The sequence below is a fragment of the Vidua macroura genome, chromosome 4, assembly GCF_024509145.1.
Source record: "Vidua macroura isolate BioBank_ID:100142 chromosome 4, ASM2450914v1, whole genome shotgun sequence".
NCBI lineage: Eukaryota > Metazoa > Chordata > Aves > Passeriformes > Viduidae > Vidua > Vidua macroura.
In genome coordinates, this window is record NC_071574.1 from 46,858,846 (window position 1) to 47,003,024 (window position 144,179).

Here is a 144,179-nt window from a genome sequence, read left to right on the forward strand (position 1 = left end):
TGAGGTAAGAGGCAAAGGCACTGACTGGAAACTGGAAACACAAATATCTGGCTGCCCCATTTCCCTTTTTAAAGAGATTTAAACACCTCTTGGTTTCTGCAGAGGTTTAAGGACCACATCACCTCTCTTTGCAAAGCCTGAATGTGGCAGCATGCCTGCTATGGGATGGTGTACGGGCCTTGGAGAAAGCCACCTTCTGGGCAGGCTCAGCTCAAGCCCTACAGCAGGGCAGCAAAGGGGCTCCTCTTCAGTGTCCTTTACATTCTAATGCTGGCTTTTGTGTGCACTGGGTGCCATGGCCTCTTCCCTGCAGCAGGGGTGCAGCAGGGCCTGAGGGCCAGCACATCCCTGACACCATGCTCAGGGCAGTGACCAAAGACAAGCTGGACATCTTTGAGTGCAGGTGTGCCCAAAACACGGGAAAGACAAAGTCAGAAGAAATGCCTGAGACACAGATAGATTGAAATTCAGATACAGAGGGACTCTAGAAGAGGAGGAAAGCAAGTTAGATGAATCATTAAATGAATAGCAGCACACAGCAGTCTCTCTTACCATACCCCACTTACAAAACAGTGTGATTTTCTAATGAGAGATCATGGGATGGACCAGAGGCGAGCCAACAAGTGACTTACATAATAAGTTTATATTAAAGGATGAGATGCCAAAACACCCTGTAAGAAGGATACAAGAGAACAGTTTTAATAACATATTCCAAACTTCCTGAGGTTGTTTATACCTTACTTCAGACTGATGAAATACTTTTCCTTACGTGTGGACTGATGTGAAATACCTTTCAACTACTGCTAAAAGATCTGGGTGTAGAACACATACTTTCTCAGCTAAGAAGATGGCTTAAGCACCTCAAGAAAAAAAGCCAGTCACTTAATTACAAGATTCAGGGTATATTCCAAAGCATTTCCTTCTATAAATTAACATCTCAAACAGGAGATTAACTGTTACTTTTAGAGTAATTTTATGGCATATTTGTTCTTCTGCAACTTTTTCTTTCTCAGACATTAGAAGTGCTCTGGAGATTAATGAAGACCTGTAAAACATCCCATGAAAATAATTCGTCTGACCAGAAAGAGGGACAGGTTCAATTCTGCACCCAGATGTATGCTCATGCAAACCCCACTGACAGTGGCACAAAGTTCAGGAGTTACAACCAATAATCAGACCCAAAGTCATTAAAATTAAAACTAGTTACTAATGAATGACTTGTTTGGTAAGCCATATGAAAAAGGATGGTGTTTTCAGTACAGATCCTAGAAGACAGATGTCCACATTTCAGAAATTACTTCCAAACTGGTGCTACTTGGCACTCTCAGAAGAGAGAAAAAAAGATTTGAAAGAACTCACTTCATCTAAAAACGTATTTGTGTCTGAACTATATTTACCTACTACGGCCTGTGAAACTTTGAAGGAAAGAATCAGTTCTGCGGTTGTGTTGTTGATTGGGGCAGTTTTTAGACTTCAGAAATAATTGACTGCATCTCACCTGAACTGATAAAAGCCAAAAGGGAATGCAGCTAGTCTTAGTTTTAATTCTTCTACAGAGTGTTGCAGCCCTTTACCCCAGCATCTCTCCACTTGTTTCCAGCTCTTCTGATTAACTGAATTTCCCCAAAGTTGCCAGGTGAGGATGCTAGTAGAAAGGATTTAAAATGTCCCCTGCAGGCTCATGCTTCTTGAGCACTTTTCATGGTCCTTTGCACAGCTCAGAGACTGGAGAAGTTTCCACACCCAAAGGGGAACTCCACAGAGTCTCAGGCTTGGCACATACTCAGAGTGAAGAAAAACCCAATTCTGCCCTGCTTTCCTCTGTACAAGGAGATTCATAACTGCAACCCTTCCCCAGGAGACTGTCTTATCCTTGCAAACTGTTATACAGCACTGAAAGTCTTTAGCCACCTCTCCCCTTGGTGTGGTCTCATTTTGCACATTACATTGAACACAAATTGCTCCAGAGGGAGCATTACAGTGCAGTGATTGGGGCACCCAGGTGGGAGCTGGGACACAGAGGACCATCAGCACTAATAAATATTTAATCTTTGTATGCAAAGTGTAACAGCTTCATTGAGAGAGACTCTGCACCTGCCAGCTCTGCTCAGCCCAGAGCCTGCTCAGCAAGGGCTGCAGGAAGATGAGGCTTGAAGCAGATGGTGGAGTTGAACTTGGATCACCCAAACCATAAGCCTGTGCTTTAGTCAATCTGTACATTCAGCCCAATTAGTGAATAGTGCCAGATCTGCCAAAGCCACATTTTTCTCACGCTAAACGATTGATCAAAACAAAAGAAAACATCTCACCCAGGCTCACCAGTCAGTCTTGCTGCTGATCATGGCCCCACAGGCAGTGCCAGTGTTTCACAACAGTCGCTTTCTTCAGCTGTCAGTGTGCATCCTTTAGACATCAGCAGGAAATAAAGCACAAAACTGGAGACAGGAAATTGTTTAATGATAGAAATTGGCAAAGACAGGTGTAATCCTCAAGCTACATTTAGCTCATTTTAGGAAATACACAGGTATCATTTTGACAGCACACTTTTAACAAAAAAAGGTAGAGATTTGCATGGTAAGATGTGCTCTTCTTAGAGGACCTAGCCCTTATTCTGCTGGTAAATTGACTGCCAGTCATAGCTGGAATGTGAGCTTTTGTGAAATCAGTCTAGAAAAGTACATTTTAAATTCAGCTTCTTAATGCTGCTGTTGAATGAGAGCTATGGTGTAATACAGATTGAAGGAAGTCTATTAGTACCCACCCTTGGTTTCACAGCCTCTGTATAAACACCACCTTTGCCTCTGATATTGGCCTTTCCTCATCTACTGCTGCTCCTTTGCTGCAAACTTTGAGCCAGGTTTAACTTTGGTTCATTTAATCTCTAGCACCTTCCCTAGCTGTGGACTTTTCTCTGCTCTTTTCCTGCCTTTTCTCATTAACCCAAGACACTCAGCTTTTCTTCTCAGTTCCCCATTTCGCATTAATTTATTTTCCAAGAAGCAAAAAGGGAAAATAATTATACATCGAAAACCCCAGAAAGTACCAAATTAAAACCAGGGAGCTGATTTGTGTCCTGAGAAGACTCCAAGGTCACAGTCCTCTACTGCTCCTCATTGTGACCAAGAAGCCTCCTTGACAGCTTCGACACACACAGAGCAGCTGTAGGGGAAAAAAGGACAAACATCACCCCTCTCCAGCTGTGCCTTCACATACACAGACAAATGACAAGGAGCAGCTAAGGGAAATGGACTTCAGAGATACAAAACACTCATCACTGCCTCACTTGGAATGGATGGGATGAAAGAGGAAGTGTCAGATCCAAACCAGAGTGTGCACGTACACCTGTGACTGTGTACACACAGCCACCTCAACCTGCAGAAGATGAAAAGCAGACAAACAACTCAGTTTGATAAGGGAATATAGCTACCTATGTTATTACATGCAAATGACTGCACATAGGACAGAGTATAAACCCGACTTTTTGGAAATAGGAGAGATAAATAGAAGTTAATCATGGCTTTCTTACACTTCTGCTTTATGGCTGTGAATGTCTGAGACTGAAGGCAGTGCTGGAATATCCTATTCAGTATAGCTCCTGAACTTTCTTTCAGTTTTATTCAAATTGCTGCTAGTTAGTAAAGCTCAACAGGCAATCTCTAGAACTATTGAGCAACAGATTCTGGGATTCTCATTTTTTAAAAGTTACTTGCAAATTGAAAAAGACAAGAGAAAGAATTTTTTTTCCCTGACAAACCATGTAACAGAGTATACAACTCTACTTAATCAGCTGAATGCTGGTGGTTCTCCCATCACGTGAAGTTCTGGAGAAGCCCTGTAATCTGTGAGTTCCTGTGGACTTCTGGCAGGAGAGTGGGACTGGTGATGGGCTGTACCAGATTCCTTTGTCGTGTCTTTGTGATGGATGGTGAAGTCCCACCTACTGGAATCACAGATTTTTCACTTTCATTTGTGCATTGCTGACTCTCATCATTAAAGATAAGCAACATCATGTGAAACAAGCACAAACCTGAAAGTCCATCAAATGGAACTGAAAGAACCCAGCATGTTTTGTCTTGATTTTAAATCCTGCCTTGGAGGATCAGCTTATGAGTCTGTTATTTGGTACAGCAATGCTTCAGGTTTTTTCTTGAGCACCATAATCATTTTGCCTCCTAGGCATCAGTCGGGGTTAATAAGGTCAGCCAGAAAGGAGCAGATTGTCCACTATGTAATCAAGACAGACTTTGAATCAAAATCCTTCTATGCCAGTAGGAATATTTCCAGACTTGTACTAGAAGATGAATACGGATAAAACAGCATATCAGGACTTTTTAAATAACCCTTTGATAATATTTTGGAAGCAGAGATGAAAATGTGCCTTCATTTACAAAGGATTGAAGAATCATGAACTGAGGAACTGGAGAGGATATTGGGGCACTGGTACATATTGTCCATTTACCATTTTGATAATACAGTTTCTCTGCTTTGTTTGTCTCTTCTCCAGTTCCCACGTCTTGCATCAAAATACATATTTTTAAAGATACAATCCCCCTGAGTTTCTGCACAGTTACTCACATGTATGGCCCTTCAAAACCTGTAGGTTTTAAACCCAAGGCCAATATGTGATTCAAAGTATTGCAGTTAACGTGAGCAAAATACCTCAGTGAGCACTGAGCAAAGCATTTGCGTCCTCCAGAGCAAAGCTCAGGCAAATGACTCACAGCACCTGCAGGGAGGAAAGAAGGAGTCAAACTGATTTTCCAAAGTACTGACCACGGACAGATCATGGGGGTGATGTGGCCTTAAGGGAGAGGAAGGACAGGAAAGGACAACAGTGTTGTTAGTTTGTGACTTCCATAATTATATGTTTGCAGATTAGAAGGGAGGGAGGGAAACAGGAAAGACAAGTATTTATCAGTTGCCACTTTCTGCTTGTTGCATGCTAAGGAATATTTCTGCCAATTTCTTTGCTAAAAGAGCTGAGTTGCTAAAACTGAAAGTGGGGGGATTATATTGGGACAGGACATGGGCAAGCCCAGCCATTGCCCAGGTAGCCCCTGCTCCTCCAGCTCTCCCAGAACCTATTCATTACCTAACATCCTTTGCTTTCATTACTCATCCAAAACAATAACGGCATTTTCATGCAAAATGTCTCTGCTGAGAAACTGTGGCCTTTTTGAGCAGATATATAGCTGTACATTCACATAGTTAGCAGAATTTATTATACAGAATTACTGACAAATAAGATCACATGCAAAGGTTGATGAGCTAAAACTGCCTTTCAACAAACCGTTTTTGATGCAGTCATGACAATGTAATGAAAAGTTTGAAAGATGTACAATTTTTGTAATAAATGAATATTCACTTTTGTTCTGAAGTATTAGTACTTGTGTCTAGACTTTGAGTGCTTCCAATCACAGAACTACTAAAGCCAGAAGAATTCAGATGGTTAGCAAAAATGGTATGTTTTCAAGATGTGCCTGCTGTACTAAAAAGATTCATCTTAGCCTAGGCTGTGGATAATGTGACATAGATAATAATTGATTTTATTATTTATTTTATTTATTCCTATTTTAAATGGTTTATATATTTTTAATTTTTTTTTACCATCTTCTTTTTTCCAGATTCATTAAAAAATTAGGAACTTGCAAACATTCCCAATATTTGGAATGCTTGTCTATTCAAAGAGAGAGAAGGTACAGTTAAATATATAGAAATAGAGACAATCAAATCTCATGACATCCTGTCAGGTTCAACAATATAATGACATAAAAATAATAATCTGACAGTATTTTAGCTGCTCCATGGCTATTGGATGTAAAACTCTAGGTAAAATGAAGAATGGGTGATTTGGGGAGTTGACAGGAGGATCAGTTGTCAGCTGTTCAAATCTAGCCCAGGCTGCCGACAGCAGTAGGGGAGTAATGGAACTATCACTGCCATAACCTTCTGGCAGCTGTTTGGCTGGAGTAAAATGAGACAGTGGCATACTCCCTTTGTGTTAGGTTACCCATGCCTCTGTTCTCTAGACAGTGCCAAAAAAGCTCTCAGACTGCTCCCTAGAAGAGAGGTGTCAATGCACAAAACTCAGCGAGGATGTCTTGAGTGATGGTAAGCACATCTAGAAGTACGAAACTTCAATCCGGAATCACAACATCCTCTGAGCCCTAAAGGAACCTCCTTCAATGCAGTCGCTTTTTTAAGGTTTTGTGATGGTGTCCTGGTGATAATCTCAAGGCTAAATCCTTAATTGCTCCTCTTAGTGATCCAGGAGTGTCACACTTTTGACTCTGGTCTTGACCAGAGTCTTGCCCAATGCTCCTGTGGGAGTGAGAACAGAGGTGCTTTTTCCTGGGCAAGGTGACAGAGTTTAACCCCTGCTAGCACTCTGGGATGTGCCATATTATGGTGTTTATTCTGTCTAGTGCTTAGATGCTATGGCTCCCTCTCCTACCATCTACAACTGTTCTACCTCCCTCGCCAGCAGCAGATCCTGTTATTGGAGAGGTCTCCTGGAACAGAGCTACTATTCCTCCCACACCATGAGTGTGTCAGCAGTAGGGACAACAGTATGTGTGTGGCTGAGGGACCTCATCAGGAGCCTGGGGGCAGCATGATAGAAAGCTGCTGGAATCAGATATATAGTATTGGAGAGAGGAGAAGACAGGGAGGCAGGTGTGCCGTGAGCTCCATCACCACTGCTCAGAAGACATGTAAGAAAATTCTTCTTTTCTACTGACTCAGTACTCTTACGAGCCTCCTGCTCTTTCCATGGTGAGAGAGAAGATAACCTGAGCAGTATTCAGACAAAATTCAGTGCTGGCACAGCAGAGCTCCCTGGTTGAGATGGTCTCAGGGTTAATAAGTTGGCAGGTTGGCATGTCTTTTATGAGCCCCATCCACACAGCTGGCAAAACCCAGGCAGCATTGGCAGGATCTCTGACTGGTGTGAAGTTGCAAGGCTGTGGTGGGGCTCAGAGCCCTCTTTCACATTCCTCCTGAGCCATAAGGGTGAGGTGCCCGTGGGCAGGGAGCAGCCAGCAGGCAGATATGTGCCCATATACAAGCGCCACTGCGTTCTGCTCACATGTTTGAGCCCTTGTGTCAGCGACCCTCTTGGAAAAGGAGGCTCTCACTGGCTCCCAGAGCCGACTGCCACGGGGCAGAGCAGGGGAAAAAATGCATCTTTCATGCCTGGGTATCCCTTATCCACAGTCTGAGCAGCAACCCAGCAGACACACCTCTCATGTCCCTATCCTCTCCCAGCATTTATTTGGAATCTCAGGAGGGAGGAGGTAAAAGTGGATTTCAGCCGGGTCAAAAAAAAAAAAAACAAACAAACAATAGCTTGCTTTCTAGTCCACAGCAAAAATGGAATTTTCAGGAAAAAAATCTGAATACCAAAATATTCAAGTCAAAAAATAAAGTTTTTAATTTTTGGCAGCTCAGGACAGGTTTGGGCTGCTCAGTTTTTGACAGTAAAGCAACATATATTCGCACCATTTTTTTCGTCTTCTTTTACAGTATGCTGACATTTTCAAATGCATTTTCTCTTGAAATGCAGTTTCTTTTGAACATTCTCAACAACACTTTTTCACGGTATTTAATTCAGGGTTTCTCACTGCCAGGGGAACAGCCGAGGATCCAGGGAGGAGCCGTAGAAATGCATTAGCAATGCCAGCTCTCAAGAGCTGCTTGAAGTGGCACTGGACCCCTTCAATTCTGGCCCTTGGCAGCAGCTGGTGTTGTCCAAGTTTGAAGTGCAGCAGAGATGCAGCAGAGCTCCCAGCTCTCCTCGGGGGGGAAGCTGAAAAGGGTAGGCACAGGAGAAAAGAGCCAAGTCAAATGCACCTTTGATCAAATGGTGCAGTCTTAGCAAGACAGCAGAAAAAACAGACTGTGTCATGCCCCAGCATTGTCTCACTACTTGTGCCAAGCCTTGCAGTCAAAAGAGAGCATCTCCTGACCAGCCCACAGCTGTATGAGAAGCATGGACAGTCTCCTGTACTTGCAACCGAAGGCAATGTCAAAGTCTCCATGATGCTACATTACACTGTAGTTGGAAATGCTGCGGAGTCCTCTATACATTCCTGCTTTTGCATTCGTAAAATCCAAGTGCAAGCAGCTCTGACCCAGCCCAGAAGGGCTTGGCAGTGGCACCCCTCCTGCTCTTCACAGAGCAATCTCTCTGAGTCAACCAACAGGGAGGCACAGCTCAAAGAAGCTTGGGAAGGTCTTGTGACCGAGTGGAAAAACACATTTAACTAAATTCACCTGCATGTTTTTACTGAATAGAAGTGTTATTCTATTTTTTTTTTCCTACAGGCATCTTTTCTCCTTAAGGCCAGTCCACCCAGTCCACCTTCACTAATTTCTAGCCAAAGAGGTTCCCGCTTCATACACAAAGCATCAGTGTTGCACACACATAACCAGAACTGCTGCAGGCAGACACCAGGAACAACACTAAAAACAACTAAAATATGCTGATGAGATCCCACTTCCCTGCTCATCCAGCCCATCAGACTAGAAATGATACGGTTTCTGAGCTCCTCTAAGCAAACGGTGTGAAAATATAAGTCTTGGTTTGGTGCATGCCCAGAGTGTTGAACTAAGAACACTTGTCTCATATGTAAGCAGCTGCAAAACCTGATATTTACACAAGGATTCACAGAGATGAGAAAAGCCTGTGTATTTTTTTTTTTTTTTTATGGCAGGCTCTGATTCAAATGGGAATTAATTTGGGAAAACCCTCTGGTTTGTATCATACAGCATGCCAGGTTAAATGACTAGAGTAGATTATATTTTTTGTATAATTGAAGATGAGCTTTAGAGCATTGACATCATTCCCACATCAATATAGTCACATTTTTACCTACCAGAGCACTCATCATTTTGCATATCAAATAGATTGTGAAAAAAGTAGAATTCTACATTTAAAAGCACTCAATCAAGGAGATCACAAATGCATTTGATATAAATACAATTACACCTATATAAGCTTGCTGGTGGGAGCCACTTTTTTTGCAGAGCTGAGAATCCACACATGCTTGGCTTACCTTAGACAAGGTGGCTGCAATTTCAAAGCTTAGAGCTGCCTTTAAATGGCATTTCTTAGGCTTGGATATCAGCTGGTACATGCTTCTGCTGGCAACACAAGGGCTGCTGTCTCAGCCACCCAGAAGTAATATGCAAAAGATGGCTTTTATGAGGCCAATTAGTAGAGCTGGAAAACACAACCCCGGTTTAGCTACCCAAGCCCTACCTCAAGGGCTCGAGTACCTGATGCGATTTTCTTCTCATTTTTTTCAGATTTATCAGGTGGTCTAATAAATTACATCCCCCTTCTTACAAAGCTTGCATCACTTCTATGGAGAAATGCTGAAGCAGGCAATGCTCCTGCTGGCAGAGGCCAGCAGAGCTAATGTCAGGGTGGATACAGCAAAGTTGGATACATCAGATTGCTGCAGGGAATAGCTTGCAAACTCGAGATAACCTCCAACCCCCATGCTTTCTGGGGGTTGCATTTTGGGGGTCTTGGTACATACATTAGGCTGGTCCCAACTATTTTTTTGAGTCTCATAAGGGCACATGAACCTGGCCCTCAGCTCAGCAATGCCTTTAGCTCCCCATCTAGAACCAGCACAGCACTAAAGCAACAAAAGAATGAATGCAGAGAAAAAGACATCATCTCAGGTGATATTAGGATATCTACAGTATCCCTTCGTGCCTCATTTTAAATCACATTTTATTTGAAATCCCTCCCTCTCTCTCCACAAGAGGTAAGTTTTTTGAGGCAAAAGGCAGAGTGCCCTTCAGCATTATCAGGGATAGCAAGGCAATTGCCAGTCTCATGCTGTAAAAATCTACGGTTATCACAATAGGTTCAAAGCTCTTCCAAGCAAAACAGCTGGAGCTGACGGACACTGTGTTCCTCCTGTTGCTTTAAGAGCTCCAGCTGCTCTGCCTCTGCAGTGGCAGTACATCTGTGTTGCTGTGCAAGCAAAAACAGAGAAAGGATAAGGAAAAGAACAATTTCACATATTTTTGTCTGTTGCTTCCACCTTGTGGCCAACTTGGAAAAGAAAAATGTTGGTCTTTATTTCAGTAAAGTTATTATTAACACATGAAGGAAACAGAGGTGGTTCTAATCCTTACCTCCAGTAGTTTGGATGGGAATGAATTGGGGTTGGAAGCATTGAAAAGCATTGAACATCAATGCCAGCAGAGGAAGGGGCTGGTGCCTCCTCTGCCACATACTCTGTTTTGGTCGCATACAAGCTGCTGTGCCAAGGGGTGCAGGAGAGGGATGGGGTCAGGAGGACAAGCCCATGTGCTGAGTGCTGAGCCCCACCTCTCACCTTGCTGTAGGCAGCAGTGATGGGACTCTGGCAGAGTATGGACTTCTGCTTCATGAGCTAGCCCAGATCAATGAGGTGACTTTCTCTCTTCTTTGTTTTTGAGCCTACAAAGTCTTTTCTTTGTTCCCCTTTCATTTTTCCTGGGGGTTATGCCGGCACACAGCTCCCATACCACACAGCCTCTAACAATGGGGATAAGTTGATGGGACACGGTGATCTTGCTGAGACAGTTGCAAAGGCACCATGCCTCAGGTTTCCAGAGCCATGGGGATCATTTCAAGGTGGCTGGATAACTTCTTACTAGCTCATGAACCTGCTGCTTTTTCCACTCATAGCAACACAGCTTAGCCAAAAATCTTTTTACTGCATAACCTAAAGTAATTCTCTTCCTATCCTCCTGGCTGGAAGTCTGCCCTTCTTGGATCCTGGCACAGTGCTGCTCTCTCACAACTCCTGTGTCCTGGGCAGACTGCCTCTGCCTTGTGCCATTCCATGCCCTCAGCACATTTCCAGCCAAATACTTGCTGAGGTCTTGAGACAGGGAGCAAGATGATGTGTGGAACTCATGTCAGACCCCCAGTCTGGGGGAGCAAGGAGCTAGAATTTTGCACAAAATGGGTCTACTTCAGAAAGAAGGTGAGAAACTCACAATCCATGCTCCCCAGCATGGACAAATATGCTCACAGGCACACACAGCCATGCCCTGTGCTTGGGAGGATGCTCTGTAGCCAGGCTCTTGCATAGAGAGAGATGTCAGTGCCCCCACCCTTTACCCCACACAGCAGAAATTACGAGTCCATTGGTCCTTATGTCTCACACAGCTGCTGAGCTGCCAGAAGAGCAGGTGCACAGCCCAGCAGGATGTAAGGACACAAGCACATCCAGGGCTCTTTCCTGTCCCCCTGTGGTGGCAGGAAGTGATATGTGTCTGTGCAGGGTTACAGGATAAAGACTCCTTTCAGCGAGGACACACAAAGGAGAGACAACCTACAGTAACTCTTATCTAAGGCGAGGGCCCAGGATGCTGCACCCCATTTGAATGAGGAGGGGGATATGGTAGATGGAGAGTTCATCTCCCAGCAAGTTCCCAGCAAGAGCAGTGACCACCCCAAGGACAGAAAGTTGCTAACCTACCCATTCACAGGGCATTCCCACAGCCAGCCTTGCCTGGCTCCCACTGGAAAACCAAGACAGGCTTTCATGCAGGAAGTGCAGCTGCCAAGTTTAACTCTGATTTCAGGCTGAAATCTTGCAAATCTTCTCAAATTCACATTCGGTTACATACGCTGTGTAAAATTGATTACTGTGGGAGCACAGAACCATACTAAAAATTTGGTGAGACTCACAATGGTGGCAAGTTCACCACAAGTTAAAAAAACCCTGTAGCCATGGGCCTTTCCTGAGTGTGTGCAGACCAGCAGGCATCAATCCTCCAGCACACATGGTGCCAAGGCCAATGGTTTTGTCGTGTGCAGGGAGCCCAGTGCCCACCCACTCACCCAGCCACCCAGTGCTGGAGCACCATACCTGCTGTGTTTTGGGAGATAATATGACTCCCCACAGATGTCACTTGGTATCCGGGTCATTTGCTGCCAGCACTCCCTCACTATGCCCACTGGAAAGGCTCGGAGACATGGTGGTCATTACTGATCAATGGCTTCACAGAGAGCTCAAAGATCTCTTGAGGGAAAAATCCCTGAGCAAGACTGATTCTTTATAAACATCTTTCAATAAGAGAGTATAGACCCCTCACATATCCTTAAATTATATATCATTTATTGAAATATAGAGATCTTAATTTACAAGATTTTTTCAAAGACAAAATATCAACAGGGGCATTTTTGAAATACATTTTGTGCCTACCATCACTCAGGCCAGTTTGCCTTTCTTCAAACATTTCACAACAGCCATCATTTTGGAAACACTTCCTTTTTTATTATTCTAAAATATAACTTTTGGACATTCAAAGTGCAACAGTTAACGTGCCTGTGGAATATATCACAGTAAAAAAAATATAAACAAAGGCAGTGATATAGCTGTCATAAATGTTTTGGCAGTATTCTAGAAGTCTATATAAAAATACTTATATACATATTGATGTATAACATCATCATATCTCACGTCCTTCATCATGTAATAGGACCATTTTGTACAAGTTGCAGACCACGCTGTAAGGAATTGGTTGGCCATTCCAAATCAAAAGCTGCATTTCGTAGGATAACACTGATTGTCATTATACAATTACTGTAGCAAAAGGTTTGGGAATATCTCTTCCAGTGGCTTCTCAAAAAGTAAGCCATAAAAAAAAAAAAAAAAAGTCTGTAATACTGATAATATTGTGAAACTAAACAATTCATCCTTTCACACTTCTCCCTCTCTAGTAAATCCTTTCCTCTCCTTCTCATTCCAGTTTCCAGGCCAGTTTGTCTGATTCCAAGCCTGCAGTGAGCTGGGTTTGGCTAGACCCCTGCCACAGATTCAATTCATCTACACAATACTCATGACAAGATGGAGAATTAACATTACCATGTATCAGAAAGTGAGCCAGCTCTAGTTCACTGGTTGAGTCTAGCCTGAGATGCACTGTGAGATACAGAATGAAGCTGGTGAGGGGAAAGCAAAGCTGCATGAAAATGTCCTTAGATTCCAGTAACTGATATAATAAAACATGCTGGGGCTGATTTTCAAACCCTGAAGAATACTAGGCCATGTGCAAAAATGCAGGTGAAATTGCTTGCCTAATTTGAATGTGTAGTTGTAAAGACTACACATGCAAATTAAGGCACATGTCATCTCAAGTGGCCATTCAGATATCTGGGATATCCATAGACAATTTGTGTTTCCTCAATTCATAGTTCGTAACTGGAGGGAGATTTCACACCATCTCATCTGTCCCGGCTATATCAAGAGTCTATGTTTCACAGTTGTCCCCATACAGAACTCAGTGACATGTTTGGCAAAAGCATGGTCCCAGGAAGACACTTGTTCTTGATCTGTCGAATGCAAGAAGTAGAGAATGCACCATCATTCACCATTCCTTCTGATTGTCAGCTTCCATCGGGGTTGAAAATGTGGGGGCTTGCTTTAGGTCCTGTTTTCACATTTGCTGTGATCTTGTGCATGGCCTCAGCCAGGTGACAGCTTGAAACCCAGACCCAGAATTATTAGCCTGTGCAGGGTCCCACACTGTAACACTGCCAATATTGCATTTGCTGTTATTTGATCTGTAGCTGTCCAGAAGTGAAGTCAAGGGGACTTATGAAGCTTTTTGTAGGGCCATTTGAAGGTAAGCTGTGGTTTAACATGGCAGCATGTTCTGTCAGTCACTCTTTCACACTTCCTAGGAAAACACTGCAACACAGGAATGAGTTGGCACCATACTTGCATTGGTTGTATCATAATAGAGGCTGGGCATATCCTACAAGGTGCTCATTGCACTGAATTAAGGCGAAGTTTGAAATCTGAGTACCAGAAAGGATGGAGCCCTTGGCAGTGATGTAACTTTTTTCACATGTAAGTCTTCCAAAGTATCATATCTCAATAATGCATTGTACAGTGATAGCAGTAATCATAATAGTTTGTTCATATAAGTGGTGTCAAAAACCAACAATTGCAGGCTGAGAGCAGGTTCATTTTCATGCACCTTCTTCCAAAAAACACTCCTAGAAGCATTTACCTTTTGTAGTTACAGTCTACAAATATAGTAGAGATTTCTGCTCCTGTTTAAATTTGAAAACCAAGACAAGAATATTTTCTGCATATTTATTTCTGCTTATTTGAACTTGTGTTTCAGGCTAGGAGAAATGTCTTTGTTCCTTGAACAGTTCAAATATCAAATCAATTCTTCACAGCTAACCTCAGGATAAGATTTCTTTTGAGTACCCATGAAACACGAATAATGGAGTATTGCTGGTGGTTTATCATAATCTTCCATTCCCCAGCATCTTGGAAATCTGGTATAATTTTTTTTTCATTTAAATTTTTAGAACCTCACTTAATCAGAGGAAAACTAGTTGCTTCTAGTATATCTGATTAGAAAAGCTACTCAGCTCATGAAAGAAAAAAATCTTAAATTTTTTCTCCATTTTTAAAGTAGTTTTAGCTAACCAGAACAATTACCATTCTGTGTAGATCAGAAAAAAAGAAGAAAAAATTTTATAAAATTTTTTGGGCTGGAAATTTCTCCCCTGCACTTAAAAAAGTGTTTTGATATTGTGCTTTTACTGAAGGACAATGGATTGTAAAATATACATTTAGTGTTACTGAAAACAGTAGTAGTATTATCTTGAAAACAGCTACCTTCTATAGTTAATAAAGACTTACTAGGTTTCTAACACCTATTATAGACTGAATTTTAATTATCATTATTATTATCATTATTATTCCCCTTTACTTGCATTAATGGTAGAAAGTAACATGTTTTATAGTACTGGTCAGTCCCTTGTGGTTTTAGACCTTTTTGGTCCAAAAGTGGTTTTTGCATGTTCTTCAATTCACATGATAGTTCAACAGCAGCTGACATTAAGATTGAGGGAGGAGGTACCCAGAATTCATGAATGAGCTCTTCTAAAATCCATGGCATATGTTCAATGTGCACCTCAAAAGATCCTTGAGTAGACAGTTATTTACATAATTACAAAGGTGAAGTATTGCTGCAGTGGAAAACTGATCCATCAAAGTCATATGAATGCCCTTGAAACACAAAACTGGTCTGTTTGTGGCCTTTCCCTTCATCCTCCTACCAGTTGGAATGGCAAACAACACTGAGATGCTACTGAAGTACTGCAAGAAGCAACACTAAAAAAATCCATCTTCAACATGTCTCTTTCATTTATACTCAGGCTGAGTCCTCTGCCCATTTCTGGGAGTTCCTTTCTACAAATCCACCTCCTCTTCACATCCTTGACGTTGCAATAAAGTGGTTTTCTGTGTGGAGCAGAAGTCTGTAGGCAACACGGGAAGCTTCCCTGTGTGCAGAGCTGGCAGGTGTGCGTGGGGTTACAGGAAGCTGTCCTCCACCAGGTCTGAGGAGTCGATCCCAATGTCGTCCATCATGTCAATGTCCTCAATGGTCTCGTCCTCTCTCTTGATGAAGGTAGAGCTACTGGAACCAGTTTCAATGGCACTTTCTTCAGATGTCTGTGAACTGGAAGAGACAAATATCTCAGAGATAAGGTGGTGGTGACTGTGGCTGGGTAAATACTCCAGTCTCCAGCAGAACTGAACGCTACCTCCCCAGATGCTTTCCGACCCACAGTGCAATCTTAGGTGACTATGACCATTGGTTTCTTAGGACATGACATATCTTGTATATCAAAAGTAGTGAACCACCTTGGAATTCAAAGGAGTATGCTGTTCTTATATTCCTCCAAGCACTCTCAGCCAGATATTTGTTGGAGAAATAGTTTTATGACACTACTGTGACAATAGGTCACTTAGGTAAATCTGGGGAGGTCAATAACAATAAGATAGTAACAATGACAATAGATAATAAGATAATAATAAAAAAATAATTTAAAAAATCGTAAGATAATAACAGTAACAGACAGTAAGGTAAGGATAACAGAGAGAGATAATATGTCTTGATTTTGATAGTACTTTTAGGGACTTCTTTCTTCCCTCACTTGAATAAAGCACAAAAATAAAGAAAAAAAAAAAAGAAAAAAAAAGAAAAAAGGCATTTCTAGGTTTCTGAATCTATACACTATGAATTAAGGACTGAATTAAACCTGCACCATTCACAACTGGGGTCAGGCAGTGTTGTGTTGTAGTGGCATTGGTCATGCAAATTGACAAGATTGACAAGAAAGAAGTAAAAAGTTCTGGACACCCTGCTTTCATAGAAAACTAGAAGATATATGGACATAGAACATAGAAGATATTATCAACTACTCCCAGACTTTAGAATTTGTCTCATACAAACAAATCAGTCCTTTGAGATCTCATATGAAGTGCCAAGGAGCCAAGATGTGTCCAAAATGTGCCCACAGATCCACCAGGCACCCACTGTGACTTGACCAAGCTATTAAAGGAGTCCCAAAAACACACAGAAGCACCCTACCAGCAGTCGCCTTACCCTGGCAACCACAAAACAGGCAAAATTAACTTTTCCCCATTGAAAACACTGTGGCCAGTCATACTACCATATTTATATGTGTCTCCCCCAATAAGTAGTTTCAACAGAGCTAAGGAAACCATTTGCAGAGTACAATGCTGTAAAGTGTTTGGACATTGCCAAACATGATCCCAAATGGTGACTATGGGCTAAGGGATCTGGAACTGCACCTACCTGTGTCTGTTTCTTTTGCCAAGTTCATCTTCAGAAACAGGGTCAATGTCAGGCAGGGGAATGATGTATCCACTGTCAGCACTCAGCCTCTGCTCATCAAATCCACTCTCCCTGTCCTTTAGCTTGTCTTCATTCTTGTAAGTTACACCAATGTAAGCATTGTCACAGTCCCCTCTCATGCGTGTGACAGCTGGGTGATCACTTTTCAGGAAGTCCAGGTGAATCTTCTCATAGCTCTGAAAATATTCATTTCAACCCCTCATTAGATGCTATTCACTAAGGCTGCCTTTCTTCAGATGGGCAGCTGTGATTCATTAGCATAGCAAATATTGTGTCCTATGAGCCAGCAACACTGGATAGAGAAGTCCAGAAGCTTCAATTGCTTTGTAGGGAGAAGTGACACATAAGTTTTAGATGATGCAGGAGCAAAGCTTTGTGGCAGCTCAAAGCAGACAAATAGATGTGAAAGAAGGGCAGGGAGAAGGGAGTTAAGGTATGTGGGAAAAATGAAACACTGAATGATGGGGAAGGCACAACTTGTCCAGAGCTATCAGAAGTGTGAGGGGAAAACTTGCTGGTGTCAGGGTCCAAAGAAGGAGACAGGGAGATTATACACATGGGCCAAGAACTCCCTTTTATATAATTATTTAATCCCATGAAAATATATAGAACTAGTTCTCCAGTAGAAAAATTGAGTTGTTAGGATTTAATTAGACATAAAGGGTTCTGCTTCCCAGTTAATACTGCAGAACTGCTTGTCTCAGCAAGTTTGACTGAAGAAACCGAACATGCAATGTTCCCATGCTAATCACATAATTCACGTAGGTTAGAATGTGTCAGTTCAGTGCTCATGGCTCTCATGGCTGGGACAATGCTTATAATTCCCTCTGAAGCAGTATACAGGAAACACAGAGAAAATTACAAAGAGCAAACCTTTTTGTACTCTCCAGGCAACAAGCTCTCCACAATTTCACTCAAATGGTAGAAAGAAGGTCTTTTCTCTGGTTCACTGTTCCAGCATTTCACCATAATCTCATACCTGCAGATAAGAAGGAAACCAGTTTAATGAGCTGGTAGAGGAACATAACTGATCAAACAGAAACTAAAGCCAAAATTCTCTGGAGACTGGACAGGTGTGGAAAAGCCACATGCACACATACACTTCATTGGTAGCATGATCAGGTTTGGCCATTCGATATCCACTCTTGATCTTATTGTAGAAAGTAGAATCGACCATCATGCCAGGATACGGTGTGCCACCTGCAGATGAAAGAGAAGCAGAACTATTACTCTGTACTTAACTACCCATGCAGAGTTCCCAAATACTGTCTTCTTGTTGATGTCTTGAAGTGTTAACACTGTAATTTAGCATGACATCAGAATGATTCTTTCCTAGCCAGTGTTTCACAACAGACCTACAGTCTAGATGACATTAAGCCCTCATTTGAAACACTGGCTAGGAAAGATTGAAGTAGGTACTAGTATGACACCTGGATCAGGTCATCAGTCTGCATTTGGCATGGGCTGTCAAAAAGGTTTGGACTTGGCCCAAGCTAACACAGTGAACTGATAATTTGGGGCTGCAGCACAAAGGCATCATTGCACTCATGCTCAGTTGTTGCTGATGTGTAAAAGAGTAATTCAAGCTGAAGTCAACATGATGGCAAGATGTAATAACTGACCTTCTCAACAAACACTCCTGAGGATATGTTTTGCTTTCCAAAGAAGAACAGTTTTCTCAGATGGATGAGGCATACTATACTATTACTTCAGAAACCTCTGCCCTTTCAAAAGCAGGATTTTCACCTAAAATTGAGTTTCAGAACCTTCTTTACAGGTAGTAAAGAAGTGAAGTGTAGTGCTTTAGTTCCTGAGCTGTCCAATGCCTCCCAGGGATATCAGGGAATGGCTATTTACAGGATCCTATGATGCCCAGAGATTACAGGAATCAATACCATAAATAGTGGTGCAACTGTTGTTTTCTGAGAAGCAGCTATGTGACAACTTATTCTAGCAAATAACATTAGACTTGGGGTTGCCATGGGGCAGCAGTAGATACCACACAGGCATGAGTAATTCTGCTGGCAGTAAATCTGGGCAATGCAGGCTCGCTGAAGTGGGCCATCCACCCGTCCAGGAAGCTAATTAATGAGGCTGAGGAGAGAGCCAGACTGTTCCCAGCTGGGAACTGTACATGGTCTGTAACTGCTATATATTGTCATAACCACTTTACACTGCCATAAACCAACTGTGTGAACAGTGTTGACCTGGAAATGAGAAATCAGTGTCCCAGAAGATTGACATTTATTTTCATTCTGTAATGGGACTAAGACAGGCTCTTTTGAAACGTGTATGAAGAGGCTGTTCCAAAGCAGCTGCTGAGCTGGGCTGCAGCCCCAGGCATCCCATTGCAAGGGAGAAACATGTTCCTTCTCATATTAGACAGAAAATCAATCCTGTTGTGGCACACCAATACTTTCCACAAAAGATTTTCACACAGTTCTTTTAGTTTTACAGAAAAAAAAAAGTGTATTGCAAAAACAAACAAAAAAACCAACAAAACTCCCAAACAAATGAACAAAAAAATCCATACCAAAACTAAAGAGAACTTTGGGAGAGTACAGAATTTCACTTCACACCTAACACTGGAATCTGACATCCCATACAGAAGAACAACTAACAGTGGATTTCATGCATATATTTTTTATATGCAGAATTTAAATACTTCATGTAAAACAGTTTGAATTGAAAAAGCTTAATCACTACACATAGGAAAATATTTACAGAACATACCAAGAGAAAATATTTCCCACAGCAGAATGCCATAAGACCAGACATCACTTAATGTTGTGTACAGGTTGTCAAAAATACTTTCAGGTGCCATCCATTTTACTGGGAGGAAAGTCTGTAATAAAAAGAACAAAAGCCCAAAAACACAGATTAGTCATTAAATAAATTATTACTATTGCAATTGTTGTTTGATAGCCAGGAATAACATCTCTCTATAAGAAAAGTTGAATTAACCTTGCTAGTGTTTATTTTTAATTCAATTTAATACAGAGGTATCAGGATTATAAGCAATGCTACTTGTTGCTCCCAACAAAAACTAGCTAAATCATAGCTGTATTCATTTCATTACTGGCAAATGACCAGGTAGCAAATGATTGAAGGTATGATGCAAAATCTGGCACTGCTGACCTAGGTCAGAATATTTCATGGTTTGACAGTTCCTTAATGATTTATCCAGTCACAAAACCTGCCAGTTAAAAATGCCAGACTGTGAAGTACTAAATGTGTACTTTTTAGCTTTAAAACAGAGTTATAAAAGTTGCAGGAATTAATGATCTGAAGATAAATTGTTCTGAGGAGCATTCATCCCAATGGTCAATTACTGTAACCAACACTGAATGGCAAGAACATGAAATAACATTTAAAACTGACAATTTTCATTTCAGTTGAAGCAGAGCTCCAGAGATTAAGTACATACACTGCCCTTGGAGACATAATTGGAATCATGCATGATGTCTCTAGCCAGCCCAAAGTCACAGATCTTCACAATTTTTCCTTGAGCCAGGAGGACATTCCGAGCGGCCAAGTCACGGTGCACACACTGTGTGGAGAGAAATGAAGTTGTTCAAGTACGTGCTTTTTCCATGAGGACCACTGCCCTTACAAAAGGATTGGCTTTCTAGGCACAGTCCTAACAAGACCTTCTACTGCACAAGCACCTTCTAGCAGGGGCAAGGAGGCACCAGGCTTCAGGACCAGCAAGGTCTTACATAGATGCATCTTAGGGGAGGGGAGGCAAAAGTGTGCTCACCCTTTCCCATTCTACCCATCATGTACTAATGATATGCTCGTGCTTCTGACCATGCTGGTCCATTTGTGACTGCATGGACCCTTCACCCAGACCCTGCTTTGATCCTCCACCATCTCTGGCACCCTGACTCCAACAATGTCACAGGATGAAAACAAGTGACTGCTGCTTTGTTTTTTTCCAGCCATGGTGATCTCCATTTCCAGGTAAGTGAGAAAGCTGTCTATATCTCCAAAAAGAATACTACATTGTGTCATATGCTCAAAATCTAAATTTAAAACCATAGCTGCAGAAGACATTTTTACACATTATTCCATTTTGCTTACTTTTTTATTTACTTACATTCTTAGAAGCCAAGAATTCCATTCCCCGTGCAACCTGATAGGTGAAGCTCAGCAAATCCAGTAGGCTGAGGCCCTCTGAACCGTCGTCTGAAAGAAGGTTTTTGACTTCTGATTCTATTGAAAAAAAGAAGAAAAATGTGGTTTTGCTGTGGAGTGTGAAAGAAGCATCCATCTTCCCCTACCTATCATGATTCTGAGCTGATAATTTTAGCAGAGTTCCATGACCAAAACAGTCTTTTCATAGTAACTATTGCCACTTTTAATGTCTGCATCAGTCACTGAAACAACCTGCATTTTTGAAAACAGCCAGTATTAAATAACAGGTTTGGGTTTTCTCCTCTCTGTAATTTTTTCCCCTGAGAACAGTAGGGAAAAGTAAAGTGAGAAAGAACAGTTACTGGACATTACTGGACTGTTACACATATTGTTTACTTGTTGTGTGGTACAAAAATATTTGTTTAGAGGTAATACCTTCATTAGGGTTTTGTGCATGCATGTACATTCTTATCCATTTACTTTTGCTGAACACTGTTGTTTCCCAGGAAGTATTCACTGGGACTAATCCAATATCAACAAAAAGGGTCAGGACTTCTATGGCAACAGTTCTTATTTCTTTTATGAAAATGCCAGAAAAAAACCCAGTCAAAATTCAGTGATTCATTTTCCCTGACTGTCCTAGAGCATGAGTACATAAGTCTGCCATGTAAATCTGGGACTGGATATGGTTCAGTTTCTGAGGCCTGGATGCAGAAGTGGTGGTGTCTGTTTTTAAACAAAAGCATATTTGGTTTCTGAGAACAGGGACAGGGAATAGGATGCATTCACTATCTTCATTACATAATCCAGGAAAGTATTTGGGAGTGTTCTGCATTTGGTAAGTGTCAGTTAATGTGAAATGTAAGTGGAAACAGTACAATATAAGCTACTATTATTATTGGTCATTGCTATTGCTCAAAATCCTTCAAACTACAAGACTGATAAAATCACTGCCTCCAAAGAGTGCCTACAGCCCCTTTGCAGAGCACAACTACCCAGTGCTTCAGCACAGAAACTAATATACAATAGGACCCCTTCTGCTCCAGCAACTCCTCCCTCTCCTAGCCCCAGAGCAGAGTGGAAGAACACAATCACAAGCTTTGAGCTTACAGCTTATTCTCACACTCTTGCTGAACAGAGCTAAGCAGTTTGTGTCCATTTAGAGGACAAAAATTAGACACGTGTTTACACAAGAATCATTTGTATTAATGATTAATTTGTATTAATGATATAAGCAGAAGGGACATACATTACCTGACATGGATTTCTTCTTATATGAAGCAGGCCGATCATACACAGATCTCTGAATATCAGAGTATTTAGAGCCCTCCTTCCTTTCCAGCATTGGCACATACTGAGTGGTATCAGCTTGCTTCATGTCCATGTATTCTCCAGTGTTTTCAAATGATAGTATCACATAACTGGAATTGGAAAAAAATACAAGTGTATCAGGTAGTGACTCCCCTGTCAGAGCATGGGCACATCTAACCATTCATTTAAGGTGTACCATTGTATTGAGGTGAAATTCAGCAGCTGGATTCTTGTTAGGGTATATATATATATAAAGATCATTACCATATATCATATGCATAACATAACCGTCATTTATTAATACATGTTACTGTGTATTACTGTAGTCAAATGCTTCAAACTTAGGCTTTTGCCAACAGTCAGGTATGTAATCATGCCTTATTTCTCAAAATCCCACTGAACTCAAGTATCACTGCCTAGGGCTTTTAGCTCAAGGTATTCCAAATGATAGGTGTAATTTATTCACCCAGACAGTTTGCATCAAATCCAGTCCTGCTGAACAAACCCATGCCCAGATGAATAGTACTGGCTTTACTCAGCTACCAAGGCAGTTGATCTATTTCTCTGAGTGATTTTTTGAATGAATCTCTGTTCACCTTTTAAATCCTGGCTCATTTTATGGCATTACATTATTACTGAATGTACAATGACAAACTTCCTCAACCACCATCCAGAAAAAGTTCTGGGATGAACATTAACCATTTGGACACTATTGAGACTGGCTAAGCCATTGGTAGATAAATGAGAGAACTTGAATTTGGAGAACAAGCTCTGCCAGGTTATTGAAGGGAAGGAGTTTTAAACACTGGAAATTCCCCAAGCATGGAAACAAGGAGACAGGTAGATGCACTTGGATATCTATGGAGAAACCACAGGGGTCCTCAGACTGCAGGCATGTCTACATGCAGGAAATACAAATCTAAGACACATGTCAGGGAGATTGAATAAAAACTGTTGAAACCTTCCCAGACTTATGAAATGTGACAAATAAAAGTCTAATGAGAAAAATTAGGGAGGAGTTTAAACCAATGAATGAGAGTAATGCAAGGGTTTATAATGGCTTAAATCCTTAAGTCGCAGGTCACTGATTTCCTTTTTTCATTTCTTTCCCACCTTCTTGTGCTTTCATCAGCGGGGTTCATCCCAAAGATATCCAAATCTTTTTTAGGCTTTTCTGGGTGTCGGTTCAGGAAATTGTCCCTATTCTTATGCAGGTAGTTCACCAAATCGCCATAAAAACAATATTCGGTAATGATGTAAATAGGACCTGTTAAAAGAAAGTAAAATTATGCATTGATGAGTGGGGTTTTTGAAAAATAGAAACAAATACAAAAAGACTCCAAAATTATTAGAAAATAGAGTTGTAAGTTAATGCATTTCTATCCACTAAGTTATGACTGCAATTGTTACCAAATATCAATAAGCTTTCTGAAAATCTATATTTATTTATATTTATTGGTAAGTCCTTTACTTGAAACCTGTGTTGGTGCCTGGAAATAGAACACAAACTTTTCCAAACAACATTAGAATGATAATATAAAAGCCTTCAGGTACACAGTATGGCAAAAAAAAAAAAAAAAGTGCTCCAAATTAAATTTGTACAGTTTTATAAAATAGGGCAATTAGAATATCTAGTCAATATTGTCCAATTAGAGGAGCAGGTAACCTCCACCCTGGGTTCTGCCCCATTGGAGCTCTCCCCCTGATTTCCTACTCTGTCTTTATTGTGACTATGATTATGTGGTGCAAAATAAAAGGTCCTCAGTAAACTAACAGGCAAGACTAGGTAAAGTTTGAGGAATGCATCAATAAACATTTGTTCATTGTGGGAAAGAAAGCTGGAAAAGTACTAGAAGTTACACCTAGGCATTTAACAGTCTACAAAGCTACAAATGCATGGAGATTACATAAAAAGCTAAAAATATTTAGGCATCAATGTGCTTGTTAAATACTGAATGATGACCCCCCAGCAAACCTCTATTTTGTCAGCCAAACCCACCTGATTTTGTACAAGCTCCAAGCAGATTCACAATATTCAAGTGGGGGCCAAGATGTGTCATTATCTTCAGTTCAGACATGAGTGCCTGTTTTTCACTGGATCTAGCTGTAGCTGTAGGAAAAAAAAAAACCACATTAGCCACCCAGTGGGAGCAGTCACCTTTTTTCATATTAACAAAAAATTTCTCCTTGCTTGCCTCATTGGAGCATTGCTGCCACTGTATCCTTTTTACTTGATATGTGTCTTTCTTAAGACTTGGAGAGGAGCCATAAATGATTAATAAGGGACTCACTTGATGCAGCTCAGTAGCTGACTGAGTCTGTTTGTCGCTCTCCAGAGGTGTAGTGGATTGCCCACATGGCACAGAAGCACTCTACAAGCTGCTCATTCAACACAAGCAAGTTCCCCATGGTTCCTACAGAATCACTGCATCAGGCTCTCAGTTCTCATGAACCAGGAAATCTTCAGTGAACTTATACAAGAGCTGCCTGTTTCCCCTCGTTGTGTAGCCCTCATTTGTTCAAAGGCATTCATGGTTACTTTATCTTTCTCAGTATTTGTTGAGTTATTGTAGCTGTTCAGCTAAACCTAAACTTTGGATGTTTTCAAAAGCCTGGGTACCTTCAGGCTTGAAATGCCATCAAGCAATCTAACACATAATTTTAAAATCCCGTCATTTCACCATTCCTTTTCAACTTCAGATATGAGGAATTAATTTAAAACAGACAATGTTTGAATAACCCTGTGGGAACCTGCCCTACCTGGCTTGGGAAATGGAACCATGACAACTTACGTTTCAGCATTTTCACAGCTACTTTCATCACCGGTTGAGAGCGACTCAATCCATATGCAGTCCCTTCAACTACTTTTCCAAATGCACCCGAACCAAGGATCCGACCTGAACACAAAAGAGAGCATTATTTATTTCAGAAAGTAACAACAATTCAGCTCCTTTCCTATCTCCATTCCTCTACAAGTTGATTCTTTTGTGGAAAGGGCACATTCTCTTAGCCAGACCACCAGTATTATTGATATTATTGATTTTTTTTTTAGCAGAAAAAGCAGATATGAAGTGCTATCATTAAGTACCATTCTTAAAAAGATACAAGTAAACATCAACAGCACACCTGCACCTGGAAGCTCAGCTCATTCAAATTCATCCCTTCCTGTGCTCTGCCATCTTCACTTTATCCTCTCACAGCATGGATTGTCCTAGGCTTAAGCTGACCCCTCTGCCTCAGTCAGCACCTAATTAAAATACAGGCATGTCCCTGACTTACAAATCTGAATTGGGTCTCTCTGCTGGAGTTCTGGTCTATTATATAATGCTGGATACATCCAGCACTAAAATGGACTAAAGCACATCAACAGCACATTCAGAAACAGACAGGCAGCACCATTTCAGATCTGCAAGAAGCTGAAATACATGTTGATCACATATGAGGGGAAACTTCTCTGAAGTTTAATGTACAAGTGTGTTTCATCTGCTGGAATAAATTGTATTGCAAATTTCCAAGCGCTTTAATGAAACAGCTAATGTTTATAGGCCCTTTACTCTTCCCACAAAGCAATTTAGACAAAAATTTCAGATTAATATATCCTGTTTTCTAATATGGATACAGTCTCCAGAAGAATTTTGTACAGATTGAGATTTTAGAGAAATATGAACTGCACAAACATACTCCAAAATGCTGTATTTCATAGCTTCTGCAATGAAAACCAAGTTCATCAAGGGAACACTGAGTGAACAAACCTGTATATGAGGTCCAGATGCCAGAATATAATCACATACCTGACAAGCTGTTGCTTTGGTTTTATGTTACTTTTTAACTTTAAGCACAGAAAGAATAGGTAGTAACTTTTACTATGGAGATACACAGCATTTTGTCTTTGACATTCGTTTGCAGTTTGAACTTATCACCTTTTACACTTCTGAAGGTGTTATCTGGCATGCAATGCCATATGTTCCTCTTATCCTCTAGCTACTGCCCCCACTTTTATTGTACACATGCTTTTGAAAGAAAATTTCTGACCAAACAATATCTACATCATTAACGAGCACAAGAAATGGTTAAAGAATGCTTAGCTGAGTTAACACTGGTGAATCTCTCCAAGATTGTGACAGCATAGTTGGTCATGCACACAGAAGCTATGTGATTTCTTTTCAAGATTCCTGTGCTCCAAAGGTTATCCTTCCCAATCAGGATGTGAGAAAGCTTCACACTAAATTTTAGACTAATTCAAACAACCTGAGTTTGAAATTTGGCCCCTGAAACTTTTCAGACTGAAGGTCTGGGAGCCATATGGCAGGATGCAACCCTTCAGAATGTGATGGCATTTGCTGATGCTCCTTGATCTTCTTGTCTTCACAAGCCAATTCTTCCCCAAAACCATATTGTCAGCTGAGCACAAGGCACACATCTCCCTCTCCATCACCTCCACTGGGCTGGGCTGCATGTGGAGACAGTGAGAGCACTTCCGGAATGGCAGGGAGCCATCACTGCTATTTCCCCTTTTCAACCTTCTCTGCAGATGTAGCCCAAGCCCCATGTCTTTTGCATTTGAAATCTGGAGCAAGGTGGGAGCTAACTGCCCAAGAACTGGAAGCATCTGTAATGCCATCATATTCTTGGTGAGTGCTTCATTGAAGCTCAAAATTAGAGTGCGAGTTTACTTTTCAGTATAAAGGCACTGCTGCGATCTGCTCGCTGAAGGAGCAGTGCTGCTTCACCTCCACAGAGGGACTGTGCAGACACAGCAGCAGCTCAAGGTTCCTCAAACTAGTGGAGGAACAGCAGCTAATTCAGCCTCTGTACCCGTTCACAGAGCTTATCTGCTGGGCCTGCCAGAGAGGTGTTGCTTTTCTGCTCAGAGGACACAAGGGTGGCATGTGTGAATTTGTTCCAGATGCAGCCATCTCAGCTGGATGCTTCTTTTTCTAAAATTGGCCTGGGATAATCAACCCACCCCAAATGAAAGCATAAGTCTCTTGGTCTATGTTAAAAGCCAAACAAGTGTCAAGCTTTATAATCTACATCCAGTTTCTAGACTCATGAAATTAGGTACCACATCTCTGAATGTTGTGTGACCTGAATCTTAACTTGCCTTTTTCAAATAGGCACAGGTTAGATTCCACGTCAGACTAGCATTTCATTTTATTAAGGTCACCTGGACAAATAAGTGGCTTGCTGGGAAGTGATGAGAGCAATTCTGCTGTCTCTGTGTAGCCACCCTGGTATCCTGAGCAGCAGCACTCGGACCCCATGCCTCAAAAGGCACTGCTCTCAGCTCTGTCAGCCAGATGAGGAGGTCCAGGTCCTGTTGGGACCTTGTTAATTCTCAGCAGAACCAGGAGAAGGCAGTGGTGTTCAAACAGCTCATGGCATTACTGCATTGTTCCTTCTGATATGCATCTCCTGGACTTGCACTGGCTCGTGAGCCGTTTAAAGAGCAGTGCACTGCATATACTGTGGCTCAGTGACTGCAAAGGGACATTTGCAGTGTAACCCAAATTTATCAATTGAAGCTCCATCCAGCCAATGTTCAGAGTTGGCATTTAACACAGCACTGCACTCCAGGCACTACTGGATAGAAAAAACAAAAAAATGCCAGCTGGCTTACACAGCTAGGATGGGAAATACTCATCTGACAGAGCCAAAATGGGTTTGTTACCTGCTTCAGACCCTCGTTGAACTAAAGGTGTAATTGCTTTGCTGTCATCTCCCACTTAGATAAGAGAAAATCCACACAAATCAGAATTGTCAGCCCCAGAAACAAAAGAGGGTCCCCCCTCATCAGCAAGAATTTAATATGACAAAGGGGCCGGTGGGTGAGCATATCAAGTAGAGCAGTTGTGCAATCCATATTGACAGAAGAATATGGAGCATTGGGTTTTAAATTGACTATCTGAATACACTTGTAAACAAGAAGGCGTTGAAGCAGGCTGATGCTCATGAGTCCAAGGGAGACAAAATCACAGTGGTGGTCTTTAACAACTCAGATCTGACAAATCCTATTTAGGCATATAATTAAAGTCTGGGTTGTAATAAAATAATTCAATAAAACATTCACCCTCCTCTAGTCTTCAATTAGCAACATGAATTTAATTAAAGGATATTGTTCCTGAACTGGAAATTTTTCTCTTGCTTCTTTCAAGAATTAACTCTTTCTCTGTGATGGTGAAGAACTACACCAGGGGAGTATGTTTCTTGAAATACATCAAACAAAAGACACATTTCATCATCTTCTCCTGTGTTTTGCAATACAATTTGGTTCACAGATATCTCCAAGAGAGGGAAGCCTTGTGTGTTTAAAGCACTATCTTGACAGAGCATTAAAATTTTCTATAGTCATTACACTTTCAATTGATATAAATGAGAGGTTGGGCCAGCCTTGAGGAAATAATTACGACTGAATTATGTATGAATTATAATGAGGAATAGCAAAGGAAGAAAGCAGAAGGGGAAGGAAGAAAAAAGAAGGACAGTAGCCACAAAAATATGCAGTTACTCAGCACTGATATGTGCATGGCATGGATTAATAATTTTAAAAATATTTTTAATAAAACTACATAACTAGTTGCAGATTTTCTTGGTCTGTGCACATATGTATATAAATGTCTTGCAGACAAAAAATAATTATATACTTCTTACGTGGATGCCTTAGCAGAAATGGGGGTTGAAAAGGGTGTTTAACACTGAGAGACTCCCCTAAGCCACGTAGGGGTAGACACTGTGCACAGGAGAACTGGAACGCAGGCACAGGAGACACTAACACAAGGACCTCAGGGCTGATGCCACTGTAGAACAGGATCAGGAAGGAGAACTGATGAGAACAGACAGACAGAGACTCTGGACTTTGTGGCCATAACTTCCATTGCAGATCCTCCAGAGACCTCAGAATGGTCATTGAATGTCTTTCTCCCCAAAGAAGGGTGGGGCTAATCCCTTACAGAAAACTTACCAAGCACTAACCCATCTCGAGGAAACTCCCATCTGGAGTCGTAAGGCAATTGCATTGGGTCCACATAAATGTACTCGTGGCCATCAGGGCTGATAGACTCAATGACTCTCCATCTAATCTCATACCTTGGCTTCTGCAGAGCACATTGAATGCAAAACCAAGCATTAGTCCTGGACTTGACTTTAGAGCAGATCAAAACCCAGCAGTGCTCAGCGCCCAAACCGAAATACTTCTCTACATACCTGTTTCCATATGATGACCAGGACAATCAGGGAAATTATCACAATCACTAACAGCACTAAGACAGCAGCAGCTACTGTTAGCTCTGATCTCAAGGCTGTGGAGTAAAAAGATAGACCATATTTTCCTCGTGAGCCATGAGGAACATCACACACATAAAACACCCACCTCCCCCATCATTGCAGTTCCTGCAGAAATGGCAGGAGCAGCTCCTGAGGCTAGTGACTATAAAGTCTTTCCAAGCCCAGAGCTGCTTTGCCATCATGTTTCAAAACCAAATACAGATTGTCTAGAAGAATGTCCCATAGCCACTACTAATAAAATGATAAAATGAATTATGGAACCACATAATAAGCAAAAAAGCAGATGCACCATAAAGACCTGTAAAATGCCTCATCCTCAGAAAGACCGAGGTGAAAAAAAAATCCACTTTAATTTATTACCTACAACAATTCATATTTTTATCCATTAGGACTGAACTGGGGTGAGTTAGAGCAGGGTCAAACAGGCTGTTGTAATTGCACAGAAAGACAAAGCAAACTCACTGGGGGCCACAAGCTTCAGTTCTCGAGTAACAGCACCGAGGTCATTCCTTGCCACACATCGCACAGCCAGGGTTTCCTCTACCTTCTGGAAGGTCACCTGGCTTTCCACCATATTTTTCTCATCCAGGTGGGCTTCCATATGTATATCAGAGATATTGTTAGTCAAAAGGGTCCATGAGGTGTCATTGTTGCACCTGCAGAGAAGAATAATGGGGGAAATGGGCGTTCGGTGTAAGTATGGATAAATAAGAGTGAACAAGAATTACCTTTCCCTGCAAATTTCTTCTGACAACAACACATTTAAGGGCCAGAAGGATCTTTAGATTGCATCTCTGAAAAACCTGCACTTTTCTTCCTTCAAAATAAAAATAGTCCCTGAATGGAGGGACAGCCACTTCTCAAACTTCTTACTCAAACCTGGACTGTGAAATCCTTGGAGTCGGCTTACTGAACAGGGAGCTTTTATGAGAGAAAGCTGAATTGATGCATTGTTTTGTGTCCTATAGGATGTAAAAAGAAGGGCGCTGACAACCTCTCTTGAAATATAAAAAATATGCCTCTAAAAAGAAAGAAGAATTATCTTCTTTCTTGATGAGGAAAACATGGTACAGTAACTAATTATGTTAAGATAATTGAGGATACAGGTCATATTTCAGGTAAGAAAACACCTACTCCTCTTACTTTTTAATGTCCTTGCAAACCAGCCATTCCACATCAGGAAGTGGGGTCCCCTCTGCCAAGCATCTCACTGTCTGCCCTCCTGCAGAGCCATGGTGATCATCCACAAGGGCTGAGATCAGAGCTGGAACTGGGAAGGAGTCAGGAGTTTGTTAAAATATTTGTCAGTGCTTACAAAAAAAAACAGCTTCAAATTTCAAAGCAGGACAGGTGTTGTTTGGCCAACACCTTAGCAAGAGCTACAGATACAGACTCAACCAGGAGGTGCTTATCTCTTGCAGCAGAGTGGATTCTAGGCCAGAGCAATGAGAAGGAAGTGCTGCAGTTGTGCCACGTCTTCATGTCATGTTAAATGAGCTATCATCCCACTGTCAGCTGGAATAACTTAGCTGGGCGGATGAAGTTTCTTTTTGGCTCAAGGCCAGTGCAGAAGTGAAAGCCAGGATCAGGCTAGAAAAGCTCCAGAGACTAACACGCACTCCTCCACTCAGCCTGGTTCGTGCCTTTCATGGATCCATACTCCAGGCAATGCAGTGTGTAAGTGGATCAAGTCTTTGCTGTGTGCCATGAGTTCTGGTGGGCAAGGCTTTGGGGCTGCTTACCTTGTATTAGCAATGAGAAGGTGTATCTTTTAATCTCATCTTCATTTTCAGCAACCAAAGTATAGTATCCACTGTCTTCCTCCTTGGCCCGTATCAATTTTAAAATACTCTGAAACCTGCAGAAATGCAAGTTTTTGTTTGTATTTTTAAAGTAGGCATAAAAAAATCATTTTGGGGCAACATGTAATCTGGGTATGTTGTGATTATAACATTGAGACATTTAGCATTTCTAGCATGCCTTTAACTAAGTCATTACTCAAGTGGTAAATAACTATTAACATACAATTGAGAAAGAAGTGGCCTTAGTTACTTTCTGCAGGGGCCTGACAAAGCCCTGATTTTACTGGAAATAGCCAGAAACTATTGGTGTGGAGAAATGTTAAAGGGAGTGAAGAGGTTTCTTGCTCAGGAACCTTGAAGAGGTTGATGTTATGAAGGTAGTAAGAAGAAGTAAATTAGGCATTGCCCTTTAGAACAGAAAACAAATAAACTACTTCTAAATGCCACTGAGGAAGAAGCAACAAACTGAGGTGTAAAGAGTGAGCAGGAGTAGTGCCCAGTTTCCTGGGGGAGGAACTCAAGTCAGCATGGCAAAGTAAGGGTCAGAAAGTTTTTTACCTCGTTTCCTGGACTCTTCCTGAAGTAGTAACAATCTCTGTAAGATTTTCAATCAGAGTCACATTATCCTTCAACCAGTACATTTTTGGTGCTGGGTAAGCCTGCACATCAACAACAAAGTTTTTGACTTCATGCAGGTTGACAGCTTCCAGTGGGCTGAACTGAGGCTCCAGGTGAACAAAACCTTTGTCTGTAAATAAAAAAGCCTTGTGTAAACAACACTATGCAGCCTTTTTCAAGAATGGTGTTTTCCAATGTGTTAATAATTTTAGACACTAAAATCAGACTATACCATGAACTGTAATGGCTACTTTCTTATTTTCCTTAACCTCCTTGGTTGCATGCCGAGCGGTGCATTCATAATCCCCTGTGTCTTTCACTGATGCCTCAGGAATGGTCAGGGTGTAAACCAGCTTCTGTGATGGCACTTTGATATCATCAAGTTTTATCAGACCTTTTTCTTTCTGTAGTTTGGAGAAGGAAAAGAAAACCTTGCTTAAGTAACTGAGTTGAAAGCACATCACTGAGGATCTTTGATATTCCTGAAGTGAGAGCAAACATCTAAATTCTGTATGGCAGAAGACTTGTTTACTCAGATAAGGATGCCTTTTTCAGCCACAGCAGAAAAGCTGTGTCTATAAAAATACACCCTTTTGGGGGTAGGCACAGAAGGTTGAGGTTGAGAGCTCATATTTTGTTCACAATAAACAAAATACCTTTGAAAATTTGGGTAAGCAACTTGACAGAGAAATTTACTCTTTATGCACTACCTTTTCCTCAGATATAAAAGCCACTTGAGTCCCCTTTGTTCAATATCCATGAAGTAAGATGAATTTTTATCCCTTTCACCAGACAAAAAATAACCAGTTAATGGATCCTATGTTCTGCCTACTCTCAAAACAAGAATAATTTATTGACAAGGAGAAAACTCCTGAGAGTAAAGGGATGGTGAAAATGACAGACCATGTTATGTTTTGTACCAGCCCCATGAGGGGCTGGTACAAAAATATGCTGGGGCTAGTTTTCAAAGGTGGCATATAGCAGAGACTATACTGATGTGTAAGATGGAAAACAAGACAAAACTTGCTCAAATAATTTTTCCTCTTGGGCTCTTAACTTACTTAAATAAAAGGTGGGATTTGGAGTAGCAACTAGGTACACTACAATTACATCATTCCTTCAGCAACCAGACTTTTTACATGGGATACTCTGTAATTGCCTGGGACTGGCTCTAGCCAAGTTTCACTGAATAAAAGTTTTCACTGCAAAAGGATGTTAAACCAGTTTGAAAAATTTCAGGGTTCTACAAAAGTTTTAAGATTTTCTTACTAGCTGTTTCTCATTATTCAGTGACTGTAAGAATAATTTCAGTTTATATCTGCATAATGAAGAACACTTAAGATTATAGACTTGATTCTTCCTTGTTCTTTTTTATCCCCAAGAACCAGGATTTAAGAGATCTGTTTTAGAGGTCCAGACCTTAATTAGCAGAGCTCTACTCAGATGTCCAGCATACCTAGATCTTTCCATTCTCATATTTCTTTTTTTGCAGCAGCACAAGACCTGAGAAACAGCATTACTTCCTCAGCCATACCTCACCTTCTTCTCATGCTTTGCTTAGTTACTAACAGCAAATTTACCTTTTGGGACTGACTTTCTTTTATGGCAACCTAAAATTAAAAGAACTTACTTGGTTTTCTCTCCTCAGCAGTCCTCATTCAGATAAGAATATTTTACAGCTTCACTTGCTTGCCTAATAAATAACTACAAACATTGTGGGGGAAAAAAAAAAAAAAAAAGAAAGATATATTTACCACTTTCCCAGGATAATTCCACTGTAAATTAACCACCTCATTGTCAAAGACCACACAAGTAACTACGATGGTCTCGCCTGTTTTGTAGACCGTTTTAAGAGCTTCAATTTCAACAGGCAGCTGTGAAGTAGCTAAGAGAAGAGAGGGAGAGAGATCTCATTTAATTTTTAAAAGATTACAATTTTCACATGATGCAGTTTCAGAGGAAGATTTCCATTTCAATTTCTTTACTGAGGAATCACCTTGAAAATTCATTAAAATTACTGCTGATCTATACTAATATAAACAATTTGTATTTAAAGCATGAACTGCACAGGCAGTTCTATCCCACAAAGAAATGATCCACAAGTAAAATTTCAATTAGAGGTTCCTATCTCAAATCCCCCTGTAAAAAAGGCATTGGGTATAAAAGCAATTTCCCATTTTGCTAACCAGTGACTGTCTTTGAGAATTCCTTGATGGCCAGGAAAAATGTTTTCAAAATAATTAAATCATTATGTTTTACAGGCTACCCAGAATTCTACAATTCAAAGCCACTGGGAAACACCAGCCTTTTAAGTTGTCTTTCCACAAATAGATTGAAAATACATGGACTACAAAAATTTTTCATGCAATAATTTTGGAGAGAAGATAAAGTTAAGGACACCTTATTCTCATCAAAATTATAAGTAAACTTGCAACAAGTAACTGGCAGTACTGCCAGAGGAGCAAGGAGCTCATCATTGGAGAAGTATCTGAGATAACCCAGTGGTGCTGGTGCTCTTACAGTGTGAAGAAAGAACAGGAGCATTTTTTATTTTTTAAAAAATGAATAGAAATAAATACCTCTTATAATATAGATGAGGAACTCATCAGACTTGAACTCCACGCCTTTAACCATTGTTTTGCACGTGTATGAGCCTGCAGGAAAATTCCCTATGAAGCCTTGTTTGGTGTCATATAAAGCATGCACAGACTTGTCTAAATTGTTAACTAAAGTCACTTGAGCATCTGGGTCACTTGTCCGACAAGGGATAACTGCAGGATCACCTTCTTCTACTAGGATGAACTGGTCTTCTGGTATAGAAGGAACAAAAGGCATGTCTGGGTCTGTAAAAAAACAAGAAGTAATCTCACACTGTCTTGTTTGCAGCAAGTCCATGTCCAAAAATTGCATATCAGTGACCACTTATAGGTCATAAGCGAAACTTGCACAGTTCATTCTCCCAGTGTTTCAGATCTTGCAGCTAAAGTTTGCTAATTTCATGTGGTATCTCATTTTAGCTACTTGAATGAAATGTAGCTACTCACTTTAGCTACACGTAATGAAACATTTCTCTTAAGGACAAAACAGGAAAGGGCTTAGGTTCCTTTGTAACAATTCAGGATGCAAAATGAAAAAGACAAAAGATCCTCTCCCCAAAATGTTAAGTGTTGTTATTCACAACTCACATGATTTCAAGTTAGATGTTTTTCACCTTTTTTATTAGTAGCTGTCTCCTAACCAGTATATAAACAGGGGGTAAAATAAAAATAAAATAAAATAAAAAATTCCACTTTCCAAGTAGGGAAAAAAAAAAAAAAGTAGAAGTCAGTCTCATGTTGTTTATGTTGAACACCACTAAAGCCACATTTCATCAAAAATAGTTCAAGGTACTTATCTTCATGTATTTCTAACATGTCCAACATTACAGTTATGAGACATAGTTAATTATGGTCACAGCATGTGGTTTTCAAAATACAGTATTCAACTGGGAAAAAAAGCAAACAAGGACCTGGTAGTTTTATTTCTTTTAAAGTCAACAAAATACATGCCAACTTTCCTATCCAGCCAATCCAAAGTCTGAGTTTAAAATATAATTGTATAACATTATGCTTAAAAAGCATAGCCCTCAAATCGTCTCCATTTGTCCATTCAGAATAAACAAATAATCCCTGCTAGCCTGAAGCTTCTGTGCAAAGCTTTATAATAAAATTTAATAGATAGCAATCCAAATCCCTCCAACAATAGACTTTCTGCTGCACTGGCAGGCTCTTTGTAGCAATATTCCAAACACAGCGCTCCATCTCAAAAATGCTGCCAACTCCATGTATTCATTTTCCCACTGTAATTAAAAACAGAAGCAAGATTCACCTAGTTTGGTTTTCTATGTGCTGTTAGTGAAAATAGGATAGTGTGTGAAGTCCCAACGTAATCCTCCCTGGCTAAAGTGGGTTGCTGCCACCCATTGCCCTGCTAATTCATTGCAGGAAAAACAATTGTAAAGACAAAGTTTATAGTGGAAACAGAGACGTTCTCTATAATTTGGAGAAAAGGATATGTTTCTGCATTTATGACATCTTGATGGTTAGCAAGTGGAAAAAATTACAGGGTGTCTCTGCCCTGCAAATCTGGTAGGCTGATGTCTAGAGGCTTTTGAAAACCAAACCAAAAAGTCCTCTTGAAGAAATCTTCCAGCTCTTGCCTTTTTACTCCTCCACTGGGTGAGTTGAAAGACTGCTTAACATAAACAACATCCTCTGGTAATTTGGTTAGAGTTGCTTGGATATTGAGATATATGTGCCAAAGATGCCATATCCAGTTCTGCTAAAACATCTTGCTTCAAGAACAAATGCAAACACTTTACATTTGTTGTGGCAAATGGAGAGAAAGTCTTGGAAGAATCACTGTCCTTGAATCACACACTGTCAACAGCAAAAACTTAATGCCAGAGCAAAATAGCCTTTAAAACAAGTCCTGTTATTGCCTCCTGGCTTTTTGCCCTTCCAGAATCTTCCTTGCCATTGCAGATATCACTCCTTCAGAACATGCTGCAGTTTTGCAGGATGATTTGCAATCTCTTCTCCTCTCTTTTGTTCCCTGTTCAATATGTTTACTGCAAATCCAGTGGCTTGATCTCTTCTGGCCCTGCAGTTGTGACCCTCACCCCCTGAAGCCCAGCCAATGCCGAGGAAACATCCAGACAGGGCTTTACAAAAGCACTCAGTCATGGCTCAGCCTTTCATGCCTATCTCAACTATGACAATAAAGATTCTCATCCCATAGAGATTGTGGAAAGCCTTTAAGCAGACTTCCAGTCAGAACAAGGGGATGGGAGGGCAAAGCTGGAAATAGGTACTTCCAAAAAGAAGGGATGCCATTTCTTCTGAGTCCAATAGTTTTCCACCACTAAAGAGAAATGCGACACAGGGCCTGGGAAGGCTGTGTTTGCCTTGAAAATTACAGGGCACTGCACAGTAGCACCATGTGTTTAATCTTGTGTCAGACTGGACAGCAAGAATGCTTCTTTCCCCTCCTTCTGACAGTCACCTCTAAGACATCTCCATTGCTTTACACTTCCCAAGCCCTGTCCACACACGAGCTTTTTCCAGTTCTCAGTTAAAGCCTAATTCAGGTTAAGAACAGGATATGGCCTTCTTCACCTGGCAGCAGTTTTAGTATCATACACAGCATTGGTTTTGTCAGAACACATCCCAAGATATCCACCCAAGTGCCTCCTGAAAAGCCTGGAATTTCTGTTAATCTCCACCTGGGAGCCAGGCAAACCTGAAGGCTGGACATACTCCCACAGATGAGCTGACCTGGCCACCAAGGTCTGCTCTCCAGCCCCGTGGTGGTCAGAACACCTCAGCTCTAAAGTTCTGAGTTCATCACTCTTCTTGAGAACTCAAACTCTTATCAAAAAGTGAAAAGAAAGAAAAGAATAGAAAGAAAGAATAACATATCCATAGATTTACAGGGGCTGGTCTTGATTTACACATGATTTACTCCTGGGGTTACTTCTCTCTTCCTCAGACAGTAAATTACCACCAGCAACACGCCTCTTCTGAACATCCATGGTTCCCCTCTCCCACCCAAAGCTCCAGGTACAGCTGTGGCATCCCCCACTTACCAGGCACATAGATGTAGATGTCCTTCCCTTCCACCTCCCCATCCTCCACTTGTGTGTGGTTATAATAGCAAACATACAAGCCCGTATGGGCAGCCGAGGCATTTCCTACTTCGAGCACTGTCACGAAGAAGCCACTGTTGTTCTCTTCATGTCTAATGTCTATCCTGTGGTTTCCCTCAGTCACTGGGTACTGCCAGCTCACTTCGCTGTCTCCAGAGCATTTGAGTGTGAAATTGGAGTACAGCTGTACCACCATTTCATTCCTACTGGGAACAATAGTTGGCAGAGGAAGCTGGCAAAATGTTAGGAATGGTCCTGCAAAAAGACACAAATAAATAGCATGTCAATACACAAAACAGCCTCAGCACAGGGATGTGAAAGGAAGCAGAGAGGGTCCAGAGCAGCTTTCTTTTCTGACTATTTCAGACCTGCTGATGTCCCAGGAAATTTGTCCTTGTTAAAAGCCAAAGCTTTGCCTGAGGAATAGCAAATGGCTTTCCTTTGAAATGTTAAGTGTTTGCTTGCTGATCTTGTTTGTCAAATCAAGAGGTGAAAGACAGACAGAGGTGAAGTTAGAGATAGCTTCCAATCCACACCACAGCTTTCCAGCCCCAAAGCTGTACACAGCTCTACTGCAGACCAGTGAATTCCACACCCTGGCTGCTGGGTCACAGGCATCTCACACCTTCTTTCAGCCATGGTCAGGAAACCAGCAGTCCTGACAGCCTTCAAGCAAGCTCACAGCTTGCTTGAAATTTGGAAACCACTTCCCAAGGCTAAAACCTGCATTGTACATCTGACTTTGGTTTCTGCAAAGGGCCGGAGCAGGAGCTTGTACATCACGTCTACCTCTAGCCAAAATGTACAGAAGGCTTGTAGCCAAATAAAACTGCAATTCACTGAACTATGTGAATCATTCATCTGATGTTGTAGATGGAACTGCTTTTCAAATGCAATCTCCAGTTACAGGCACAGATTTGCAAGTCTAGGTAATTTGCAGGTGGGTTGGTGCAGGTCCAACTCTCAGAAGGAAAATTAGAGGATCCAAACCCTACAAAATGAGGAACTCACCAAGGAAACACATTTGTGGTTTCAGTCTACCAAATGACCTGTACAATAAACAAGCACCTAGGCCCACTGAGTGAAATTGGCACTCTGCAATAAACCAGCACCAGCAATCCAGACTGTCTTTGAAAGCATTTTCCACTCCTGCCCAGCGTTACCTTGCTCTAGAGGCCCTTTCTATATTTGGCACCCCGTGGCAGAGCCTGCCCTGCCCTCCCATCCCCATTAGTCCAGCAGACGCTGGGAGGCCGGGCCGGCAGCGCCGGGAGCGCGGTGCGGGTGGGAGGGCGCAGGGAGCCCGCACAGGCAGCCTGGCCTGCCCGCCCTGCCGGACGATCCCCGGCGGGGCGGGCGTGGCACGGCGGGCAGCTCACTTTCCTGCACACTCAGACACGTCGGTGGGAGGCTATAGCAGCACAGGAGAGACAAAGTGGCCGCTACGGGCCAGGGGAAGTACTGCCTTCTCAGTAGGTCTTATCATAGCCTGCCAGAGGGAAAAGCAGAAAAACCAGGTCTGTGACCAGCTGGCAACCATGTGGCATTTGTTATTGTGGGCAGAACGAAAGCAAGTTTAAATATGGACTTATGAAGAATTTGGAGTGGGGAAGCTTAGAGGATTGAGGAACATTACCTGTGAGAAAACATCCCAGGATCAGGAGCATCTGTGGGTAAGTACCCATAGCTGCCAACAACTGAAACAGAAAGGAGAAGGCAAGAGAGAGACAGTTAATGGACTGACAACTGTATAAGACTTAGCAAAACCCCTCTTCTGCAGCGCCCAAGTGCAGCTTCCCATCACTCCACACAGTGCCACCAAGAGGAATGGCCCAGGGACCCCAATTCACAGCCACAGCCCAGTGAGACTCGTGACACCTACTGCCACAAGGTGTGTGTGGCCACAGATTGATCACAGGCAGATGAGACACAACGACCCCTTCTGTCCACTGGCAGAGTGAGGAGCCAAGTCCTGGCGTAAGGAACCAAGTCCTGGTGCATCCCCTTTCCAACAGCCTGTGGCAGCTCTGCTCCCATTGTAGCCTCTGGGACTGAGCCCACAAAAACACCATTGCACTGAGGCAGCACCCTCACAAGCATCAATGAAGATGTAACATCTTCATGCAGTAAGTTCTGACCTTTCAGCTGCAAGCAGCTTTTATGGGAGAAAAAGTACATTTTAAAACCACTCTTATTACAAATAGTTCAACCCTGAGTGATATTTTTGTTTTGCCATTGTACATATGTGTATATATAGCTTGCAGAATACAATGTAATACAATAGTGCTTATTGCTTATTTAGCAAGAATTCCCTTGCTCGAGAGACACGCTATTTAAAACACATGCTGAAATTTTCTAATGAAATAAATCCATTACAGACTGTAGGCCAGCAGCGCCATTCATAGAGCATCTATTCTCCTCAACAGTGCAGAGAGTCAGAGATCACATGCAATTATTTCAGCTTTCAAGCATATAATCCTAAAGCATCTGTCTTATAGAGGCAACAATAGCAATCAGCATCTATGTAATTTTTGTGCCATTTAATGACATTTCTACATAAAACCCTCAAGCAGCACGCTAGGTCATTTCTAAAGGAGAAGATCCTGCAATCCCTGCTCCCATTGAAACCAACAGATGCTTTGTTGGTGACTTCTATAGCAACTGGATTTGGCCCAAATCCAGTATAGATTTAAAAAAAAAAAAAAAAAAAAAAAAAAACACTGCACAGAAGAGCCCCTTATTTGAAACACTGACCAAGGAGTAAAATAAAGGATGATGTGCCAAGACAGGGACTATTTTTCAAAGATTCTGGAGAGTTTCTATTCATCCTCTGGTATTCAGTTCCTGATGCTGAGACATGAAAGCACCTAGGTGCGTCTAGTTATTACAGCTGTGGCAGTGCCATATGGGAACTAAATGCTTACAACATGCCAAGGAGTGTTTCTGACCTCGTCCTGCTTTTCTCCTGCAATGGGTGGAGCAGAGCCATTTTGCAGAGCAAAAAAATTTTATATTCAAACATAAAGGTCTCAGAAGAAGGATTAGAAGACTACTTGCCTCAAAAACATGTACAAACACCTTCAGAAATTCAGCTAACAATGTTCCAGCAGAGACAAGGCATCTTGCCTGCTTCTTCAATTAGCAATAATTGCCATGTGTTTATGTATCTGTCTCCCATCAATAACAGACTCTTGGATATCAAATAATTCTCTCACTTTCAGCCTCTTTACTAATTTTTATCACATTTATACCCTGCATTTTTTCTAATAAAGTAACCCTTTGTAACTTTTTAAAGATCTACCGTGGCCTGCTTTATTGATCTGACACCTAATCTCCTAAGATCCACAAGACAGTGTTACCCCACTTCTGCCAAGTTCCCTCCCTTTTCTGACTGAAAAGACAACTCTCTTCCCCCTCTTGTGTTGTTTTGCCAGACTATTCAGTGCAAGTGATGCAGCAAAGGAGGACAAAAAATAAAGCTAGTTCATCTCTTGCACACCAGAAACTCTGCTGAAGTGGACTTGTTGCAGAGCTGTAAGTGAGGACTGAAACCAAATGATGTAAATACAGGTGATGGCATTTCCAAAGTGCTACTTTGAACTTGCTGGCATTTGAAACTTGGTTGGGCTTGCACTGAAATCAGCGAGTGTGTCAATGTAGCACTGCAGTTTAAAAACACAAGGACTTAACTAAATTTGCTTTCTCCATCTGGCTCTTCTTTCGCAACCCAGAGCTTTGATCTTTCCTCAATGACCCGTTAATCTCATCAAGACCTAGAGCAACACTTCTTCACTGTGAAAGACAGAATAATGTACTAAGGATTCACCATCACTCCTATTCAAAACCTATTTGAATCAATTACATCACGCATCTGACTTAATGCTGGTGCCATCACCAGCATATCCTCACACATCCATGCTGGACTCAAGGTTTAACACAGGCACCATTCACATTTATGGGCAAGAGATTTTACTCATTCCCACAACATCAAACAGGTACACCTATCCTGATTTTCTTTATTTACAATCACATACACCTTTGTATGCACCTTTTTAGTTCCTTTACCTTCCTTATGGCAGACTAGTTGTCTTTGTCTCCAGCTATGCAAATCTCAGCCCGGGATTAGTACATCAGGTTCAGTTCCTAACACTGGTCTATCAATCCATAACTTGATGTAGCCTTGCTGAAGCCAGTAGGTTTATACTGAAACCCAGTATTATCATGACACATACAATGTGAGTTTGAGCAAACCTTGTTTTCTTGCATACATAGGACATTGCTAGCTAAAATAAACATGGGTGTGTATAGTAAAAGCAAGTTAATGCAGTGGCAGATTTGCCAAACTCTTTGCAGGGATTTGCCCCGGGTTGGACAGTCATTGAATTTACATAGATTTTGAAAGGATGTGACAGAAATCCTGGTATCTCTCTTGTGCACTTTCGTGGTTACATTTTTTTTTTTTAAATCAGAAAACTAATTCTGAAGAACTGTTATCAGTCAGGAGTCAATTTTCCATACACTATCTGCCAAGCACTGCCTTCCTATAAAGAAAGGTTTCCTTGACTGTGCCACAAAAGACAAGGTAAAATCAATGTTCAGAAACTCAATGGAAATACATGTTTAGAAAATTACGATACTCCTAGATGAGTGTTCTACGTGACCTAAAGAGAAAGAGCGGAGGGGGACCGAGAAGAGCCAAGGGTATATGTTATTTTCATACGCTGTGAATCAACCGGAGACCTCTTTCAAGACAGAAAACCAGCCTATCTCCCGAGCACCGGAGACTGCTGGGCTGATTTCCTGCCAGCCACCCAGTCACTGAAGTTCGTATTCGCGACCACAGGATGGCAATGTTGATCCACATTAACGAGCCACATTTCTTGTCCTGCAAAAGGCAGCGCTAGTCTCCAGCGTAGCAGCCTAAACTGGGTCTGCCGGATCAACTTAAAATTCAAAATTCCTACATTTTTAATTCCGTGTGATTAAAAACAAAACAAAGCAAAAACAACAAAACAAAAAAAACCTAACAACAACGACCAAACACAAAAAACCCAACCAAAACCCCAAACAAACAAAAACGAAAAAAAAAAAAAAAAAAAAAAACCAGCAACACACCAACCCTGGTCCCATTTTCTCAGTATTTACATAAGTGATAGGAGAGTATTTGGATTGTAAATCTTGGCACGTAATGATATGATTATCCTTGTTATGAGAGGGCTGGGTAATTTCAGTCGTGATTTTGTCAGAGTGGCAGTCTGTCCTTCTGGGAAAGCTGATCTTTTCCAGGAAGAGCCATGGCCAGCCCAAGAAAAGACATTTCTTTCTTGTGGTATATATCACCAGCTGAATGTAAATGTTCAGACAGGACATCCTGCAACGTTTCTTGGTCCTCAGTTCCCAAACTGCAAACTCAACTCTCCACAAGAGCAGCGCTGCCCTGCAGCGCTAACATGTGGGTCTGATGGTTTTGCTGGGGAAAGGCTCAAAGCTTTTCATTAAAAAGACTGGCATAAATATTCTCCCAAAATGAGGCTTGTCCCATGACCTCTTACAAATATTTTAATCTGGCATAGCCTGTACACAGAAAAACTATGCATCAAGAAAAACTCAAGGAATAGCCATGCATCAAGGGTAGCCCAGTGCTGGTCTCCTACTTTGTGCCCTGCAGGACACAGTGAGGCTGCTTCCCAATGAGCCTTCTAGTCAGTCCCAATTCTTCAGCCTAACCCTCCAGGACAAAGTCCCTCAGTCTAGGAGCTAAAGATGGTGGGGGAGTTGCAAAGCCCAAATTTTCCCACTTGATCCAAGGAGGGTTTTTCAGATTGTCCCAGAAAACAGGGAGAAAAAAAAAAAAAACAAAAAAAAAAAAAAAAAAAAACAAAAAAACACAACAACAAAAACAAAAAAAACCCAGCTGCCACTTCCAAGTAATACATCTTCCTTAGGTTCTCAGAATCAAATCAAAGAACACCTCAGATCCCAGCTCAAGTGCTGAGAAGCATTGTGCGGAAAAAATATCCATCTCTGTTGACCACAAGAACTAGGAAGCCTAGCTATTGCAAACTTTTCCCTTGGGTACCCATGCAAAGTTTTATAGGCTTGACAGAGATGAGTCAAGCAGGAGAGCAAGGCATAAGGGAGAGAAAGGATCGTTTGCTTTCTTGTTTGTTTTTTTTTTAATTATCAGTAATTCTCACCAGCACTAGGAAAAAACACCTCTCAGAAGTCATTCCTTTGTCTTTAAGTCTTCAAAAGTAAAAAAGGAAACATCTTCTATTAAAAATTTTAGAGTTCACATACAAAAGTAGGTACCATTGTAGTCATGATGAAATAAAGAAGCAAGCAAGGCAAGGATTATATAAAGTCATTCATTTAAGCCTCACTTTTAGACCAACTGGTATAGCTGGAAATAATCTGTGAGGTCTGGGCTATTCAAGACTTTCTGTCTATATATACTTTACTTCAATCCTAGCCCAATGTTATAGTAGAGAAGAGAGGTATTTTATTAAAATATTTATTACTTCCTGCTTTCTTGAAACCTAATACCTATATATTACCCTCAGAGCCACATGAAGATTTCCCATACATCAACAAGCTAGTAACAGCAAAGATGGCCCCAGTACCCAATGGCAGCTGGACTGGCACACCTCCTGCTCTTCAGTGCCTGAAGAGGAGTACCAGAACAAGGGATCTCATTTAAAAGCAGCAGGAGAGTGCCTGCAGGCTGGGAGAGCTGGTTTGCTTGTGGACTCCTAAATCCCAGTGTTTTGTGAGGTCTTATTTTTCTGCAAACTTTTTTCCCCAAGCTTTGAGGTTGGCTAAACCGCTGTTTAGCTGAGGGCCATTTTAAAATACTCATTGTTAACTAGAAGCTAAACCCGAAGTCCCTTGCTGGGAGATCTTTTGCTAGCGTTTCTACACACAGAGTTAAAAGTCGGATCTCCACAGTTCAGATTTTGATGAGACGATGACAGAGAAATCTTTGATGCCTGTCTCCTGGCTTTGATCCTGTGTCTTGTCCCATCTAAGGACACAGAGTTTAGTCAGCCGAGCTGAGACTCCAGCTGGGCTCTACATCGGCCCTGGGAGATGCCGAGAGCCTAACAAGCCACCCCGCTTCCCGCGGTGCGTCCCGTTGGGGAGACAGCGGCCGCCTGCAGCCAGTCGGGACTGGGGTGTGGATGGTGGTGGGAAGTTCCGTTCACACCCTCCAGCCACCACCAGGCTGCAGGCGCTCGGCAGACCCTGCCGGCCCGCGGGGAGCCCGGGCGGCAGCCCCCGGGGAGCGGGACAGCGGCGCTGTCGCGGCTCCCCCTCGGTCCGCCCACCCTCGGCGCAGCCCGACGGCTGGAGCCGCTGCAGATCAAAGGCTGCCCGGGACACCGAGCAAACCTAGCAGAGATGGCAGCTCCCAGCCACTTCACTGTTTGTCTGGGAAACAATAGGAAAGCCTTTGCCAAGCTGGAGAGACGCGTTTTTTTCCTTCTTAATGCAGGGTAGCCGGGAAAAAGAAAAAGCGGGATAGGGGAGACGGAGATGAGCAGAGCACAGACGTGTTTCTCTACGGAGCTGGTGCTACGACCCGACAGTTCTTCTCCAGCCCTCTCTGTCAGGCGAAGCCCAAAGCCCCAGGGCGCGGGGTCTGGAGTCTCGGCGGGGGACAGAGGTTGTGCCCCGCCTGGGAGCTGTGGGACCAAGAGGGAGTGATGCGCCCGCAGCCCCGTGAACGGGTTCGTAGGTTCCCAAGGGCCGAGGCGATGCGCTGCCTTCTCTGGGCGTGCAGACTTAGGCCCCGCAGGAGCGCTAGGGAGCTCGAACATCGGCAAGAGACGCGCCGAAAATACTGTCGAGGGGCGCTGGGAACGTGCCCCCGGCACTGACGGGGGCCAGGGCATCGCTCCCGCCTCTGGTCCGCAGCCGCCTCCCCGACGGGGTGCGGACGAGCCCTGGGGGCTGGCGGCTGTGCCCTGGGACTGCTGCTGCCTTGCTAGATCTGTCGCTGCTGCTGCAGAAAAAGCCGTCCAAGTCCTGTTCTCTGGAACGGTTCCTGAGCTGTCGGATCCGCGTCCAAAAATGTTGAGCAATGCCGCGGACAGCCAAAAAGCCATTTCCTACTTGCTCCTAGGACTTTTCCAGGGGACTCCAGCCTGGCAGAGGCTGGCAAGTTTGCAACTCTGCGCTTGACAAAATCCAGAAGGTGGCCGCGAAGACTTTGCCCTTCCCGGGGTAGGAAGCAGTGGGTTCCAGCAGTCCGGCAGGGCATACAGCGGGGCTGGCACTCCCGTTGAGAGAGGGGCTGCAGGCTGGAAAGGCTCCAGGTACCAGCCCTGTCTAAATTCAGCATCTTCCCTTTCACCGAGACACTTTAAAAAAAAAAAAGACGGGGCGCGCAGGGATGGAGATCGAGTCGCCTTTCGGGGGGTGTATGCGTGCGTCCGCTCGGGATCTCGGGGCATTTTAGGCTACCGGGTCAGGGGGAGCGAGGTGAGAAAGGGGATCTAAACGAGGGAAGGTGGTGAAAAACAAAGGGTGGGGGAAGGGACGGGAGAGCAGCGGGGTGAAGGAAGCGAGGGTTGCGAGAAGAGAGGGAGCCGCTTACTTGGTCGGTGCGCGTCCCCGCTTTCCCCCCTGGGGCGGGCACCGCCGCTACCCGCGGAGCCCCGGCGGGTCGCTCCCGCCCCCGTGGCAGGAATGCGGCGCGGTGGCCGCCGCTGTCCCAATGTGTTTGTCATTAGCGCTGCCCGCGCTGCTCGCCGCCGCACCCCGACGGCCGGCGCGGCGCAGCGCTGCACCCCCACTACTCCCCTCCGCGGGGTCGCCAGCGCCCGCCGCCTGCGCCCCGCGGAAAGAAGCCCTCCGCTCGGCTCAGAGCATCGGGGGAGGAAAAAAAAAAAAAAAAAAAAAAAACAAACGAAGAAAACCCCCGACAAATAAATAAAGAAAAACGGGGGGAAAAAATAAACAAACAACAACAACAACAAAAAAAAAACAAACCGCGGGACAAAAGGTGTAAAAAACGAAAAAGGTGGGGAAAATGCCCCGCACCTCTTACCTTCTCCTTTACAATCCGCAGCCCCAATCCTGCAGATTGTAAAACATCCAAAATATGTCCACGTCTTTTGTGACTTTCCCTGCTCAGCCGCGCTCTTTCCCTCCCGCTCGCCCTCCCTCCCGATCCGACTGTAATGGTCTCACAAACCGCGTCCCGTAATTGATTCAATGTTATAGACCATCCTTCCAAAACTAATCATTTGCTTTAAGTAAATAGCTGTCAGGAAATGAAGCCCCCCTCAGACCCCTTCAGAATAAGAGCGTGCTGGCTCGCCCGGCGCCCCCAGCCCCGCGGCCGGAGGCGGGCGCGCCGGCGGGAGGCTCTTACGCAGGCAGGGGGGCCAGTCTCTGCCTCCAGATTTCAGCAGCCTCGCAGGGGAGGGGGAGGTTGGCCATATGGCAGGGGCGAGGGGGAGGAAAGGGGGAAGCGGGGCGTTTTGCACTGCAGGGGGAGAAAAATAAAAAAAAAATTAAAAAAAAAGGAAAAAAAAAAAAAAAAAAAAAGACCCAAAAACTTTCATGAAAACTCAGAGTGCTCCCAAATTTCATGAATGAGTCTTCCCTCCTCAGACCCTCTAGGACGGTGGCTCGGGCGCCGGGCTTGATGTCCACGCTTACAGTATGAGTTTATGGATGGGGAGTTTGATTTGGAAACGAATTCGCGGCTTCCTCGTGTCCTTTGTACACCGCTGCGCTCGGGTTTGGGCTAGAAAGCTGCACGGACGGCTGTGAGCCAGCCAAGACCAGGAGGCACAGAGAGACAGGGGGAGAGACGAATCACTAACATTTATGAATGAAAGACACAACGAAAGGTAACCTTCGCCAGGAGTCAGCCTCTCCAGAGCCCGCAGCTCCGACGGGACCGAGAACACTCTTCTCTTCGTCTCTGCCTTCGCTTTGCCCAGCTCAAACAGACCCCAGTAATAACCAAACCAGGGACACGACAAGGGCCGGAGGTGCCGGCGGAGGCGCGGGGAGCGCACGTCCGAACCCGGCCTGTTTGAACACGCTCCAGACGGAGCTTTGATCCCCGCCGGGGAACCAGCACTGGGTATCTCTGCTTTGCTGGCCGTCGCTATCACTGGCGATAAGGGGTGGCCGAGGGAGCTGCCGGGGAGCTGCCCTCGCCGCCCTTTTGCTGCAGGCTTCGTGCGGAGCGAGGCGAGCGGGGCCGGCGGGGCGCGGCGATGCGGCGGCCGCGGGAGAGGGGGCAGTGCAGCCCCAGGAACGGAACGGAGAGGAGCGGAGCTGGTCCCTGCCGGCCGCCTGCCTTCTGGGGAGGGCACCGGCCCCACAGCTGTGTGCCGGGGCTTCTCCCCTTTCCTTCCTTCCCCAGTCCAGCACCACCACCACCCACACCTCTTTCTCCCATTTAATATTAAACAAAAGTTTGTTCTCGAAGTCAAGAGCCAGGACCCAGTGGGTTTTTCTTTCCTAAGCGAGGGAGAGTTCAGCCTCTGAAACGAAGATGTCCCGAAGAGAACAGAGGCAGAAATGAGAACCAACTCCCAAGGATGCGCGCTCAGGGCTGAGGTACCCCTGTCTGGGCTCTCAGGGTTCCCGGCGGTGCTCCCGACCCTTTGCACGCCCTCCACTAGAGCATCCTCGGCTCGGGTGAGTGCACAACCCCGCTATTGCTTCCACATGTTCCTCCAGGAAATCATCGGAGTCAGATCTATGAGCAGCCCCTGGTCGGAATGCTAACAGGATACCGTAAAGCTTGTGAATAAACAACAGGCTCCCAGTGAGTCAAAAAAGCATGGAGGGAAAAAAAAAAAAAAAAAAAAGCCAAACCAAACAAACAAACAACACAGGAGAAAAAAACCCCACACTGCACCCTGGAGCTCTCCATCTGAGAGTGCGAGCGCACCCACCAGCCTGAACCCCTTAATTTGTAGGGGGGAATGCTTTATCATTACTTGGATCAGAGCTGCGGGCTCTCGCAAATTTAAACCCCTTGAAGATGAGCATCAACTGCCTATGCGCCGGGGCGATCCTGCAGGGCTCGGGCCGCGATGTACCGGCGTGAGCCTATCTGGTTCAACGTGCGGGGTGATTCCTGGCGAAAATACCATCAGGATGGGATGTAATGCGAGAGTTACTCTTTCGAAAAGAAAGGAGCAAAAGGAAAGGGGAGGAGGCGCCTTCTGGTTGCAATTACCTGCCTCATTTGAATAATGCCTTTGTCATGATCATTATCGAGAGGTCGTTAACGGCTTCCACGTGGGATCTCACAAGACCCGGCCAAAAATAAAAATTGTAAACTAGGCGACTGGCAAGGCTGCCTGCTAGGCCAGTCTGGCCCTTTGGGCGGGGGCCCGACGGCTCTGTGGAGACAGGGGCGGAGGTGTACTGTCGCTCAGGGACCCTTCTGGGGAAAGCTTTCCCCGACGTAGCTTTCCCTTCCCCACACTAAGGACCCGAGGAGCACCGAGCCGGCGGGAGCTGGGCTCTGCCCGCTCTTCCCTCAACGGAGAGGGATCTGGCCGATCCCCCTCCGCTGTGCCGGCGGTGCCTATGGATTGGTCCCGCGCCGAGGAGGTGGTAGTTAAAATAAACCCTCCAGGACGGCTGCTGAGCTCTGCCTCCCGCCCCGTGTGGTGCAGGGGGGTCCCGTCCAGGGAGGCGAAGGGGACATGGGGTTAGCGAGAGGACAGGCTGGGGGTGGGGGGATGTTTTACCTCTCCCCTGTTCTCCCGCCTTCCCCTCCCCTGAAAGGCTGGAGCATAAAGCATCCCGTTAGCGTGTGTTTATGTGGTAACAGATGGAAGCTGCACGTCTCAAACAAAGTGCGGCGCCCGGGCTAGAGCCGCTCTCGCCTGTTTATGCTTCCAACCTGCCCCCCGAGGTGGGCGGGGGTGTGTGTCCCCCTCCCCGGGGCCGCGGCGCCGTCAGAGTCCGGGCAGTGGGAGCACCGACGGCTCGGGTTATTCCGGGGCGGGTCTCTCCACTCTCAGACTCTTCCAGGGGCGCTGGGAGTCTTCGAGGCCCCTTTCCCCCCTCCCCCGCTCAGTATCCACCTCCCTGGAGAAATCCCAACTTGTTTCAAGTAATAAACCGTTTCCTGCTGCTCTCTCCCAAGGGTGAGCCGGGGAGCGGTTAACTGGTTAAGCCTATTGAACAACCTAATAGGTGGCTTGTGTGGCCACCAGCGGGACTGGGCAGGCGAGAGAGAGTGCCCGGACCCAGGCTCCGCGGGAACCCCCGCTAAGGGGAATGCATGGGAAGGCTTGTCTGGGTTTAATTATCGTTACCCACGTTCAGCGGTGCACGGAGCAGTAGTTACCCTTTTTTACCTTTTACAGCAGGAACCCCTGCTTGAAGAGCAGCTACAACCTGGAGCAGAGACCCCTCAAACCCCTGAGAGAGGGAGAAAGCAGAGCGGCCTCACATCTATGTTCACATCTATCGCCTAGGAAGGAGAATACAGCGGTGAAAGCTGCCTCACCTAGGAAGGAGAGATAAGCACGGGAGCTCCAGGGGCCCGAGCCCCTCCGGAAAAAGTGTTCTGGCAGCGGGAGGATCTTGTGTACATTTACAGTCCTACCAGATTTTTAGATTTTTATTTCTTTCCATCTTTCCACGAGTACAGATTCCCTCACTTTGTTTGTTCAACAGAATTCGGCTCTGAATAGCAGGGATCCCGTGTCACTGGGAGGACAGGCAGCCAGACAAAAGAAATTAAGTTTGCCCAGCCTGTCCTCCCTAGCCTTTATTTTTATTCGCGTCATGGCTGTTCGACGTAGTTCCCCGTACCCGTTTTCCTTCCCCATGCCCGTCGTTTCCCCACCGAGGCCGCTGCTGCCACGACGTCGAGCTGTTTTGCTTTCATTGTTGCGTTTGGCTCTCGACATTAAAAGATGCCAAAAGAGCCGTGGAAGCCTTATTCTTTGAAAAACAGACTTTGTTTTTCCTTTTGCTCCCGCCCTGACTTTTTTGACTGCGACAGAATAAACAGCCCTCTCTGGTCCAGAAGCAGGCTGAACGCAGTTTGGGGGCGAGGCAAAGCAATGGGGAAAGGGGTTGTTATCCGCCTGGCCCTTCGCCGCCGCCTGGCTCCGCGCTCCGCTCCGACCCCCGGGCACCGGGCGGGGACCCCCGGCCCCGGCCCTGGCCCTGCCGCCGCTCCGACGGGAGGGGAGGCAGCGCCGCCGGGGTGCCTCCACCGCCGGCCGAGGGCACCCGGGCAGTGCCAGCGCCGCCCGCGACACTAGAGGGCACCGGAGCCCGCGGGAGCAGCCGGCCGAGCCCGGCAGGGGCACCGCGCCCCGCCAGCCGCTGCTGCTTCTGTGCTTCAACAGCGACCGACCGGCTCTGGAGAATATGGCGAAAAGGGCCGTCCCGGGAACCTAATGGCTCCAGCTCTGTAGGTCCAGCCCCGCAGGTCCAGCCCGGACCCGGCTCAGCAGCTCGGGGGATGTGGCCTGTTGTAAGTAAAGCGGAGAGATAAATTCCTCCCGTCCCACAAATGATAAGTTTTCCCTCTGAAATCAAAGGATCGTCTGCTGATTCAGCCCAGGTTTGACTTCGGTTCGTAACTCCCGAGACCATTATCTCTGCCTTTGTTCTTTCGAGCTGCAGCAATTAATGGATTACAGCAGGACAAAACCACAGCCAGACCGAGCTGCTTTCGTTCTGCAGCTATTTACTATTAGTACCAGCTTTGCTCCCCTCGGGCTACTGTGCTTGGGAACCCAGCCCTGAGTTCTGCACGGGGGAGCTGAATGGTGTGGAGGCCACCCTGGATGTCGCGGCCGTGGTCACTGTGACACAGTGGGCATGTGACAACATCTGCATCAGTGTCAGTCCCCACGTATGCCTGGGCTGATCCCATCTACCATACATTCCTACTGTGGGCACAGAAGAGCCAAGATAGGCTGAGCATCATAAACTGTCAGACTCAGGAAAGAAACATATCTGTTTACTGAGTACCCAGAACTGCCCATGCTCCAGCCAAGGGATGTCATTTTTCTGCTTCATCCCACAACAGGTTTTCTTCTGACACTTAGTGATTAACACACACCTTTGGGGTGATTTGCTGTGGAAATACTGGAGCTATAGCCAAGGTTTATGAATTGTAATTAGGTTTCTAAAAGGATCCCTCTCTTCGCCTGATCTTTCATGCTCCAAAATACCCCTGCAAACAAAACATTGTCCCTCTATTTCTGTGGCATGGAGTGTTTCTGAACATGGATCTTCCCCATCCCAAGGATTAAGACAATGGAAAGGCATTAATGCTTCCTAAGAGCTTGCTGAATTGGAGTTTGTGTGGAGCCACCACTAAAAGTTGCAAGAGACAGCATCCATGTTGTCACAGTCAGCAAAAAGTTCCAGACCTGGAAGTGAATGTAGCCATTCCTCTTAGTCATTGAATTTATTCAGTCATTTTACTCATATTTACTAAGATTATGCTGGAGGTATGTCAGCAGGAGGCATGAATCACATGTTCATTCTTCTTGCAGCACTGTGTGTCCCCTGTACTCAAGGTTCTGTGGCCCTAATGATGGAAGAAATTGAGCAGGCGCCAATCACACCTCATGCCATTCCAAGAAGTAGCCAATGCCCATGTCCTTATTTTTCTTTCTTTAGTTCAGACACAGGAGAGACTGAAACATTGAAATGTCAAGGGAAACAGTTCCTCTCTTTTTTTGGATTTCTCCAAAAGACTATTTGGCCTTTTTCTCCGAGATCAACTTGTTTTAGTCTGTACCTCATGTAATTCTGCAGAGAGCACTTTCTGCCTCAGTTATATGATCATTTGCCTGTTTCTTGTTGACAATCCTTTAGGGAACTCAGTTATATGCACTCCTCTTGAGCAAGGTGGTTGTGGAGAGAGAAGTGAGAGAGTGAGATGGAAGAAAAATGCGGGTAAAGGTTCTCATAGCCATGCATGTGAAGCTACAGTTCAGGCTTTGACAAGAAAGCTCTGATGTGGCTCAAGAGCAGAGGATACAGCAGCATTTAGTTACATTATGATCCTTAGACTGCTGGCTTTTTTTAGCCAGATATTTTGCTTTTTAATGCAATTATCTTTTGAGAAGGAGTCTAATGTAGAAACGGGGCCAGATTCTGCTTTGGGTAAACCTGGTGTAACTAACTTCAAGGGAAATATTCCAGATTGAATCTGGTATAATTAAGATTAAAAATTGGCTCTGGAAGTCTTTTCTTTGGCAATAAAGTTAGAGAAGTTCTGCAAAGAAAAATAATTCAAACCAGGACTTTATTTCAGTGCTCTTTTAAATAACATATGCTATAGACGCTTTGAAGGCATTTGTTCTCTATGACAGCAGCATTTTAAAACTTTCACTTAGGTTCCACTGACCAAATTAACCCTTGACAAGCAACTGTGCTTATAATGTTATATACAGAAACTTTTATTTCTGCAGGACCTTGTCCAAACAAAAAACAAATTCTATTAAAAAGATACGAGTGCTGCTGTGGCAGTTGCAAGCTTCTGCTTGCTGTTGAAGTCATGAATTTCACTGCTCTAGCCACAACACAAGCACTGAAATAATTCTGAATTTACATCTTAATCAACATGGGTTTTTTTATGGTGCAAACCTTGTTATATGACTGCTAAACTCAACACATTGAGAAGGAGCAATTGTGAAGTTCCTTAGTATCCCTGGAAAGCAACCTCTGCAAGGAGTTCCTAGAGGATTGCTGAAATACTATAAATTGCTACACAATTTTCTGTAAGAAAATGAGATGACATTGAATAGTTTCTATGTCCACTATCACTGTATTTGTTAGGCCCATGCCCATCATAGAAAATACATCACCATAATTTGATTGCAATTGATGAGAAGATGCTGATCAATTTTTGTTAGGTCTGGCTTTCAGCCCCAATGAAATCACAAGGACATTTGTCATTCTCTCAGCTGGCCCCAGATTTTCATCATGGATTAATCAGATCTCTTTTTAGGGTACATAGGAAAAGAAGGGGTGAAGGGGAAAGAGAATTTATCTTTGATTCCTTGTGGGGTATGAAGAATATGTATTTGGAAAATGTATTTTACTCTTTTTAAGTGGGGTTGGCATGTAGGAGGAGTCAAATCTATTTTGTTATTTCAAAAGTACATGAATGTCAAGCCTTGTCAGCCTTCTTTTTTTTGGTAGAGGACTCCTTGCTGAATCAGTGAACAAAGACACCATGGTGAAGCTGACTCTTTCATGGAGCAATCTTTTAATCTCTCTGTTGAGCAGGTTTGTAGAATTAAGAAGCACCCTAACACATCACATCACACAACATTCTGTTGAAATGAGCTTATCCACCATCCTTTCTCTGCCCTACATGAGTGCCTTGGGAGGTTGCAGGAAGTGAACACAGGGGGAGAACCCAGACTGCAGCTTTGAAAGAACATGTACTGCAAAAGCCAGGAAGATGGAGCCCATTCTGATTTTACACATCTGAGATTTCTTTCAGAGAAAGGGAATTGTTGGGTAATCCCTCACCAACCTGGCCCCTATTCTCATCCATGTTTTGCTTCCTTTGTCCCTTGTTAACAGGCTAAGTGCTGAAGGAATAGCAGTAAGGATACAAAGAAAGCTGGGAGCTTGTGTTGATCTATTGGAAGGAAGGAGGGCTCTGCAGAGAGACTTAGATTGGTTGGATGGATGGGCAGAGTCCAACAGCATGAAGTTTAATAAGTCTAAGTGCCGAGTTCTACATTTTGGCCACAAAAATCCCCTACAGCGTTACGCTGGGGACAGCGTGGCTGGACAGTGTTCAGACGAAAAGGGACCTGGGGGTGCTGGTTGACACCTGGTTGAATGTGAGCCAGCAGTGTGCCCTGGTGGCCAAGAAAGCCAATGGCATCCTGGCCTGCATTAGGAATTGTGTGACCAACAGGAGCAGGGAGGTCATTCTTCCCCTGTACTCGGCGCTGGTGAGACCACATCTTGAGTACTGTGTCCAGTTCTGGGCCCCTCGGTTTAAGAAGGACGTTGAGATGCTTGAGAGCATCCAGAGGAGGGCAACGAGGCTGGTGAGGGGCTTGGAACACAAGCCCTGTGAGGAACGTTTGAAGGAGCTGGGGTTGTTTAGCCTGGAGAAGAGGAGGCTTAGAGGTGACCTTATTGCTCTCTACAACTTCCTGAAGGGAGGCTGTAGACAGGTGGGGGTCGGTCTCTTCCACTGGGCAGCAACTGACAGAACAAGAGGACACAGTCTCAAGCTACGTCAGGGAAGGTACAGGTTGGATATTAGGAAAAAAATTTTCACTGAAAGAATAATAAAGTACTGGAACTGTCTTCCCAGGGAGGTGGTAGAATCACCATCTCTGGATGTGTTTAAAAAAAGTCCGGACATGGCACTTGGTGCTATAGTCTAGTTGAGGTGTTAGGGCATAGGTTGGACTTGATGATCTTAGAGGTCTCTTCCAACCTCATTATTCTGTGATTCTGTGAAATGCCCAATTCAGAACAGCTCTTTTTGTCCCTCAGTCATAGACACCACGAAGAAGAAATAGGTACAGATCACTTCATCTCTGTTTTTTGATTCATAGTCAAAGGAAATACAAGCATGCTCTTCTTATTGTCAAGAGAGTACAGAATATTCTCTCCCTCTCTTTGCAATGGGAGAAAACATTTGTAAAGCCAACACAAATCCAAATAAATTCTTGTAATTCCTTTCCATCATTTCCATCACCAAACTTATATTTTTCTTTTCTTAGTTATTTTTCTCCCAATGCATTATATGCTACTGTAGGAAAGAAAGTATTATTGAAATCCACACTATCCACACTAATCTATGAAACTTGGTTAGGAACCTCTTGCTAAGCAAGATGCAAGCAGAGTCTCTGGTAGTCTGAAAGAATCTGTGAAGCCTGTTCAGATTATCCTTTTCCAAAACATTGTAGGATTTAGTCAACTTGACAAGATGAAGGGTTGAGGAAATGCTTTACTCCAGAAACATTAGCAGCTGTACAGCTGGGGGCTGATGAAAACAGTGCTCAGAAGCATTACCGTAGCCTCTGCCATTAACAGGGATGCTGGAGGCACGCAGCTCTGTTTAGGGGAGGTTAAAATATATAGGTAGTTAGACAGTTTGAGTGGACAGAAGCCATTGTAAATATCTGAGGAGTCTAGTGCTTTTTTTTTTGTGAGAGACAAATGGTCCCCCAGCCCACTTAGCACCTGCCAGTGTCTCTCTGCTGCCCTTTGCCCTGTGAGGCTGCTTGTTCTGACGGCTTCTGCAGCTCTCCTGGCTTCAAATTCTTTCTCCTTGTGTTGGCCTTTTTCATTGCTGCTTATCCTAATATTGACTTAGGGAAGGAGGAGAGTTAAAAATAGCTGGCTCCCCTACTGTCTACAGACCTTCTGCCTAGCTTTGCTTTAGGCCTGTGAATCACAAACATTGGTTTAAACCATCATTAGCATCTGAATGAAGATAAAGGGACAAGAGGAGCTAGGGTAGGCAGTCACCTTGTGTAAGTATCACTCCTCAGTTATTTTGAAGAGCGGGAGAGAAGCAGGATCACAGTGGAGAATGTTTGCTTCCCAGTTCAGCAGTGAGGATTATTTGGAATTAAGGATGTAACAAACTGTCTTTCAAAAAACCATGTTGGATCCCTCAAAGCATCCACTGGAGCTTGAGTAAAACCTGCTGTCATTCTTGGGTAGCTTTGTTTCCTCCCTTCTCTCTGCCATTATTGTTTCTAAACTGCTCTGCCTGCCCAAACCCAGGAGAAGCAAGGGTGAAGCCCCAGGTCACAGGGGTGTGCAGCGTGAAGGGGAATGTGTGTGACAGGGGAGAGGCGGTCATACTGCAGTGGGTGGCACAGTTTTATGAAGGTCAGTGAACCTGGGCTCCATCAGACCACCAGAGAGAGTGGGTTTCCCAGCTGGAATCGCTCAGACATGTGGCCCTGCACTGAAAAACACCCTCGCTCCAGTCTCCAGGAATGCATCTTTGCCATGGTTAGTAAAAGTGTCCCAGAATATCTCAGCGTCACAGTGTTACACAAGAAGAGAGCCAGACTCTGAGAAAGACACATTCAAATTGGGATTGAAACCAACTGCTGGCTTCCCACCCAGAAGCAAAAATAAAATTAGCATAGTCTGTAAGCACAGGCACCATGGGCTCCCTCCACCCAGCTCCATGGCTTCGCCAGCTCTGCAACTCCTGCAGCATCTCCAGAAACCACAACAGAAAGGAGACACCACAAAAGTCAAACCCAAAGTAGTCTGTGGTGAGGTATCCTTTCAGGGAGAAAACCTTTCCGATCTCTACAGAGATCTGGCTCACAAAAATGCCAGGGGTGATGGTTTTTGACCTGTTCAGGTAAAAAAATAACCCTTTCATTATGAGAGCAGGTAATGAATCCAAAATACAGCAGCACTGTGACTTTGGTAGGGAGTCAGTGCTGAGAAACATGACATCATCCTGATGTCAGTTTGAATGTGTCTCATGGCAATGTAATGACTAACTCCTGTGGACTTGTGTCTCTGCCATTTGCTGAGGAGGCCCAAGGATCAGTCCCACCACATTTGAGCCCATAGATGTGGCCAGAGCGACAGGAGAGTAACACATTGGAGGAGAGGCTTTCTGTTGGAAAAGACCTGGATGCAGTCTGTGGTCTCCTAAGGCCAGGGATTATGCTGAGACCTGGAAGCAGAACAGGACCACAGTGCAAGAAACGCCACATGCAGAGGGTACAGGCAGGGTACCTCCTAGTCTATAAGGTGGTGGTCTCCAGGCATATTGAAATGCATTGGTGCCAGTCCTCAAATCCTCCATTTGGATGGAGGTTTTGCTGGTGATTAGATGATTAGGTCCACATTAGTGGCTCGAGTATGTCTTCAGCGAGGAAAATCCAGAGCAACTAAGCCTGTGGAGAAAGCATAGGCAGAGGCCTGTGCCCTCATGCTGGCATTTCTGTTAATTATGCACTTAGCATTCACTAAAGCAGCTACAAGGCTACAAAGGTGAAAGTTCAGACCACCTACTATTTCTGTTCATATTAGCTTAGAAAACTTTGGGCCCATGCATACCAACACATGAAATACCCTTTGGAGTTATAGTCTAGAAGACTGGGCTTAACCAAGTAAATGAAATGGATCAGTTCATGTGATACATGTGATATCACATGTATATCACATGTGATATCACATGTATATCACATATAGTGATACAGGGAGAAAGACCAATCACTTCACAATGATTACAGTAACTTCACTAATGTAAAAGAGGGATAATGGTTGAAATCCACAAAGTTACAGTGAGAAAAGAACGGGACCAAGAGGATATCTTTTTTTCTTTGAACTCATAGTGATCATCCATGATGTTTTTCACTTTTTGAAAACTGAAATGGTAAATCAGAAAATCTGTAAGGACAACATTTTATGTAACAGGCTGTACCTACAGGGATCTGTTAGATGTCTCTCAGAAAAATCAGTATATTGGAAATGGGGCTCTAAGAAAAGTTTCTAGTGTTTCTGTCAGGAATATCACCAAAAGGACTTTGTTTTGGAAACAATAAAAACGAGAGCCAACTTTCCACTTCCAGCATCCTCCATTCAGAAGGAATGTGCAGAAGACCTTGATATGATATGAATTAAAAGGATTCTGCCTTTGCCAGCCCTAAATTCCAGGAAGTGAGACACAGCATCCTCATCTGCTCTTGCAGGCAACATTTGTTTTTACTCTAGCCTAAATACCAGACCGTTTCCTAAATCTCAAGAAGCTGACCGTTCACTTAGATTCCTCAGCCTCTCACAACAGAGAGGCAGGCTGTACACAGGCATTTCAAATGCTCTTGCATGCCATCCAAAATTGACTCCTGCCCCTGGAGATTTAGAGGCGCCTCTGGAAGAAACACAACAGGATTCCAGTGTGTGCAGAGCTGGTGGGACAGAACTGCCCCAAGGTCTCTTGGTGGCAGTGCAGAGTGATGGGGCCAGGAGATCCTTTCCTACCTGGAGCCAGACTAACACAACAGCTCACAACCCTGCAGGGGAGTAGATTTCAAAAGGTAGATTTAGAGCTTTATGAAATCATTCCATAGTCCTGTAAGCGCTGCTTTCAGATTTTGCTTCTTTCCTTCCTCTTCATAGTGTCTTTCATTGTTCTACTTTCTGTTCACAGGCAGCAGGCATCCTACTTGCTTTGCACACATACTCTCAAAAATGTGCAGAAATTCTCTGGCTCTGGCTTCTGAACTGGCAGATATTACCAAGCCAGTCCTTCACTCCCTGCAGATCAGCTGGGCTGGTGCTCTCTGAGTTTGAAGTGCATTGTGCTAGCAACATCTGACACTCTTCAAAGAGGCTGTGCACTGCATCTGGTGGAGTCACTGGATTTGCTGCTATCATGTAGAGGAAGGATGCAGATAAAGAGGCTTCTGTAGCCACCAGAGAGCTATTAAAATTTAGAGGTCCTGATCCTGAGGACAACAAAGTCAATAAAAGTCTTAAATTTGGTGGGATGCCTATGTCTGCTATAGACTGGTAAACCACCACCCTCCTGCTTCCCTCTCCTCTCACCAAGTGGTGCCCACTCTGGTGTGAGGTAGTTAAAAATTACATTAAAAATGTGTTGTAGCATACTAAATATTTAACTAAATATTTTCTGAAGTTGCTGAGGGATTTAAGTAGACAGCAACATTACTCAGAGGTAGTATAGTAGCTTTTCATCTTGAAATATAATTAATTAGATACAACAGAATATTTTTGCAAGCATTGCTCTTTACCAAACATAAAAAAAAAAAAATTGTTACAATAACTACAATAAGAATTAATCAGGGACTCCATAACCCATACCTCTGCATATCGTATAAAGAAAGTCTTTCTGCTTGGCCATTCTTCCTGAAGCTTCAGTTAAGATCAGGGTTTATAAAACTCACTATGAGGTGGTTAAAAAACTTCAAGAAGCTGTACCAATATGTACATCTCCTCATTTCAGGGGTTCTTTTTCAGTATCACTATGGAAAAAACTCAGAACATTGAATGTAGCTTGTCAGGACAGGATAGATATTCTATCATCAAGTAGGATATCTTCCATCCCAAATCCCTCTCTGGCAAACAGTGCAAAATCACTGCTCCAAATGGGCTTCTGGCAGTTGTTAACACAAATTAAAAAGCTTCAATAAGCCAAAACAGATCACTGCTTTTTGCTGGAAATTTTTAATGGACTCTTGTGGAAGTTTTTGCTTTTTCTCTGAGAAATCTCTTCTTTTTAGACAAAATTAAGAAAATCCAAATCATAGCCTAGGGAAAAAAAAAAAAACAACCTATTTAAAACACTACCAGGTTCCCATTTTCCACATTGCTTTGAGTTTAATTTTTCCTTTTTTTTTTTTTTTTTCTCTCAAAGAATATAGGAAAAAAAAAAAAAGAGAGAGAGAAAAAGAGACAAGAATGGGAAAGATCCCTGTGGCATGGTGACTCTCCCCAGCTTGAGAGCTGACACTAAACATTGGGGTTATCTCAGCTCCATACTCCAGTTGAGCTTGTTTACTCCTTTGTGCAATGATGAAGTTTTGCTGGCTCACTTTCAAGCTATTGCAACAGTCACATCCTGAGATTCTTCCTCCATCTGTCTGTCTTCAGACTGTAGCACATTCCCATTTATTGCACCAGGGACAGAGTAAAATTGGGTCAGGAGAAAGACAGGTCAGTGCTTGCTCCTTTGCAGCAGAGCCAGCGCCAAGGCTTTAAGCTGTGCCTGTGGCACAGGCAGAGTGAATGCTGGCTACAGTTCTGGACTGAGTCAGCAAAAACCTGAGAGGGAAGGAGATTCTGATGGATTTGGTCAACCTGGGGATGCAAGGCTTCTCTAAACAATTTTGAGAACAGAGAGTGGCGAAAAACAGGAGCAGGATCAAAAAAATGCACACGGTTCCTTTCCAGCCTCTTCTGCCTCCAATACCATCTGGTTGAAATTGATGTGGCTTGCCATGGCTTGAACAGGCAGGGTGATTACAATCCTAAATGTTCCTATGGTACTCAAAAAGACAGGAAATTTTGAAAAAATACATAGTTTTATGAGCATATTGATAAGTGTTTGTTATGCTGCCTCGGGAAAATGAGATATGCAGCACTTTCAGCAATGCAGATAATATTAATACAAGAAAAAATAGGAAATATGACTGCATATAACACTTAGGCTATTATTTACTTTATCTGACAACTGCTTTGAACAGAAAATAGCATTTTAGAAAGATTTTTCATTTCCTATATTAAGGATTTTGAGGTGCAAAGGTCACTCATTTTTCCTGAAGGGTGTGGTGACATAGATCAAAAAGTTATATCGTGGCACTAAATTTGCTTCATTGCAAACTTTGATCACTATTGGGTTGTTATGATTCTTATTGGAGAAACCCTTTGAAAAAATCAAGTCCCACTAGCACAGTTTTGAAATGCTATCTCAAGCATCTCTTTTGAAATTCCTTTGAAATATTTTTGTCACATTATTTGTTCATACTAGTTTGTTTTCCTAGTCTTTGAGTTCTATGTTTTCACAAGGAACCTTTTATCAAAAAAAAAAAAAAATTGAATAGCTCCTTCATAAAAGAAAATTATATGCCAGGTTTGCTGAGTATATTGTATATTACTTGCCAGTTTGATAGTTACCTAATATGCAGACATGGGCATAATTTCAAGTTGGTAGTGTTACCTTATATTTTGATTTCAAGAATGCTGTTTATGCACATGACCTGACATATTCCCATAAACTAGCAAAGCTGTGCAATTCTCCTCCTGTGTTTTCATCTCTTAGCACAGATCTGTAAGTTTCAGAAGAGAAGGATATTGCAGCATTTCTGGATCAATGTGGATAACTTCATAAGTCACATCTTCCAGAGAAAGATTACAATAATCTATTATTTTATATTCTAACTAATACAGAAACTGCCAAAACCAGCTTCATTACTGTCTAGAGGGAAGACTGAAAAAATAAAACATAGGGAACCACATGAATAAACCACATATAGAAGCAATTTATTATTGCAGCCTTCCATGTGCTTATGTATGCAAGCATACTTTTACCCATCAACTTTCCTAATTCATCTACATTTTCCCCTCACACCTGGGTTTGTTTCCAGCAGTGGCTTGTTTGGGAGTTTTTTTGCAGAACATCATCAGTCAGGATTAGTATACTGCCATAAAAGCTGCTTTTTATACACATGAATGTCTATAAATGGAAATATATAATTATAGATAAGCCTGTCCTGGAGTCTGCAGTCACATGGCTGAGAGGCCAAGTGTGACAGCCATGGTCCTTAGCTCCTGTGTCAGACTGGTCCCAGTGGCAGTCTGCAGAGCTGAGGTCTGCAGCCCTGAAGCTGCTCTGGTTCCAGGTGAGAGGGAGATGCTGTGGAGCAGTGGGTGCTGCTGCACTGTGAGCATCAAGGGCTCTGTGCAGGAGGTGATGCTGGTTCTGCACCCACCAGACACACCGGGGTTCACAAGGGGACATTTCAGTTAAACACAAAGCTTCTCACATTGTTAAAGTTTAAAGGAAAAGTCCAACCAGACCACAGGCCCATGGTCAACACAGAAATTGAGGCAAATGCAGAAGGACACATTTAGTTTTTTATGTTAATAATTCCCAATGTCCATTCATTTTTTCAGTTGCACTTTTTTCCCCAGCAGATTCTTAGCCCCTGCACATCCGGCATCAAGGAGTTCCTTGGAAAGAAGCATCATTAGGGGCTTGGGAGAGATGAGTACTACACAACAATACAGAAACTGGCAGGGTTGGAAAGACTCCAAGTCAAAATGTGAAATCAGTTTTTTGAGAGCCTAATAAAGAAAACATAAATTACAGCTGGCAAATATTAGACAGAAAATTAATAGGAAGGGTCATCATAAATTTCATAAAGAGGAACATGAAAATGTTTAAAACAAACAGTAAGATATTTTTGACCTGTTTTGGAAGAAAGGTCTTAAAGAACATGGAGTTTTCTGGGTCACTAGGGATAAAAGGCAAAACTTCAAATAGAAATATGGAAAGGTGTCTGCACTGAAGTTGGTCACTTCTCTTAAGAACTTTTAGCTGAAAAAGTCAGAGATAGAATTTACAGTGCAGTAAGTTTTCAGTTCCAGATGTTGTATTTATAGAAAGGCTGTGATGAAGCTCAAGGGTGGATTTGCTGAGCACTCAGTAACAACACACAGTATCCATGGTGGCTCTTCCAGGAGGCCAAAGAACTGCAAAGGCCACAGCTACTCTTCAAAAACCTTTCTAGAGCAGTACAGCAAGGGGAGTCTGCCAATATAGTCTATTGGCATCAAGCTGGGAAGAATCACTGGTAGGCAAAAGGACCAGGACAGAAGGCAAAAAAGAAGTTATGGACTGAAGTAAAAGAAGTAAGATGAAATCTGGCATAAGAAAGTGCAAGATCATCTACCAATGGGATATGAACACTTTTTGCTGTGGATATAAGAAAGACTTGTAGATTGATGGAATAATTTTGATCTCCTTCAGACATAATGGTCAAAATAAAATAAATAAATAAATAAGTAAAAGCAAACAGATAACAGGATATATCAGGATAGAAATTAACATCAGAGAGATGGTAGAACAAATGCCATTCCATAAGGCACTGGGTTGACTTTGTTCAGCTGTATTCAAGAATACCCATGAAAGGGAAATCCTAGGTACAGGAGAAGAGCTACCTTGAAAGTGGGAGGACACTTGGAGAGCTTGGCTACCTCAGTCTGTCAAACTGAAAACTGAAGAAGTATAAATGTCTTGAAAATTTATCAACAGAGTAAATACCTGAAGGGAGAATACTCTTAAAAAAAAAAAAAAAAAAAAAAAAAAAAAAAAAAACAAGGTAAAAGAAAAGTGTGCTTAAATATATTGGTAAATAAAACATCAGTAATGAAGTAAATATTGATGATGCATGTGTTTAGGATGATAAATAAAGTGCTTCCATTTTATCCTCTAAAATGGTGGGCTGGTCACCAGGAGCACTGCAGCAGTCTGAGAGGTGAAAAATCTCTCATGGTCCTAGTCTCAGACTCCATATAATCCTGAAGAGGATCTGTTTTGCCAGAAGGAAGGGACAAAGGTAAGCGGGCATCAAAACTCTTGTATCCCATTCCCAGCTTGGAGAACCAAGCTATGAAGCAATGGCTCCTCTTATGGGGAGGAGGCATCTCCCTCACCAATAACCTCTGCTATTTATGCACCAATATATCCCTTGCTGGTGGCGGCAGTGACTGCACTCTGATTTTCCAGAGCTTTAAGAAGAGGCAGAGATTTGCTCATGCTAAGAATTAGTGGTGAATTATGACACTTCACAAACCACTGCAGTGCAGAGAGGTACAAATCTCTTTATCAGGATTTTTAAAGGTCCTAAACAAAAGGAAACCATTAATTGCACTGATGGTTCATTAATTGGCTTGCTAGAAGTTCAGTATTTGCTCATGATTTCCTATATTACTGGGCAGGTCATCAGAAAGATTACACCTTTCTGAAGCTTGCAGTAACTAGCTGCTAGCTAGGATTCGTCCTCAGTATTGAATTAAAATGCTGGGACAGCAGGCAAGAAAAAGACCAGGAATGGAACCAAAGCTGCAACCTGCTAATTTCCTGATACTTGGTACTCTCCTCTGAGAGTAGCTCAGCACATTGTTAGTGCAACAGCTTGTGAAGGCTCCTTCTCAGCACACAGCCCTTCAAAAGTGGTGTGGAGGGGTCAGCATTTCACTAAATACCTCAGCCATGTGCTGAATCTTCTTGTTACACCACTGTAAGTAAAGGCGTGCTATTAAATCAGGCAAAACTGGAAGTCGTATTATTTATATCTGTAAAACAATTAGCCCTTGCACTCGTCTTTCAACACTCAATTCTATCTTCTTTTTGAAATGATAAAGGGAATTAAGTTTGTGGGTATTTCTTAAGTAACTCTGAACACAGCTGCTATCAGTGTGGTCTCGAGGATTTCTCTCTCCTTTTCAGCACTCACCATCTAAGTTTCTTCAAATAATTTTATATATGGGCTGGTGCTGTGCCAACCTCTTCTCATTTGCTTACACTTGTTGCCTCTTTGCTGCTGACAGACAGAAAACTAAGATTTTCCCATGGTGGAGAGAAATATTTCATTCTGCTTGCTCAGGCTCACATGGCAAATGCCACCTTTGCTTTGTGAGTTTCCTTGTCACTTCTCTGTCTCTCCTTCTTCTCTTCTGCTTCCAGAAGCAAAAGTATTTTGTCTTGAAATACATTCTCTGTATTTCACTTGCTATTTTTGTGAATGACGTGAGGCAAATACCTGCTTTTCATTACTCTAGCAACCAGCCAGATTTTTTTTCTTTTCTCAAAGCTTTGGGAATATTTAGTTGATCAGGGATCCTGATTATACCTCTGTGGGTATGACTCACCCTTCACCTCTGGGGACATCACCTTCAACTCAGGGAGCAGAGATCTGTAATTTGAAGCTGAAGGACAATATGTTTCTATGCTCACAACTCACTGAGTTTTAGAAATAATTTGTGTCAGCCCCATCCTAAGTCTGTGCCTCAACTCCATTAACATATCCACAAAATCTATTAGAAAAAATACACAGTTAGACTGCATTGAATGAAAATGTTTCATGTTTCCTACAAAAAGTGACAAATTCCAGCATTAACCAGTGGAAAATGAGGTCTCTGTATCAGCACACATGGAAGCAGAAGGGGATTAGAGTCCTTTCAATAATTAAAAATGTATAAAGTTGAGGCTTCACTCAAAGCCTGAATCACAACCCATTGAACTTTCTGGAGTAATTCCAGAGGCTGCAGTCGGTTTTGGATCAGTTCCAGTCTCCAAAAAAAGAAGTAGGTGAAATTTAATAACCTGAGATATAAATGAGCCCACATTAGACAAACTAATAATCTCATTTTGGGCTTCAACTCCATGCATCTTGTCAAGTCTGAGGCATTTTTAGCCTCTTAGAAACAGCTGTAGCATGAATGGTCTGAAGAAAACACAAAGTAGATGTCTACGCTACACAGCAGGGCACTCTACAGAGACCCCAGAGCCACTGCTGGCTGCACATTGTCCCCTCAGCTGCGTGGCACCATGCCCAGGCTAATATAAAACCTGCTGGGCGACATCGTTTGTTAGCATCATAGCAGCTTGGCTCTGGGAGCTTCCCAGCTCCTCTGCTCCTTGCACCCATCCCCACATGGAAACATCACCCAGCTTCTGTCCTATCCACACAGCTGCTCAGAGACTTGCTCCCTGATAAGTTTCTCCCAAAATGGCTCAGGTTAGCCAAAATCAACTCATTAATCCAATTAAGTTTACCTGGTCCATCTCCATTGACCATGAAAAAAAAGGAATGGCTTTATGGGAGGTGCTCCATGGGCAGATGTAAGTGGTGTGGAGCTGCTTGGAGTGTAAAATGGCTGTGTCAGAACATCTGTCACCCAGCTGCCACCCAGGAGTTTACTCCAGAAATGTTGCCTTGGTCTGTCACCTAGAAGTCTCTGTGTCTTTTTCTCCCTTAAAAACAGTGCAGCAAGTCGTAAACATCTTATCCAGGCAATGCTTGCAGCCTTCTACACTGGTATAATTGTTTCGTTCTGAAGCACCCCTGTAGCTGAGCTTGCGGTCAGGAATTTGGGATTCAATTTCATATTGATAAAAAGGCATCAAATGCAAGTAGAGCAATTAAAAATAAAACTGGAAAAGTCCTTTACTGTCTTCTTTTGTCACATTTCAGTTCTTACAGGAGAGAAGGCAAGTGTAAAAGGAGAATGGTATTGCTCCATCTGCTATGGGTTTCTAAGCAGAAAAAAATCCCTGCCATCATAAACATACCAACACCAATATGTTAGGGTAATATTTTCCCCACCTTTGGTTTTGTCAAGTCTTATTCCTTCTTGAGACTGTTGATTATGTTTCTATGTGAGAAGAAAGTCTATGATTGCAGGTTTCTCACTAGCGTTGCACTTTCTAAATATTAAAAAGGCAGCAGTGGCAATTTTGCTCAAAGGAGTTGTGGTATGCAACATTTTCCCACCATGCTTTAAAGTTGCTTTTAAAGTGGAGTGAATCAGCACTGTTTTGCAAATTCCAGGAAGAGGCTATAACTCTTATGAACTCTAGAGGAATGGAAATAACAGTTGGTCATTTTACTGCAAAAAGCAATATTGCTCTAATGCATCATTTGAAACCTTCACACAGTTCATTATAACTATATTTTAAATCAAACTGTAAGGTAGTTAACCCCATAAATCTGAAAAGGGTCTTCTGGAAATGACAATACTTTCTTGATAGGCCAGTTTTTGCACCACCAAAATTAAGAAAGATTTTTACTTTCCTGGGAAAAGATAACAAACAGCCATGTTGTCAAAGCTCAGCCAACTATTTTAAATGACAGTAAAGCCAACTGAACATATTGAGCACTGTATTACAGGCATTTTCTCTCATCAGTCAAAATATTTTCCTGAGCAGTTCAACAAAATGTTCATCAGCTCAGCATAAAAAGATCCCTCTCTTGCCTACAGGGTCCAAATCAGGAGGAATCCCATTGAAATAACACCACTGCTGCACCCCTGATACATGAAAGGAGAATCAAGTAAGAGAATAAAGCGAGTGTACATTACCTGCTGTTTTATATGAACTACTCCAGGAAATCACCTGAGAGACTTCCCAAACTAAGCACCTGTTAAAACGATTATATATCTATATTATGTGTAGTTGAAAAATAAATCTTTATACACATGTGTTTGTATTTCAAAATATAGATTCTTTTCCATTAAAAAGGTGTCATTCTTTCTTGCCCATCACAATAAAGTTTCTTTCAACATGCCAGATCCAATTACTGGTGTACAGCATGGGTTTCCCAAATTTGTGGTACTGCAGAAGTGCTTCATGAATTAGCAGTGTTTAAGAAAAGGAAGCAGAGAATACCAAGAAATCCTCCCAGTTTGGACAATATACATGCAGCATAAATCTAGGGCCTGATACAGAAACTTACAAAGATGACCTGAAACTGAGGTCAACATCAAAATGAAGAAGCAGTGTCATTAACAAAAGTGTATGTAATATTTTATCCTGTATGCGCTCTCTCCATCTAATCTATATCATCTAATCCAACTAATCTATATCATGTGCAAACTAAAACTAAACTTCACAGAAGTTAATGTATTAGATAAATATGGTACTACCCTCTCTTTTTTTTTTTTTCTTATAAAGTTGTCAAAACAGCACAGTACATACCAATCAGGCCTCTTAGGTTTTTGCCCAATCTTTGCCTTTTTGCAAGACTGTATGAGCAGCGTTGGCTCAATAGCTCTTGACTTCATGATGGTGAGACCAGAAAACCCAATCCCTGTTCTTTTCTGACATACATACCATACAGCAACCAAGTGTGAGCTGCTCTGATGAGTTCACTCTGAAGCACGCCCCATACACTGGCAGCCATTGTACAGGTTGGATGGGCATGGAGGAAAAGGGAGGAGTGAGGGTCTTGACCCCACTTATTCTACATTTTCTGACCAGCAGGTTTAATTTCTTGCCTACCAAATGACTAATGTCTAATCACTACACCAGACTGACTGTGCATCTGCCCATAACTGCTATTCCTAAATCAAATTATTCCAGATTTTCTCTGTTAGATCAAAACCCCTTTGAGGTGCTACTACTCACTCTAAGCCTTCCCCAGGAAGATCCATAAAAAGTTCACAGAGGTGAAGATGAATATATGGAATGCGGACAGGGCAGGACTGGAAAATAGATCTCCCACCCACATAAAAAAAAACCCCACCAACTCTTTCGACATCACTATCCTGTGCCCCAAAAAATGGGAAAAATGAAGGAAAATCTCATAATAATTTCTGAGCTGTCAGGGAATACATCCACAATTACTTTTCTCCCAAACTTTAAGGGTTAACATTTAGTAGTATGAAAGCAAGTGGGAGGGTCAGACAAGCTTGTGAGCAGAAGACACCCACTGCTGCAGCCTTCAGAGCTGTAGCATAATGGGCAGCAGAATTTGCCCAAGGGAATGTAAAGCCAATTTGAACGAGGTTTTTATGCCCTCAGACAGACCAGGAGAGGAAGACACTGACTGATGGAACTTGATGTATGTGATCTGGAAATGAAAAACTGTCTAGCCTCCTTTTACAGTCAGATCCACCAAGAAGGAACTTAAGAGTAGCCAGCTCTAGCCTTCTATATGCAGGTACCCAAGCTGAGCTGTTGCCTCTGCATTCATGGAAAGAGAGCGGTGTCTCCAGAGAGTGATTCAGGAAAGCACTTAATCACATACTTAACCTCTGAAGTGTGCTCAAACAATATTGAATTCTCTAATTAAAAGGGAATGTTTCCAGTGCATAGCCATAGTGATGAGAAATGCAATGGACATAAGAGCATCAATCCCTTGCTCCCTCTAGTTAGAAGCTGCTGTCAAGTTTTCTCTTTAGAGCCCATGCCTTTAGCTGACCTACTACAGAAGTAGAAGCAGGATCAGGTCAGTAAAGAAATCATCAAATAAGAAAGTATTCTGATTCAGAGGCCTGTTGGACTTAGCTCCCAAGGGGAAATCCCTGCACACTTACACTGATGAGTGGGATTAACAATAGCACTGTCAACTCATCTTGTAAACCCACTACAGTTCCTCTAAAATGGTTCACTTGGAACACTATAAACAAGACAGCTTTTGTGTTCATAGCGACAGAAATGTTTGCTTACAGTGAAGTGTGTGTCTCTCCCTGACACTCTTTCAGTATTTCAAGCTGAAATCCTCTATGCAGAATAATGACTGTTTTCCAAAGAATTTGAACACACTGCTGAATATTTAAGGAATGTTAAAAGTAAAAATATCCCCTTGACAATGTTGTATACTCTATTTCATCACCAAAAAAAAAAAAAAAAAGGAAATACATGTGTAAATGCCGAGGCATACTTACAACATTTTATAATCATTACTTAGAGCAGAGGGTGGGCGGTTTTCTTGTTTTTGACAGTTCTCACACTTTTGCAATCTGGGAAAATGTGGAATAACAGGCAGTCTGACACCCTGTAAAATATATAGCATCACCAGTTCTTGTATTTTGTTTTTTAATTCCTGCCAGAGGGTTCATTTTGTCTCACTTCAGGCATCCAGTCTAAGAGTTTATTCAAGTAGGCTGGAATACAGTCCATGAAGGAAAATAAGTATGCTGAAATGGACGAAACCTGTGCTTTTTACATGTTATTTTATTTTTTCTTTGGTTGTTGTGCTTAAAATAAAATTAGTTTCAGGTGTGTGCTTAAATTGTAACTATTCTGTATTAACAGAAAATAACCTGTGTACACATTTCCACTTGAAAGAAAAAAACAAATCCAGAAAAAAAATTGTATTTCCACCGAAGATGTCTTACTGCATGTAAAATTTTTTTGCATTTGTATTTTCTGGGTTTTTTTGAAAGAATAGGCACTTGTGCCTCACCATCTCCAGAGCAAAGGCTGCAAATTTTCATACTGAATTCCAGAAATACACATATCTCCCAAAAGATATGTGTATTTCTGGAATTTGTGGTAAAGCTTTAGTAGGATACCTGGATCTCAAAGCCAACAACCTGTGGCCCACAAAATGATAGTAAAATCTGGTGTGCACAATAAGTCAATGTAAAAATTCTCTCCCTGAGCATTTAGTAAAGCTCATCCTTTTGTTGTTGTTTGAAAATGTAGGGGTTGGAGGAGTAGTGTATTGAAGAATATCATAGAAATATCTGTCCTGTGTGACATTACAATCTAGGGTTTTATGCTCAAAGTTCTTACATCAGTCAATATTAGCTTAGAAACTGACCCTGCAGTCAATGAATCAAGGAGTACTTTGTCACTGATTTCAGAGGAACATGCTCTAAAAGAGTAGGCATTCCTCAAAGTGAAACACTTCCTTATTCCAAAACGTTTAGGTAACCTATAGGAAGACACGGAATACTGGAATGACAATCTGTTGAACACAAAAGGGCAGGTGGCTCAAGGGTATAAACAAATGCATCAGCATTCACCAGCACTCCTTCATACTGGGCTGATCTTGAGTAGTGAGCAACACAGAGAGCAGCATTTGCAAAACTTGGTCTCTGGTCTTGTCTCTCATCTTCTGTACTTGGTGATGTGTTATTTTCATCCTCCTCACTCAACATAACAAGAAATGTCAGTAAGTGTTCTCTGAGACACAGAGCGGGGGAAGATCCAACAAAAAATGCTTTCTGCAAGAGACTGAGAAAAATAAATCATTAAAATCAACTATGGCAGTGTAAAAGCAGTGACAGATTTCCATACAATTTTAGCAGAGATTTGTTTTGAATAAAGGGGAAGTTTGCTCTGCATAGCAAATGCAGCAAAGTAGTTTGGTTCCTTGAGGCTTAATACTGGACTAATGAAACCTTAGAAGAATAGAAAAAGAAAGCTGATAGAAATTATTCTGCACTGCTGTTATTTCTGAGCTGCCAACAGCACTGCTGACAATGCCATTGCTGCATAAAATCATTAGCTCCTTTTCCTGTGGATACCTACAGTATCTTCAGGCTTGCATTTGAATATAAACCTTCAGAGAGAATGCATTTCATTTAGACAACACATTGGCCCCGACTGCTATTTCATATCCTGCATATCTGGAAAACGATTTTGCCCTCATGTTGCTCAGATGCAGAAATGCTTTGTGATCCATTCAAATAAACATTTGCACTTATTTCAGTGCATAGCACTTCCAGTCTTCTCTTGTGCTTCAATACCTATTCCTTTGACTCAGATAATAAATTTAACATGACTGATAATAAATTTAACATGAGATCAGTGGCTCTACATCTATGGTGGGTAACTTTCAAGTTCCACAAAAGCAGAAGGGCAATACAGTCCTAAAAAAGGAGCATTTTTAGATTATTAAGTACCAGAAAGCAATGAAAAATGCAAATTATGAAAAATAGTTAATTCCTCTGGCATGGATAATTAAAATAGAAGTATAAAAATACTTAGATGGAAGATCTACTTGAGGCCTAAAAGTGAAGTCATCACCCATCCCATCTCCTTACCTGTAGTACATATATTTCTTTAAAAAATATAATTTACATTATAAACTTAACCTAGGTATATTTTCCCCCATAAGTAGCCCTTAAAATTGTCATTTATTTGCTAAAAGATTTATAATTCTGGGATTTCTGAGTGTTCTGATAATATACCAAGTATATATAGAGAGATACACAGATATCTGTAGTAGTCACAAAATCTTTTAATCCGTTTTTAACAAATTCTGTTAACAAATTCAAATGGTCTACAAAAAATATACCATGAGAGTTAGAGAATCACCTAACTGGTGAGATTTGGCTTTCACCTTGGCCCACACTTAACTCCAAGTCCTGCTGCAGCCCTACTCCAAATCTGGCTTTAAGATTTAGCAGCTCTCTAACAGTCAACAGCTCTCTAACAGTCCCCAGGAGGCTTTCCATGAGGATCTGTTTGATCCTCGCTGTAATTCACTCCTGAATTCCTGCCCCACTTTTCTTCTAGCTGTATACAAACCCACCAAGCTGTGCCTACAAACCAGCAAAGCCTTCTCAGCACTTTCCCAGGAGGGTGGGAAATGGCCAACAGCGTGAAGTGGCCCAGGCAAATATCACCATCCTTCTTCACTTTCTAAAATAATTAAAGCAAAACTTTCCTGCTGTTTTCTGCTCCAGCTAGTTAGTGTATGTGAGCAAACTCCCATTTACATGTACATCCTGCTTTGCTTGTGCTAACTTATGTTTGCATGGACACTTCAAGGTTTGTTTGTAGCTCCAGTTGTGTTTGCACATATCTGAGCCAGGCACAGGGTTTGAAATGTTTGTCCCTTGACCTTTTTGGCTGAGAATACAGTTCATCTTAGCAAAAATATCCCAATTTTGGAGTGCTCTAAGTGGATGGAATAGACTGATACCAAAAGCATTGCTTTAGTCACTGTAACATCACTTTCGTGATACTGTAGAACAGTTAAAACATATTTCTTGATTATCATTAATGTAATTACAATGGAAACTTCTGTTTTCCAAAGATAAAAGTGTATTTGCTAATTCACTGCTCCAGGGCTACAAGCATGCAGTCATTCTAGCAAAGAAACCAGCGAATTACACAAAATAGAGAGCCAAAGGGTGTTAGGACCACACAAGTGTACCTTGTTAGGACTGGAAAGGGTTACCTTTGTGCCATTCCCTTTCTCATTTACAATCATTGCCCCTAGAATGGATTCATGTTGTGCCATTTTCTCTTCTAGCTACAATAACAATGAAGTTTTCAAATCCCCATCCCTTCTTTGATTTGATGGTCATTCCTGTTCCCTCTTTTATACAGTCTGGCAGCCTGAACAGTAAAATCACCAATGAATCAAAATACTCCTTTTCTTAGGGACAACTTTTGTTCTCCACTCTTTTTTTCAACTTTCACCTTTTGCTTTCAACATACCTTCCAAAGAGAGCCCGGGGGGAACCACCCAGCTCCCCTGAACCGACCCTAAACTTCAATCGGGTTTTTTTTTGCCGCAGTGATTCCCACTCTCCATTAGGTGGCATTAGTTCAGATTCTATCTTGGAGCAAATTTGGTCCAATGACAGTTTCCCGTTAAAGTCCATCTGAGTTGGCTGGACCATGTCTTCTTTCTCTCCTCGTTTCAGACCTGTATGTTGCCCATCTATAGAGCTGTTAATTCTTAGGTTTGCCAGGGTCCCCTGCCAAAAAATATATTTGCAAGATGTATACCATTTTGATCAGTAAATAATCCTTTCAAATATAAAATCTCCTGTTAGTTTCTATAGTTTTTTTTTCAGTGTATAGAAAGAACTGTGCATGCATATGTGTAATAGAACATATGTATATAAAACCAACAAAAGAACAATAAACCACTGCCCAACATTATTCCCTTGTTTCCAAAAAGTAAAGATCTTAAAAGGTGAAAAAGAAACATTTCCTTATCTCATTCCTAAATAACCTCCAAAAAAGAAGAAGGGAATAAAAACAAATCCAGCACAACCTGTTGTTTCTGTGTTGTTAATTCTGTGAAAGACAGCACTATATAATAGACAGGCTGGAGTATAATACACCCTGCTTTCCTATGAAAATTTTTAAAAAATTATTACTTCAAAATGTGACCTAGAAGATTCACAAGTTCCCTCAAGATAAGTTGAAACCTGAATAAAATCAAATGGAAAAACCAAGGTGAAGATACAGAGAGAGACATGCTGGCTGAGGACTGCAGCTTGCTGCAGAGGCTGGGGAAGTTGAAGCTGGCCCTTCTAAATGAGGGCAAGACAGAAATAGCTTTCAAACATTTCTATCTCCTGTTTATCTTTTACACAAAAAATACACTTCCATTTCAAATGTCAAATTTCTTCAAATGCCCTGGAGTTTGCCTTGGTGGGAAGGGCATCAGAGAGAACACTAGCATAAGGAAAAAATAGTGAATCTCTTCCATTTCTCTTTAGAGTATGGGAAGAATTAAACACAAGACTAACAAGGGGAAAAAAAAAAACAGTTATGAAAACAACAACAGATCAGTCCTTTGCTCTAAATATGCACTATGTTTACTCTCTCCTCTTCCTGTAATTTTATGCAAGTCTTTTCTTTTAAAATTAAAACCCCCTAGTTCTTATAGGCAAAGGACCACCAAAGTATGTCATCGTTATGGCTTCAGGCAGACCATGGTTCCTGCTGATATTCCTGTATCTCAAGAACAGCAGAGGTCTTCCTCTGGAAAAAATTCTTTCACAGCCTGCATTTACACTGAAGGTTTTATTTAAACCATCTCAACTTTGACCTAGCAGCTATGGGAATGCAGGTTCTGCCAGCAGATGATACTGTAAATCTCACATTCTAAAGAGGCTAAATTTATGACAGTGATCTGTCTGTCTCTCCAGCTTCTCCCACCCACTCAACCCCCTTTAATTTTGGGATCTATTAGCCAATGTCAGTTAGAAAAGTGTAGAAATCATACAGATGTACTGATGCTCTCTCCTCCCATGGAGGTGCAGGGCTGTGAACAAGACGACTTGATCACATCCTCTGATTTGTATATTTCTCAAGAAATGGAATGAAGGCAAGGGCAGAAGTTTCCATAGAAAAGAAAAAAGAGCAAAACATAGGACAGTCCAGAGAACTGTGAATGACCAGAGGCAAAGGCCATTTTTTTCGGCAACAACACTGTTCTCTGTCATGAGATTCCAGCATAAACAAGGCTGACACACATCATTCTAGCAGCCTGCACTTCTCAGGATTCACTTTCATTCGCTTGTATGGGATTTCCCTCAATGCAAAAAGTAACATCACCCCCTTTGCTTGTCTGATGGGCACAATGCCTGTACCCTCAGGATGGTCAGCTCCAGCACTGCTGCTCCAATCTCAGCAGCATCAAGTGGCTCAGATCAGCACTGTTGGGAGGGGACACATGTCCTCCCACCCCATGGAGACACCTCCAATAACTGCTGGCCCTATTATCTATGCTGATAGTACAGACAATAAAGAAACCCTCCAAGTATGAAGGTGATGATCTCAGTCTTGTTCCTGAATATTTCCACAAATCAAGGTGTTTGAGGTGTTTGAAGGACTCAGTGCCTGTTTTGGGAAAGACCTTAGGTTGGGAATTTCTTTCTTCTCAAGATTTTCTATAATGGCAGCTCACCTGCAATGTCTGAATTCCATCCCTAAATCAAATTTCTAGCTTAAACTCATTCTGATAATTAGTTCTGAAGATAAAAAGGTCTGCTCATTTTATCACAAACTGGGAGACTATCTCAAGAATCAATCCATTGTTGAGGTGGACTAGTGTGGAGAAATATGCATTTGGAACTCAACACATTTCACCTTTGTGTAAGAAAGAAAAAATAAAAAAGCTTGAGAGCTACTTTCTGTGCATGCAATCACTTACTCATATTTAATATCAATTGGAAAAGAGAAAAAAATTGACAACTTTACTGCAATTTGACAACTTTTGCTAAAAATCCAGTGCACTGAACTGCAACAGTCTATTAAATTGTACATTGCCTAAACCCACTCTGACCTGCGTTAATTACAAAAGACAAATCAGACCTTGAAAAATGTTTTAGCAAGAGAAAATAGACAATACCAAAACACTCAAAAACTCTTGTGATCTTTTCTTAATGGCAGCAGTGTTTCAGTAATGATTTTAAACTGGTAATATGAAATTGGCAGGTCATGCTGAAAACCAACACAAACAAACAAGAAAACCACCCCTCCTTATGGCTTTTCATTTGACTGTCAAAAAATGTAATTTCAAAACAAAACTATGGAAGTAGGTGAAAATGATGACAGCAAAATTAAAACTGATCTTAATGGCATCAAGTAGTGATTTTTTTTTCTATTACTCTTCTAGCTCCCCTCAGGGTTATTACAGATTTTAGACAAGAAAGATTGACTGACTGACACTGTTCTCCTGTATTTGGTGGAGGCAATCACATGTCTAATTGTGACAAATGTCTAAGGCACATTGTGGTGTCTTTATGAGTACTAGTTCAAACCAAGTCAGCATAGAATCCCTGTCTATCCACTCCAGAAGATGTATCAAAAGCCAGGATTGGTCTTTCAAGGGAATGGAAACAAAAAACAGAAATGTTTCTCTCCTTCACAGTACCTAAACTGGAGATGTCTACTTGCTTTTCTGTAGCAACACCGAGGATATGAGGCCATGACTACTCTGAAAACTGTTATAGAAGAATACAATAAGGATGGTAGGTTAGTTAAAATCTAAACATACTGGAGAAAAAAAGGAATACCAAGTTTTGTTCAAATGCATTTTACATGTCTTATGCTCCTTGGCTTATTAATGCTATTTACCTCTTCTGCACATGTGGTTGACCACTTTCTGACTTAAACTTCATGGTATTTTGGGAAGACTGGGAGCATGGAGAGATGGGATTTGCTCTGTCATGTTATACTTCTGCAGAAGAAAAGGGAGTGATCTGTGCTCACATGTATGAGCTGGTGTATGAGCTCACATGTATGGTGGTCAGGGCTGAAGACTTTGTGGTCCCAAACACAGTTCTATGTGCAGTGGCACATAGGTCTGAGCTAAAATTCCTCTGCTCTTATAGGAGTCAGATTTTTTTTAGGGTAAGATGACTACAACGTGTAAGCTATTTCTCAGACACTTTGGGAAATTGTGTTTTACATACCAACTACAGCTGTGCATATATTATGGCCTGTTGGCTCAGGAAGGTAGAACTGGAAAGCAAATGAATAAATGAATTGTGTGGGTCAATCTTAGTGTTAGGTCTCCAGTATTTTGTCTGGATGGCCTTCAGTCCACCCTGGGGTTTCATGCCTCTCAGCCTGTGAAAGCCCCTTGGCAGTTCACCGCTGACCCCTGTTGAGTGACAATTAAGAAAGAGAGAGAGAGAGAATTCTTACAGAAAACCGACAGCTTTGCAAGTATATTAATCGACAGTTTCACAGCGCTGTCCTGCAGCCTGGCAGGCAGCTTTCCTTGCTCCTCTTTGCAAGAGGATGCTCCTGCCGCTGTCAGCGAGACCCGGCCCGCTGGGGGCCCCGTGGGATGAGACTTGTGCGCCCACCCCGCCCCTGCTCCTCCTACCACCCCTGCCACCAAATTACATATACAGATAACGGGAATGACACATAAAACACCAAACAAACATACCCAACACCCAACCCAGACCCGCGGTTGTTGGTACTTTTCACCGCCCCTTCGCATAATGAATATATTCGCGTTTCCTCCCACTCTCCCAATGGGCTACCAGCTGCAGAAGTCCTGAATAGCGAGCTTAATTGGGCTTTGTCATGCAGAATACCCCCATTTTCTATAGCAGGTTACAAAGGGGCCCTTGGCAGACGTGGCGGGCTCCTCTGGCGACGGCGGGTCCTGCCTGGCTGCGCCCAACACCTCCGCACACCGCGCAGGTAGCGCCTCCGCCACCATCCCCCCGGCACAGGGTCACCTCCAGCCCACCTCCCCCGGCACAGGGTCACCTCCAACCCACCGCCCCCGGCACAGGGCCACCTCCAGCCCACCTCCCCCGGCACAGGGTCACCTCCAGCCCACCTCCTCCGGCACAGGGTCACCTCCAGCCCACCGCTGTCCGAAGCTGCCCGGTGCAGGATCACAGCTGCTTCTCCGCTGCTCCCTGGGCTGCTCCCAAACGCACCCGGGACCCTTCGATCCCACCGGATCCCTTTCCCTTGGCGAACACGGCAAGAATGTCAGACATAGTTTATTTCCGACACGACCTTTTATTAAAACTCGGACCTTATGACCAAGTGTTCCGGTTTCATAGCAAATTGGTGCGGTGAGAATTAATGAGCAAAACCCGAACTCAAAAGATATTTGCCATTATGGGCTAATCATATATTCTCTCTTTGATATAAATGGTGTAGAGTGTAAATATTCACCGTGAATTACAGCTAATTGCCATTTGGAATCCAAGCTACTACTTCTGCCCACTGATTGGCATTGTTTTCTTCAAACTTATCTTTCCCCCCTTTTGTTTCTTGTTTTGACAGTTTAAATCCAGGTCTATATGACATAGAAAACTAATAAAATTCTCATTTCATTGTTAATCTGATTTCATCGCAGTATTGGTTTTACCCTCACACCTGCGTAGCAGGGTGTAATTCCATTAATAATAATGATTAAAAAAAACCCTAAATCAACATATTCACTGCATGTCTTTTCCCTGATGATATATTGTGAGCAGTGAGAGTTGAAAAAGAGCCATTTATTCTCACCGTGAATGAGTCTGCCTGGAACTGAAGACTTCACCTGCCTCCTCAGTCAATTAGGAATGTATCGAAAATTCTACCAGAAAACGAGTTAAATTAACCGTTAGCTAATTTCCTTGTGTCCCTCCTACATAATCCCCCCTTTTCAGCTTGCCCCAGAAATTACCACATGTTGCAAGGTTCAAATAGTGCCTAATGAAACAGTGACTAAATGGTTCTCTCAAACCCACAGTGAAGCCCTTTCGCTGTGCCTTCAAAGCCTGGGGGGCTGCAGCGGTCGGGGGTCCTCATCTTAAAAAACATTTTACATCTATATATATTTATAATAATTATCGAGTTTGGCAGCAAAGTCTCCCCCGGCAGAGCTGCGACGTCTCTCCCTTCCCACCGCGCACAGTCCGGGGCTGCGGCACCCCGGCTGCCCCCGGGCAGAAGGAAGGTATCGCCCCACCAGAACACGGCGGGAAGGGCCGGGGACCTGAGGGCACCCGGTGGGAAGGGCCGGGGACCTGAGAGGACACGGCCACGGAGAGACTGCGCATACACGCGGAACCGTGCCCCGGCGTGCGTGGGAACACGAATGGGCTGCCTGGGGGAGTCCACACAACTTCATTTCTAACACTCTGAGCCGGTGCTGCCTCCGAGGGTGCAGAAACTGCTTTGGAAAGACCGCCTCTGTGTTGCTGGGCTCTGCCGGGCGGCAGCGTTTCTCGCCGTCGTGTCGAGGTCTCCCTTTCGCTTTCTTTACATTCACACGGAGGCGGAGCGTTTTTCCCTATTTCATACAGCGGTTCCGCATAAATTGTAAACCTCGGTTTTACCGAGGTTCCTTAATTTAAGGACGGGAAGAAAAAAAAAAAAAAAACTGGTCAGCAATCTTCTATGTAAAACCCTCCCGAAGAGAAGATTTGCCCCACAGTTACGAGCTCTCATTTCTGTCTAAAGCGGCTTCACTGAAGTGTCATCTACTAAAACTCGGTGAATTCCGCAAAGAGAGTAGAGTCACTTATTTGAAACGGTAAGGCTAATACAAAGTCATCAAAGCACTATGGTTCTTGTCTTTAAGTGACAACCCTCTTTATTGAACTGTTTGAAATACGCCTCCTGCTTTTCAATGTCTCTCTATCCATCTTTGTCTGCTCTTCAGAAAAGCAGACAATATAAAGCAAAGCCTGGCGAGCTCCCCACGCTCTGGCTTGGGCAGTGCCAACGTTAGCCTTGAAATTGTCACTCCTTCATTAATCTGAAACTAGTTATTTTTCCAGAGCACACAGCACACGCTTCCGATCTCTTTGGGTTCGCTTCCAACAGCTTAAATCCCCCCGGACACGCCGGCTGGGGTCGGGGCAGGGGGGAGGCGCGGAGGGGCCGAGGCCGGTTCGTCGCCTTGAGCGGGGCCGGCTGGGAAGCGCGCAGGGGGGCGGAGAGGGGCGCGGAGCAGATCCTGCGTGAAATCGGTCCTTTCACGGCGAGGCTGAGCGCGCTGCAGCGCGGACACACGCCCGAGGTTTTCCGAGTGGCACAGTGGGTTCGGGCTGTTTGTTATTCCGCTGTCATGCGGGACTCCCCGGCAGCTGCCCGGCGCACGGCGTTCCGCCACCGGCCGGGGCCCGGCGGAGCGAGGGTGCCTTCCCAGGGCCGGGTCCCACCCAGGACCCCCGGGCCCAGGCTGCCAACCTTGCCTGGGGTTTCTCGCCCAGACCGAGACTCAGTTCAGCCGACGGAGGTGCGCAGAGGCTGCGGGGTGCGCTTCCCACTATCGTACTTATCATGCTTTTCGAGCCGCCACTAAAATAATGGGGGAGGAAAAAAAAAAGTTTTGGCCGGGTTTCTTTCCCGAAGGACAGCATGCGGTCATCTTTAGGCTCCGGATCCAGAACGGGAGTGCTGCCCGCCCTGCCCACGTCCTCCAAGCTGGTGTCAGGACGCTCGCTGGGGTCCCGGAGCGGTGGCAATAGGACTCGGCCCTTCCTGGCCATCTTATTCCCGTGGGCACCACAGAAACTCCCGAGTGATCCTTTCTGGCCGTGGCCTCGTCCTGATGCTGTGCCGTCGACTGAACCGTACAAGAGGGTAAAAGAGCCCCGGGCAGCATCTGAGCCGCCGAGCAGCGCTGCTGCCGATTCGGCCGCCCCTGCCCGCAAGGGCAGCACGAGGGAGGCGCTGGGGAGCCGCACCCGAGGCCGTGTCCCATGGGGTCAGCAGGAGGGGCAGGAGTAGGAAATTAGGATAAACTAGAGGTGAATGCAACGGGATTAGATAGACTGTCCTCTCTCTGCCCCAGCTCCAACCAGAGGTACTGAGGAAGGAGAGTTTCCTGGCAGTTCCCTGGCCTGGATTCCTGCACTGTGAGCCCTCCTCTCCACGAGTGCTTTGGGTTGACTGATGAGGCCTAGCCTGCCCTATATCCCCTAGAGAGGATGTGCAGCCAGCCAGAACACTGAGCCCTTCAGTCTGGGAATCTCTGGAGTGTACTTGCCACTGTGTCCCAGCTACACCACGTGTGGAAGCAAGGAGCTGACCGAAGGGCGTCCACTTCCCCAAGTGCCAGATGTTGGCCACAGACATTGTGGCAAGAGCTCAGAGTGCAGGAAAAAGCTTTAGCAGCACCTATGGGGACTTCAGAGCAGGGCTGGAAAGAGCAGCCAAGGGAGCGTGGTGTCTTCGGCACTGGGAAGTTCCAGCAGTCCACGGCCAATGCTCCTGTGAGCTAGCACATCTGATCAGGACATGGGAGCAGGTTCAACCAGGGGATCCACAACAAGAGAGTCTGACCTCAGCCATGCAGACCAAGGTCAGAGAAACTCCTCAAGATGGATGTTTTCTTCTCCTGATTTTTTTTTTTTAATTGAAAAGAGTTAAGTAAAACTGCAGTTTGTAAATAAATATCTCAAGGGGAAAACTTTTCTGGAGGGATGATAACCCAACAGGTTACAGAAGGTCACTCACACAAACATGAGCCACACCTCTTGTGCAAACGCTCATGCTTTAGTTGTGCGACCTTCCCCTTGCTGGGGGGGCTAGGTGACCCGGAGGGTCATTAGGAGCTGTTCCATACCTGAAATCCACCCAGGACACAGGCAACTCCTCTGCCACCAAGCTATGCCAGGAATGGCTCCATCAGGAGCTGAACACTGCCTGTCTTAGGCACTGGATGAGTGAGGGGGGAAAATTGCACTTCACACTTTGTGTGAGGAAAAAAAAAAAAGGATAGAAAGAAGAAGGGGCGGCGGGGGGGGGGGCGGAAGGAAAAACCCAACACATTTTAATGTAAATTTGCCTACATTTCAAAATGTTGAATGCTGGATGTGGAAAACGTACAAAACATTTCCTGCAAATTATGGTACATTCAGCTTCCAGTGGTGCTTCTGTCACACTGACTTGGACTGCCAGGTTCAGGTCGAGTTGGTTGTACCCACCTTTTGAGATGTGTCGGGACAAACCATTGCATCATTCCTCTTTTCCAAAGTTTTTTACATTAAACATTTACTTTGAAATAAAATATTGTTGAAATATTTTTGAAATAAATATTGTCTCAACTGTCCCAATGACAGTTTGTATCTGATGATGATGATGATGATGATGATGATAATGATAATATGCCACAATTACATCCCAACCCTTGAAAGAGACATGCAAGCATTGATTGGTACAAGAACAATCAACTAACTTAATTTTCCTAATTTTTAAAGAAATTGGTAAATACTGCAATGAAGAGAAATCTCACTATTTATCTTCTAGAAACAGAGAGAAATACCAATTTATTCACTGAGGTGCATATTTTTACATAGGTACACTGAAAACATATACACTCTATCAGGTGTTTCCTTGCAGTTTTAAAGTATCTTGGAGTTTTGCAGTCTTAGATTTCAGAGACTGTGATGCTTTTTCTCACCCAGCAAAGTTTTGCTTTCCTAGGCTGCTGCAGGCCTGTTGACTCCCTCCTGTTACAGTATTGGGATGACACTGCTGAGAGCGTGGGCAGTACTTTCTGTGGAACTAATGCCTCCTCCCAGAGCTTCAAGGTTGGAAAAGACTCACTGTGATTATAAAAGCAAGTTAGACACAGGTGAACTGAAGCAGCGAATCAACAGTTTCCAGATTTCACCTCAGCAAATTTTAGGGGAAAGGGGGACAACCCTCTCAGCCATATGCTCCATGAAGTCCCCCGGGGAAGGAGTCACAAGGACCTCAAGCCTTTGGCTCTTTGGTCTCCCTAGCCTGGCAAGTGAGAGTCACTGGGGTACTAATATCCCCAGCCATTCAGCTGGCATGCTTCTGGCCTCTGCAGTCAGCTCAGGCAGTGAAATGGTACTGGTATGAATCAGTGAGATTTTTTATTTGTTTTCTAAGTCCAGACTAGAAACATCAGTCCTGCCTTTCCCTTCCTGTTAGACGCGCATGTGCTGACTCTGCCTCTGCCCCCAGCCCTGAAGTTGGTCCAGGCTGTGAGGCAGTGCCCATAGCAGGCTCTCTCCATCCTACCCCAGCCCCGCTCATGCACCTGGCCTCTCCTCCAAGACAGGCAAGCAGGGCAAGTGTCACTGTGCTGGGGCTGCCTCTCTCTTCAGCAGCCAAGGTGATTGCAGGCTAGTCAAATTGGAGACGTACCTCTGAGCTGAAGCTCCGAAGTTAGGGATAAAACACGATAAATGTAGGGATTGTTTCAGAGGTTGAAGTCAAAAGTGTATATTGGATTAGTGGAAAATCCATCCAAGGAAAAGGTGAGAGAAATAAACATAATGTGCAAAAGGCACTTCTGATTTGCTTATATTGCTTGCTGTATATAGGCTTTCTGTCTGCCAGTACTGCAGGAACTAGGAAAAATGTAGAGGGGCTCATTTGGGACTGACTAGCTCCAGGTCCATCCCACTCTCATCAGCCGCCTGTAACTCTCCTGCAAGGAGCTGAGGATGGGCTGCCCAAGGCAGAGGCAGGACGAGACCCGTAGCTGAGCTCTGCCCGACGCAGATTGCAGAGAACTTCAACCGCGTCTCAGCCTAACGGGTTTGCATTCAGATCTCCTCCCTAAGCCTGGTCAGGGCGCCTAATGAAATCAACACCGAAAAGAGCTAACGCTGTTCCGGCGCCTGAGGGGAAAAACAATCCCTGATCTCTGCTTAACATCGACCCGTAAAATAACTTAAGCGGAGTTTCAGCCTGGTGAAGGGCCGACGTGTGCAGCCAGCCCCTTCAGTGAGGGAAGAGCCGGAGCTACCAGGCCGGCGGGGCGGGGGACTGTGTGCGGGGTCCCGGCACACAGCCCTTCTCCCGGCCCCGTGCCGTGATCGGCGGCCCTGGGCCAGCGGCAGCCGCTTGTCCCCAACGCGGCGCCTTAGGGCCAGCAGACGGGAGAAAGCTGTCAGTCGCCAGGAGGGCGTGCCCTGGCTCCGGTTGGGAAGGAACCCAAGGCTGCTGGACTCAGAGGACCGGCTGTATTTGCATTCCGGCCGGAGCGGAGTCCCCCCCCTTCTCCGCCCCCCAGCCGTCCCGAGTCACAGGGGAACAGAAAACATGTTCATGTTAGTAGCCGATGGCTTTTATTTTCACTCTTTACGCAGATCTGACACATATACAGCGATGCTTTCACCGTACGAAGGACAAGATTGCAAAGGAAAGCACCTTGCCCAGCCAGTGCACCTTCGCTGCTGGGACTGGGCTGGCACTTCATGAGAGGAAGGGGGAGTCGGAGGGTTAAGAAGAAACAAGTTAAATTCTCGTCTGATTTCATTTATTTAAATAAATATAAATATAATTTTTATATAAAACTATTCACAGACAAACAGCCGTCCCAAACCCAAACGGGCGATCGTTATGTCTTTTCTTATTTTTGTTACGAAGTTCGTCCAGTAGATTCTCTACAGGTTTTAATTTGCTTTTCAGGTTTGTTTTTTGTTTTTGTTTTTTTTTTATGTCTCGCCTTTCGGTTTCAAATGCGTTTCTTTTTTTCCTTTAAATTGCCTGTGGCGATACAGAGGAAGACACCCTGGGCTATGCGAGCCTTGTCCCACGTTACATTTTTGAAAGAGCAGGTGCCCTCTCCTGGGGTTACATAAATAACGTTTAGGTTGACCTCCCACGACTAAAATGTTTGCATTCCGAAAAAAAAAATATATATACACTTCTATTTCTATTACTGCGAATGGATGACAATTAAACCTCCGCGGCGGCGAGGGCCAGCCCGCTGCAGGTTAGCGGGCTGACGTCCGTGGGGAGCGGTGCCAGGTAAGTCGCCGTGCCGCCACCTCGCTCCGGGCTGGGACCCGGCGGCAGGAGCGGAGCTCCGAGCCGGGCTCATGACGGGGAGATCTCTTTATCCTCGGTAGCCGATGAGGGGGATAGAGACTCTTCATCCTCTGACCGGGAGTAATGCCCCTGGCTGGTGCTGCACTTGCAGCCCCCGTGCGAGTTTCGCTGGGTGCCTTTACCTTCTTTCTTGTGCTTCACCCTCCTGTTTTGGAACCAGATTTTCACTTGCTTCTCAGACAGGTTCAGGTACGTGGCTATCTCGATCCTCCGCAGCCGGGACAGGTACATGTTGGAGGAGAATTCCCTCTCCAGCTCCAAGAGCTGGGTGCTAGTAAAAGCAGTCCTCATCCGTTTCCCATTTTGAATTTGACTGGATTCGGACCCTCCTGGACGGGAGAGAAATGCGAACTTCAGCGGGACAGGGAAAAGTGGGGGAGGGAGGCGAGAGAGAGACAGACAGACAGACAGAGAGAAGACATTCCCCAGTAGCTTGCCGACCCGGGACAGCCGCTCTCCCTTGGCAACACCCCTTCTCCCGCTGCCCCCCTTCCCCGGCGGCCGCAGGGCTCCTACCCATGCCGAGGCAGTGAAACCTCCGGGGGTCGCTGACGCTGTAGGTGGTGGCGGCGCAGGCAGGTGGGTGATGCGCAGGGTGTCCCAGGGCGGCGGCGGCGGCGGGCACCGAGGCGGCGGGCGGCGGGTGCTGCGGCGGGTGGTGAGCGTGGCTGCTCCGCGGGCAGCACTGGGCCTCGCCTGCGGCGGTGGGGAACTGGCTCTTGAGCAGAGGGATGGCCCCGCCGGCGCCGCCGCCGCGGGAGGAGTGCAGGTGCGAGGTGACACAGAGCGGGCAGACGCAGAAGGCGCCGCTCTTTCGGGACGGGCAGCCCGGGCCCGACACCGACATGACGAGGGGGGAAGGCATGCTGAGAGGGATGAAGAAGTCCTGGCCATGATGATGCTCAGGAAGGGACGGAGCCGGCCTCGAGGAATCTTTGATGATTAAGGAGTCGACATAGAAGGAGCGTGACATTGCGGAGGGCTGCGAGGCCGGGGGCGGCTCTCCCAAAGTCGGGTTTTCCTGCTCGGCCAAGTTGCCACTGAAGTCCTGGCGAGTCGAGAAGGTGCTTATGTTTGAGAGCTGAACAAAAGGGTCCCTGGAGAGGGCCGGTCTTAAAGTCCCCCCGCCTGGATCCCCTGCGCCGGGGTTTTATATCAAGTATTTAAACACGTGATGGCTGAAAGCCTCGCAGATCTAAATCTCCCCGGCTTCCCAGGCCGGCAGGAGAGGCTGCCGGGGGGGACCAAAGCGGGGTAGGGGAGGGGGGCAAAGTGTGCGTGCTTGCTCGTTGCCCGATGACTTCACTCCTTTGCCTCCGCCTCAAATAAATTATAGGAGCAGAGAAAGCGGGGAGGGGGCGGCTGCTCCGCGGCCCCGTCACACGTCGCTCTCGCAGGCATGTCCCTCTGTCAACACACCCGGGATGCTGGGGATAAAATTAATCGGAAGGAGTTTCTGCTCGGGGGTTTTCCCCGAGGAGAACGCTCCTTTCCCTCTCCGTGAGGGAAAGAGAGGTGAGAGCAGGTAATGCCCTGCAACAAGCGGTTCAACTCCGCCCCCCTGACCCCCAGTAAAAGGGCCGTGGATCCCACAGAGGCCTGGGACCAACACCTTTCCCCAATCCCGCCCACTTCCTGCACTCAGGACTCCTTCAGGAGGCTCTTTCTGCATCAGAGGAGCCAGGTACACATGCAGCCATGGATATAAGGTTAGGGGTGGAGCGCGTTGGTGTGTCTGTGCATACATACGCACGTAGGGTGGGTTGAGTGGCTTTTATTTTCCCCTCGCCCTTTTCACCTCAAGTGAGTCTTGCCAAATTGGCAATTACTGCAACGGACAAAGCCTTCAAATATCTGGACACTTCTCAGCCAAACGGTATCAAAACGGAAAACTTCCAAGCGAACTTCCCCGGCCTCTCCAGGACCGCAGTGCGCCGCGCTAATGAAAAGCGAACATGTCAGGGAGGGATTCTTTGATCTCCACCAAGTTTGCTGAAGCAATCATTCAAACTAAAATTGGATAAACAGCTAAATACGGTCGGTGGCTCGGAAGCATTTCAGAATGCATTACAAAGCCAAGGTATTCGCAGCATATTACGCGATTTTCCAATGACCTGTTTTATGGGAGTTTAAGAAGAGACTTATCGTTAATAGAAGGACTATCGCGTTCTTGTTTAGCAGATGCGAAGCGGCGTTTAAAACAGACTGCGGATCCCATCCCACTTGACACGTGAAAGGGAAGTGACAATTGTGCTCTAAAGCAGAAAACACAGACTACGCCTGATTGCCAGAGGCTGACCAGAAACTCGGGAGTCCAGCAATAGCCGAAACGTGTTTAGAAGCGGTTATCATGCGCAAGGGCCGGGCCGCGGACATCCTACCATCCCTCCCGCACACCCAGTCTCCAGCTGTTAAACCCAGCAAAATAAAACCGCCTTCTGAAGGAGCCGGCATTTCCTCGCCCCTGGAACCGGCAAGGCTCGGCGGTGCAACTCGAGCCTTGCTGAGAGAGGGGCCCGGTCTCAACCGGCTGTGCTGTCCCATCCTCATCTTCATCCCAGTCCCCATCGTGCCGCGGGCAGTGCCGTTGTGCAGGGACCGGCCCTCCCATAGCCCTGCTCCCCTTTTCCCCCCGCACCTCCCCGGACAGGCACCATGCAACAGCGTTTTTAGGGACACTCCGCGCTCGGTGATCTGAGGATTTATGGATAGCAATTAAAGTTTTATGAATTGCAGCTGAGGTCTGTTATGTGGCTATTTGAATGTGATTAGAATTCAATTAGAAAGTGTTTACCGGCCGGCGGGGGCTCCTGAGTGTAAACAGACAGCTATTCCAGCAATGCGCTAATCCCGCGTCTTGTGACAACAATTAGGGGCTCGCGGGTTTAGGCGGGTCGGCTCCAACCTCACCTACTTTTCCCCAAACTGCTCTCCAGAGCTCAGCCGAGGCCCCGCAGCCGCCAGGCCCTGCAGCCCCAGCGACCGCCGCCTGCGGAGGCCCTGGGGTCCGCGGCCGCGGGGATCCCCGGGGGCTCTGCCTCCTGAGCTCCGGTGGGGCCCGTGAGATTCTAGTCACGGTCACCGTGCACAAGCATGGCATTTTTTGGTTCGGCTCTTCTCGTTTAAAGCAAAGTATATCTGGAGAAGACTTGAACTAATATCTGCATTTTGGTTTAATTTTTTTTATTAATTTTTTTTTGTTCGTTTTCCTTTAGGAGAGGCTATTCTGGAAAATGAAAATATAATAGTACAACCCCAAACCTCGGTGAAAAAAGCTGTCTGCAGTGATGGACTGGATCTGGGGAGGGGGTTGTCATAAAAGAAGGCAGACAGAGAAAGAGTCGGATCAAAATTGCAATTTGTAATTGTTATAATAAACCGAACGCAGTGATAAAAGAGAGGGGGAGAGAGAGAGAGAAATCACTAGGAAAAACCCACCCCTGAAAGCCAGAGCAAGAAAAGAAGTCATTTGAAAGCAAAGACATCCCAAACCAGGCGGAATGATGCAAGGCGTGCGCCCACATCACATCGGCCTCGTTACAATTTTATTTTTCAATAATTCTGTCCGATAAAATTTCATTGTCCATTAAGTAATCCCCAAAATGAGAGCTCTTATGAGCCTATAATGAGCTCTAATTGCTACGACTGGGAGAGCCACGTGGAAGGATTTAGAAGGTATTAAGCAGTTGGGTACAGAGCACAGGCTGTTACCTAGCCATTACTTTCATAATTCAAGGAGAAAATTAGTCCTTTTAAGGGAAAATCCTTTGATTCCCTTCATTCTGCTCGGGGTGACAGAGTATAGCTTTGTCTGCCTTTAGTTCAAGACAGTGTAACAAATGAGAATGTAACGAAATTGCCCCCTTTTGAAAGTAGAGCAGTTCAAAAAGAACATCAGAGCCGCTCCCCTGGTCCGCCGAGCGCAGGACTGGGTGCTGGTCCCTCTTTTCTTCCAGATGTCTCTAACACCTTTATGTAGAAGAGATTCACGGCTTAAATGACAAAAGCAACTCTTTCCCTTCCCTCCCCCAACCCCGGCAGCTCCCGGCAGAAGAAAAAGCCATGCCCGCCCGGAGAAAGCGCCGGCTTTCAGGCGCGCATCTCCGCGGAGTTCACGGGAGGAGCTGCCTCAGCGGAAAGCGCCGCAGCCCGGGGACATGTTTCAAACAGAAAAACAAAAACACCAAAAAAAACCCCAGAAAAAAACCCTACCAAAAAAACTCCAAATAAACACCCAAAACTTAAAAAACAAACCCAAAACAACACCTGCAGAGCAGCCGTGGCCGCAAACATCACACCGGGGTGACATGCGGTGGCGCTGGGCAGGCTGCGCCCGGGGCTGGGGCAGTTCCCGTACGGGAAAGTCCAGCTCAAAATAAAGTCTTGCGTGGGTAAGCGAGGGGCCGCGGGTTCCTGCTCTATAATCGCATTTATTCGCTACTCTAACATTGATTTCCTATTAGTTTCCAAAGTGATCGGCAATCCCGACGCTGGCCTTTCTGAAGTGAACGCAATCTAAAGACAGGACTTGCCCCCAGTTCCCATTAAGGAGGTCATTATAAAAGCGTGAACAAGTCTATTAATGTTTTATTGAAAGCGCATCGTTAACTTGTATCCATCCTTTTCTGAAAGTGGCATTGTGATATTGCTGTCTGTGGCACATCTTACCCAATATAGCCCGAGATTTCTCCATTATCTGTAACCAAGCAACACTTTCTGAATACCAAAAATTGAAAAGAACCGCTTAGTCTTCAAGAAAGTCCTCAATAATAGTGGAAAAGAACAAAGATCCAGGAGACAACAAAATGCCACAGGGGTGACTTTTCATGAGCAATTATCTCTCATTAATCAGAAGAACAGCTGCAATATTAATTTTCTCTCTTTCTTCCTCTCTTTTCACAGTCCCCAACATTTGAATAATCATAAATTTTGATTTCATGGAGCAGCTACATTGCCAGCGACTTCCAGACACAAGCTACCTAGGCAGGGCGCACGCTTTGCACATAGCTCTTATTTTAAGGCTGCCAAAAAATAAACTGAAGAAAAGAAAAGAGAGGAAAAGTCTGGATTGCTTTCCCCCCCTCCCTTTGCCTCAGAGCACGGATTAAACCAGCAGCCCCTTCCCTCCACCCCTGCCGCTTTCACTCATGGAAAGTAACAGGCGAAAGTACCAAGTGTCTACGCCAGCTTCAAGCGTGGGAGTTTCTACAACCTCGCTGTCCATTTAACTTCCAAACATGAAGCCAAGCGTTGTAGATCTGTCCAAAGAGACAATCTTTGGGCGTAACACGCATTGTGAGACATCAAAAGGCCTTGGCGTTACGCGCACTGAGAAGCGTATTCAGCACGAAGGGTGCAATGCCTCTCTTTTCAGGGGCTCAGCCGCGGATTGTTTAACAAGTGACGTCGCCGCGGCAAGAAAACCGCGCTCCTCCAAAGATAAGGATGTAACATTAAATCTCGCTTTTTTGGATTTCAAAGAATCTCATTAAGGGCAGGGGCCGGAGGCGGCCAAGCCGGGAAGGGGAACCGTGCCCCGGGGAAGTGAGCGCTCAGTGCCGCCTGCACTCGCTGCCTGGGGGAACAGGGCAGAGTCGAGGCCGAGATCCCACCACTCCTCGAACTCTGCCCATCTTCAGGCATCCGCCTTTCCCTCCTCGGCCCCAGAGGGCAGGGGCGCGAAGGCTCTCTCTGGAGACCGGCTCGCAGCCAGGCAGCGGCCAGGGGCTCACCCAAGGGCTTGCGAGCTCACCGCGGACTGAGGAGAGGGAAGGCAGCTTCTCACCTTTCCCGGCAGATGCTGATCCCTGGTGCCCTTCCCTTCCGTGAGAGATTTCCCTTGCCTCCATCCCCGGTCATAAATTACTCCACCTAGAACTTGGCACGCCAACCCCCTTCCCCCTGCAGGAAATGGGGCTGTTTCCGAGGGAATGAAGGGGCACTCCTGCACTGAGGAAGGACAGGCCCCCGGCTGCCCTGCCCGGGACTGCCGAGCCCCTCTTGCCCCAGTGCCCTCTCGCACCTCGTGGCGTGGGGGTGTGGGGGTGGTGGTGGATGGCGGGACACGGAGCTTCAGCTGGAGTGACCACCTCTCTCTAGGAAGAAACCTGCTGCGTCTTTCAACCACTTCCAGCCTTTGGAGAGATGATGCTACTCCACGTTGTTGGTGCTGTTCACAAAGTTACTCATTCCCACGATTAGCAGTAAATTTCTACACGTCTCCTCCAGGGCGACTATGATCCCTTGTGTTTGAATGAGTGTTTCCAAAGAGCTTGGGCAGCAGACTTCATCTACTCTTTAGTGCCTTTTGCTTTTACCTGCAGGCCCACAGACACAACTGTCTTTCATGTAAAGGGCAGCCAGAAGGCTTAATTCTGTTATATATTTTATTTGGAGGGGGAAATTCGCGAGGTTCTTCCTAAGTCAATCAGGTCTGCTCATATATACGCAGATGTAGGCCTTAATTCTTTCCCTCTTCAACACTCATAAAAAGAGTGTTGGCACTTTGATGGGTTCTCTTCAGTGTCTGGATGCAAAAATCTCTTGTCTTCATCTCCTCACCAGAGTACCCTTCTATAAGAGATCATGTGAAGGAGATTGAATAAGAAAATACCCAGTGAGATTGTTATCCACTGTTTTGCCTGATATTTCTCTGAGTCTGCCATGTTTCTAGTACTCTTTAGGTATGGGGCAGCATCAGGCCAGACACTACAGGTGGTCTGGGCACTGGTTTAATTACTGGCTGTTGTTTACAGCTCTAAGAGCTAAAATTGCTAGCTGTTACACATGATATGTGTGAGAGAAAATTGTGATGGTGTATCTTTAAAGGGGATAAAGTGAAACCCCTGCAGCAGCCTCAGTGAAGTTTTATGTTGGGAGATGGAGATGAAACCCCAAGGTGATGTTAGTCAGAACAAGGATTCAAAATGCTGCTGTGGACTCTAGAACATACCAATCACGATCTGTTTTGGTTTTACAATGATGTACCACAAATCAACACAAGAGTGATACTTTTTAGTGATACAGGCCCCAATCCAACAAAGAACATGAGATTCTGTGTAATACTAAACATCCCATTCCATTTCTCTCCTTGAAATTCAGACCTCATGAATTTTGATCCTTAGGTGTCATGGTTAGGTTGAAGCATTCTGCCTAATAGTGACCAAGAAGCAGTCTTGAATTTTCTGCAAGAGGAAGTACCACATTTTAAAAGGCAGGTTAACAGGAATGGACATTCAATGCTGCTTGAGAGAAAAATGAAGAGGTCATCAAACATCATATTGTAGGAGCTAACTATTTCACAGTCAGAAAACTGCAAATTTTGAGTTTAATTCACACGACCTAAACAAATAAAATGGTTATCATTTCTTTATTTTTCCTGTAATGAAAGTATGGATGTGGTATATTTCAAGAACTGTAGTCTGATGAAGGAATTACCTAAGGAGAGATGATACCACTCCTCCAAATTCAGAAAGCAGAGAGGAATACAGTTATGATGGAGTTCCTCAAGGATAAGTCTCAGAAGCATCTGACTTACTTTGTTTAACTTGCTTTCTTGCCACAGACAATAGGACTTCATAGGAAAGAGGTGAAGTCAGTACCTGTGGAGGCTGGAGTGCCATACTGGAAGAAGGGCAGTGACAAATGACAAGCTAGGAGTTCCACGTCTGAACGTGACATTAATGACCCAGACACATTAATCCACGTCTACAAAGCATCACTGCAGTGGGGCCAGGTGACAGGTATGACAGAGTAGAATAGGCAAGGCCATTGCACTAAGGAGACAGAAATAATGTGCATGTGGACTCTGGAGCATGTCAGCTATACATGGAGAAACCCATGTAGCTGGTCAAAGCCCATGACACTGTGCATGCTCATCAGTGATGGCAGACAGATTTCCATGTCCATCTCAGGAAAAAACTAAATCAGAGCACATCCAGTGAACAGAGCTTTAAAAGTATAGTATCAGAGGAACATGGAACCCCATGAGAAGAGAAGACTCAGAGAGAGAAGACATGATTTTTCTTTATACCAGTGAGGTAAATATCCTCAAGAGAGAAGAGCTACTCCATCTAAAGAAGAGTATCATCATATAAACAGGTGGATATACTCTGGCCATGTAGAAATATAGCATGGAAGAAAAGGAAAAAAAACCCTTCTATCTATGAGAGAAATAAGATTCTGGAACTCCTTGTGGGATTTACCAATGGGAAGATGAAACAGAAGTATTTTTAAGAGAAAACTTGACACATTTCTGACTGTTATATAACAGTCCCTGATGTGATGGGACTTTTTCTGAAGACGCATATAAAGTCTGCTTAACATCCATTTTGAAACAGTTCTGAATTAATTTTTAATTGTTGATTATTTCAGGGAATATGCTGTCTAAAAAATATGCTGGATTTGTACTCCTAAAAACTAAGGTCCACAGAGCACCTAGAGGTAGTGTGGAAGTAGCACTCTGCTGCATCCTTACTGTCCTCTACCCTGTACCATCCCTGCTCATCGCTTGTTTAGTGTTCTGCCTTTGCTCCAACAGGAACTGTTGTTCTTGTTTGGTTTTTCACCCTGTTTTTACATTTGTTGTTACAATGTGTAATAAAAGCCATATGTGCCCAAATAGTCAGTTTTTTTTCATATGTCGGAATAAACTTTGGTCTGCTTTCCTATGAAGAAAGTAATATATTGAAGAAGGACACAATATGGGCATGTCAAAATGAAATAAAAATGAAGGCTTTTATTTAAAAAAATATAAAAAAGTTTTTGCGTAGTCTGCCTCTTCTTATTTCTCATTAATACATTGTCCAAGTTGTATTTGAAGCTTTCTGTTTGAAACAAAATAATTTCACATGTTTTATGACCTTGTCTAAGTATATTAGTTCAAAGCTTATTTAATATACTATAATATTGAGGCTATGTCAAATTATAATCAAAAGAAAATTATAGATGTCTTGAAAATAATTTTATAAAGTTAGGGAAAAAACCCCAACACATTAAAATGAAAGCAACTCCCCAAAATCAACCAAATAATCTAAAACAGTATGAAGCCTCTGAAGAAGGAAGAAGTATTGGAACCTAAACTGGTAGAAGATGTAACCATGAAGGTATATAAGTTACAAATTTATTGTGCAAAAAAATTACTATGCTACATTGACCACATGAAAAAACATCAGCCAAAAATGAGTCCAAAGTTTTAAGAGTAGGTCAGACACAACTGTGTCCACATTAGCAGTCTGTGTTCTCTCTTTCACACTTCAGCTGAGCCAAGGAATGAATATTCCTATTAAAACGTGCATGTGTCTAGAATACAAGTTACACTACAGTGTATAAGAGGTGTGGCTGTCTGCACTCTCAGACGTACTAAGACAGACTAGTTACAAGTCAGAAGATGGAAAGCTTTGGGTAAAATACTACTCTCAGCTCAGAGCTGTAAGACAGAATAACTCTGCAGCTATTCTGAATGGTGCAGTGGGAGTAGAATTTGGCCTGGTGTTTTCAAAGGTTAGTTAAACAAAATATGACCTTTTTCAGGCTAGGGGAACAAAAGAGGTCAGCTCATTCTCCAGAGCTACAAAAGGTCTTTCAAGGATACCAAAGAAATAAAAATAAAAGCCATGATCACACTTCCTAGATGCACACATAGAAACAACACTTGTATGTTAAGATATTACCCAGTGGAAAAACCCCTGGGAGCGTCCCAATTAATAAGGAGTCCCTCCAGTAATTCACCCACTGGGAAAGGTGTACATATTCAAACTATCTATTTTGTCCAAGGTGCCAGAGCAAGACAGTTGCAGAACTGAGATTTGGCCCAAAATCTCCTATTTTTCAGCATCTTGCAGTATTTTACAGTGCTTCATAAGGCACCTTGAAGAATTGCAAAGAGTCTGCTGAATCTGATTGTACTTTAAAAACTCATTGGGCAGAGGAAGCCTAATGCAGCCTTCCCATTCCTTTGTGGGTAAGACCTTACATAGGTTATTTTCCCGCTTGCAAGGACATTCTGGTACAAGTTGGCCATCATGTACAAACAGATCAGTTACCCAAATTTCACTGATTTAATTCTCTGCTGCAGGCTGGAATTGATACTCTAGTCTCTTTGAAGGCACAAAACTCGGCTCCAATGTCTTAAAGGAGCTGCAGTGAATCTGATCACAAAGTGCCTTTGAATTAGATGTGCAACTTTTTCCTCTGCTGCTTCTTCACACACACATCAAGAAACTGTTGCACTCATATAGTGATGGGATAAAGCACAGATTTCACTGAGCTGCATCAGGTGATGCTTAGGGTGAGTTCAAAAATGAACTCAAAGGAACTGGATCCTGCAGAAAGGATATTATTTTCCAATGTCTCTCTTGCTTTGAAAGCAAAGTAAGTCTCTTTTGAGGAAGCAGATTATTCCCCTCTCTCATGCTTTACCACAGAGGTTGGAATTGTTATTTGTTCTCTACCTTCCTCAAGGAAATCATGCTCTAGGAATGCAATATGTTCCACTATGCATTAATTTTTCACACTTTAAACAACTCATAATAAGAATATTTATTTTTTCATTATTTAAGGATGATGCCCAGTACTATCAGAGAGAAAAAAATATCTACTTGGAAGCAGAAAGGACGCTATTTTAAAGATATTCAAAAGGAAATAAAAATTGACATTTTTGAAAGAGACTGGTGCTAAAAATCTCTCTTTGCTTACATGCAATAGGAACGAATATGTTAGCATTCCCAAATATTAGTCAACTTGAAAGTATTCAGAAGAAATCTCAGTTGTTCATGTTTTGATGATTTTAAATGAAAGATATCCTTCCCTGTTCTCTTTAGATCAACATTTGTCACAGTAACTAATGAGGAAGTAATTATAATGTAATTTATCAGAATAATCTGACAGGCAAAGAATTATGTTCTCAATCGTAAAGGACTACATAGTTATAGTTTTCCAGCAGTTTGGGTACATGTGGGTGGCATAGCAGAGGGTATTTGTCTTAAAGCAGGATAAAAACTTTTGCACTTTCTATTCTCAAGCAAAAATGGACAAAGGCATTGTCTAATTCTCTAAAATATGTTACATGAAGGCATTTCACCTTAATACAGATTAGTAAATCTTATTTTAACAATTTCATCATATAAAATCTACTTCTTTTTACAGTGCCTTGGAGATTTATAGTTCAGTTGCAGTAGTTAAGTAGTCACCCACTGTTTCTTTAAGACAGTGAGTAAACAATTTAGTCATTTAGTCATATTTACCAAGAGGAAAATAGCTGTCCTCAGCATAAACATAAACTACAAGAAGGCATTGAAGCATGGAAAAACAAAGAAACAAGGAAAAAAAAAGAGACATTAGTTTAAAATATGCACTGGTATTCAGGGAGGTTTGATTGTTCACTCCAATAGCAGCTGGGGGAGGCCTGCATTTGTCATTGACCATTTTGGTGTAGGGCATGTTTTGGTTCATTTTTTTTAGAATAGAAGTTGACCACCAAGTTACAGTATCTGTATCTCTAATATATACAGCAGAGGACTCAGCCCACATTACTCCTTTATACTTGATTTCAGCACTTCCAGCAGATACTGTTCTTTCTTAAAGGTGACCTTCTGAAGAAAGGATTGATATTGTACATCTGCTGTTTTAAGAATGACTTTAAAACCTAGAACTTGCTGTTCCATTTGCATGTTTATATGATTCTGTTTACATTTAACTTTAGTGGACTTTATGCTTTTGGTCTCCCAGCACTGAATAAAACCCCACCAGTTTCAATGCTAGATTAATCTTAAATCAAATACAAAAAGTTTTGTGTGTTTCTTTTTAATTGATGTGATTATAGGAAAAAAACCCTAAAAGCCAAGCAGCATGTTCTATTAGATTCTAAAATTGATAGGAAGAGAAGAAACAAATTGCTGTGTACATTTCATGTCAATGAGTCCTCCAAGAAGAAAACAAAACCCAGTGTAATGACTAAAAACAGCCAAGAGTTTATCCTGCCTGTAGGTTATGTGAAACACAAGTAGGTCTTTAAGTCAAGCATACCACAAATTCTTTATGGATTCGGAGATTCTGCCTTCAGAAACGTGTCATCATTTGGCCCTTGAAAGATCAGGAGTATCCAACTCCACCCATCCATAGTTTTAACAGACTTGAAACTACAAGGACTCTATTCTTCATTTTGTTATATGTTAAAGGAATTCTGAAAAGGAAGCATCTGTTTTTCTCTTTACATGCAATCTATGCTTTCAGTACTTTATTTATGATATAGTCTCTTTTAGAAATACTATATTCTATATAGAGGTATCTTTTGAAATTGTCTCATTAACCTCATGCAGTATAGGAAGCTGGACCAAAAGGAAAATAAATTGCTTGACAGAAAAAAAAAAAAAAAAACCACTAATAAAAAAGGACATGAATTGGAGCTATTCAACATACCCTTTTACTCCAAGAGCTCACTCAATCCTGCATCATAAAGTCAGAAATAGAAATATGACTTACCATAATGGTTTGGTGCCAAGAGTTCCCTTTGATTTTTGCACAGAAAATCTTGGTTCATTTATTTGGGGTTTACAGGGATTTTGCAAAATAATCAGTTAATCATCAAGAAATGACATAATGAAATTGGTCAGACAAACAAATACAATGCTGTGACTAACAGTAAATTCTGTTGTGTGAGTTTTAGCTATGTACCAGTTCCTGACTTTGCCTTTCCATGTTTCTGCAACACTGTAAATAATTTTTAAAATTTTATTTGATTTTACCATTAGCAGAAACATGTACATTGTCAGATACACTTTATCCAGATTTCTCAAGAGCAATGGGACATTTAAGCAGGACAGAGGAGCCAACCCAGAGGTGAGGGGCTCTGTGTCAAGGGAAGGGACTGATGACCAGGTCTCAGAGCAGACCAGGTCATCAAGAAAAGCACAGCCTGATGTGAGTGCCCTTGGAGGTTTGCTACAGTTCTGTAGCTTTGTTAAACTCCCTCTGCAGTGTACATTATTTCTATCTTCTCTTCTCTGGCTTCTGTACCATCCCTGCTTGCCCCCTTCCCTTGCTATCACCACCCACTCTTGTTGTCCTTCTGGCTACCTCTCTTCTCTTAATTAATCAGGGAAAGAGAAGCTGTTCCTGCCAGCTTTGCTTTGCTATTGAGTAGTGGTAGGAGTTCAAAGAACAAGGTTACGCCTGCACCTGCTGCTTGTTCTTTGATGCCCTGTTGTGTGAAACAATTTCCTTCAGAAGTTCCAACAACGCACTAATTAACAAAGGAAAAGACAGGGAGAAACAAGACAAAGACTGGGGGAGGAATGAGGTGAGTAACAACTGAAAGATGTCAGAGGAAAGCAGGGAAAAGAAGAAATTACAAAGGGGGAGCTGGGATAGAAACATATAAAAAAGGAGAGGGACAAACAATAAAGTAAAGGAAAGTAAAAAAAAAAGCAGAAACCAGAAGATGGGGAATTGGATAAAGAATTGCATAAAAATAAATTATTTAAAGTCTCCTTTAGATTACAGTATGCAATTCTTACAGAGCAACTCTGAGGACAGTGAGTACCTCTGTTAGAGAGATCTGTACACGGTATCAGTTCTCCCCTACTGCAGTAAGGAAATTCACTGGGGAGGGAGGGCATTCCTACCTGGAACAACAGCACAACGCTCCCCAGTCTGGACTCTAAGCCTAACATCTTTATTTAGATATAATGAGAGTTAAGTTGCTTAAAAATGCAAACAGTATGAACCTGGCATTACTCTCACTGTTCCCAAAGAAAGGATAATGAACTGTAAGTGGGAGTCCCACAGTGTTGGGTCAGAGCAGACACCAAAAGTCACAAGCAAACCCTGTGATGTAAAGGCATGGACTTGGAAGTACGCTGGCAGGGCTGGCACATAGCAGGGACACATCAGCAGTGGAGATGTGACAGCTCACTGATACTTCTTGAAACAAAGGAGAGGTCTGCTTTCTTCAGCGCAGGTGGTAGAACAAGCTGCACAAAATGAGGAGTCTCCTTGCAGCCTCTGAGGGTGGTCCAGTACTGCTGAGCCCAGTGCTGAAGGCTTCAAGCACACCAGGTGCTGTGAACACACGCTGAAGCATCATGGGCACCTCAACCTAGAAACTTGAACTTCCACATCATACCTACTACAGCTCTTTATCTATTAATGGCTGCCACATACTGAACGCCTGGAAACTGTGGACTGTGGAACTGGCATTTGTTAGGCGAGTAACATACACTTAAATTGAGATCGAGAGGCTTGGGACTTTTTTTCTCTTTGTCTTATCTCAAATCCACCAAGTGAGCTAACCAAGCCTGTCATGCCACACAGCACAGGGATCTGGGACCTCAAACATTTGCTGGTCCCTGTAGCACCGCTCCAAGAGCTTAAGTGTGATGTAGGTAAGCCCATCCCTTCAATGTCTTTTCCAAGACTTCCAGCATGGTGCTGCTGTGCTGCTTAGCATTAACCCTGATTATCCATCTGCTACCGTGAAAACAGGTATCTGAAAACAAACTGGTTACCAAATTCATCTATAGAGTGAAGTAGAACAAGGAGGCATAGCTTCACTGAAACCACTGGGTTTTCTTTTGCTTTTGCCAGTATTAAATTTAGTCCATTTACTCAATTTCAGGACTGTTAGGTGGAACTAATGAGCTATCAATCCTACGAGATGCAATTTCTGTGTGAGACATGTAAGAAGAGTAACTAAATAAAAACCCCATGAGTTAAGCATACTAGTATGAAAGTGCATTATTACTAAGGTGAATTCTGTGTTATTTTGTAGAATTCTGTTATTTAGGAAATGAAACCTGTTACAAGTAGTTCATGACAGAAATACTGTCACACTTTTCTAGTGTGACAGCACAAAATGCTGCTTCCTCCTTTGCAGCAAAGCCAGTGTTACGGATTCTCTCACAACCACACTGTTTCTACCCTGGCTTTGCACAGAGCAGCAAGCATCGTCACATCTTTGTATACGCTCTACACCTGAGAAATACACCATGAGGATCTTTATGTGTAATGGAGAGTAAGTGGCAACGTAGTCTTTCAGAAAATAAACTGATCAGTATAACGAATCCAGGGGAGTGCTGCAAAGATGACTGGAGGGATTGAGCACCTCTCCATTGAAAATAGGTTGGTTTGATTATTTTGGGAGAGTTGGGGTTGTTCAGCCTGGACAAGGCTCTGGGGAGACCTCACAACAGCCTTCCAGTACCTAAAGGGAGCCTACAAAAGGCTGGAGAGGAAGTTTTTACAGGGGCCTGTAGTGATAGGAGAAGGGGAAATGGCCTTAAATTGAAACATTATAGGTTTAGATTTAGATCTTAGTAAGAAAGTCTGTCCTTTGAGGGTGGTGAAGTACTGGAATGTGTTGCCCTGAGAAGTTGGAAGTGTTCAAGGGCAGTTTGGATGGGTCTTTGAGTGATCTGCTCTAGTGGAAGTTTCCCTGCCCATGGCAGGAGAACTGGATGATATTTAAGGTCCCTTTCAACTCAAACATTCTATGATTCTATGATATACTGAAACAAGCCAGGAAAAAAGAACTGCAGGTTTCAAAGGAAAAATTATAATGTGAAAAGGAGGCTATTGTAAATAAGATATATGAAGTACTAGCAAAGTAAAGGGAATGCAGAATTCCCTTCACACTCATGAAAGTGGACAAGAGGAGTGCTACAGATCTCATTTATCTGGACTTCTGTAAAGCCTGTAAAATCCCACAACATCCTTTTCTCTTAATTGGAGAGAGATGGAATTAAGGGGTGGGCTGTGAGATGGATAAGAAAGTGGTTGGATGGTTGCATCCATAGGGTGGAGGTCAACAGCTGCTGATGGACATCAGTGGTAAGTGATATCCCTCAGGAGACCGTACTGGGACCAGCACTGTTTGATACATTCATCAATGGCGTAGACAAAGAGATCTAGTACACATTCAGTGAATTTGCAGATGACATTAAGCTGAGAAGTGTGGTCAACACACCTGGAGGATGGGATTCCATCCAGAGGGACCTGGACAAGCATGAGAAATAGGCATATGGGAATCTCATGATGTTTAACAAGACCAAGTACAAGATGCTGCACCTGGGCTGGGGCAACCACCCCTACCAACATAGGCTGGGGATGAACAGATCCAGAGCAGCCCTGCTGGGAGAGACTTGGGGGTGCTGGTGGGTGAGAGGCTGGACATGACCCAGCCATGGGCACTCACAGCCCAGAGAGCCAAACATGTCCTAGGCTGCATCCAGAGCCCATTGGGCAGCAGGTGAGGGAGGGGATTCTGCCCCTCTGCTCTAGTGAGATCCCACCTGGAACACTGCATCCAACTCTGGGGTCCCCAATACAGGAAGGACATGGACCTGCTGAAGTGAGTCCAGAGAAGGGCCACCAAGTTGATTTCCTCTACTAGGAGGAAATGCTGAGAGAATTGGGGTTGTTCAGCCTGGAGAAGAAAAGGCTTTAAGGTGACCTGAATGCGGCCTGAATGTGACCTGAAGGAGGCCTACAAGAAAGATGAAGAGGGACTTTCTACAAGGACATGTATTAGACATTAGCAAAAAATTATATACCATGAGGGAAAGATGCAGTTTTTACATTTTCTGTGAGGGTGAGACATTGGAACAGGTTGTTTGGAGAAGCTGTGGATGCTTCATCTTTGGAAGTGTCCAAAAGGCCAGGCTGGATAAGGCCTTGAACAACCTGGTCTAGAGGAAGGTGTCTGTGCCCACAGCAGGGCAGGGTGGAACTTGATGACCTTTAATGTCCTGTCTAACCCAAGGCATTCTATGATTCACACATTTACCTTTTTTTTTTTTTTTTTTTTTTGACTGTTTCAGGCTGAAGCCTCTGACATTATATATTAGATACTGCTGCAAGTACATAATCCACCAGTCCACTCTGTCAAATAAAAAAGGTCTCCTCTCCCTTTTTAAAATGTCATCCTAATAGTGCTATATCCTGCGTCACATTGCTTTCCACTGTTGTCACAAGAGTTGATGGCCTACCTGTTGATAAGGCCATTATGCTCACACTGGCATTTCCCAGTCTTTAAGTTTTGGTTATAAATAATAAAAATACCAAAACTGCCAAGAGAAAAGAAGAATCCCTGCCATTTTTAGGGTTTTCTAGTTAGCATTTATCAATGTAGTCCTAAAGGGGCTGCTCCTCTGCAAATTCATTGTTCATCTGCTCTGCAAACAGTGGCCTTAGCATGATGTTTTCTATTCAAGGCTGCCACAGGAATGGCAGTCCAGGAACTGACAGCATCAAGGGACATGCAGACACCTGGTCTCAGCCTTCATATGAGCAGGTCAGCCTTGGCCAGGGACCACTTTCCCCACATGTCCCTGTGCTAAGCCAGAGGGACCAGTGGGCAACCCCTCAGCTCACAGCAGATGTCCGAATACACCCCCCACCCCCTCTGCCGTGGGCTTCATGGATGCCTGAAAAAGGGTTAAAACCTTGTGGTCAAGAAAGCCAATGGTATTTCAGGCTGTATTGGGAAGGGCATGTTGAGGGAGATGATGCTGCCCCTCTACTCAGCCCTGTGAGGCCACATCAGGAGTGCTGTGCCCAGTTCTGGGCTCCTCAGGGCAGGAGAGACATGGAGCTCCTGGAGCAGGTCCAGTGGAGGGCAGTAAAGATGAGTGAGGGGTTGGAGCATCTCTCTTGTGAGGAAAGGCTGAGGGAGCTGGGCCTGTTCAGCATTGAGAAGAGATGTCTGAGGGGGGACCTAATCAATATCTATGAGATATTGAGGAGGATGTCAGAGGATGGAGTCAGCTTCTTCTCAGGGGTGCCAAGCAATAGGAAAAGGGACAACGGCCAGAAACTGATGCACAAGAAGTTCCACCGCAGTGTGGAAGGAGGAAGAACTTAGCTGCGCAGGTGACCACACTCCAGAACAGACTGTCCAGAGAGGCTGCGGAGTCTCCCTCACCGGAGATACTGAGGAACCGTCTGGACACAATCCTATGCCCTGTGCTCTAGGAAGACCCCCTTGAGTAGGGGGTTGGACCCGATGACTGCTGTGGTCGCTCCCAGTCGTTCTGCGCCTCTGGCAGCGCCGGGCCCGGGCAGCGCCGCGCTCTGGGACGCCCCACGCGCCCCGGCCGCCGCGCACCCGCCCACGGCCCGCCCCGGCCGGCGCGGCTCCGAGCGGGGCGGGGCGGGGCCGGGGCCGGATGTTGTTGTTGTTGTTCCTGCCCCGCCCCTCGCCCCCTCCCCCCGCGGAGGGTGACGGGCGCTTCCCCGCCCGGAGCCGCCGCTGCTTCAGCCGCTGCCGCCGCCGCGGCCCCGCTGCCGCCCGGCCCGGCCCCGGGGCGCCCCCGCCGGCCCCCTTCCGTCTGCCTCCCTGGCCGGCTCCCGTCGCGTCGGCCCGGCTCCTCTGGCTCATCGGACGCCCCGGCCCGACCATGGCGGACTTCGATGAGATCTACGAGGAGGAGGAGGACGAGGAACGGGCGCTGGAGGAGCAGCTCCTGAAGTACTCCCCCGACCCGGTGGTGGTGCGCGGCTCTGGCCATGTCACCGTGTAAGGGCCGCGCCGGGGCCTGTGCGGCCGGGGCGGGCGGTGGAGGAGGCCCGGGCGGCGGGACGGGGGCGGCCGGGAGCGCCGAGCTCGTGGGTGCAACTTGGGGCAAGTCGGGGGGTAGGCGTGGGGAACACCGGGCCGGGGCTGCTGCCCTTCCCCCACGTCCGTGAAGCTGCGAGAGGGCTCTTGTCGGCCCCGCTGGGCAGCTGGGAGCCGCCTGGAAACTCGCAGGCAGGTGCAAACCTCTAAGTCGGCGCTGAGGAAACAAGACTGGCTTGGGCTGTGACTGGCAGAGGAATGTGAAGTATTTGTCCAAAATGATGAGCTGTCAGGAAGTAAGGTGCCTGTGATCCTCTGTATAACAGGTATGTGCCAGCACATGACTGGCTTGACTATTGAACAAGGTTGTTTATGTGCCTGTTTCCCACTCCCACTTAACTTGTGGCTGCTGATATACCTCTGAGGACTTTAACAAAGAGAAGGCATCAGTTAGTCAGATACCTACATGTAAAATTATGTTGTGATTGGTGTGTGTTGTTTCACTGTGTTTGACATAGAAGCAACTTTGTTTTGTGCGTGTTTGGTATCTGAGTCTAGCAGCAAGTGACCATGAGCTTGTGTAGTACTTCTCAATAATGTAAGAGATGAGGATATCATTCCTTCCATCAGTTCTGTCAGGCTCGCTCTGTTGAAGTGTAGTAGTTGTCAGTTACAATGTATAGTGTCAGAAGCTGAAATACAAACCTGGAGACAAGGCACAGTAGTACAAACTTTTGGTTTCTTTTGTATTCAGTGTTCAGCAGAGCTAGGTTTGTAGTACAGACATAAAAGCTGAAGATACTGTGGTCTGCTTCTCTGAGTCTCATAAACTATTGATTTTCAGATACTGACCTGACAAGTTTTTTGGGGACTTGGATACATTGTTGCTTTATTATTAGGTTGACACAAATGCTAATAGCTGGGCAGTGCAGTTAGTTATCTAGTTAAAAACAGGAAGTTATAGATAGACTGAGAGAGATTTGAAAAGTTAGAAGGACACAGATGGGGCTGGAGGCCAAGGAGGCCCTGTGAAAGAGTAGAAGCATGTAGTCAGTGTGTTCAACTTACGATTGTTTATTGTGAACAGAAGCTGTACCAGTGATTCACTGAAAATAAGTCAGTAGCCTTAGTCTGTTTCTGAAAAACAGAGCAAAACCACAATTAGCAAATGAAAAGTACAAATAACTGAAACAGAGGCTACCCCTGGTTTCTTCTCCAAGACTTGAAGGTATGTTGTGCAAGACAAGATGAAGGCCCGTTACTGGAATGTTGGGGAAGCTTGTGAAGCATTGGCTGTGACTAGTAAGGGCCTTGTGGTTGAAGGATGGCTAACTTGATAATTGTTCATTAATAGTTACTAGCTCATTATTACTTTAAGATCTTCCTTAAAGTACTTGTTCTTTAGGTTTTGAATGAGCAATGAAATACCAAAGTGTGCCTCCAAAATTAGGCAATTGATCTTCGTCTACCTTCTTTACTGTGCCAGGTGTTTACAGTAAACTACATAGCATTGGCCACTTTTAATTTTGTACAGCCTACAAGTTTTTTTGTCATTGATCCAGAAGCTTATTATTAAAAGTTAGATCCCTTTTAGAGCATTCATTCGGTAGATATAAGGAATAGGTCAAGTGCTGTGTACGTGAAGAATTTATCTTGCCAGTATAAAAGCACGCATGCATTCTGAAGGTCTGACAAAAATGATCAGCAGTTAAGCAAATACTGGGTTGAGCTCTCCCTGGCTCTGCAGTTTGAAGAGTTGCTGACTGCTTCTGCTATGTGTATATTTAAACAGAAGCTCTCTTTTCATTGTCTGTTGTCATATCCTTTCTGATCTTACATAGGAGTCATAATGTTGAGTTTGAAATATGTCAATTCCATGACTACGTATTAACATCATAAGACATTTACCATTACTTGATTTCATCCAACAGAGAATGGAAGTGAGTCTTTTCTAATTACTCTGAGCTGAGTAATTAAAATCAATTAAAGGAAAACAGTTAAATATTAACCAAATAAAACGTATGAAGTCTTTGCCTTTTGAGGATGTGGAGGTTTTGGTTAGCACTAAGTTTTCTCCTTGTACTCACTGTTTGAAGCAGGCTGCCGGCAATGCTAATATTTTTTTTTTTTAACATTGTTTTTTTAAAATTTGGTTAAACTGTTTTCACATCAGCAGAGTTTTGATAGCCTGGTAGACAGGAGTAACATCACCTGGTTGCTGAAAATTTGAGGTTCTCTCTTGTTGTGGCAAAAAAATTGAAAGCACTGTGAAAATAGAGATCCTTACTTACAACTGAACTGAAAGTCCAAGGTGTTTCATACTTGTTTCTGAAATCTGTATTATGGTAGGAATGGAGGTACATGATGTATTTGAAATAGTGAAGAGAATATTTATGATAGGTGTCTGATAGTGAGTGTTTTCCAGTGATTGTTTTCCTGTTCCTCAACCAGTTGAGACATGTATCATATATATAGCAGACTGTATTAACTAGTAATACTGGATTTATTCTTGCAGTGCTGGAATGATGGAGAGCCATTGGGATGTGCTGATGAATGCTTTTCTGTGCTGTTGTTACAGCACCTTATATCTTAATGCAAGATAGCTTTTTGTAGGGGGAAAGAGAACTTAGAAAATATGTATTTACTGAAGTAAGTTTCTTTATTGTTAAACTGAAGTCTGCTAATATAGTTTTCAACCTTACTCTGTATCAAGGACACATGAGTGAAAACAGGACTATGTGAGAATCATGAAGCATGTTAAGATTTGTGAAATATATATTTATTCTTTAAGGGTTGGGAACATGTGGACCTAAAGAGTAAGAGTTAAGGCAGTCAAAAAATGGTTTAGTGTCTCCATAAGAGAGGACAAAGAGGAAGAGGATAACATGTATCAATTTTTTGTGTTAAGATGATCTGAGCTGCATGCTGGGAAAGGTTCCAAATTGCCTGTGTCCTATACTGTAAACTTCTGTACTTTAAAGTTTCCACCTCTCACCATTTCTTTCTGCACTGTATACAAGGGCAGGAATTTATCTGTAACTTTGAAGTGGAGTCAGGTTCCAGAAATGCTTGTTCAGGTCCAGGAAGGGTAAAGAAAATACTCATGCATGAGGTGAGCATGGATCTGTTGAAGACATGATGTAAAGTGGGAAAGGCATAGAGCAAGCAGAGAAGGGTGCAGGGTGTCACTGGAGATGCAGTATTGTACTAAAGAAAGCTAATAGGACAGCTGTCAAAGGAAATGCAACATTGATTTCCAATATTTTATTTTAAGGCTTATTTTTGCTATTTTTTTTTTGTCAGAACAGTTATGTATTTACATTGAACATGTAGGAGTGTTCTACAGAGTTTCTAATACTTTAATTTCGAAATTTCAGCTTGCAGTCAAGAGTGACAATTCTGAGATCACATAACTACTTACAGTGTATGGTATGCTTTTAATGTATGGAGTCACCCTTGTTTACTACCTGCATATGATGACAAGACTCTGATATGTCAAGCTCAAAATTATGCTGGTAACTGTTTGAGTTAGCTTCAGCTTCGCTACCCCACCATGTATTAAGAATTACCACAAGCCTTGAATACAGGCTCTCAATCTCTTTGCTTATAACTTCAGCCAAGTGTAGCTGCATTGGTTGGAAGTTTCTGTGCCTCACTCTGCCTCAGTGTTTGTAATTTCAGATAGCTATAGAGCTTTTCCAGTGGGAGTTGCTTTTGTCAGGCATGACTTCTGTGAGCTTTATGAATATTTGTTTGTGTTTGATGGAGCTGTCAACATTTCAATACTTCACAAATACTGATTTAATAAACTAATTATATAGTAAAGTGGTGTTACCTTTTAGTTTTGTGACTTGTGATGGCAGTTGTGTATCTCGAGCTTGGAGTCATTCTCCAGGCTTGGTTACTTCTAAAATGTATGTGAATCCAAGGGTTTTTTTCAAACTTGAGTTTCCACTTCAACTTACTGGCAGTTTTAAGTAGGGAATGACACTTAACTGATAGGGCATGACTCTGACATTTGTGTAACTTTTGCCTCAGCGCTTAGTTTCACTCAGCAGTTTGAAGAAAAGGTGGATGGTCCTCCTGTCATGGAGTATTCAGCAGGATTTTCAATTGTAGCAATGCTTTCAGTAACTTAAGTTTCCTTTGTTCTGTGTTGAAGTAGTAAACTTTCTATGTGTGTTTCTCTGTAACAATTCTCATTTGTTATTTCACCAGTTTTGAGAGACTTACAGACTTGCAGAGCTACTATTCTAGTTACAAATAATGAAATATGGTAGATAACTTCTGTGTAAATAAGGTCTCCTGTGAGATCTTATTGCAGCCTTTCATTCTTCAAAGGAGGCATATAAGAAAGGTGAAGAAAGACTTTTTGCCTGGGCCTATAGTGACAGGACTATGGGGAATAGTTTTAAACAGAAAGAGCATAGGTTTAGTTTGGGTATAAGGATGAAGGTGATGAGACACTGGAACAGATTGCCCAGAGAAGGTGTGGATGCACCATCACTGGAAGTGTTCGATGGAGCACTTGGTTCATTGGAAGTGTTGGTTGGATGCAGCTTTGAGCAACTTGATCTAGTGACAGGGAGATTGGACTAGATGATTTTTGGTTCCTTCCAACACAAATCATTTTATGTTTCTACTGCCTGTAATCAATGATAGGAAAATTACCTGCTTCCTTTGCCTTAAGACCCTATGAAAAAGTCACCTACATCCCCAAACTATGTAACCCAGTGTGCTGCTGCAAACTTTGGCAACAGGTATTGCTGTGTATGGATTGCATGTAAGTCTGGCTGTTCCTGGTGTCCAGTCTTCTTGTACTCTTTGGCATCTACAGCTATGTGAGTAATGTATGCTTCAGCATTGTCTTTGCTTCAGTGTGTTTGTCAGGGAACTTGTGTAATCTTGCTTCAAATCTTTTAGCACTGCTTGCATTAGTAATGTAAAGTGGAAACAAACCCAGAAGTTACCTACTTGTGCTTTATTTTTAACTGCACTTTCTTTTAACTGTTTTAAACCAATTTCTGACTAATTTCACTCAGCACTCTCTGTTGTGGGATTTGTTGATGAGCACTCCCCTTACCCATTGCCTTCCGGAAACCTTGCACTTTAATCATATGTCCCCCTCAGCCTTCTCTTTTCCAGCTTAATGTCAGCCTTAGTCTACTGAGGCAGCTGCTTTATTCCCTTTATTATACTAGCCTTCCTCCTCTCTGCTTTTTTCTAACTCCAAATCCTTCATGAAATGTGGATAGCAGAGCTGCAGCCAATACTGAATACTGAGGGTTTCATGGAGAGTCAAAATTATGTTAATCACTTTCCCAGCAGTGCCCAGTATTTTATTGCTATTTCTGGTGACTGGTGCTTGCATTGATGTGATGTTTAAGAGAATAATGAGTGATGATAAAAGATCTGTCCTGTGAGCTGTACCTGTCAAACTTTAGTTGAGTGTCACATAAGCATAGTTTAGGAATCTCAAAATTCACCATCTTTTATTTATCTACAAAGAAACTCATCTGCCAGTTTTTGTCCACTGGCTTTTATGAGGTTTCCACAGTAGCTTACCACATAACTGCCTATTTGATTACTTGGACAAAGTTCTCCACTGGCATGCAGATAATTCATTTCAGTAAGAAAAAGAAAAACAACCCAAAAACTCTGGGAAGTACCTAGCTGCTTGATAGCATATTGTGAAAGCAAATTATGTGTTTAAAATCTTCATCTGTCAAGGCTCAGGTAAGCTTTTCTTTCTGCATACAATGCAGCAATGTGTGATAGGTGTTGCTGCCAGTATTTCAAGTCTTGAGCAGTTTAGTTTCTGAATTTTGTTTGTAGTATCTGATAGACTGCTCTGGTTTATATTCAGAATTTTTATTAAATTTTACAGTGACTGCTGTATACCAAACTAGTAGCCAGTCACATCAATGATTTTATAGTCTGTATAGTCTCTACATGAAGTTATTGTCCAGCCCAGATGCCAGAAAATATTCAGATTTTCTTTGAGGTTCATCTGTTCATGAACCCAACCAAACAACTGTAAGGTAGAAAACATTTTTAATATATAAGCTGACACTCTTCTGACCTTTAGATCTTGTGAAACCCAATAGATTCAATAACTCCAGCTCATGTCAAACTGCTTCACAACTTTACATTTATAGTTAGTTTTTGTTTAAGCTGTGTTTTGTTACTTAGCATTTTGTGTTCTGAAATTTATTATGTATTTATTTTCTGAAAATCAAGCTGGTGTTTATTCCATTTTTATGCTTAGAACAGTTATTTAGCACTGGATGGGCTTTTCTTCAAGATACACCCATACTGGTGCAGGAGAGAGGTAGTTCAAACTGTGGCCTTAAGTTGCTTCCCTTTCCCCTTAAGTACTTCGCTTACCTCACTTGCCACTGTTGCTTATAGGTTTTGCTGACTTTGGGGAAGAGTCAATAGTATCAAGAGAACTATGAGAAGAGACTGTGGGCAAGATGGTTTTCAATCTATGTACAATGGTATATTTTTGTTTGTTAGTATAATTTTAAGAATTACTCTTAATAACAAGTAGTGTTTTCCTGAAATTATTGCTGTTACTGATACAGACCCTGAGAGTATTATGAGGTGCTTGTAATTTGTGGCATGGATTAGGGTTATTTATAATTTTGGTACAATCTAAATTTTGTTTTTGCAGGTTTGGACTAAGCAACAAATTTGAAGCAGAATTTCCTTCATCTTTAACTGGAAAGGTGAGTATCTTTGAAGTTTGGAATTCAAGTTCAGGTTTTATTGCAAAAACAAGTGTTACAAATATAGAGTACTGTAAAAGTAATAAAGTACACTGCTTTAGTGCTAGTTTGTTTCTTTTTTTTTCATTTCCCTTGTAGGTTGCACCTGAAGAATTCAAAGCCAGCATCAGTAGAGTTAACAGTTGTCTTAAGAAGAATCTTCCAGTTAATGTGCGATGGCTGCTATGTGGATGCCTTTGCTGCTGCTGCACTTTAGGTTGTAGTATGTGGCCAGTTATCTGCCTCAGTAAAAGAGTAAGTTGAATTATTAATATAGTTTTTGATAGTTGGAATTGTACTGTTTTTGTTCTCATTTTGATTTTTTTTTTCCTCCTTCACCATTAAAATCTGTTGCTAGATCTTACTTGAATCACTTTTATTTTGCACATTTTGGTATCAGTTGTCTGTTGTACTGGTTAAAGTTACAGGAGACACCAGTCAGGACTTTGAACTTATAACTCAATGAGAGGTAGTATAGCTGAATGCCTCCTAGAGCCATTTGTAAAGCTACTACTGTTATTGAACCAACTTTCAATATGCTCTTTAATAGCTGCATCTTCTCTGTGATACCCTGAAATGATCAAAATTTGCCAGTGAATGAGTGGCAGTTTGTTTTCGAGGAGCTTCTGATTACACTGTGTCTCCAAAGAACCACATGTTTTTTTGTTAAAAGAGCAGTTTTTAAAAAGAATACTTGATTTTTCTTTTTGAATTTTTCTTCCAAGCTTAGTTGAGTAAGATGCTTTTCTTCCTTTACATGAAGAACTTGAAAATAGCCTTTTGTCTATGTACACTTGGCACTTAGAGCATTGCTCACAACAGAAGCTCATTACACATGCCTGGTTTTCACTTCCTTTTCTCAGTGCAGTTAATTAGACTACCCTCCCACCTCTTCTGTGTGTATAAAAATTGTCTTTGGCTAGTTCTATTTCACTACTTTGCAAGAAGTCTCTATGCCTCCCCATCATCTCCTCACTATTTAGTACTGTTCGTCTTTCCATTTCATGTCATGCCTTGTATATGTTCTCTCTTGTGTTATGCCTCTTAATGCTACAACTTGTGTACAATTCAGTACACAAGAATTCAGAACAATGTCATGATTTTCTTTATCAAAATCATCATTTTTCGAGGTAATAAGTAAAGGCAAAAAAATATTTATGGGATAAACATTGATTATAACAAAACTGGTATGCATTTTCATATCATCTGACTATCTGTGTTGAGATCTTAATGCTTAGTCCCTTTAAGAGATTACTTAAGGCTAATTTTAATTATATACAAAATAAAGTAGAAAAGCCTCCTGGTAATGTTGGAGTCTGTGGAGAAACTAACTGAAACAAAAATATTGGTGTCAGTGTGAATTATATCAAACCCTAAGTTTTTTATCCTCAAGCTGTTGCAAACTAGTAAGTATCCTGTAGCATGATTGCATATCCATAGCCCAAAAATCTGCTAGAAGAAATTAGAATCTAGTGATTGCTTCAGCAGATAAGCAGGTGAGTTCACTAGCTTGCAGAGACGACTTTTACCAGTCAAGGCCTAGCACTGTAGGTAGCAAACACAAGAGAAGCATCTGTTACTACTGTCCATGTTTAACTTCTCAATGCAAATGCTTTTGCTGTTATGAAGTTTGACCCAGTTTTCTCACATAATGTGTTGTAGCAGGAAATGATAACAGGATGTAACTTGGTAGGGGTTGATGTCGCAAGCTCTCATCTTCTAGACTGGGTCCTATAATCAACTTTTTTACAGTGTCAAGCAGTGTCAGAAAAAATACAAAGGCTTCTAGCATCTAGAGTCAGAAAACAGTTTGAAGCTGAGGAGAGAGGTTCTGTGTGGGAACCTGGTCAAGCAACAGTTAGGGAAGATACGTGGGATAAGGTAAAAAGGGAAGCTCCTTCCAAAACTATAAACCTGGAAAAAAAAAAAGCCCAACCACAGATACTTTGTTCAGAGGAGGCTGGAAAGAGGATAACAGTTTCATTGTTGCTTTAAGGTAGAATGCATAAGGAGAGAAGAGTCCTGGAAAGAGTATGAACAGCTGGAGCATGGACACAGATTTGTGACTGAACTTGTCTAAGTCATCCTAGAGTGTGGCCCAGGCTATCAGTAAATGTTGCATTTTTCCTGTTCAAGTTGGTACCAGAAGACATTTATGGACCTTTGCATCTTTTTCTGCACTTGGATGTCCAGCATTAGTGCAACTTAGGACTTGGATGTCCAGCATTAGTGCAACTTAGGACTCAGCTGCCTAAACAAAGTATCTTGTGCCATTGTAGATGCACAATGGCACTAGACACTGATGACAGTTTGATTATTCTTCCAGAGTAAAAGTAATTTAAATCAATGTGGAGATTTCAGATCCGCATCATTTGTCTATGTCAGCAGCTTGCCAAATGAATGTGTGCTTACAGGGTTGTTTCTCAGATAGAAAACTCAGAACTTGGTATCTGTTGGACATATGAAGAATATATAGAGAGAATTAATTAACATGTGTTTTTAAAGACAAAGTGAAAGGGAAGAGTATGCTTTTCCAAGCTCCTAACTCTTAATCCTGAAAATGGCTGGGAAAGAATATTTTTCTTTGGTAGAGGAGTTAAGGGGGAAAGCTATGGAATATTTTTCAAGGACATATTTGGAAATTCTGGTGTAGAAAAGAAGCAGAAGAATTTTTAATTATTCTAGTCAGGGCTACTACTTTTACTTACAGAAAAATGGTGAAAAGTTACTGCCATTTGGGTTGTTTGTATAGATACAGGTGGATTTAACTTTGTCTTGGTAGATATAGAGCACGAAAATATGAAGTGATACCCTTAAATTCCTCTTACTGGGAACTATAGGGTTTGAACCCTGTGAGATCTCAGTATTGAATTTTATCCACAAGCTTCTGCATTAAAGAAAAATCTTAGGAATTTAGTTTATGTCAGAGTGCTGTGACAAGTGCAGGAAACTAACAATATGTACTTTCCTAGAGGTGTGGAAAATAAGAGGCAGTGCATTGTGAATTACCTGGAGCTGCTCAGCAAAAACAGCAGTTGTAAAAAATGCCTGGTTCATCTAGGTTCCAGTCTGTTATTTGCTCAGTAGATGCCAGTAGAGCTGTGTTAAGAAGCAACTTCATATTCTCCCACCAAAAAATAAAAAAAATTCACTACCTTGGTTTGCTGCTACTGCCGCAGTTTTGCTGATACGTAAGACTAATGTATTTGGTGTGAACTACTCACATGTAAATGCTTGAACTACTTGTGTCTAACTTTACCTGTGTCTTGGAAGAGGGTTGTGTTGATCAAATTATTTTCTGTGCTTTTACTTCTTTAGCTATCCTTTCCCTGGCTGGACTCAGCCATAAGTATAGTCACAACAGCCAGGATTCTTGAGGAAACAGGGGTCCGTGATGATGTATGCTTATTTCTTCCCTTTAATTTTTAGATACAATTAATTATTTCCCACTTGTACTCATACTGTAAAACAAGTATAACAAATGATCAATAAATAAAAGGTTGCTTCTTTTACATTACTTGCACTTATCTGTGAAGTGTTACCCTGAGAGCTTTGCGAGCTCAGCCTTATTCTAAGTGAATCCCAGTGAAAACACAGTTCCTTGGAGCTGACTTGTGTTATATCCTTTGCTGCAGTGATCACAAAAGACTCCCAAGACTTTACAGTTTGGGAGTTTGATTTCTGAAAGCATGGTGGGAGTGTTCCCATCCTGAAATTTGTGCCGATCATGTGTTAATTGCATAACAAAAATATACAAGTCTTCATATTTGCTCTTTTCTACTGAAATAGAAGACTAATAAATTTGTTGAATTACAGATATTGTGAGCTAACAAGTGGGAGGGTTTCTCAAGGATTTTATTAAATGAAACAACAGTTTTAATAAAGAAGAGGAATTTTTCTCGGAATGACCAATTAAGAAGTGTCTGTTTTAATGAGACTTAATCAATCTACTCTGGTCTTGAATTACTGGTATAGTTTGCAGCTTTTTCAAAAAAAGATTTTTTTAAATGGTTCATGTAGACTAAATGTCAATTGCAGCTTCAGAGTTAGAATAATTTTCTTAGTGGTTATCTTAATTCTGTATTTTTACTGCCTTTCATTGACTTTTTAAGTTCTAACTTGGGAAAGTTATCACAAATGTAAGTACAAATTTGAAATTATTGAAAGTTTGTGAATAATAGGAATACATGCTTCTTTTTATGCAGTGAAAAATAAGGTATTGGTTTATCTCCTTAAATCAGCAGGTGCTTCAAATTAGGAATTAATTAAGCCATAAATGCTTGTGAGTTTAATTGTTAATTATATAATTTTAATGTGTTTCCATGCAGTGAAAGCCTTCCTTTCACTGAATTTTTCTTTTCAGTGCTGGTTTTAGAGTCTTTGCATAGTCTTGTTTCCTTTGTTTGCACTGAGATATTTGGAAAAAGCCTTCTACTCTTCAGCAGCAAAATAAGTGTTTTAATGGATTCAGTATCTTATTGCTTCTCTCCTTTTATGTGGTCTTGATTTGATTTTAATGAATAAAAGCTGCAAGAAAGTTGCAGGAAGTAAGTCCTTCATTTGCAGATCTAGATCATAAATGATCTTAAGTTTTACTCATAGAATTTGCCATCTTTTCTGGGACAAATTCCAGGTTGTACAAATGAACAGTAAGTCTTTAAGTTGTTATTCTTTAAATAAAAAGAATGGCATAGTGAATTATAATTCAAAAAGCACTGCAGGCTGAGGTGCCCATTTGAAGCCACTTTTTCAAATGAATTGACACTCATTTTCAGTATTAACTAAATGCTGTAGTTCCTGATGGGTAAATAGAATGTATAATTTCAACAGAAACAGTAATAATGAAAGCTATCATAGCATTGCAGTAGTGCTAGATTTCTTAAAAGCTGGTATTGTACAAGTAAATTGCATGTTTCAAATGCTTCATGGGCAATCTCTTAAAATGAATAGAATTAGATATTTTACAGTGTGATCTGTACTAGTACTTTCAAGAGCAATTTGTTTGTTTGTTAATTCACACAAAGCTGATGAATGCTGCTTAAGCCTCATCATTAGTTGTCACTTTCATAGCAGTTCACATCTTCAGAGTGCTGTATAAACATAGCTAATTACAACTTCCAAAGTATAAATTAAATATGTAGTGGAGGGGCTAGAATGAATTTTCTTAAATGTGATAGTCTTGTTTCTCAGTGGATGATATTAATGTTAAAATACATTAGATCAGTTTATTGAATTTATGAATATATTACATTTATTTTCAAAACTGAAGAAAATTTATGTTTTTCTCCTATGCCCATCTGCCAGGGACTTAGCACTGGAGGTACTCTTAATGTCATAATGCTTTTCCTGAGGAATTCCACAAGGCAATTGCTTAAGACAAAAAGTGCCTTGTTTTTGAAGCATCTGTTTAGACAGTTTACATTGTAGTTCAGTTTGGAAGAATCCTTAAAATTGTAATGTATTTATGATTATCCTAACCAGAGCTCATATAATTTCTGTGTTGGTTCTAGTCAACTTAGTATAACTTTTTTTAAAGTGGAACTTGTGTGTATCAAATATGCATTCTTGACCATTGTTTTGAAATGTATTCAGAGGTCTGTTTTTTTTTTTTTTTTAAGTATTAACTATGGAAGGAAACTTCAACAAATCAGAAGATTCAGGCCTGGAATATTTTGCTTTAGATATTATTCACTGTTATTTTGGTTAGAAGAGTCACTAAGTCATCCATATACTCAGGTAGCTCAGCTTGTAGAACAAATAAATGCAAAATCATCACGTGTATACCTATGTGGTTAGTTTTTTTCTCTATCTGAAATCAGATTTCATTTCCTTCACAGCAACCTACAAAAGCTTACCAGGTTTTCATGTGCTTTCCTAAAGGTTATAGTAGAGAGTTGGTGCACAATGGGGTGTGGGAGCAGCTAGTTTTACCATGGCTTTAATTTGCAGACTTGCTTGGTGGAGGACAGGGCATTAAGATTGGCATGAAGAATACTTACAGATAAAAGGAGATCACAGAATACTAGTTTGGTTCTTTATAGATCAAATGTAAACCTTTTAGTACTTCGAAAATATGTATTCTGAAGTTAAATTTGTGATATTGTTTTTTCTTGATTTTATATAAATCCTAAATATAGTGTATCTCTGGGATGTATCATGAATATTCTAAATGCTATTTAAAATTTAATTGCATTTGTGATTAGAATTATGTCTCTGAACATTTTAATATTATTCAAAGCAATCTGGGTAAAATTACCATTTCCATGTTATAGCCTCTTTTATGTTGTGCTGGCTAAGGTATATAAAGGGATCATGCAGTGGTTTGGGTTTAGTGTTGCTTTTGATATTGCTCTTCCTGTCCAGACTGATGTGTTCCTGAAACTACAAGCATCAGTTGGGTGAAATTGGTGTAGAGCTATTTTGAAAGAGCATAATAAAAATGATCTAGTTAGTTGTAAGATTTGGAAATCAGTTTAGAAAGGAACATTTTTAGGATTCTGTCTTTAGCAATTTAGAGATAATCCCAAATAAGGAACATATGCAAACACTGTTGAGGAAAGAATTAGAAGGCAAAATTACCTGAAATTTATATGGTAAAATTAAACTAAGTAGAAAGCACTTGACAGAACAATAGCTTGTTAGACTATTACTGTAAAACAGAAAACCAGAATGAAATTCTGGCAAGTGTGAAGTAGTGACACACTTCTGTGCCTCTTTTGATTTTTCTCAAAGTACTGTAGGTCTGGAAAGTATTCACTTTTCTACTTTATTAAAGCAAATCACAGTAAAATGTTATTTTCTGCTGAAGTATAGCATTCCAGTAACTCAAGCATTATATAAAAAGTAAGTTATTTAATGAAGAAAACAGTAGTTCCAGAACCATTACTGCTGACAAAACAGTTGGGAGGATGAGAGGGACAGTTCTACAGAAGAGAATAGTGAAGGAGTTAATAAGTCTCATACCTTACCAAACACATGTAAAGTGTGAAATGACCAGATACTTTTAATTTTTTTTGCTCATAAAAATATTTTTTGCTGAATTTTGGAATAAATTACTGAATCTAGAACTATAGTAATGATGGGAAATACTAAGTTGCCAGATTTATTTTTTCTAAATTGGTAAAGTGGCTACAGGATCAACCAGTATTTTTCTGATTCAGCCCTCGGATGTACAAGGGACAATGAAATTAAATTAAAGGCTGTCCCTTTGAGAGGGATCATTCTCTTTAGCATGCAAACTAGTGAAGTGATGGATTTTAAAGTCTTCTACAGAGTTTTGTCAAGTTGTGCTGCCTTTCAGTCTTTCTGGCCATGAGGCTTCTCTCCCATTCTTGGCCACTGCCCTTAGACACTCCTAACAGCAGGAGTCAAATTATTCCTATGTACTAATAAACTAAACCTGAGAATGTTCCTAGGAGTTGTTGCTTTATGATTGGTACTTCTAGGAAGGTCCCTGGCAGGCTCTGGGTCTGTTTTGTGTAACAATTCATAGGCATTATCAGAATGCTTCAGGCACTATGAGTGGTTCGGAGGTTATGAAAACTTACTGATAGAGATGTAAGCTGTTCCCTGCCAGCTGGCTTGAAATGAATGGGAATGTTTCTGGGCACAGTTTCGTTTCTTAATAGAGATGTAACCAGAGATCCTTTAGCTTCTCAACCTACACTGGCCTTGAAATATTTTCCATGGCATACTCCTGGATATTTTGGAAATAAATGACAGGGACCAAATTTAACATCTCTAACCTTAAAAGAGGAGATGGAAGTGGAATTTTCATTCATGTTCAGTGTAAAATTTCCCACAGAGAATGACACCTGATGAGTTATTTGGTGGAGATTTGATCCTATTTTCATCCCTGTTACGGTCAATTCTATTTTACATGTTCATTTTCTGTGGCCTTTTCTGTGAGAATGTCCTTCAGCAGGAGGTGGATGCTTTAGATTGTCATGGCTAGATTTGAGTAATTTCCTTGGAGTGATCAGAGCTTCATGGGTTTTGTTTCCATATGATGACAGAATCAGAGCTAGAATTTAATCCTAGAATGATTGAGTTACAGATCTTTATTTAAAAGTTCAACAACATGAAGTGTACTCATGATGCTTCATGGATCAGTTCAATACCTGTCTGCCTGTGAAATGTGTTTTTTTTCACCACATTTCAAGGCCTTCTTAAGGGGAAGTGTGTTATTTTTGCCAAGGTCAAGACTATTTGTGCTACAAGGCTTTTCCATGTTATGAAATTTTCACAAATGGTTGCCTCTAGTCAGTATTACCTCTTTATAGAAAGTAGCTAGCAACACTTAGCTGGTGACTTAACTCTTGTAGGACAGCTAAAATATCCAGTGGCTAAAATATCAGTTAGCATCTTGAAAATCCTTTGGATTGTGTGTATTTGAGAGGAAACTTACAGAAGACTTAAATGAACTTCTAGGAACTTTCTTTAGTAGTTTCTCTCTGCTAAGTGTTCTACTGCAGACCAAAATGCCTTTGGAAAATACTCATTCAGTATCTGTCAATTAGTACATTGGTGATAATACAACATCCTCTCCATTTTACTCCTGGATAATATAAATGGGGTGTATGTTTCTGTACACCTTCTCTATCCTGCACAAGTTTCGTGGCTTTACTGCTTTCTTAAACACTCCAGGAATTTGACAATCAAGGCAACCAGAGTAACTGAGGAATCATCTTGAGTTTAGATATTAAAAAGTGTTACATGCAATAGTGTCAAATAACGCTGAGTTTTTCTTTATGTCAGCAAATAGTTTGGTGGAAGAGACCTTTTCAGAAAGTAATTGGTATGATTTGGTTCACTAAGCTTTAAATTCATCTCTTTGTGATGTACCAACCCAGGGTTGAGACCTGTAGAAATGAGGTTAGTTTATGGATCGTGTGAGACCATATCCTCAGGGCTATCTTCCAGAATGCGAAGTTTCATGAAGTCAACTCGATGTTGTCAGTTCTCCTGCTCCACAATTCTGTTGATTGTATTTCTCTGTGTGATCTGTAGCTTTGATCTGTGCTTTAGGCTGGACTCACTTTCTGCACAAAGTAATTGATCTAGTAAGGCAAAATGCAGCAATACCAATCTTGTTGTACAGGCAGTTATTTCAAGATCCTGTAAAAAGCACCAGACTGCTGCATTTGTTTCCAGATATTGTTCATTCTGTTCAGTATAGATTTCACTTGATTTCTTGCATGGATGCTGAAGTGGCTTCTGGGATGAGCACCCTTACAATGGCCTAAAATAAGAAATATCCTAGCTACTAATAGGAGAAATTATGCAAGATCTCCATGTTCACCAGTGTAGTAGAACAGACACTTTTTCAAAATACTGTGCACTAAAGCAGATAGTCCAAGATGTCAGGATCTGAAATCAACTCAGGTTTCACCTTTGTGATCTTCTCCCTTCACAAATGGAGAATTCCTTAGCAACATGGCAATCTTAGCAATTTGCAGTTTATATTGGTTTACTTGAGGTATAGTGTTCAAGATGAGGACATTCTCAGCACAGATGTACTTCATTCAGTTATGTGTGTTTTGCGTACAGCTTTGGCATATTTGTGGTACTAGTATGGGCCTCAAAATTGGCTTGGGGAAATGTTCTGCCGTATTGAAAGTGAGGATATGAGACTCAGTTATCTTCTAATTTTCTATTTCATCATTTGTGCTGATGGCTAAATTACTTGGGTATAAATTTTGTAGACAGAATGACTAGAAATTCCTGCTTCTGTCATTTTTCTCTTTGAGTGAGTGGAATATAGTGATGCTATAGTTCCAACCTCTGTCAGGATCCTTTGACTTTTTTCTGTGTTGGTTAATACAAATTCTGACCATGTGAGAAGCTAACAAAAGTCTGCCTAGTGTTGTCTCTCTGTATTTTGAAATTTAAGCATAAAGTGTATTTGTTCAGGGCGATACTCAAAACCAATAATACTTGATTGTGGTAAAGTTTTGTATGAAGGAATTTGAAAATCCCATGCTATTTATTGGGCTAATAGTGCACTACGTATACATATGTATGATTTCAGATGAGAAGTTAAAGATCAAATGCACATAAGGGAGAGTCTTTGGTTTTTCCCAAGCAACTACAAATACAATTGTTAGTGGAGGATCGTGTTGTTGCTATCTGGGTTGTTTCCCCATATAATAAAGACAAAAGGATGTACTCAAATTAGCACCATTTTGGGAGTCATGTAAGATCCTTTTGTTTAATATTGTACCAGTCATTCACTGATTTACAGCAGGACTTGAGGGGGCCTTGGCCCATTTGCTAGTGTGGTTTAGTGCAGTGTGCGTGTTCCTGGCCATGCACTGCCAGAAGGGGTCCTGTTGCTGCACAGCCTTCCTGTCCAGATCATCATAATTCCATTTGGAGCTAACTGGATAGACACTGCAAAGGTGTAACAGAAATGTCTTGCAGTTGGTAATGGATTCAGTACTCTCCTTGTTTCTGCATGGAAAGTTCATATTTAGGCTTAGATTTTTTTTTCTTCCATGTTTGAGGGAATAACTTTATTTTACTGAATCAGAAGCGATAAGCATCAGTGAAAGTGTATTCTGCACTGGGGTTTTTTGGGAGTCTGACTTTTCAAAAGACACTGTTAGACATTAATGTCTTTAAAGAATCAGTTATGTTACAGAAATATTTCATTAAACATTTCATCTAGAAAATTGAAGAGGTCTATTTTACAAAATTCTGTGGATAGCATTGAAGACTCTACTTTTTTCGTGAAATATGTTACAAAGCATGTTTTCTTATCATTAGTATGCTGAAAAGTGTACTTGAATTGCAGGTTTTTTTCTTTGCTCAAATATTGGACTGGGTTTAAAAAAAAAATTAAAAGCTGGATAGTATTAAATCTTCCTAATAAGCAAGTCTCTCTTCCACTTAATTTGTGCTTTTGTTGTGGCTAACAAATAATTTGCTCTATGGGTTTTTCTGTACACCATTGATAGAATATACAAGCTTGTCATCCTAGTGTGCTGGAAATGCTACACTCAAATCAAGTGTTCCTTTCTGGTTTTGTATATCCTCACCTGCTCCTCACTGTAAATCATTGAGATGTCAAGAGCAGTGATTAATTAAGCTGCACGTGCAAGTGCTTTTTTTCACCTGTCAAGTAGGAAGAAAACTTACTATAGTGAATTGTGTGATGCTGTTTAATGAATTTCTTTTTTTTTCCAGGCTCTGAGGTTTGCAGAAATATTTTACAGTCTAATTTTCATTAACATTTCTATATTAGTAATATGGTGTGTTTGGGAGCTATGACTATTCCACATTATACTATAGGAAGGGTAGGTAGTATTTAAGGCTATGGGAAAATAAAGAATCATGGTCTTGAGTCTGCATGTATTTTTATCTCATGCTAGTCAAATGACTTTAAGCTGTCCTCTTGTTTGAATAAACCAATTAATAGTACCTATCAATTTCTTATTTATATTTATGTATTGTAATATAGATGTAATTTTATTGGAATTTGAAAAGCTTGGATGTTTTTCACAGTCTTTAGGGCAAACAATGAAATTAAATTGTATAGTGATCTTAATCTATTATTAAAAGGTCCTGGAAAGGAAGATTACAAGGTAGATTCAGGTTTTGAATCAGTTTTGCCATTGGTTTAGCAGCGGGTGGGCAGGCAGATGCCTGCTCAGAGTAGAACCTATTGCCATTTTTCACCATTGATAGAGTAGCCTTTCAGAGTCAATGAGCTCTGTCAATGTGAGCTTGTCAAGGCTACAACTTCATAGACCTGAGAGGCGGTTTGAGAGGTCAGCCCTTTTCAGGTTTGCTGTGATGCAAATGAACTTTAATGCTTAAACAACTATTGGAATTTTTATGTCTGCTCCTTGTTCTTTTTTCTTCACAAAGTCATTGACGAGACATTCAGTGCTTTTTAAATTGGAAGTTGCATTGTGCTAAAGACCTAGTACAGATTTACGGAGGGCTGAAAGCAGTTAGATCATGTTCTTTTCATGGTGCGATTAGAATCAAATCGATTTCCCTACAGCCTTCAGCATTCAGATGGCAATTTTAACAAAGCTTGGGGGCTAGACAAGGGACAAAACGACTGAACTGAATGTTAATTACACTCTGCAGCCTTATTTTCTTTTGATTTGGAGCTGACTGGCAACTAAATTAACAAAAGTGTGACCATAACTGCTGCCCTATTTTCATTTAAAAGGAGAGCAGACTCTAAAAGGCTATCTTTACAAAGAAACAAGTGAGGTCTACTGATTATTGTTAAAGGGCACTGTCTTTAAAAACATAATAATAAGAATAACCCCAAAAATACTCAATTTCCAGTTGATGTGATAAATTGGTCACTGGTGTGTCCACCTTTTGATAATTCCTTGGCTTGTGATTTTAAAATAAAACATAATAAAAAAATTTGCTGTAATGAATACTGATAGATAGCAATGATCTAATTTTTAATAATGTGACCACAGTACATGCTTAGCTGTGTTTCCCCACAACTGCTTCAGTATTAAAATAGAGGATGTTTGAAAACCAAGATGTTAATATTTGGGGGGAAATTAACAATTTTTTGTCCAATTTTTGTTTTACTTGGACATTTTTGTTTCTCATGACAGCATTTAGTTTGGTTTGTTAAGGTTCATTTACTGTATTAGTATTTTGTAGTAATAACAGCAAGATGCTTTCCCCTGACCCCTTTCTGCCTTGTGAGGAAGCTGCAGCTGCACTAAGTTGTATTTGAGCCTTGTCATTGCTCCGTCCTTTTGCACCTGCAGCTCTGTTGGTCTCATCTTAACACCTGGCACCATGAATTATCCTCTTTTTATTCACTGTCTGTAGCAAATCCCATTTAGAGCTAAGCAATATATATTCTGGCAGTCAAATGACCATAAATGTCAGTATGTATTTCTCAAATGTAAATATAACTGAATAATTATATTCAAAATGCTGTGAAACTTTGCAGCACAGAATGTCCTTTAATTCTAGCATGCATAATCTTAAAAAGCTGGGCAGAACAGCTTTCAGGATTCTCTATCTGAAATGTCAAGTGTGGATGGCACAGGCAGTAAACCTTTCCTTTAGAATCCTAAATATCGGGTTTGCTCTCTATACAGATCACAAACTTAGTAATGCTTTTTTGTGGAATTTACTGTAACTTTCTGCATTTGCTTTTTCACTCTCTAAAATCTGGAGGTAAATTTATTTATTTAGAGTGCTGTGTATTTGCACTTGACCAAAGCACTGCAAAATAGTTTGCAACATTTGTGAATTTATATGCTGACCTTAGAAGCAGTACATTTAGATCACTGATCCTGGGGGAGCAGTATTCCTGCTTTTTATACTTAGATCTTTGAACTAATTAATTTAATTTAATTAATTTATTTAATTTATTAATTAATTTATTTAATACTAATTTATACTTTGAAATTTCTATGAATTTAAAGTTAAAACTGCCATAAGAACCAGAGAGCATACATATCAACAGTTTTTGTTCCAAAGTGATTGAAGGTACTTACTCGGCTATCATAAAAAGTTGTTTCTGTTCTAGATACTATTTAATACCAGACAAGTTTTGATCATACTACAGACCACCTTGTACTCAGTCACTGTCCTGTACCTCTCTCCTTTTCACACAAAAGCAGCTGCAAAACAAAGTTTTTCTAAAACCAGTCAAGAGTAAAATTCTTTCTCATTTGTCTTCCAGACACGAAGATCGATTGAGAAGTTATTAGAATGGGAAAACAATAGGTTATACCACAAGGTGAGTGCCGCAGGGAGCAGCTTCGTACTGTTGGAGTTTGAATTGCACAGTATGGAAACAGATGCTTTTGTTGAACGAAAAATATGAAAGGTGAACAAATGGGCTAGTCTGTGTGCTGCAATAAAATACAGCTCATTTTTCTTCTTTTTCTTTCCTCCTTGTCTAGCTGTGCTTGCATTGGAGACTAAGCAAAAGGAAATGTGAAACGAATAACATGATGGAATATGTAAGTTAAAGGGCTGTTTTGTGAGTTTCTCTATTAAATGATCATTTATTTTGCTTCTGATCTTATTCTTTTCATGATTATTAATCAGTAAAGGTGTCAGGAGCTTAATCGCCTGAGTGCAAGGATTTTCTACGGTTCACAGATGCATGGTTTCATGTGCAGGACTGATTTATAAAGTTATGAATGACTTGAAAACAACGCTTCACTGTGTTCTGAAAAATAATAAATTAATTGCCAAGATAAAATAGCTTGAACATGTGCTGATGGAGTGTGAAATTTTAGATGCTGTATAAAGAATAACCACAACTTTGGTTACGCAGCAAGTCAGATATGGCTATTTTATATAATGCTAATCAAGTCCAAAAGTATGGAAGAAGACCTTTCAACTAAGCTGTTGGAGCTTAAGAAACATTTAGCCTTTTTAGATTTTAACTGCCCCTTACCTCAACTATCTTGAAAGTATCTTTATCTCCAATTGGTGTGTCACTAAAATATTTCTTTGGCTGAGACTCCATATACCTGTCTTAGAAATATACAGTGAGAAGTTATGTGTGGTTTAAAATTGATGGTGTCCTGTGTAGGATTTAGCTTGCAACTTGTTCTTTTTGGTGCTGTTCTTATTTCCATTTTCAATATATTTTGAAAGTACAGAGGATAGGGTGAAATTAAGCTGCTAAAATGTAAACTATTTTAGAATTTCCATAATTTCTTTTAATGCTTTAGTAACTAGGCTGTAGGAAGGTTAGGTTTTTAAAAATAAAGATTAGCTTTGAAGAAATATCTACTGCATTAGATCTAACTTATCTGTGGTCTTCCATTACACTGCATGTTGTCTGTTCTTTGAAATAACAAAGCTACCATGCCTATAAAAAATTTTAAATGTGATTTAATAGTACAAAATTATATTAAAATTATCTTTCTCTTTTAGTCTTCTCCTTTTGCCTGTCCCTCCACTAGATCTTATCTCTTGCCTGAAATACAAGGTCTTCAAAAAGCATTTTTTACAGAATGGCTCTATTCAGTTCACTGAATAAGTACTTTTTGTAAAATTTATTCGACTGGAATATTTAGGTTAGATATTTGGGTGTGACTGAAAATGGAAGAAATGAAATTGCAAAAAATAGACTTAAGGTTTGCCTAAATGAAGCATTTGTATTTTGCTGAAAACTTAATTTTTCTACAGGAAAGATTATCAAACCCAATGTTCAGCAGATTCAATTGAAAAAAACATAATGTGAGTTTGTCAATACTATGACCCAGCAATATTTACAGATGAATATTCATTCTGTCAACTATAATTTCAAGTCATTTGACCTGCTTACTACAAATATATGCATGGGCATATAGTTTTACAGGATAAAGACCAAAGATTATATTTTCAGTTTGTGAAACTTCAGGTATTCTCTTTGGGTATACTTAATGAGAAAATTTTTACAAAACCTCACTGTGACATTTTCTCACTTTCAGTGAACTGCTCTGCTCGTGTCTCTAAAAACTGCCCCTGATATGATTGTAATTTAATTTTAAATAATAGATATATAATAGATGCCTATCCTCAACTTTTCATGAAATAGATTATTTAAATTGGACTCTTGTACACAAAACTTGGTGCTTCACCAAACTGAGGTTTGAAATCCACTGTAGTAGATGTTAAAATAAATAAATAATTAAATTAAGAAAGACAAGATCATCTTATACCTTTGGCATAAACACAGTGCTCCAGCTTTACTACTTGCTCCCTTTTTGAAAACTTGCCTTAAAATCCAAAGCCCTGGTATCTCTACAGAATCCAGTGGTTGACTCAGGTCAGTGATCAGTGGATTTTGAGCAGTTTGCATTACTTCTGTGTAAAATAAGTCACACCTGAATATCTCAAAAAATAATCTTGTATACCTAATTTCAGTATTTGTTATTCCAAAAGTACTTCCCTTAGAAATAAGATTGGAGACTTACTTTTATTTTCTGAAGCTTTGTGTATGCTTGAAGATGGTCTTTATTCTCTAAGCAGCTAAGTTGTGTTCTCCTTTACAATCACAAACATTGAGAAATAATTTTTAACTTCTTAAAAAGGTGAGTTTCCCTTACAAGTAAATAAAATCCTTATTTATGTTACCAGATGCATTTTTTTGTTTATAAATCAGATCATGCTGCTGTGTTATGACTGTCTCAAAAGAAGCAATGTGCAAAAGTCAGCATTTTCTTCAAGCTTTCTATTTAAAGAGGATAAATACTGGAATTGTGTTCTGGAGTGGACCCTATAGTGTACTTTGCTGAGAAGAATGTAGTTTAAATTTGAATTGAGACCATAAGAATAATCACACAAAACCATTAGTCAAGTTCTCGTTAACTACGTGAACATTTGTAGGTATGGGAGCTTTGCAGAAGTTGATACACTTTTTTATACAGGTATAGAACTATAACATAATTTAGAATCCTGTATTAAGTGGCAACAATTCTGAAGTAAGTGAAATTGCAATTGAAAATTGACTTTTCATGCATTGTACATTCAGGAGGTTTATTTATTTATTTTTTTAATGAATGCATTTACATATATTTTGTAATTTTTTCCCAATAAATAAATTACTGCATAATAATTCTCTAACATAATTAGCTTACTTCAGTTTGTGTTTCATATCAGTAGGCAAACTTTTCTAGTTGAATTTTATTCTTTGAGTATTGGTTTTCAACCCCAAACCAATTATCATACATGACTTCTCTAATGGTCTTCTACCTAAGACAAATGCCATGATTTTTTGTTTTTCATCACAACTTGATATACTAAAAAAAAGCCAAACACAGAACCGTGTGAATTATAATTGTGATAGATAATAGGATTGCTGCCATCTTTAATACATATTTGTTTTCTTTTTATACAGGTCATCCTTATAGAATTTTTACCAAAGACACCGATTTTTCGACCGGATTAGCATTTGATTTATTTATAGAGACTTATTCAAGTATGTTGTCTTTCCAATGGTGCCTTGCTTGGTGCTCTCCTGGTAGTGACATAACTTTGGTTCTACAGAATCTTGTGGTGGTTTCATTTGGGTTTTGTTTGTTTTGTTTTTTTCCATGTTTGTTTGTCTTGATTTATTTTTGGTTGGTTAGTTGTTTTTTGTGTTTTTTTTTTAATAAGAGTATGTTCTAAGTGTATTTGGTCAAACTCTGCAAAGTAATTTCTTACAAATGTTAATTACTACTTAAGTTATTTTTACTTTTGCTACTTCTGTTTATTAATGTATCTTGATTTTCAAAGGAGTCTTTTATATGTGTGCGCGCGCGTGTGTACATATATATATTACTATAAATACACAGCTGAAAATGATATACAAGTGAACAGGTATTTTTTTATCCCAATATGATACAACTGGTTGACTGTACATTGTGTAAATTCCTTTAGTCATTCTGAAGTTGCTGAAGTTCCTTCTAAGATATTTGGAGGCTTCTGTCAGTGACTAGTCAATTGTAAATACTTTTATTTCTTTTTGGGATATTGACTAGTCCCTTCCAGCAAAAGAAGGAGACAAAGGTCTTTTTGAAACTGTGATTTTTGGAACCCAGATATAGTTAGTAGAAATCTCTATGCTTTTCATGAAGAAGTCCTGTCAACTGGTTCTGAAAAAGTTTGGCTTGAAAAAATTAAAAAAGGCAGCCAAGTGGAATTATTTTACTCAGACTAGAAGAATCACTGAGAACATTGCATGCATCTGATTAGTAGAACTCAAGATCACAAAAGTATATTATTATTGCATTTTATAATGTAGCTGTTTTAATTCAGTCAATTGCCATGTGCCAGCTTTATTCATACTGTTTACCAGAGCTTATACACAGGGGTGCAGAAGGACTTGTTTTACTAAAACTTAATTGCCCAAGAAAACTTTTCTTTTTTTTTTTTTTTAATGTTAAAGCTACTTATGCAGAAAAAACGTTATTGAATTCTTGAATAGTGCAGTTCCAGATGCAAATGCCATGTATTAAAATAATCAAACAGGGTGCACTGGGCAACAGTGTATGTTTAAATGTGTTAGTTATTTATTGCACCCTTTCTTTTGCTCATTTTGGTTTACAAAACTTATTTTCTGCACAAGTATAAGACTTTTTTTCAACTGGATATATGATGTATGCTTGGGTCAGGCCAGTTGTATTTCATTTCTTCTGGTTATACTTTAGTTTTACATATCTTCACACATAGCTTTTGGGTTTTTTTTAATTGCAACTCTCATACTGTAGAATTTACTTAGGTGTCTAAAATTACTGTACACAAAATTGATGTAAGTTAAGAACATGTTCCTTGTACAGATGTGTTAGCAAGCAATAATGTGAATATATTAAAAAATATATACTCTGCTTAATATTTGTATGAATGAAAAGTTGATACCACTACAAGAATAGTCTTCTCTTTTTAATCTTTTAAATACAAGTTTTATTTCAAGGTAATGTATTACAGGTACCTTGATGCTGTGAGCTATTTTTCTATGTCTTCAATATATTTATTCTCTGTAAAATATTCCCTAATGAGTATTCTATTGCTAAATTGTTCATAGTGGGAGTGGTCTAGAAAGTTTTAAGTTTTCTTAAATCTAAGCCTTCTGTATCTGTTCCCAAAATTCATCCTTTGTTCAGCTTTCATCTGTGGATTCCTACTGTTCACTTTGAGAATAGCTCAGCTATGCTTTTCATACAAGCCTACAAGAGTGTATCTTTGACCTGACAGAATATGATTTTTAATTAACAAATCCCAGTTTTGTGCTGGCCTCAGTCTTCTGAGTGTCACCCATGGTTTCTCTACAAAGTAACTGTTCATAATTTTCTAAAAATCAATTTCAACCGCTTCTTCAGTACAAATCTGGGCCTGCTGCATTCCTCTCACCCAGAAGTATTAATTATAACCTCGGATTAGTTTCAGCCTGCAGGAGGGCAGAAACCTAACATGGATGGCAGCAGAGACAGGGGAGGTTGGAGGTGCAGAGGAGAGGTTGGAATTGAACAGAAGTGATAACTGGTGATAAATACTTATGACCAGAAATATATTTCTTTTGTGTCAGTTTTCAATAAAATGAATATTGGATCATATGAGGCCTAGATTTTATAAAAAAAAATCATTTTACTATAGAGATAATTTGTGTCATGGATGCAGTTTCTCCACTGATGTGGAAACCTATCCCTCCACTCTAGTGGAGGGTATGGGTTGTGGTATGTTCATAGCAGCTATTTGCCTTAGTTTACTACTCAGACTTCCCATAGCATGTTCTGTCCACGTCCACAGCTACCTTGCCAGCAGCACCCAAACACAGCGAGGGTAAAGCTGCTTCGGGTATGATGTGTGCTGAGACCAGACCAGTGAACAGAGTTTGCAGAGTATCCCATTTGTAAAGCTTCCATGTCAACAGTACTGATGCTTAAGTTCTTGTCTACTTCCAGGTGCATCAGCAGTCATAGTCTTGGTTAGCAGGCATTTCTATATTATAGCTGTGACTTTCTCTTTAAGAAATAATACAGAGATCCAAAGTAGAGCTCTGAGCAACTAAAAAGTTAAATCCCTTTGTAAGGAGACCAGGCTTACTCCCTCAAAAAGTATTTTGGATATTTTATTAATACAATGTCTCTGACTTAAAATATAATCAGGAAACCTGAGAAAATGCCTATAATGAGAGATTAATTTTATCTCAGAAGTGGTACGTTCCTCAAGAAGTAGTATGCTCACTGAGTAAGAATGTTACAAAACATTTTCCTACAGTCCCTTTCAATTCATTAATTACAGTGATGGAAATTGAAGATGGCAGGAGCTTTAATCAGTTTTTTAATGCCTGCGACAGTTGTCAGGATTTTCTTTTGACATTGCTTCGGAAATAATAAATCTGTTTATTTTGATTGCTGGTAAGAAGACATATATTACCTTTTTTGTCACTTGGCAAAGAACGAAATCACACAGTTTGAGCATACTAGAAGCTATAGTCGGACTTCCAGGACACAGCCTACTCTTTACTAAAATAGCTATTACATTATACTAACTTGTTTAGCTTATTGCAGCTCAGCGGTTCCTACAAATAATCTTATCTATTTCAAATTTCCTTGAACAGTTAAGTTAGGTATCAAGTTGATAATAATCCTTTAGCAAATTACGCTAATTATGCCTGTTTCATCTTTAGCCTGCTGAACTAATGGTTGAAGGCATCAATGAATTCCTATGAGAGCTAATTATTAGTTTTAGATATAGTTGCCTTTAACTGGTGAATAAAGATTTCTTACTTACTGTAATATAATAGAAACAAATTCTTTTAAATTTTTTAGTCATAGGTGGAAATAAGTTCTGAGAGAGAAGGACTTTCTCTCTGACCCTATGTCAAGAATTCTGAGGAGCTCATCTGTTGTCAAATAGTTGTGACTCCAAGTTTATATTGGGATTGACAAACTTCACCAGAAATGAAAATGTTTATGGAGATACAGGAAGTCAGTAAATTTTTTGTAATAGGTCAGTAAGAGTAATTTTAATAAACTATTTGTGCAAATCCAGAATTTCCCATGATATTTAAACCCAAGAAAAATAGTTTGTAAAAACTTTTTACAGTACTTAGATGCAAATTATAATCTCTCAATCAATTTGTTAAATGATATGTTTTTGTAATTTTCAACACCATGATGTTTAAATGTAATACATTGTCTCTCAGATACAGGCTTACTTAAAAGTCAGTTTTAATTTTTTTTTTTTTTTATTTCTAAAAGTCATTATTTAGCCCCAAAGATTGTAGGAAGAGCTTTAAAATGCAGTCTGTAACTGCTTAGAAGCCACAGGAGCCAAGGAAAAAGAACGTGTCTTTATTCCCTTCCCTCCCCCCCACCCCAAAGTCTTAATTTTAAATTGGTCCCCTTGTTTTGGAGCCCTAGTTTATGGGTTTTGAGCAGCTGGCAATAATGCAAATTGTCCACCAAAAACCCCATTTGAATTCTGAACAGTTTAAAGAGATCACTTTAATTGAAGAGGTGAAAGACTTGTTAAGCAAAGAAAATCCGTGGTTCTTTTAAGTTCTCCCAGCACTGCTGTTGAGTAATTAAAATAAGGATCATGATGATCCTACATTAGGTCAAAATCCAGATGATTTTGTGTAAAGGAAACACTCAATTAGAGAGGTCTCAGAGCCTCAAATGTCTTGGATTCATAGTAGTGACTTATTAAGGATAAGTGGCGCTGGCTAGTTTTGTACCTGTGACTAAAATAATTTGTGTTGCTCTTCAGTAACCTTGCTTATGAAAAGAAAGCATTTCAGAAATCTGTATTCATCACTGCTAATTTGCTGTAATTTCTGTGCTTCTCCCTATAGCCATGTTGCATTTCCATGACAAACAGCTAAGTGTATGATCATTATAATGCCTTTAATAGCCATATTGTAGGTAGAAATATTAACTTCTCAGGGACTAATAGGAAATATGAACATGGAATTAATGAGCTGAATGCCTATCTGCATGAAGGCTTACTTTGCAAATGTCACCCTAGAAAATTGATTGTAATATGCATGACCATTATGAATGTTATTCAATATAAAGTTATGAGAGCTTCTTTTACCCTGTATTACTAGGCTGCTGAATGGCAAAATATGTTGGATAAGGATAAATGAAGGGTTTTTTTCTGATTTGGATGGATTGGTTATTTCTAATGGTGCTACCTTCTTAATTCCTGTGTTTATTCTTTGTAAAGTTTTCTCTGTAGGCTGGGTGAATCAAGGGATACTGGTGTACTAAGAAAACAGTATCATTCTTCTTAAGAAAGTAGAATAATTTCAAGGGGCAAAGTACTCAAGAAGTAAAAAAAGTCACTGCTAAAAATATGCATTTATTCTTCATTAGATATCCATTTCTACTGTTTTGTTGGTAACAGTACCTTGCAGTTCATTATTTTTTGAATTTTCATCTTTCTAATATATCAGTCAGTATAGGCTGAATTAGAAACCATGTTTGAAAAATTAAAACCCCCCGTTTCCTTGCTTGAAAAGTCATATGTTGACACTTGTGCTGATGTATGTATGTATTCCTGCCATATAACACCTGGGTAATATGCATCTTTTATAAAACTACATTTTATTGGTTTCATGGAAGTTATCCTTTAAAAAAAGTCTTCTGGTTTGTTTAGTTCATTAATATTTCATTAAGATTTATTTTCTTGAAGAAGGATTCATAAATGTTTGGCTCTTCAAAATACAACAGATCGGTAGGAACAATTTAGTGAGGCAAAAAACGAAATATAGGAATTAGGAGAAGCAACACTCAAAAGATTGGATTTGGGGATTAGGTTTAGAGTTCTGTGGGTATGGCAGAAAATAGTTTTGAACTGAATGAAATGATATTGAACGATGCACATTAAGCAAAAGCTAGCAGTCCATTTCAGTAACTATGTAGACTGTGTATTAACTTCTGTTCACTTTTTTATTTTGGTGTATTATTGACTTATTTTGGTTATGCTCTAGTTGATAGACAATTCTGCTGTCATGCAGAATAATAATGCAGAAGGTAAGCTTTCTTCTAAACTCAGCATCTCTTAATTTAAAATAGACCAAAATGGAATTGCTGATGAGAGCTGCGCTGAGTGCAGAGCAGTCTTTTCCTAAGCTGGAGCCTGTAATGCATGACTAATTGATTCCAAAGAAAATTCTTGACCTGTCCAGACAGCTCCTGTCATGTGACAGTATATCTAAGGCCCACAAGTAGGATCCAGTTAGTACAATTTATGTTCAGGTAAGTAAGACTTTTGTAGTTAATTGTAGTTTTTATGGAGAAGGGAACCATTGACAAATGCTTGTTTTGAGAGAAAAAATAGAGTTTTATAATGTTTATTGAAACATGCTTTTTTCTTTTTTGCTCCTCATTTATAGCTTAATAAATGAAAGTTACTTTGCCTCGTGTTGAAAGTAGTAGTCAGCTGCAGACTTTTTTTTTGTTACAGTGTTTTAAGTTTATGAATACATTTTTTAAGTCATGTTTAGAAATGTTTCAAAGTCATATCCTGATGCAGTGTAACTGATATTTTTAGTGGCTGTATGTTTAAACTGGTTTCATTTTACTGATATTAATATCTAACTCATCCACTCCAAGTATGTATCTCTGATCCTTTTATGCTAGCAATAGACTTTCTAGCTTGTTAGGATATGCAGTGTACCTACTGGCTAATATTGTCAGTGAACAGTTTGGTTCAGTGGGATAACAGGGAATGTGAAGTAGTTCCTGATTTAAAAAGTGTCACCCAGATTCTTGTTTTCATAGAGTCTGGAAATCAGAATATGAACTCATTCCAAACATGAATTTGAAAGAGAGTAGTAAACTACAAAACAGTGCCTAAATGTTGTGTGCTAAATTAGACCTGTGTAACTCATGTTGCATTAAAAGAATTTGCAGAGAATTGCATTGGGCTGCGTGTGCTTAGGAAAGACCTGTTAAATGTATGAAGCAGTAATGGTAAATAAGTCACTGAAAAGATGTTGCCATCAAGAGGGAAAACAAACCCCGGTATTTTGGAGTATGTTAAAAATCCATTTCAAGCAGAAAACGTGTCAGCAATAATTTAACCTAAAACTGGAAATTAAAGAAGCTGCTACTTATAGAGAGACTTGATGTTAATTTTGCCTGTTGGGCATCTCTCCTCTCACAAAGAGTTTAGAAAGATAGGTTTGCTGTGATTTCCACTATTGTAACATTCCTCTTCAAGTATCCTAAGTCCAGGTGAGAGACTCAAAGCTTAGTAACCAGCACTGTGTTTACAGGGTGCACAGCTTTGGGAGGAGAAGATAGGAATAAAAAGACTTTTTTAAGGCTGCACAATTGTATATATGCATATTTAAGAGTATTTAACCATGTCTGCTAAATTACTGAGGCTAATCTATTGTTGAATTCTAGAATATTATTTAATACATCGACATTGGTTTTTCCTGACCTGACCAAGAATTGGAAAGGACTCCAATATTACTTTTTTTTTAAAGCATTTCTTAAGTTGTATGTATTATAAACGAATAAAATAATTGTTTAACCTATCTTCTAAGCCTTACAGTTTTTCATCTGTGTTGCGTTGGGTGTGGTAGGGAGAGGAAGAAAAGGAAAAACGTAAGAAACTGCTGTATTGTGCAATGGTCTCATCTTACTTCCAGTTTATACTTTTAGTCTAAATGGGGAGGAGGGTGAGAGGGGAGAGAAAATGATTTTGGGTAATTTAGGTGACTCCAGGACTGGAGTTACCAAATTACAGGCATTGCCTGCGTAAGTGTTTCAAACTGGTTTTTCATTAAGTCCACATTTGGAGTTCTTTAAGCTTTTCAAGCACTAATGATAGTAGGATTTATTAAATGTACTGTCATTATGGTTGAATGGTGATTTTGAAGCTGTGTCAATGCTTTTACGTTTTATTCACATGTGCTCTCAAACAAGATAGGCTTTCCATCTATTAGATGCCACCTATTCAGAAAGGAATCATTCCCATCCATGCAATTCACATGTTTTTCAGACCATTCAATATGAAATGCTGCTTAACCTGAACCTTATGAACATAAACTAAGTCTGAGCTCTCCGCCATGCCGAGGATGGCCTTGGTTCTCATCAGCCGGCAGCTTTTCTTTGCATGAAACATTTTAAGCTCATTGGTTACTCTAGTATGGAAGTCTTGACAGTCTCTTTATAATGTGCGTGTGTATAATGTCTCTAGCATGTATGAGGGGTGTGTTAGACATGCTCATGTCCCAACGTGCGGGTGGGGAGGGGTGCTCCTGCCCGGTGCTGTGCAGCATTCCGGGTGTTGTAATGTGGGTTTGCAAAGCGGTAGATACAATGTTGCTGAGCAGAAAAGCGCACGATAGATTTAATGTAGCCAATTGTGTACTTTTGAAAAAAAGAGTAACTGTTCAGTGTGAGTTAATTTTGGATTTTTTCAGCATCTCTCTTTTAGGCTTTGTGCTGCATTCTTCTAGACAAATGCGTATTCCATGTGGGCCACTGTTCTGCTAAATGCTCTCAGTTCTCCTTTTGCAATCAAGATTATGTTGCTAAGGAGATTTTGCTTTTATTGGTGCCATTGATTTGTGTTAATACGTTTTGAATACCTCTCGGTATTCTTCCGTAGACAAGGCCAAAAGAAAAACTTCCCTGAGTTTCCCGATTTACATCACAAATGGAGCGGTGGTGTAATGAAGCCGATATAAAGTGGGCAGTTGAAAGGGAACTAAAGAAGGGCACTCAAGTGAGAAATGAAGAAATGTGCCGAGAGCGGTCTGCGGGCCGCCTCCGGCCCAGCTGCGGGAGCGGGCCGGGCCCGGCGCCGGGGCAGGGGGACAGCCCGCGCCTCCGACCGCCCGGACCACCCACTCGCCGCGCCCCGGCCCCGCGGATTACCCGGGGCTGCCGCTGCTGCTTCCGACCGCCCGCCGCCGCGGGGCACGGCGGGCCCCTCCCGGCTCCCCGGGGCGCGGGGCACCGGCGGGAGAGCGAGCTCTGGGGAGCCGCAGGAGCGCGGCCTCGGCCGCCGCGGGGATGTCCTCATCGCCCGTCCCTCCGGCCGGACCCTGTGCGCGGTACCGCGGCTCCCCGCGGCTCTCGGATGGGGCACAGGGAAGCAGCGGGCCCCGCTTTATCGATGCACCGCCACGGGCAGGCTGAGCTGAGAGTCTGCTCTGGGGCACTCTGGCTTTGTGGCGCCCTTGGCGAGGCGCTCTCTGGGCATTGCCTCATCCCTGCGAGCCTGCCTGTCCTTTAAAAGGAAACAAACAGAAAAACACCACCACCCTGAAAAAACAACTCCACCAGAAAAAAACAAATTAAAAAAAAACCCCAAAGTAAGCCCAAGAGTTTCAAATAAAAATATTAATTTTAAGCCACTCAAAGCCTTTTAACCTCGTGTCCATAGATGGTTCCACTGAAGACAGGTCTCAGGAGGACGTTAGGTCTCCTGCTCTCATGTACAAGGACAAGGACCTCTATTGCCTGCTCTGGCTCTTTTGTATTACATAGATAAACTCCTGAATGACTCATAGTCCAGGTAGTTTATTTATATGAGAAGATTATTCAGAGAACATTTACACCAAAAAGCCAAAGAGAGTTCCCATATTCCAGGGCTTGTTATCAGAGAAATCTGCCTGTGCTGGTCTAAAACCCCTTCCCCCTGTTTGATGCCAGGACAGCAGAGAAGGGCTGTGTCTGTCCACAAACAAGGTAAAGAAGCAGTGTTTATATGTGCAAAGCACAATGTGGTTGCACGTATTCAGAGATGAGGATTTCTCTTATGCAACCCCATGATGTGATGGAGGCAGTGTGAGCACTATGCTGTGTGCTGGCTGATGAGCTGGGATGGTAACTGGTTTCACACACCTCATTTAGATTTTGGTCTTCAAGACAGAGGTGACCCAAAGTTGCAGATTCACATGGCTTCTGATCCAGAGGAGCAAAGTAATTTATATATAGAAAGGGTTGCTCTAATTTTTTGCATCAGGACCAGCAGTCTCCTTTATGATATATATTGCTTACTGTGAAAATGTCCCATTGCTTTTATGAAGGTTCAGCTTGCTTCTTCACACTGGTCAAGCCAGAAGTCTTTATTCTTAATGTATTGATCATGTTGTATGTAGAATAAACTTGGTCTTGCATTTTTGCTCTCTACAGTATTAAGCCCCTGCCAGGAAGATGAAAACAGAGGCTTGCTGAATGGATGGGAGTAGAATAAATCAACCTCTTTACTCATTTTTGAGGGGACCTTTTGAGGACTCCAGGTGTTAAGTGACTTCTTCCTGTTTGTGTGCCTTTGAAGATCTGGATCTTGAGTAATTGTTTAATAAAATGAGAGAAATTAATAAGGATAACTATTCTATCTGAATGATGCAAAAATTATTTTATCAGTGAGTCTTACTCATGATTTTATGCCATTCTGGTTTAATTTCACAGTTCTAAGTGAAATACTTCATCATGTTTCCAGAGTGTGTGCAAAAATATATCTCTCATTTGTTTTTTTAATAGTTTTTTGCAACACACTCTATGGAAAGAGCCTGTTTTTATATGAGATAATGAGTTTTGAGGTTAATGAGGATAAGGCCCAGAATTCGTAATGTATTGTATGTCATTGAATATACAGTAGAAACAAATTGAGAAGCAGACACTGTTTTAAAATCCTCTTTTATTTAGGCATTTTGTTTAGCATTCAGAACACAGCCACTTTACATGATTAGCTGATTTTAATGACTGTCCTCTAATCAGTTAAATGGAAGTATGTGAAAAACTTAAAAAGATTATATTTATGGAGACAGACTGTTTACATTATTACACCTCAGCTAAAAGGATATTTGGCATGTATGATACAGCTAAGAGAAAAATGTGGAAGGCTGAAGAAACCTTGAAAACAATTGGATCCAGCCCATTCTTTCTCTCCCCACAATGCAAGCTCTGATGACTTAGTATTTTAATTAATGTCAACCCTTACCGTCAGTGCTCATGGGAACAATCATTAAACCAACACAAAAACATTTTAAATGGCTGGCAACCTACCAGATACTGAGCTAAGCATTCCCATGGTAGAGTGGATGGTTTCTTAGCCAATTCTGCACTGGATTCAATAAGTACTCTAACAGTACTGGCTCAAAAGGCTATTATTTTCATATTAAACAGTGCAGTATGGTTTCTAAATTCTGTTATAAAATATTTTATATTTACTAACTAATATCGATGTTATTTATATGGATGTGGTTGAACTTTACTAAAACTGTTACTAAAACTGTTTTTTTCCTTCTGTTCCCCCCTTTTTTGGTTTCCTTGCTGCTAAACCAAAACCATGTATGTTTTATTTTTTTTCTCTCTTATATTGCACATGATCAGATACAGTCTAAACCAATAACTGGTTTCCAATGTAGCTTAAAAAAACTGCTGGCCAAGAGAATTTTAAAATTGGAACAATTGTATATTTTTGGTTTTGTATTATGTTACTTTTGCGTGGTAGGGACTGGGTCGTGTCTCTGACTACCTGATAGACACTCCATTGTCCTCACCGCTGCAATATTTGCTTGTCAAGTATACTAAGTACCCTGATCTTGCTTATTCCTCGAAGGTATTTTTCCCTCCTCCCATCCTCTGTTTGCTGTTTGCTCAAATTGTTTAAACGTGGAGCTCAATGACAGGCTATTAGCGCTGACTGGAGCCACACATAATGTGGCCACATGTTGTGTAAGCTTCACAACTTGTCTGCTAATTCGCCTCAGGCCTGACCTGAAATACCCTTGCTATTCTAGCTCTTAGCCCTTCCCCAGCACAGACAGACACTCATGCTAACTCGTATGACACATTGGTGAGGTCTTTGATGTGGGGCCAAATCCTGCCTCGCTTTGTGCCAAAGGTTGTGCCGCGGCAGTCGGTGAATCTCCCCGAGGAAGAGAAGAGGACAGAGGCAGCTGTAAGGATGGGATGGAGATGAGGATAACTCTTCCTCTTCTGGTGCAACCCATCAGGAGTGAAAGCCCACAGCTGAAGCGCGTTGGGCAGGGCAAGAGGGCAAAAGGCGCTGCCCTCCTCTGCCCATGGCTCTGTGAATCCCACTGATGGATCGCTAGGGAAAATACAATTTCCATAGGAAGTCCACAAGCTGTGAGGAAGTAACCTGGCGGGGGAAGCCCAGGCTGGCAAGTAGAAGGTGCTCTCTCTTTCATTCTTGTCATTAGGCTCTCTGATGCCATTTTCATGGGTACTGAAAGGGGGGATGTTTTAGTTAAGTTGGGAGGAAAAAAAAGAGCAGTCCATGTAGGACGAAAATAAGGATAATGAAATACATACTGGGGAGCTCAGAGAATGTACTCATTAGAAGAGGAGCTTATTGTGCAGTAAATAAATGTAAAATAAAGTAAATAACCTAGAAAGATCCAAGCCACAGAAAGTGAAAAGATTGATGCAGATGTATAGCACTGGTATCCAAAAGGGAAATTAGTTGGAGAAATGGATTTCAGGTTATGATACGGATTAGGAAGAAGAGTGTGTGGTAAGTTAGGCAGTAAAACTGATGGGTTGATATGGCTGATTGGAAAATGCAAATATATAGAGGAAGCCTTAAAAAGGCAATGGAAGCCCCAGCAACAGTATATAAACAGTGTTTAAAAAAGACTGTAAAGCCAATAGCAGACTAGAAAAGGGGAATATGAAAGTTTTGGGAGTATGGAATTTAGGAGGATACGGAAAAGTAAAGTTTAGTGAAAATTAGAAAATTATGAGCAAGGAGCACAGAAAGAAAAAGTAAAAGAATAAATGTGAAAGACCAGAAAAGAAATATTTTAGAAGTGAAAAGGGGAGAGTTATGAGAATTAAAATCATGGGGGAAAAAAAGTGATGTGGTCATAGAGAAAACTGGGGGAAAGGAACAGGAGAAGTGTATACACAATGCACAGTCTGTGTTCATCTCTTTAGAAATACCTTTAAACCTTCCAAAATGTGGACAGCTTTGAAAACTGCAAACCCCAAGATCACCAGCTCTGCTTCGTTGTATCCATCTTCATCCTATAGGATGAAAAATTGAGAAGATCTTTACCATTCCCATTTCGTGAATGCACTTTCCCACTCATGATTTTTAAGTTATAGGAAGAACTCTCACCCCATTCATTCTTCTTTCCACGTCCTGTCACCCTGAAACACTTCCAGTATTCAGTCCCACATGTATCTCAAAGACTTAGACCCACAACAGGCTGTTTTCGGATCTTTTTTGAGCTTTTCCTCATTCACAACCTGAATTCCCTGACTCCAGGAGATACAAGTAGCAGGGGAGGCTACATTTTAGTCCTAATAAGCTGCTGCAAACATCTTTCCCCATTAAACTGTGATATTTTTTTCCAGAAGATGAAGGGTTGTTTTCAGAAGCACTGTAATGATCTAAGGGGGTTTTTTTTTTCCCCACTTCAGTTTATTACCCATATTACAAATGTAGGCTGTAAAACCTTCAGTTGTTACAATGTCCAGAAAGTTTCTGGCAAAATCATCATCTGTTTCATAAAGGTGAAATTTGCTGTGGACATATGAATTGTTTTTCTAGCTGAGGCATATAATTAGACCAAGAGAATTTTCATGTAAATTCTTCCCCTGGGAATAATGAACAAATACACAGAATGCCATGCCAGACTACGGGCTAAGGACAGATGTTCAAAAGATCTCCAAAAAACTGAAGCCAGGCATATAAAAACAATTTAAAGTTGATGTAAGCAAGTCTGTGACAAAGATTGTCTTTCCATGAAATGTGTGTACAGAGTGTGCAGTGCTTTAATTTACATAGCAAATAGATGTTCTCATTTATATAATAAAGCTTAAAAGTTTGAATTAGGAAAGTAAGCTTGTTTTCCTTTGTGCTATACAAATATGTGTGCTAGAGATGGACCTTATTTCAAAGAATGTGCAAGTAGTTAAACAAGAGAGGCAAACAGAGAAGCTGAATACAAGCAAAATATCTTGTTAGTTCCCTTAGAAATAATGGTGCTTCTTCATCATTTCCCCCTACTCATTTCAGCCTTGCCAAAACTAGCCCTGCCTGTCACAACTGCATACTAAGCATCCTCTGTCACCCCCACAGCAAGGATTTACTTGGGGGGGAGGTGTGTGATAATCAACAGGATTCTTCTGTGGGTTTTTTTTTTTTTCCCTTCTGAAGAGCAATTGTCTTTCTCAGGTCTGGTATGAATAAAGAGTAAAATCAGCATAGCTGACAGAAAGAAAAAAAAAAACCCACCTAGAGACAGTTTGGGTTTCTTTCCAAAATACAAGGCATCTCACCCCTAAAAAGTTTTACTTCTGTCTAGTAGCATATAGATGTCTTGCTTTTCCCCATTCAGGTTAGTTGAATGTTAAAACTGATTTTCAAAGATTCTCTTTCTTTCAGCAGAGAACTGACTCAGCATCCCAACAACAATGCATTTAGAGCAGGCATTAGTTTTGAAAATGTTGTTTCAACTCTGTGAGAGACCATGGCAACAAAGATAGGATGAAGACCTTTGAACAAATCTTTGAATACTGTTTAGAAGGAGGAGAATGGATAGGAAAAGAGAGGGAAAGAGAGTAGGATTCATTTGCTTCTTAGTGATGCTACCATTTTAAGGGGCAGTACTAATTCCTATAATAGATTTCACTCCTGGGCAAAGAATGCTGTGGAATAGCACCGAATGAGTGCCACTTCCCATTGAGATAAAGTCTAGGGTTGTACTGGGGGTTTTTTAGCCCGTGTTTGTTTTGACAAGTAGGTTTTTTTACTTTATCTCTCTTAAACAAGAGAAGTTTTAAGGCTGAAAGATTTGAGCCCTCTGAGAAATCAAAACTTCAGTCTTTGAGATTGTGCTAATTATATTTACTTAAGATTTATGACAAATCCCACAGAAGTAAGGAGAATGCTTAATACAATTCAAATAGGCTGGAACTTACCATCTAAATAAGGACTAATCTACTGCCTGCCTGTGCTTCTCTAGGAAGGGACACCACCACTCCCAGTGTAAAACAAAAGAGGACTTTAGGGAAATAGAAAGTCTGAAAATCCTCATAGTCTATTCATGGGTTGTCTCCTTTTAACTGACATTTCAAAAGTTATGCCCGCTCATGACAAATGCACTTTTCAGGTTTTGCATTCTTTTTATGATTTTCAGTCTGTGCTAAGAAAATCCTATAATACTTTCTCGTGCTCTAGCTATAAACATGGAAGAATTTTGATCAAAGGCGACTGTTTCAACAGCTATGTTTCAAGGCAACATGTGCAACTCTCTTGGCAGCCTCAGCTTTTAAGATTCGAAGAAAGCAGAGTATTTGCAAAGTCTTTGCATGTTTGAATTGTTAAAAATATTGAATATATTGTCTTTGCTTGGTGCTTTGTGGGATCTCAAAGCCATAGTCAGGCAATAAAAAAACCCTGCAGCAGGAATCCTTAATTAGTTCAAAGAAATCAGAATGATTGCTTTTGTGATTTGGGTTTTTTGTTGTTTGGGTTTTGGTTTGTTTGGGTTTTTTTAAAGTGAACATAATCTGCCTTATCCAGCTATTAGTCATCAGGAATAAAATTTTATTTTCTTAGATAAATGGTCTGGGATTAGTTACAGGAGAAAAGGAGGGACTGTTGCTCTTTTTTCCTAAACAGGGAAGAGGGACTCCCCTCTCATTACTTTTTCACAATCAGGGAAATGAACACTTCCATTATGCTGGACTACGTGGAGCAGAAGTAGCAGGTGGTGATTGCTACTAATCAGGAAGTTAAGTAATAGCCATACTTGAGCACTTTCTAAAGGATTACTGTTTATGGGAAGATTTGTCCCCTATCTGGGCACCACTGGAAAGAAAACAGTGTACAAGATGAAGATGCCTATTAGCTGCAGATTTTCCATCTGCTCCCCAGCTCCCCACACACTACACACACTGCCGGCTGCCTTCCCTTTACTGCCCCAACCTGTTCAAATGATTCCAGCAGACAACCAATAAATCCATAGAAATAGATCCTTCCCTTAATCCTGCCCCTGCTCCTCCATTCCTGCTGAAGAAAAGCCAGCCTTTGGCTCAGCATACTGGCTGGTGCCGCTGTGAGCTGTTACTTGGTTGATCAAAAGGGACATTGATTCCTGTGGACTAGGCTTATAAATTGAAGTCTTCTTTTTTTAACAGCATGTTTTGTCAGGAAAGGGAAAGGAAGGGATTATTGCCATTTTTACTCTAGGAATTACTCCTTTATTGTCTGACAGATGCCAGTAAGTGACTTGGATTTGCCAAAGAGTTGTAACCCTATGTCACAAGCCCTTCACCATAAGGTACAACAGAGTTCATCCTCCAACACAGAAAAATCACAGAATGGTTTGGGTTGTAAGGGACCTTCAGAAATTCATCCCTTCTACAGGATGGACAGGGACATGTTTTCACTAGATCAGATTGCTCAAAGCCCTGTGAAATGACATGGAACGTTTCCAGAAATGGGGCATCCACAGTTTCTTTGGGCAACATGTTCCAGGATCTCACCACTCTCACAAAACAAATTCTTCCTTATATTTATCTTCTTTCACACTGCTCCCACTGATCACCAAATCTTGTTGGCCTTGTTATTGAAGACAGGACAAATCTTCTGAACCCTCAGATAGCTGAGAGTTTGAGTGGTGTTATGCACCTCTAATTTTTCTGTCTCTGGCACTTTCCTCTGATCTAACATCAACAATGATATGTCATTCAGTTCCAAAAGTAGATCAAATTTGATACACAAATTCAAGCCCCAGTACTGAGAAGCCATGAGCTTCTTCAATCTCCTAGCACCTCACAGGTTGCCCTCATGACCCAGGGGAGATTAGGAAGCCAGGCACTTTGCTGAGCCAGAACTCAGCAGCTGTCCCATTAAGCTCACTGCTTTTCATTCAGGGAGGACAGTAAATGATAGACACAGAGTGATTCAGCAGTACCCCACATCTTTCCAAGGGAAGGCTAACTTACATGTATTTTATATGCCTTCTTGAATTTGTCCACAAGTCAAAGTCACCTCAACAGTGGTTTGGTAGGTTTTGGTGTTGGGTTTTTTCCCCCTTTTTTTTTTTTTTGGGGGGGGGGTGTGTGGTCTAAAAGACTGTGCAAATTATGTCTGACATTTTGAAATTTTTGGATCAATATCATCGTTCTATGCTACGAGCTGCAGATTTTCATGTCTCCCCTCTGGACTAATGCAATTTATACAAATTAGGTACGACCCCTGGACTTTGTTGTACTGCCAGCATGTCCTGGAAGCATAAAAGAATATCCTAAAGATCACCAAGTACAGAGCCCTCTGAATTTTCTATAATTCCTCCAGGACAAAACCTTCTTTAAATACTGTTTGTTCCAGTCATTTCAGTACCACTGTTTGCTTTCTTATCTGTTGACATGGAGGCTTAGCTTCCTCAGAACATTTTTGTCTGAAAGACCATTATTTTCTTTTCCAAGCATCCCATGAACAGACCAATTGTACTTCATCAATTTTAAATTTTGACTGTCTGCCAACAGCTTTCAAATCTGAAGCCAATCAAAATTTAAGGAGATTCAGAAAACACAGAAAGAGGAGTATATCCACTTCAAAAAGGTTACCCAACTGTTTGTTGTTGTTGTTACATTTTGTCTCAGGCTTTATAATGATGGCTTTCAGCATTTTGGCTCTGTTTATGTGTCCTTGTTTAAAAGTCAGGGCTGTGCCTGCCCTTCCCGAGGCTACAGACACACAGTAGGCTGCTGTGCAGTTCATCATTCGCATTCAAGCCTCTGCTGACTCCAGAGTCCAGTCTGACAAATTGCCAAGAATGATGCCTTCTGCATTTACTTGGAGGGACTTCACTTTCACAGCAGCTATTTATCCTAAGTAATGTATCTCGGAAACATCATATCAT

The 144,179-nt window shown here is 41.9% G+C and overlaps 3 protein-coding genes and 1 long non-coding RNA gene across 6 annotated transcripts; 2 read left to right on the forward strand and 2 right to left on the reverse strand.

Annotated features, from left to right (window-relative positions):
- Positions 1-12,112: 12,112 nt before the first annotated feature.
- PDGFRA (platelet derived growth factor receptor alpha) lies at positions 12,113-46,674 on the reverse strand. Its single transcript, XM_053975527.1, has 23 exons — positions 46,598-46,674; positions 39,182-39,242; positions 37,486-37,800; positions 34,439-34,702; positions 33,614-33,744; positions 32,092-32,263; positions 31,800-31,989; positions 31,182-31,297; positions 30,583-30,709; positions 29,902-30,095; positions 29,359-29,453; positions 29,117-29,249; positions 24,948-25,052; positions 24,155-24,265; positions 23,269-23,422; positions 22,099-22,265; positions 20,807-20,922; positions 20,135-20,257; positions 19,441-19,552; positions 17,808-17,907; positions 17,581-17,686; positions 16,648-16,883; positions 12,113-15,504 (listed from the first exon to the last, which is right to left on the reverse strand). The coding sequence occupies exons 2-23, from the start codon at positions 39,228-39,230 to the stop codon at positions 15,357-15,359; spliced, it is 3,264 nt and encodes a 1,087-aa protein (XP_053831502.1). The 5' UTR covers positions 39,231-39,242; positions 46,598-46,674; the 3' UTR covers positions 12,113-15,356.
- Positions 46,675-51,467: 4,793 nt separating this feature from the next.
- LOC128806166 (uncharacterized) lies at positions 51,468-58,933 on the forward strand. The gene is made up of 3 exons (XR_008436729.1): positions 51,468-52,311; positions 53,716-53,802; positions 58,685-58,933. It is a non-coding gene; the product is annotated as an uncharacterized LOC128806166 (long non-coding RNA).
- A 25,605-nt stretch (positions 58,934-84,538) lies between these two features.
- GSX2 (GS homeobox 2) lies at positions 84,539-85,523 on the reverse strand. The gene is made up of 2 exons (XM_053976673.1): positions 85,067-85,523; positions 84,539-84,879 (listed from the first exon to the last, which is right to left on the reverse strand). Exons 1-2 carry the CDS (start codon positions 85,521-85,523, stop codon positions 84,539-84,541), a joined length of 798 nt encoding a protein of 265 aa, XP_053832648.1.
- Positions 85,524-102,805: 17,282 nt separating this feature from the next.
- CHIC2 (cysteine rich hydrophobic domain 2) lies at positions 102,806-133,850 on the forward strand. Of its 3 annotated transcripts, XR_008436727.1 has the most exons (8): positions 102,806-103,061; positions 109,777-109,831; positions 109,970-110,125; positions 123,552-123,608; positions 123,775-123,834; positions 126,711-126,791; positions 130,126-130,306; positions 132,379-133,850. XR_008436727.1 is itself a non-coding variant. In XM_053975539.1 (7 exons), exons 1-6 carry the CDS (start codon positions 102,943-102,945, stop codon positions 126,759-126,761), a joined length of 498 nt encoding a protein of 165 aa, XP_053831514.1. In that variant the 5' UTR covers positions 102,806-102,942; the 3' UTR covers positions 126,762-126,791; positions 130,126-133,850. The 3 variants fall into 3 exon arrangements, 2 of the variants coding, with proteins under 2 accessions (XP_053831514.1, XP_053831513.1); XM_053975539.1 differs by having other exon boundaries at positions 130,126-133,850; XM_053975538.1 differs by lacking the exons at positions 130,126-130,306; positions 132,379-133,850 and having other exon boundaries at positions 126,711-128,186.
- Positions 133,851-144,179: the final 10,329 nt, after the last annotated feature.

Excerpts from the sequence above, each read along its gene's own strand:
- PDGFRA (XM_053975527.1), bottom strand. The coding sequence starts at position 39,230 with ATGGGTACTTACCCACAGATGCTCCTGATCCTGGGATGTTTTCTCACA. Across the intron at positions 17,687-17,807 it reads GATCATGCTACCAATGAAGT|GTATGAGATTATGGTGAAAT; the intron begins GTATGTGTGCAT and ends TCTTATCTGCAG. Across the intron at positions 16,884-17,580 it reads TGCCTGGAGAGTACAAAAAG|AGCTATGAGAAGATTCACCT; the intron begins GTTTGCTCTTTG and ends GAATATTTTCAG.
- GSX2 (XM_053976673.1), bottom strand. The coding sequence starts at position 85,523 with ATGTCACGCTCCTTCTATGTCGACTCCTTAATCATCAAAGATTCCTCG. Across the intron at positions 84,880-85,066 it reads GTTTCACTGCCTCGGCATGG|GAGGGTCCGAATCCAGTCAA; the intron begins GTAGGAGCCCTG and ends TCTCCCGTCCAG.
- CHIC2 (XM_053975539.1), top strand. The coding sequence starts at position 102,943 with ATGGCGGACTTCGATGAGATCTACGAGGAGGAGGAGGACGAGGAACGG. Across the intron at positions 103,062-109,776 it reads GGCTCTGGCCATGTCACCGT|GTTTGGACTAAGCAACAAAT; the intron begins GTAAGGGCCGCG and ends TTGTTTTTGCAG. Across the intron at positions 110,126-123,551 it reads TTATCTGCCTCAGTAAAAGA|ACACGAAGATCGATTGAGAA; the intron begins GTAAGTTGAATT and ends TTTGTCTTCCAG.